The sequence below is a fragment of the Lucilia sericata genome, unplaced genomic scaffold (assembly GCF_015586225.1).
Source record: "Lucilia sericata isolate MDLA Ls3-8-SP2 unplaced genomic scaffold, ASM1558622v1 Contig000107F_arrow, whole genome shotgun sequence".
Classification (NCBI taxonomy): domain Eukaryota; kingdom Metazoa; phylum Arthropoda; class Insecta; order Diptera; family Calliphoridae; genus Lucilia; species Lucilia sericata.
Window position 1 is genome coordinate 274,468 of NW_023994139.1, and position 144,179 is coordinate 418,646.

A 144,179-nucleotide genomic window follows, 5' to 3' on the forward strand; every position below is an offset into this window, starting at 1 on the left:
AAAGTTATATACTCTCTATCACCACTGATGGTGGTGGAGGGTATAATTACAATTTCCGTGTTAGCCTCCCCTTCCTCCAATATCAGTTCATCTATGTTATTCGATATATCGGGTGGGAAATGAGAGTCCATTAGGAGTTTCATTGTCTCCTCCATATCCTCAAGCCTCCTGCCCGTGTCATCGATCATAGATTCCGGTTGGACATAAGTTTTGGATAGGAATTTTTTTAAATAGTTAAATAGTTTGCGAAGAGTCTTCCCAAGGTTCCGAATCTCCCCAGTTACCCAGGGTTTCTCCTGGGCAGATCTCCGCTCTCGCAGAGGGCAGCTGTCCTCGAACGATTCAACCAGGGCACTTGTGAACGTTTCCACTTTGGCATCTATATCCTCTTTATTTCGACATTGAAAAGTGTCCTGACCTAAACGGTTCTTTGGTAAGGTCCCGAACATTGTCCAATTAGTTTTAGACTTATTCCGAAACTTTATCGGCTTTGGTGGTGGCCTTAGTATTTTGAATCTTATGTACCGATGATCAGAAAAGGAGTGCTCGTCCGAAACTCTCCAATCCTGAATTTTGTTTATAAGCTCTTCTGAACATATAGTTATATCTAATACTTCTTCTCTGATCCTATATTTATAGGCTGAGGCAGCTTAGAGCTCTCTCCGAGTATATCCTTCTATTTCACCTAATATAACACAGGCTAACGAAAGCCTGTGTTATCTCTCTTAATTTATCAATATTTGATTAACTTTTTTTGCTAATGATTAGCTGTTTGTTATAATATTATATTGTTTTGGGATATGTTTGTTATAAATATTTTTATTAATATTGTATATTTTTATCTTTTCTGGTTCCCCACAGAGTTATTGTTTTTATACCCTACACCACTATAGTGGGGAGCTGATGTTTGTGCTGATGTTTGTAACAAAATATTGGTCCTACACCCACCTTAAAGTATACCAATCGGCTTAGAATCACTTCCTGAGGCGTTTGTACTGATGTTTGTAACACCCAAAAATATCTTCCTGAGTCGATTAAGCTATGTCTGTGTGTCCATGTAAACCTTGTGCGCACTCTACAGGTCGCAATTTTTGAGATAATTTGATGAAATTTGGACCATGCTCTTCTCAACGCTATTGAAAATGGTTGAAATCGGTCCATTATTTCACCTAGCCCCCATACAACCGGATCCCCCGTATAGGGCTTTTGACCTCATAATTATGTTAAATGATCTACTATCTCTACAAAAATTAGAAAAATTTTGTTTTATATATGTCTTAATAATTTTAGTGATTTTCGTAAAGATCGGACATTATTTGACTCTAGCCCCCATACAAAGTCCCCCTCAGAAAATGACTTGAATGTCCACAATTCACGTATAAACACTAGTATCACGATGAAATTTGGCAAAAATGAGTTTTGTATAGACATAATTCCTAACAATAAATTTTATAAGGATCGGCCAAAGTTTTGCCCTAGCCCCCATATAACCGGACCCTCCGATTTGGGCCTTTTAACTTTTTGCAACAATTGTTATTGGATTCCGTTCGCGTACTTTTGAAAACTTGCAACGAGAGAGTAAGAGAGCGATAACAAGTAAGAGTGCTATATTCGGCTGTGCCGAATCTTATATACCCTTCACCACAGTGTATTTAAAAAATATCAATTCTATAAAATTTTAATTTATTTCATGTTCCCGTTTATATCATTATTATAGCAATAGCAAAACATAATGAACAACAACAATGCTAAACGAAATAAACACACAAAAAACAAAATACACAAGGCAGTAAAACCAACAGACTTCCAAACATACCAAACGTAATACATAAAAAAAACAAAAACAAAATACACAACGCAATTAAACCAACAGACATCCAAACATACGAAACTGAATACACCAAAAAACAAAAACAATATACTCAAAAAAAGCAAAAACAAAATACACAACGCAATGAAACCAACAGACATCCAAACATACGAAACTGAATGCACCAAGAAACAAAAACAATATACACACGGCAATGAAACACACAGCTATCTAAACATATGAAACGAAATACTCAATGAATAAGCAGTGTTGTTGTTGTTGCTTATATCAAAGCATGAAAAAAATTGTCTTTTTTATGAAATTTTCAGTGGTTGTCTCGGATTTTTGCTCATATCACCGGTATTTATGGACCGATTTTGCTGATTTTAAATAGCGATCTTCTCGAAAGCATGTCTAACAGAATTATTGAAGATTCGGATCTCGCCGATATCTGGGGTCCTCTAAAAACTGATTTCAACAAACACACAAACGGACAAACAGACAGACAGACGGACATAGCTTAATCAACTCCGCTACCTATAACGATCCAGAATATATATACTTTATGGGGTCGGAAAATTATATTATAGAAATTACAAACGGAATGACAAACTTATATATACCCTTCTCACGAAGGTGAAGGGTATAAAAATTACAATTCGTTGATAGAGAATTTTTTGATTTTAATAGATATTTTTTCCCCAGTAAAAAATATCCAACTTATATTCACAACATATGTTTGATTTATGAATATGTAAACAAACCAAAGAAATCGAAAATTTGGTAAATTTTAATTTTTTTTAACGAAATATACAAATTAATTACACACGAATATTAAAAAAATTATTTGTAATTAGATTTATTTTAATTTCATTTATCATAAATTAGTTTTTAAAAGAGTTTATTTGTTGTGAAAAATCATAAAAATATTGTAAATCTAGTGTTTTTAAAACAATTTAGTTTGTCTTTCTCTTAGCGATTTTGTGTAAATTTTTATTTTAATAATATGTTTGTATCATAAAATTTTAAAACAATAATATATTTTTAATGATACTAAATAAATATCTATTTATTTATAGGAAAAATCATCATATACATCCTCCTATCAACCTAACCTAACCTAATAGGAAAAATCAAAGTTTCAGTTATTTGTTTTTTAGTGTTTTGTTAGCGATTGAGATTTTGTTTATAAACAAAAACTTGCACATTTTTTTAAAAAATTGGCTTTTGTGTACTTTTTTGGATATTTTTTTGATTGAGAGTAAATTAAAAATTACTCTGATCGGGAAAAACTAAAAATATATTCGTACTATATGGACTATAACAAAACGGAATTGGCAATGAGAACCTCTGCATTTTTTTGGTGTATCACTGTGAAATTATTTACACAAAACCAAAATTAACATTTTCTCAATATTTTTGTTTTGTCCAGCTTTTTAAAACCCGATGTCCAGCTTTTTGCGAATCGGAATCTGGCAACCCTATCAGCAAGGCACATCGGTGCTGGGCGATATGTAGGGGAACTATAGGCATGAAATGGATTCTTAGTCATACTATGACAAATTTACTTTATAAAAGTGTAATTAGACCAATTCTAGCTTATGCTTCAATAATCTGGTGGACTGCTTTAGACAAAAAGTGCAATATCAAACTACTACAGGGAGTTCAGCGTACATGCTGCTTGGGTATAAGTGGTGCCATGTGTACTACTTCAACCAAGGCTCTGGAAACGTTGCTAGATATTCCACCCATTGAAAAATATATAAAATATGAGGCGGCGCTTACAGCCGAACGGCTCTTTACTTTAGGCGAACTGGCCGAAAACGGTTATAGGACACGTCATCAATGTATACTGGACACATTGGATGGCTCTAAATTAGGATACAAAGTGGGCCTGGGGTTCTATATTGAAGACCCAGAAACAAAAATATACCACCGTTTACCTAATCATAACACAAGCTTTTTAGGCAGAAGTACGAGCAATAACGGAATGTGTAAATAAATATGGCGCCCACAGGGCTTAATATATTTACCGACAACCAGAAGGCAATTAGGGCGATATCAGGTGATAGAACTAAATCTAAGACCGTGTTGGATTGTAAGAAAGCTTTAACTGAATACTCTCCCAGAGGTAAGGTTTACATCATATGGGTACCAGACCACTCGGGAGTAGTCGGTAACGAAAGGGAAGGGAGCTCGATGTAGTTAACATGACAAACGCAAAACCATTCGACGCAACAAAAGTTGAATTAAAAATATGGATGAGAGAATCCCATAAGGCCCCTTGGAATAATGAAACTGTGGGTAGAACCACAAAGATTCTATGGGGTGACCCTGATGAGAGCAAGACGAGAAATCTCCTCAATATGAGCAAGTCTGAGGTTAGTATGATGGTACGTATTCTGAGTGGACACACAGGATTACGTGCACATCTATACAAAATTGGACGTGCGGATTCAGACGAATGTAGAGCATGTGGAGATGACAGTGAAACTCTGGAGGACTTTCTTTGCCACTGTCAGGCATTCGTCGAAGTTAGATCCAAGTATCTTGGAAGTGATGTTATTCCAGAAATAACATCCTTAACCAATACTGATTGGAAGATTCTTAGGAATTACGCCCAGGAAACTGAGTTTCTGAACATGGAAAAATAATACATTCAGTGAACAAATTTTTTTTTTTTCATGAATTGGCCCGATAGTGGCCTAGGTGTATTTCTTTGGATTTGATGTAGTATACATCCTTCTATCAACCTAACCTAACCTATATATCGCACCGACTTGAAATTTGGACTATGCTCTCAGAGTAATGTTTATATAAATTTATATCAATTTTCCAAAAATTAGTTAGATATATATTTTTTAAGCCGATTTATGACCGATTTTCAATTTTTAACTCGTACATCAATACCCAACAAATATATAAAAATTATATGTAAGTTATCGGACAAATATTAAGTTTCATTATAAATTTTATGTTTTATTATTAGAATTATATATATTCTTGTATCTTATAAAAAAATGAGCTAAATAACAAATTTTGTATCAAATACAGAGTCATGTGTCATTGTTCATAAATTTGAATGTGAAATATTTATGGACGCTGTAACATTTACAAGTATGGAACGATTTTGTTGAAATTATTTTTAGTAAAGTAAAATTATACCGATTATAATAATTTTCCTATAGATAGATAGATAGATAGATAGATAGATAGATAGATAGATAGATAGATAGATAGATAGACAGATAGATAGATAGATAGATAGATAGATAGATAGATAGATAGATAGATAGATAGATAGATAGATAGATAGATAGATAGATAGATAGATAGATAGATAGATAGATAGATAGATAGATAGATAGATAGATAGATAGATAGATAGATAGATAGATAGATAGATAGATAGATAGATAGATAGATAGATAGATAGATAGATAGATAGATAGATAGATAGATAGATAGATAGATAGATAGATAGATAGATAGATAGATAGATAGATAGATAGATAGATAGATAGATAGATAGATAGATAGATAGATAGATAGATAGATAGATAGATAGATAGATAGATAGATAGATAGATAGATAGATAGATAGATAGATAGATAGATAGATAGATAGATAGATAGATAGATAGATAGATAGATAGATAGATAGATAGATAGATAGATAGATAGATAGATAGATAGATAGATAGATAGATAGATAGATAGATAGATAGATAGATAGATAGATAGATAGATAGATAGATAGATAGATAGATAGATAGATAGATAGATAGATAGATAGATAGATAGATAGATAGATATATAGATAGATAATTAATTAATTTTTTTAGACAAAGAATTTAGACGTAACCGCCTCAACATTAATTATATATAATAAAAATTTGTCTCCGCAAACAAGACGTAAGCGCCAAAAAAAAATCGGATATAGCGTAAATATAAAAACGAAACTAACTGCATCCTATATTTTAGATGTAATATATGTTAACGGGGTTTTGCAGTAATGCTATGTCCTACTTCGAAGATAATTAAAAAAAATGCTCGCCTGTAAAATTTAGTTTTTGTCGGTTACGTCTTTTGTGCAAAAAGGGCTCGATATATTCTTTAAAAGTTTTACATAAAATTTGCTTCACAAAATTTTTAAAAGTTTAATACTGGAATTTGGAACTGTCTAAAGGGTTTCCGATACCCCCATTTAAGTTAATACGAATATCGGAAGGGACACACAGAATTAGGAGCCGATCTAAACAATGTCGAAGTAAGATCCAAGTATCTTGGAAGTGATGCTATTCCGGAAATAACATTCCTGTCTAACACTGATTGGAAAATTCTTAGGAATTTCGTCCAGGAAACAAGTTTCTGAACATTGAAAAATAATACATTCAGTGAAAAACTTTTTTTGTGGCCTAGGTGTATTTCTTCGGATTTAATGTAGTATACATCCTCCTATCAACCTAACCTAATATATCTTTAGCAAGAAATTAATTTAAGTAATAAGTTAATTTTATTAGCAAAATGATCAGCAGCAGAAAAAAAAACACTTCTACTCAGACATGAGGTTGCCAGATTTGAATTTAAAAATATTCAATATATTTAATAATCATTGAACAGATTTTTCGCTGAAAGAATTGGCATGAATACTTTTGCATTTAATTTCTTCCGACAGTGTATATTTTAATTATGTGTTTAATTTAATATCATTTTGTATACAATTTGGATGTTAATGATCAATAACTGTGTTTTATATATAGAACAAATTACGTACATATATGGAAAATAATCAATTTTACGTCCTTTAACCACATTAAAGGAAGATTATTTAATTTTTATACCCTTCATCTTCGTGAGAAGGGTATATATAAGTTTGTCATTCCGTTTGTAATTTCCAAAATATAATTTTCCGACCCCATAAAGTATATATATTCTGAATCCTTATAGATAGCGGAGTCGATGAAGCCATGACCGTCTGTCAGTCTGTCTGTTGAAATCAGTTTTCTTAAGACCCCAGATATCTTCGGGATCCAAGTCTTCAATAATTCTATCAGACATGCTTTCGAGAAGTTTCCTATTTAAAATCAGCAAAATCTGTGCATAAACAACGGAGATATAAGCAAAAATCCGAGACAACCTCTGAAAATTTCATAAAAAATAAACAACAACAACACTGCTTATTCATTGCCTTTGTATTTTGTTTTTTTTTTGAGTATTTCGTTTTGTATGTTTGGATGGCTGAGTGTTTCATTGTTTGTATATGTTTTTGTTTCTTGGTGCATTCAATTTCGTATGTTTGGATAGATAGATAGATAGATAGATAGATAGATAGATAGATAGATAGATAGATAGATAGATAGATAGATAGATAGATAGATAGATAGATAGATAGATAGATAGATAGATAGATAGATAGATAGATAGATAGATAGATAGATAGATAGATAGATAGATAGATAGATAGATAGATAGATAGATAGATAGATAGATAGATAGATAGATAGATAGATAGATAGATAGATAGATAGATAGATAGATAGATAGATAGATAGATAGATAGATAGATAGATAGATAGATAGATAGATAGATAGATAGATAGATAGATAGATAGATAGATAGATAGATAGATAGATAGATAGATAGATAGATAGATAGATAGATAGATAGATAGATAGATAGATAGATAGATAGATAGATAGATAGATAGATAGATAGATAGATAGATAGATAGATAGATAGATAGATAGATAGATAGATAGATAGATAGATAGATAGATAGATAGATAGATAGATAGATAGATAGATAGATAGATAGATAGATAGATAGATAGATAGATAGATAGATAGATAGATAGATAGATAGATAGATAGATAGATAGATAGATAGATAGATAGATAGATAGATAGATAGATAGATAGATAGATAGATAGATAGATAGATAGATAGATAGATAGATAGATAGATAGATAGATAGATAGATAGATAGATAGATAGATAGATAGATAGATAGATAGATAGATAGATAGATAGATAGATAGATAGATAGATAGATAGATAGATAGATAGATAGATAGATAGATAGATAGATAGATAGATAGATAGATAGATAGATAGATAGATAGATAGATAGATATATAGATAGATAATTAATTAATTTTTTAGACAAAGAATTTAGACGTAACCGCCTCAACATTAATTATATATAATAAAATTTGTCTCCGCAAACAAGACGTAAGCGCCAAAAAAAAATCGGATATAGCGTAAATATAAAAACGAAACTAACTGCATCCTATATTTTAGATGTAATATATGTTAACGGGGTTTTGCAGTAATGCTATGTCCTACTTCGAAGATAATTAAAAAAATGCTCGCCTGTAAAATTTAGTTTTTGTCGGTTACGTCTTTTGTGCAAAAAGGGCTCGATATATTCTTTAAAAGTTTTACATAAAATTTGCTTCACAAAATTTTTAAAAGTTTAATACTGGAATTTGGAACTGTCTAAAGGGTTTCCGATACCCCCATTTAAGTTAATACGAATATCGGAAGGGACACACAGAATTAGGAGCCGATCTAAACAATGTCGAAGTAAGATCCAAGTATCTTGGAAGTGATGCTATTCCGGAAATAACATTCCTGTCTAACACTGATTGGAAAATTCTTAGGAATTTCGTCCAGGAAACAAGTTTCTGAACATTGAAAAATAATACATTCAGTGAAAAACTTTTTTTGTGGCCTAGGTGTATTTCTTCGGATTTAATGTAGTATACATCCTCCTATCAACCTAACCTAATATATCTTTAGCAAGAAATTAATTTAAGTAATAAGTTAATTTTATTAGCAAAATGATCAGCAGCAGAAAAAAAAACACTTCTACTCAGACATGAGGTTGCCAGATTTGAATTTAAAAATATTCAATATATTTAATAATCATTGAACAGATTTTTCGCTGAAAGAATTGGCATGAATACTTTTGCATTTAATTTCTTCCGACAGTGTATATTTTAATTATGTGTTTAATTTAATATCATTTTGTATACAATTTGGATGTTAATGATCAATAACTGTGTTTTATATATAGAACAAATTACGTACATATATGGAAAATAATCAATTTTACGTCCTTTAACCACATTAAAGGAAGATTATTTAATTTTTATACCCTTCATCTTCGTGAGAAGGGTATATATACAGTGTCTCACATAAGTATTCGAATTTGGTTGTACTTTGAAAAGAAACATAATTTAATAATATTTTTTGTGTGTGAAATGAATAATTAAATTTGTTATATTGTCTAGAGAGTCCTATGGTATAATATCACACTCTTTAAAATTTGGAAAAATTACATTTACCTCAATTGATTTGCTTTTTTTAAAAAAAGTCCATAAAATTGCCTCAAAAAAGTATTCGAATTTTTCCTGTATTTCATATATGACCATATTATACGAAACAAAAAAATTATAATCGAGTGTTGTTTTGCATAAAATTGTGTTAAGGGGTTACTATCGACGGAAATTATATATTTTTGGCCCATTTGTTCCACAATTTTGGAGCATTTGTACCATCTTTTCATGTAATATCATTAAAATGGCGATTTTTGACCATATTTGCAATTTTTTTCCTTTTTTCCAGAAATAAACCCAAACTTTAATATTGGGATTTAATAGACCCCTTGAGGCATCTAAAAATAATAATTTTTGTTATATGGATCTGTACTTAAATGTTCCAAGATGTATTTTTAGTATCGTTCTTCTGTTTTTAATTGAATTGTATGGATCTTAAGTCCCTTTTTGTACCACTAGGGTCGATATTTTCCGACAAAGTTGGCTAGTATACATTCATGTACATATTAGCACTAATATATTTTAAATTTTCAATACATTATATCGGCATACAATTCCAAAAAATGTCTTTACAAAACGTCATCCTATACAGTAGATTTCAGTTTTTACAATTCGTAACTTTCACCTTATGTTGCCCATTACAATAACACTGTAAGTCCAAAATTTTGGGTTTATTTTGATCATAGAAATCAATATTTAAAGAGATATTGATATTTTTGAGTTAGACCATACTGATATAGTGGCATGCAGCCTGGAGGTCATTGGTATATAAAAATAATGATACTACCATATTGAATGGTGTTTCTTCGAGGCATGTTTTGGAGTTGTACACTTCCACAATACATTGAAAACTTAAAATATATAAAAGCTGATATCTAAAAGAATATATACAAGAAAACTTCCCCGAAAATTTTTGACCCTAGTATTATGAAAATGGACTTAAGTTCCAATATATTGAATTAGCGACAGAATAATGATATCAATAATATATCTTGGATCGTTTAAATACAGATTCTTGTAACAAAAAATACTATTTTTAGATACTCCAAGGGGTCTATTAAATTCCAATATCAAATTTTGGTTTTATCTCTGGAAAAAAAGAGAAAATACTACAAATATTGCCAAAAATCGCCATTTTAATGATATTACATAAAAAGAGGGTACAAATCCCCAAAAATTGTGGACCAAATGGGCCAAAAATATATCATTTCGGTTGATAGTAACCCCTTAAAACAATTTAAAGCATAAAAACCATTCGATTCTAAAATTTGTGTTTCGTATAATATGCTCAAATATGAAATACAGGAAAAATTCGTATACTTTTGTGAGACAATTTTATGGACTTTTTTAAAAAAAGCTAATTTAATTTAAGTAAATGTAAATTTTTCAAGTTTTAAAAAGCGTGATATCAAACCTAAGGACTGTCTAGACAATATAACAAATTAATTTATTTTATTGCACACAAAATATATTATTAAATTTGGTTTCTTTTCATAGTTTACCTAAATTCGAATACTTATGAGAGACACTGTAAGTTTGTCATTCCGTTTGTAATTTCCAAAATATAATTTTCCGACCCCATAAAGTATATATATTCTGAATCCTTATAGATAGCGGAGTCGATGAAGCCATGACCGTCTGTCAGTCTGTCTGTTGAAATCAGTTTTCTTAAGACCCCAGATATCTTCGGGATCCAAGTCTTCAATAATTCTATCAGACATGCTTTCGAGAAGTTTCCTATTTAAAATCAGCAAAATCTGTGCATAAACAACGGAGATATAAGCAAAAATCCGAGACAACCTCTGAAAATTTCATAAAAAATAAACAACAACAACACTGCTATTCATTGCCTTTGTATTTTGTTTTTTTTTGAGTATTTCGTTTTGTATGTTTGGATGGCTGAGTGTTTCATTGTTTGTATATGTTTTTGTTTCTTGGTGCATTCAATTTCGTATGTTTGGATAGATAGATAGATAGATAGATAGATAGATAGATAGATAGATTATAGATAGATAGATAGATAGATAGATAGATAGATAGATAGATAGATAGATAGATAGATAGATAGATAGATAGATAGATAGATAGATAGATAGATAGATAGATAGATAGATAGATAGATAGATAGATAGATAGATAGATAGATAGATAGATAGATAGATAGATAGATAGATAGATAGATAGATAGCTAGATAGATAGATAGATAGATAGATAGATAGATAGATAGATAGATAGATAGATAGATAGATAGATAGATAGATAGATAGATAGATAGATAGATAGATAGATAGATAGATAGATAGATAGATAGATAGATAGATAGATAGATAGATAGATAGATAGATAGATAGATAGATAGATAGATAGATAGATAGATAGATAGATAGATAGATAGATAGAGATAGATAGATAGATAGATAGATAGATAGATAGATAGATAGATAGATAGATAGATAGATAGATAGATAGATAGATAGATAGATAGATAGATAGATAGATAGATAGATAGATAGATAGATAGATAGATAGATAGATAGATAGATAGATAGATAGATAGATAGATAGATAGATAGATAGATAGATAGATAGATAGATAGATAGATAGATAGATAGATAGATAGATAGATAGATAGATAGATAGATAGATAGATAGATAGATAGATAGATAGATAGATAGATAGATAGATAGATAGATAGATAGATAGATAGATAGATAGATAGATAGATAGTAGATAGATAGATAGATAGATAGATAGATAGATAGATAGATAGATAGATAGATAGATAGATAGATAGATAGATAGATAGATAGATAGATAGATAGATAGATAGATAGATAGATAGATAGATAGATAGATAGATAGATAGATAGATAGATAGATAGATAGATAGATAGATAGATAGATAGATAGATAGATATATAGATAGATAATTAATTAATTTTTTTAGACAAAGAATTTAGACGTAACCGCCTCAACATTAATTATATATAATAAAAATTTGTCTCCGCAAACAAGACGTAAGCGCCAAAAAAAATCGGATATAGCGTAAATATAAAAACGAAACTAACTGCATCCTATATTTTAGATGTAATATATGTTAACGGGGTTTTGCAGTAATGCTATGTCCTACTTCGAAGATAATTAAAAAAAATGCTCGCCTGTAAAATTTAGTTTTTGTCGGTTACGTCTTTTGTGCAAAAAGGGCTCGATATATTCTTTAAAAGTTTTACATAAAATTTGCTTCACAAAATTTTTAAAAGTTTAATACTGGAATTTGGAACTGTCTAAAGGGTTTCCGATACCCCCATTTAAGTTAATACGAATATCGGAAGGGACACACAGAATTAGGAGCCGATCTAAACAATGTCGAAGTAAGATCCAAGTATCTTGGAAGTGATGCTATTCCGGAAATAACATTCCTGTCTAACACTGATTGGAAAATTCTTAGGAATTTCGTCCAGGAAACAAGTTTCTGAACATTGAAAAATAATACATTCAGTGAAAAACTTTTTTTGTGGCCTAGGTGTATTTCTTCGGATTTAATGTAGTATACATCCTCCTATCAACCCACAGTGGTATAGGAAAAAAAAAAGAGGGAAATAATTCGGTAACTTCTAAACGGTTAATCCGATTTTAATGAAATTTGGTATGCACAAAAAGGAGGTGTTGTCGAGTTTAGGTTTTGAATTTGGACCTTATAGGCCAACCAGGGGCCCGGCGGGGGGTCCTCAAATTAGGACACCTCGGCTATGTTAAATTTTTAAAACGATCTTATTTCTTCATTTGAGTTCCGATTTAAAAAAAATTTCGTATATAGAATCTTCTCATCGAGCACTATAAAAAATGTCGTCATAGCAGTAAATTATCTCTTATAGTTTAGGAGATATTCGCATTTGAAAATTAAAATTTTAAAATTTTTACCGTCCTTACTTTAGTTTTTTGATAATAGCGGGTCCAAATATTCCCGATTTTCGCCATTTCTTTTTTTATTCGCTTAACAACAAGTTTATATATCAAGCAGTGAAAGAATTATGTAAAAATCATGACTGAGTCCAAAGTTATAGGCATTTTAATTTAAAAAATTAAAAAAAGGCGATTTTTTGCCATTTTTTTGGGAAAAAAAGTATCTTTTTCTTTTTAAGTTATCTAAAAAGTTTCTAAGAAGATGTATATAGAATTTATACTTTTTGAAAAGCTGGCTTTACATAAAATACGATAAATGAAACAAAACCTAAAAATTTTTGATACCGAGGGGACCAGGTCCATCCAAAAAACCCTATTTTTTTATAGAAAATTCAATTTTGAGCAAAAATTCTCAAATCGCATAGTCGATATCAAATTATAGTGACCTGTTTTATATGACCCAATATGTTCTTAATCATTTTGTAACGGGTTTCGATAACCCCGCCCCTGGTATGGATATAATAGGCAAAAAAACAAAAAATCCCATTTTTGGGATTTTTTAAAACTTTTTTGGGAATTCCGGGATTTCTAATAAGAAAATTCGAACTTTTTATTTAATTTTGGATTTTGAGTAAAAAAATCTACCTAACTGTAAAATTTCATCAAAAAATATTCATAAATAAAATTTTTATTGCAATTTGAAAAATTTGTATCTTCGCAAAAACTGAATAAAAAACATTTTTTAATTTTTTTTAAAAAAGTATTCCGCGAATTTTTTAATTTTCAAAAATTATATACAGTTTTGAAAAATAGACAAAATTACCTTTCCATTGATATATAACATGCCTACCTAATGTTTTTTAAGTGACAAATTAATTAGGGAAAACTCAACATCTTTTAGAGAATTTACCTAGTACTATTATTTTCATCCATACATTTGTTAGGCATGTTTTACTACCTAAATTTTTATGAATTTTTACAGCCACTTTTTACGATTAATCTTTTATTCTTTATCCCTAAAAAAAATTAACAAGTATTTATTTTATATAAAAATAGTCTTTATTTATTTTTTTTTTTATAAATTAATATAATTTTGTAAAATAATCGGTATCACAGTAGTCCATATCTAAAAGATAAAGTAAATCTTTAAATTCATGAATATTTTCAAATGCTAACGTTTTGTAGCAAATCCAACGTTTCCTTATAGTAGATAAAACAGGATCAGAAGATAGAATCAGATTATTAAAAATATCTTCATTTTGAGACTGCCTAGAACACTTCCTTGAGCTAAACTGATGAATATGCTTAAAGTCTCTATTCCTCGATTCTTGGGGTTCTTCTGTAAGCTCTCCTAAAGGCAGAATATTATGTTCTATGATGACCTTTCCATGACATAATATCTTGTGAACTGTAGGTGTCATTTCTTTCCAGGGATATAATTCCAAAAGTAATTTAGAAACTTTTGTAGAATACTCTCCAAATTTTGTTGCGTTCACTTTATGCTTGCTATTTATCGCCATTAGAATAATATTGACCTTTTGCAGTAAATCCATACTAATTCCGGTTATTTCGGAAGTAGTTTCAAAATGTTTAAAAAAACGTCTAGCGGTATTACCATCGTTTGTGCTTCCATATCCTGTGAGTGGTTTATCAATATTTAATCCCATCCGCTTTTTAAATTCCTCTTGAATTCTTCGTTTCTCACTGGCTCTCATTTCCATTAACTCCTTATTGTTATTTGCACTTTTGTTTGCATTTTCCGGTATGCTTCTGTACTTTAAATCATATGCTAAATGTAGAAAATGTTCCAGAAATCGTATGCGAGCATGTAGGGGGGATATTCCAAATTGTAATGTTTCCTCATTTATTGATCTTTGCTTGGAAATATTCGAAAATTCTGATTTTTTATCACCACATATGTAGCAGTACCAAGTAGATGATGTTCCTGTAATGGCATTTCCAACTTTCCCATCAATCATTGTAAGTTTTAAATCATAGGACATGTTAAACGAATAATTTTCTATTTCGATTGTTATAGGTTCCAAGTTTTTAATTTCTGCTTCAATACGATTTATCAAATCTTGCGTTGTTGTTTTGGATTCCTTTATATACTCAAAGCTTATTGGCCTACAAAAAGCTTTGGATCCTGGAGTCGAATTCTTCCAAATATCATCGAAACTGGTTGATGGAGAATCGCTGTCAGCATACTTTCGAATTCTTAATGGAACTAGCGATGCCATAAATACACTTTTATACTCGGAAGATGATTCACTTGTGTTGATTTGTTTATATTCCGAGAGTGCTGATAATCCATCACATCCCCACTTACAAATGAGTTGAAGATCACAAGAATTTATTTTTTTTAGTTGGTCTGAAGAAAAGTCAGAAACAATCCTTAAAGCAGTATTTTCGAGTAGAGCGCCTAGTCCAATAACAGCCTTCCGATCAGTTATTTCAATAGGAGGTGGTATAATGCTTTTCTTCTTTTCATTTATTTTGTCATATGATGGTAAAACATCCACTCCTTTTTCAGATAGCGCCTTTCTTAACGTTATGTAGTTATCACGACTTAATCCCAGCTGCAACATAAGCGCAATAGCTTCTTCCTCAGTGAACGTTGTATCAGATGATGGTGTGGGTATACTCTTTACAATTCTTTTCAGTCGTCTTGGTGATGCGGTTGGAAGAATATTTGCAATTTTTATGGCATCCAAAGGCTGTTTTTCTTTTCTTAACATTGCTTTAAAAGTGTCCGAAACTTCTTCGTTAGATAAGGTTTCTAGTGAAGTTGATAACCTTTTCCTCTTAGATTTTGAGCTCAAATCCTCATACTGCTTACAGGGAGCACCAACAGTTGATACGCAAATAGCAACTTCTACACATTCATCCAGCCAATCAGAAAATTTCGATCGAAATTTAGCAATGGAATACCGAACACTCTTCAGTTTTATATCAACTGATTTTATAAAATTTTCAATTTTACATATATCAGTTTTATCCACTTTATTTTTATGTGCAGTTTCAATATATTTCAATAAGAAGTTCACTTTATCTTGAAAAGGAGCTGAAGAGTGTTCAAATAAAATGGAGCACAAATCATTTTTTTTTAGTACGATCGCCATGGTTAGAAAATTACAAATAATTACAAACAGATATAAACCTGTCTTATATATTAATTACAGGTACTTAAATTAAATTATTTTTTAAAGGGTTATGATATTCTACCTAATATGTCTAACGTATCCTTATGTAATGAATTTTTCCTCAATAGGTCACTTTAATAAGCTACCTATTAAAGTGACCTATAGGGGTAAAAATCATTACAGTTTAAAAAATAATACCTGAAAATTTTTTAATATATGTAACAAATTTAAGAGTTAACGTTATGGATGAAAATAATAGTGCTAGGTAAATTTTCTAAAAGATGTTGAGTTTTCCCTAATTAATTTGTCACTTAAAAAACATTAGGTAGGCATGTTATATATCAATGGAAAGGTAATTTTGTCTATTTTTCAAAACTGTATATAATTTTTGAAAATTAAAAAATTCGCGGAATACTTTTTTTAAAAAAATTAAAAAATGTTTTTTATTCAGTTTTTGCGAAGATACAAATTTTTCAAATTGCAATAAAAATTTTATTTATGAATATTTTTTGATGAAATTTTACAGTTAGGTAGATTTTTTTACTCAAAATCTAAAATTAAATAAAAAGTTCGAATTTTCTTATTAGAAATCCCGGAATTCCCAAAAAAGTTTTAAAAAATCCCAAAAATGGGATTTTTTGGTTTTTTGCCTATTATATCCATACCAGGGGCGGGGTTATCGAAACCCGTTACAAAATGATTAAGAACATATTGGGTCATATAAAACAGGTCACTATAATTTGATATCGACTATGCGATTTGAGAATTTTTGCTCAAAATTGAATTTTCTATAAAAAAATAGGGTTTTTTGGATGGACCTGGTCCCCTCGGTATCAAAAATTTTTAGGTTTTGTTTCATTTATCGTATTTTATGTAAAGTCAGCTTTTCAAAAAGTATAAATTCTATATACATCTTCTTAGAAACTTTTTAGATAACTTAAAAAGAAAAAGATACTTTTTTCCCAAAAAAATGGCAAAAAATCGCCTTTTTTTAATTTTTTAAATTAAAATGCCTATAACTTTGGACTCAGTCATGATTTTTACATAATTCTTTCACTGCTTGATATATAAACTTGTTGTTAAGCGAATAAAAGAAGAAATGGCGAAAATCGGGAATATTTGGACCCGCTATTATCAAAAAACTAAAGTAAGAACGGTAAAAATTTTAAAATTTTAATTTTGAAATGCGAATATCTCCTAAACTATAAGAGATAATTTACTGCTATGACGACATTTTTTATAGTCCTCGATGAGGAGATTCTATATACGAATTTTTTTTTAAATCGGAACTCAAATGAAGAAATAGGATCGTTTTAAAAATTTAACATAGCCGAGGTGTCCTAATTTGAGGACCCCCCGCCGGGCCCCTGGTTGGCCTATAAGGTCCAAATTCAAAACCTAAACTCGACAACACCTCCTCTTAGTGCATACCAAATTTCATTAAAATCGGATTAACCGTTTAGAAGTTACCGAATTATTTCCCTCTTTTTTTTTTCCTATACCACTGTGCAACCTAACCTAATATATCTTTAGCAAGAAATTAATTTAAGTAATAAGTTAATTTTATTAGCAAAATGATCAGCAGCAGAAAAAAAAACACTTCTACTCAGACATGAGGTTGCCAGATTTGAATTTAAAAATATTCAATATATTTAATAATCATTGAACAGATTTTTCGCTGAAAGAATTGGCATGAATACTTTTGCATTTAATTTCTTCCGACAGTGTATATTTTAATTATGTGTTTAATTTAATATCATTTTGTATACAATTTGGATGTTAATGATCAATAACTGTGTTTTATATATAGAACAAATTACGTACATATATGGAAAATAATCAATTTTACGTCCTTTAACCACATTAAAGGAAGATTATTTAATTTTTATACCCTTCATCTTCGTGAGAAGGGTATATATAAGTTTGTCATTCCGTTTGTAATTTCCAAAATATAATTTTCCGACCCCATAAAGTATATATATTCTGAATCCTTATAGATAGCGGAGTCGATGAAGCCATGACCGTCTGTCAGTCTGTCTGTTGAAATCAGTTTTCTTAAGACCCCAGATATCTTCGGGATCCAAGTCTTCAATAATTCTATCAGACATGCTTTCGAGAAGTTTCCTATTTAAAATCAGCAAAATCTGTGCATAAACAACGGAGATATAAGCAAAAATCCGAGACAACCTCTGAAAATTTCATAAAAAATAAACAACAACAACACTGCTTATTCATTGCCTTTGTATTTTGTTTTTTTTTGAGTATTTCGTTTTGTATGTTTGGATGGCTGAGTGTTTCATTGTTTGTATATGTTTTTGTTTCTTGGTGCATTCAATTTCGTATGTTATGTTTGGATAGATAGATAGATAGATAGATAGATAGATAGATAGATAGATAGATAGATAGATAGATAGATAGATAGATAGATAGATAGATAGATAGATAGATAGATAGATAGATAGATAGATAGATAGATAGATAGATAGATAGATAGATAGATAGATAGATAGATAGATAGATAGATAGATAGATAGATAGATAGATAGATAGATAGATAGATAGATAGATAGATAGATAGATAGATAGAAGATAGATAGATAGATAGATAGATAGATAGATAGATAGATAGATAGATAGATAGATAGATAGATAGATAGATAGATAGATAGATAGATAGATAGATAGATAGATAGATAGATAGATAGATAGATAGATAGATAGATAGATAGATAGATAGATAGATAGATAGATAGATAGATAGATAGATAGATAGATAGATAGATAGATAGATAGATAGATAGATAGCTAGATAGATAGATAGATAGATAGATAGATAGATAGATAGATAGATAGATAGATAGATAGATAGATAGATAGATAGATAGATAGATAGATAGATAGATAGATAGATAGATAGATAGATAGATAGATAGATAGATAGATAGATAGTAGATAGATAGATAGATAGATAGATAGATAGATAGATAGATAGATAGATAGATAGATAGATAGATAGATAGATAGATAGATAGATAGATAGATAGATAGATAGATAGATAGATAGATAGATAGATAGATAGATAGATAGATAGATAGATAGATAGATAGATAGATAGATAGATAGATAGATAGATAGATAGATAGATAGATAGATAGATAGATAGATAGATAGATAGATAGATAGATAGATAGATAGATAGATAATTAATTAATTTTTTTAGACAAAGAATTTAGACGTAACCGCCTCAACATTAATTATATATAATAAAAATTTGTCTCCGCAAACAAGACGTAAGCGCCAAAAAAATCGGATATAGCGTAAATATAAAAACGAAACTAACTGCATCCTATATTTTAGATGTAATATATGTTAACGGGGTTTTGCAGTAATGCTATGTCCTACTTCGAAGATAATTAAAAACAAGTTAGAGTGCTATATTCGGCTGAACCGAATCTTAAATACCCTCCACCAGATACTTTTATATTAATACTTTTCTAATTGATCAAACATTTGTAGAAATAAGTTAACTCATATCTTAAATAGAAAAATCTCAAGATTTAAACAGCTTAAATATATTACAATTCCAAGATTTATTGAACATTACAAACGCCATTTTCTTTATATTTTTATAGCGCTTAGCGATATTTAGAAATTTGCATGTATGCATGTGTGTGAAAGATTTAAGGATTTTCAAAATACATATATATAATTTTGTTCTCCACAAATTGATAATGCAACTAGTTAAATACGGTTAAAGCGCTTTCAGGGGCAGGACCTAGTATGGAAGATATGACCAATTATAGACTGATCGTAAAAAATTCTTTAAGCAAAATTTCTGTACATAAAAGCTATGTTTCAGTAAAATTTTGTATCTATATCGTAATTCAGTAATAAGTAATGTGTGTTTAAGTGATTTTCTGAAGGGAACCTTGTATGGGACCATACAATGTTATGAACCGATCATGAAAATATCTTGAAATAGAATTTTTGTATACAAAACTAATATTTGTGCCAAATTTTGTATCAATAGCTTGACTTGGTAATGAGTAATGTGCGTTTAACAGATTTTCGTAAAAGGACCTTGTATGGGAGCTATGACCAATTATGTATATAAAGAAAAAATTTCAAAATTCTGTATCCATATCATTATTTGGTAATGAATATTGAGCATTTAAGTGATTTTCTGGAAGAGACCTAGTATGAGAGCTATGACCAAATATGGGCCGAACGTAAAACAATTTTATAGTGTAATTTATGTATATAAGAGCAATATTTGTGCTAAATGTATGGATATCTTATTTAAGTAATGAGTTATGCGCGTTTAAGTGATTGGGAGGGGACCTTGTATGGGAGCTATGAGCAATTATGGACCGATCGGAAAAAAATTTCACAGTAATATTTCTGTGCATATGAGTAATATTTGTACCAAATTGTATATGGATATCTTAATTTAGTAATGAGTTATGCACGTTTAAGTGATTTTCGGGAGGGGACCTTGTATGGGAGCTATGACCAATTATGGACCGATCGGAAAAACTTTCACAGTAATATTTCTATGCATATGGACAATACTTGTACCAAATTTGATATGGATATCTTAATTTAGTAATGAGTTATGCACGTTTAAGTGATTTTCGGGAGGGGAGCTATGACCAATTATGGACCGATCGGAAAAACTTTCACAGTAATATTTCTATGCATATGGACAATACTTGTACCAAATTTGATATGGATATCTTATTTAAGTAATGAGTTATGCGCGTTTAAGTGATTTTGGGGAGGGGACCTTATATGGGAGCTATGACCAATTTTGGACCGATCGGAAACAACTTTCACAGTAATATTTCCATGCATATGAGCAATACTTATACCAAATTTTATATGGATATCTTAATTTAGTAATGAGTTATGCACGTTTAAGTGATTTTCGGGAGGGGACCTTGTATGGGAGCTATGACCAATTATGGACCGATCGGAAAAACTTTCACAGTAATATTTCTATGCATATGGACAATACTTGTACCAAATTTGATATGGATATCTTAATTTAGTAATGAGTTATGCGCGTTTAAGTGATTTTCGGGAGGGGACCTTGTATGGGAACTATGACCAATTATGGACCGATCGGAAAAAACTTTCGCAGTAATATTTCTATGCATATGAGCAATACTTATACCAAATTTTATATGGATATCTTAATTTAGTAATGAGTTATGCGCGTTTAAGTGATTTTCGGGAGGGGACCTTGTTTGGGAGCTATGTCCAATTATGGACCAATGCAAAAAGTGTTTTCTCTGTATGAATTCTATTGACGTAAGACTTTAATTTGCAAAGTTTTGTGAAGATGTCGACATTGTGGCGGAAGTTATTAACAAAAAACCCATTTTACGGGAATATGTACTTTTGTATGGGAGGTATATGAAATTTTGGACCGATGCTAACAATTTTTAGCAGGGATCAAGATCTTGTGTAGAAACTTATGTATGGTGATTTTCATGAATTTATCTTGCATGGTTTACGAGAAATTTACATCAGAATGTGTAAAAAATGCTTATTTTTTTCGAGGTTGTTTTAAATTTTCATTCATAACTCTTCCCGGTGTGAACCGATTTTGTTCATTTTCAATACCAAACTGCTTAGGACAACAATGAATATTTTTGGTGAATTTGGTTTACTTCCTTTGCTTCGTTTTAACGTGAGCGTATTTTAGGCAGACAGACAGACGGACAGACGGACATAGCTAAATCGACTCAGAATTTTATAAGGACCCAGAATATATATACTTTGTTGGGTCTCAGATGAATATTTCTTGGTGTTACACACGGAATGACAAAGTTATATATACCCTCTATCACCACTGATGGTGGTGGAGGGTATAAAAATGCTCGCCTGTAAAATTTAGTTTTTGTCGGTTACGTCTTTTGTGCAAAAAGGGCTCGATATTCTTTAAAAGTTTTACATAAAATTTGCTTCACAAAATTTTTAAAAGTTTAATACTGGAATTTGGAACTGTCTGAAGGGTTTCCGATACCCCCATTTAAGTTAATACGAATATCGGAAGGGACACACAGAATTAGGAGCCGATCTAAACAATGTCGAAGTAAGATCCAAGTATCTTGGAAGTGATGCTATTCCGGAAATAACATTCCTGTCTAACACTGATTGGAAAATTCTTAGGAATTTCGTCCAGGAAACAAGTTTCTGAACATTGAAAAATAATACATTCAGTGAAAAACTTTTTTTGTGGCCTAGGTGTATTTCTTCGGATTTAATGTAGTATACATCCTCCTATCAACCTAACCTAATATATCTTTAGCAAGAAATTAATTTAAGTAATAAGTTAATTTTATTAGCAAAATGATCAGCAGCAGAAAAAAAAACACTTCTACTCAGACATGAGGTTGCCAGATTTGAATTTAAAAATATTCAATATATTTAATAATCATTGAACAGATTTTTCGCTGAAAGAATTGGCATGAATACTTTTGCATTTAATTTCTTCCGACAGTGTATATTTTAATTATGTGTTTAATTTAATATCATTTTGTATACAATTTGGATGTTAATGATCAATAACTGTGTTTTATATATAGAACAAATTACGTACATATATGGAAAATAATCAATTTTACGTCCTTTAACCACATTAAAGGAAGATTATTTAATTTTTATACCCTTCATCTTCGTGAGAAGGGTATATATAAGTTTGTCATTCCGTTTGTAATTTCCAAAATATAATTTTCCGACCCCATAAAGTATATATATTCTGAATCCTTATAGATAGCGGAGTCGATGAAGCCATGACCGTCTGTCAGTCTGTCTGTTGAAATCAGTTTTCTTAAGACTCCAGATATCTTCGGGATCCAAGTCTTCAATAATTCTATCAGACATGCTTTCGAGAAGTTTCCTATTTAAAATCAGCAAAATCTGTGCATAAACAACGGAGATATAAGCAAAAATCCGAGACAACCTCTGAAAATTTCATAAAAAATAAACAACAACAACACTGCTTATTCATTGCCTTTGTATTTTGTTTTTTTGAGTATTTCGTTTTGTATGTTTGGATGGCTGAGTGTTTCATTGCCTTGTGTATGTTTTTGTTTCTTGGTGCATTCAATTTCGTATGTTTGGATGGCTGTGTGTTTCATTGCCTTGTGTATATTGTTTTTGTTTTCTTGGTGTATTGAATTTCGTATGTTTGGATGTCTGTTGGTTTCATTGCGTTGTGTATTTTGTTTTTGTTTTTTTCTGTATTTCGTTTCGAATGTTTGGATGTCTGTTGGTTTTACTGCCTTGTGTAGTTTGTTTTTTGTGTGTTTATATCGTTTAGTGTTGTTGTTGTTCATTATGTTTTGCTATTGCTATAATAATGATATAGTCGGGAAAATGAATTTTTAAATACACTATGGTGAAGGATATATAAGATTCGGTGTTATAATGTCTCCCATTATTCCCCTAACACGAGCCAACATAATATAAATAACTACTTACATTGCAACTTTTTATTTTTTGCATTACATTTTATTTTTATAAATAAATTTGTTACCAAATTTATTTACAGACATTTTTCCTAATAATTATTTTATTTAAAATTGCTTTTCAACAATTATTAAAATTGTGAAAATATTGTTTTTTAATAAATTGCAAAAATCCACATAAGTTTGTTTTGTACCCAATTTAAGAACGGAAACAAAACACACTTATGCTTAGTAGGCAAAACCGACTTTAGTTAACAAACATAAATCAATATGTAAATTAGTATATAAGAAACAATTTTGAATTAATAAAGCGCATTTGATAATTACACCTCATCAAGCCGTGTTTTTTTTTATTGTTTTAAAATTACGTTCTTTTAATTGGCGCAGTCGGTAGGATTCGCGATATAAGTACAAAAGATCTTATATACGTTAAACGTTTAATCGCGAAAAGGAAAACAATAAAAAAAATAAAATATTCTGCGATTCCCACGGGACCCTCCACAGTGGGGCAGAATGGAAATTTTTTGGAAATAAATCTGGCATTTCTAAACGGCTGATCCGATCGGGATAAAATTTGGCGTGAGCGTAGCCAAGGAGTATTCGAGTTTAAGTTTTGAAGATGAACCCTGCAGATGCCCCAGGGACGGCGCTGTGGCGGCTCAAAGTAGGGTACCTACGACATGTAAAATTTTTAAACTCGTCCCATTTTTTTGTTTTTCACCCAAATACAAAGATTTTTTATATTTTGTGAGAGCGCTCGACGAGATCTTGAAAAAACATGCTTGGACATACTACTTATCTCTTATAATATCCGAGTTATAGGCATTTAAAAATTTAGTGATACAAAATTTACCATACCTTGGTCCGCCTTTTTTTGAATACCGGGCGTAATTTTGGACCAAATGGACTCAATTTTTTCTTGTTAGTTAGACAACAAAATTTCCAATAATATACAAAAAATTTCAGATCAATATTGTTTACAGATCCAAAAATATACGTTTTTTAATTTAAAAATTCAAAAAATTTTAGATTTTTGGCGTTTTTTTTGCCAAAAATGTGTCTTAACTCTTTTATTAATAAAATAAAATTTTTATTAAGAACATATAACAATTTTATAGTTTTCTAAAAGGTATCTTTACGCAGAACGCTTTGGCGTAAAAAACTTGTCCTATTTTTTGAAAATGTTGCCACTGCGTCCTTCCGAATATGACCTATTTTTTATCAAAACTTCAACTTTGGGCGACATGTTCAGAAAACTGAAAGCAGTTTTGGAAACCTCAATATGTTTTCTATTTACTCCAAAAGTATTTTCCCAGCCCTGAAAGAAATGTGGACCCTATGGGCAAAAAAGTAAAAAATCCCATTTTTGGGATTTTCATTCCTATTTTTGGGAATTGCGGGATGCCCTTTGACCTTTTCAATTTTTTTTTTTTGCATATTCTTATTTGAAATGACAAATTTAACAAGCGTTGAAAATTTCATTGAGTTTTGTTCATAAATAAAGATTTTGTCATATATTACATATTTGTTTAATTTCTAAGACTATGATTTATATCAAAATTTTAATAGGATCGCAGATAGCTACAACAATTTAGTCCATATTTATCCCTTAATATCATTTTTTAGTTAGATATGGAAATTATCGACCCTTTACAAAAAATTTCAAGCCAATATCTCAATTACATTCAAAAATATGTTCATTTAAACCTGTGTCCTTTAATTTCATCTTTTTCATATTTTAGTATTAAGTATGACAGCACATATTTAAATCTTATATTTACCTATTTTCTATTTGTTTGCTTATCCTTTTTCGCATAGTTGAAAGAACAGGATCAGAAGATAGAAGTAAACTATTAAAAATATCTTCATTCTGTGATTGCCTGGAGCATTTTCTTGAGCTGAATAGTTGAACATGCTTAAAATCTCAATTCCTCGCTTCCTGGGCTTCTTCTGTTAACTCTCCAAGTGGAAGAATATTCGATTCAATTATTATTTGACCATGACACAATACTTTGTGTACTGTTGGTGTTAGTTCCCTCCATGGATACAGAGATACAAGTAATTTAGAAATTTCAGATGTGTATTCCCCAAATCGATTTTCATTAATTTTATGTTTACTATTCATTAAAATAGTTTTAACTCTTCGAAGCAACTCCTTGTCGATTCCAGTTATTTTTGAAGTAATTTCAAAATCACGAAAAAACCTTCTCGACGTATTACCGTCATTTGTACTACCGCAACTTGAAAGTGGTTTGTCGATGTTTAATCCCATCTGAACTTTAAATTCTTCCTGGATTCTGCTTTTTTCCGCAGCTCTCAGTTCTTTCAATTCTTCATTATTTTTTGTTGATTTAGTAGGATAGTTTGTTTTTTTTTCCTGGATCGCCTTGTATGATGGTAATATATTGTGTCCTTTTTCATGCAGAGCTTTCCTTAATATTTGGTACTTATTTCGACTGAGACCCAGTTCCAACATAAGCGCTATTGCTTCCTCTTCAGTAAAATTTGATTATGATGTTGGAGTTGGTATACTTTCCACAATTCGCTTAAGTCGTTTTGGTGATGCATTAGGAAGAATAGTTGCAATATGTACGACATCCATATGTTGGTTTTCCTTTTTCAGCATTTCGTTAAATGTATCAGCAATTTCCTCATTTGAGATTGAAAAAAGTTTTTGTGTGACCCTCTTTTTTTTTACCTTGAACATAAGTCTTCGTATGACTTGCAAGGCGCTCCTGTTGATGTGTTGTAAGTTGAGATTTCCGTAGTAGTTTCCATCCAACTACAAAATTTTAATCGAAATTTCTTTTGATTTCCATCCACAGACTTACTTTTTACATCAAAAAGTTTTAAAAAGTTTTCAATTTTTGATATGCCTGTTTTGTCTACTTTTCTACTATATGTAGTTTTTATATAATTTGAAATGTCTTCAATTCTTTCTGGCCCTTTTGAAGATATACTCCATAAAACGGAACACAACTCTTCGTACTTTAATGTAATCTTCATTGTAGATTTATTAAATATGGTACTTAAAATCTGAGAAGTTTACTTATATACCAATTCTTGTCATTTCCGATACAGGTATTCCAAAGTAAAAAATTACGAATTGTCTACCTATTAACAATTAGGACTATATTACTATAACCTGTAATTCAGTCATTGATATTTCTTATTAGTGAATGAATCGAAATTATCATTACCTGTATATTTTTACCTACATGATCATAAACGAAACAGAACGAAATGATCTGTCGAAAAAATTTAGGTAAAAAATAGTTATAAATTTTTGAAAATTTAAGCATAATAGGACCTTTCAATTATAAGGATAAGCAAACAAATAGAAAATAGGTAAATATAAGATTTAAATATGTGCTGTCATACTTAATACTAAAATATGAAAAAGATGAAATTAAAGGACACAGGTTTAAATGAACATATTTTTGAATGTAATTGAGATATTGGCTTGAAATTTTTTGTAAAGGGTCGAGAATTTCCATATCTAACTAAAAAATGATATTAAGGGATAAATATGGACTAAATTATTGTAGCTATCTGCGATCCTATTAAAATTTTGATATAAATCATAGTCTTAGAAATTAAACAAATATGTAATATATGACAAAATCTTTATTTATGAACAAAACTCAATGAAATTTTCAACGCTTGTTAAATTTGTCATTTCAAATAAGAATATGCAAAAAAAAAAAAATTGAAAAGGTCAAAGGGCATCCCGCAATTCCCAAAAATAGGAATGAAAATCCCAAAAATGGGATTTTTTACTTTTTTGCCCATAGGGTCCACATTTCTTTCAGGGCTGGGAAAATACTTTTGGAGTAAATAGAAAACATATTGAGGTTTCCAAAACTGCTTTCAGTTTTCTGAACATGTCGCCCAAAGTTGAAGTTTTGATAAAAAATAGGTCATATTCGGAAGGACGCAGTGGCAACATTTTCAAAAAATAGGACAAGTTTTTTACGCCAAAGCGTTCTGCGTAAAGATACCTTTTAGAAAACTATAAAATTGTTATATGTTCTTAATAAAAATTTTATTTTATTAATAAAAGAGTTAAGACACATTTTTGGCAAAAAAACGCCAAAAATCTAAAATTTTTTGAATTTTTAAATTAAAAAACGTATATTTTTGATCTGAAATTTTTTGTATATTATTGGAAATTTTGTTGTCTAACTAACAAGAAAAAATTGAGTCCATTTGGTCCAAAATTACGCCCGGTATTCAAAAAAAGGCGGACCAAGGTATGGTAAATTTTGTATCACTAAATTTTTAAATGCCTATAACTCGGATATTATAAGAGATAAGTAGTATGTCCAAGCATGTTTTTTCAAGATCTCGTCGAGCGCTCTCACAAAATATAAAAATCTTTGTATTTGGGTGAAAAACAAAAAAATGGCACGAGTTTAAAAATTTTACATGTCGTAGGTACCCTACTTTGAGCCGCCACAGCGCCGTCCCCGGGGCATCTGCAGGGTTCATCTTCAAAACTTAAACTCGAATACTCCTTGGCTACGCTCACGCCAAATTTTATCCCGATCGGATCAGCCGTTTAGAAATGCCAGATTTATTTCCAAAAAATTTCCATTCTGCCCCACTGTGCCCTCCAGAATAAGCGACAAAGTAGTCGAAAAAAAAGGACTAATTCAAAAGCTGGATACTTTTAATTATGTCCTATAATTTTTAAGTGAAATTTAAGAAAAAGAACAATTTTGTAATCCCAAGGACTTTGTAAAAAGAAAACTGAATATTTTCTGCTACAACCGGGAGGAATAAATAATAATAAAAAAAAAAGATAGTGAAAAATTAAATTGATAATTATAAATGTGAAAAAATTGAATAGAATTGAAAATAATTAAAATTTAATATTATAAAACTAATAAAAAATTTCCTCAGGACTTTGTAGATAAAAAAGGTTTAACATTTTTACTACAACCAGGAATAAATTAAAAAAAAAAAAATAACTGAACTGAAAAAAAAAATATATGTAATTATAAACGTGAAAAAAAAGATAGTGAAGAATTAAATTGATAATTATAAATGTGAAAAAATTGAATAGAATTGAAAATAATTAAAATTTAAAGAACTTAAAATTATAAAACTAATAAAAAAATTTCCTCAGGACTTTGTAGATAAAAAAGGTTAAACATTTTTACTACAACCAGGAATAAATAAAAAAAAAAATATTAACTGAACTGAAAAAAAAAAAATATATGTAATTATAAACGTGGAAAAAAAAAGCTTGTGAAAAAAAAAATTAAATAGAATTGACAAAACTGAAAAAGAAATATATATTTTTTTTTTTTTTTTTTTCATTTTACTTATTATTTATTGAATCTTTCTTACATAGAAATTTACAATAAGTATTGAAATCTTAACCTAAACTATAACTAACGTCGTTATTGCCACTGCAATTTCAACAAAAGTTCTCGATAATTTGATTATCTGGCAAAATCCAATGTTTCCGTTCTTCTCAGTCGTCTATGACCCTCAAATGACAGCAACTCCCTGGCAAGGGGATTTGGGTGATCCATTAGTTTCGACAGGTAGGTTAAACAAGAGAGTTTGATCTCCTCGCGTATTATGGGGACATTGAGATCCCTATGAATATTACTATTGCGAATGTACCACGGGGCACCTGTTATTGACCTTAACAGTGCTGACTGCTTTCTTTGTAATTTTTCAACATTAGATGAGGAGGCTGTTCCCCACAGTTGAATGCCGTATAGCCATATCGGTTTTATAACTGTTTTGTACAAAAGCACTTTGTACTCCAAGTCTAGAGCAGACCGTGGTCCAATTAGCCAGTACAATTGAGCTGACTTTAATTTTATTTGTGTAACCTTGGCTTCAATGTGGTGAGTCCATGTTAAGCGGCGATCAAGGTGGATACCAAGATATCTCACATGGCTTTGTTCAGGAATTTTTATATTGTTTATCTGCACGGGAGGACAATTTTCCCTTCTTAAAGTAAATGTAACGTGAGTACATTTTGTAGCATTGACTTTTATTTTCCATTTGTCCAGCCATTTTTCCAATTCGCCGATGTGAAACTGGAGTTGTTCAGAAGCTATTGAAGGGTTTGCATGCATGCTTACAAAAGCGGTATCATCCGCAAATGTAGATGTGTGAGTCAGTGCGCTCGTTGGCATATCTGCAGTATATAAAATATATAGGAGCGGACCTAGAATACTCCCCTGGGGTACTCCAGCAGATATTTTTCGACGTGAAGAGATCACATCTTTAGATCTGATTTGAAAAGATCTTTCATATATGTAATTTTTAAGCAGTTTGTGAACATTCGCAGGTAGTAATGTGATAATTTTGTGTATTAGTCCATCGTGCCAGACTTTATCAAAAGCTTGAGAAATATCTATGAATAATGCAGAGCAATATTGCTTGCTCTCGAAGGCCTTCCGAATAAGAGTTGTTATTCGATGTACCTGTTCGATAGTGCTGTGCTTTCTTCTGAAACCAAACTGATGGCCAGGAATAATGCGATTATCGTTAAAGTGTACTAAAAGGCTTTCAAGCAATAACTTTTCAAAAAGTTTTGAGAATAAAGACAACAGGCTAATGGGACGGTATGATGTCACTTGAGTGACATCTTTCCCCGGTTTTGGTATCATAACAATCTCGGATACTTTCCATGAGTTAGGGAAGTATCCAATACGTAGCATCGAGTTAAAGATGAACAAAATAATTCTCAGTGCTGAATTGGGCAGGTTACTTATCATCGTGGTAGTAATTTTATCTATACCAGGTGATTTTCCTGCCTTTAGACCTTTGATTGTCATCTTCACGGTAGAGAACCGGAATTTTATTGGGTGTGGAACCACATTATTTATAATGTTAGCACTAATAGAAGAATCTGTATCATTTTGAGTAAACACATTCTCCAAGTGATTGGCGAATGCTTCAATTTTTTCTGACGTATTTCTTGCCCATTGACCATTCTGGAGGCGTATAGGTGACTCATATGCAATAGGGCACTGCATATTTTTAACAGCTTTCCAGAGACTATATTCTGTTTTCTTAGTAGGGTCTAAGTTTTTGAGATAATTTCTCAGATTAGATTCCTTATTATCCTTTAAAGCGATGTGAAGTCTTCTTTGGCACTGATTAAGTTTAACCTTTATGTTTGGAGATCGTGATTGTTGCCATTGACGTCTGAGTGTTCTCTTTTCTTTAATAAGAGACTCAATGTTCCTAGGACATTTCGATTTTTTGAAGTCTCCCAAGGTGACTGGGGGTGTAGACACTTTGACAGCATCTTGTAAGATATCCGTAAATATATCGACAGCGAATTGTATTTCATGGTCATTCTTCAATGAAATGTTTTGTGGCAGGTGTGAGCTAACATACATTTTATACTTTAACCAGTTCGTTTTCTTGTTAGGGAAACAAGAACAATAGTTTTCCAATTTATTTGGGGTTTCTAATAACGTTAAAATTGTAGGCGAGTGGTCTGACGAGAGGTCCAATGAAGGGATCACTGAAATAAATTCTCGTTTTATATTTTTGATTACAGCAAAGTCAATTAGATCGGGAATCTTATTGAGGTCTGTAGGCCAATAGGTAGGTTGGCCACTAGATATGGCATCTAGTCTGTTGTACGATATTGCTTCTAGCAATTGTCTGCCTTTGGGAGTAATGAGGCGAGAGCCCCAAAATGTATGTTTTGCATTATAATCACCAGCTGCTATGAATCTTGGGCCAAGAGTTTTAAAGTATTCGAGAAACTGCTCTCGATTAACATTATACCTAGGAGGACAATATATTGAAGATATTGTAACTCGACTATCAGGTATATTTATAGAGGTGGCCTGGATATGGTCCTTTTTGTATTCTGGCATTGGGAAATGTCTAATATTTTTTCTCACTAAAATGGCTGTTCCACCAAGGGCTCTGCCACTTGGATGTTTTGTATCATAAGTGTAGTATCCATTAATTCTGAAACAATTCTTTAGGGTAAAGTGTGTTTCAGAGACGAGTAGTACGTCAATTTCCTGAAGTAGCAGGAATTGTTCTACTTCATTCTTGTGTTGGCTAAGGCCGTTAGCATTCCAAAAACAAATTCTTAGAGAATTCATTTTTTATTTAGCAGGATCTGCATGAGCATGCTTTGATTCTGCATTAATTGTTGAAACATATTTTGCATATTTGCCATGAAACTGTTCATGGTTTGAATTAGATTCTCAATAGAGCTTTGAGAATTTGTTTCGGGTGCAGGCACACCCTCTTTTAATGCATGTGCATATGAAAATAATGGGGCATTATTTTCATTGTTTGATTGCAAATTCTCATTATTCTTATTTGTAAGACTTCTATATTGGGCACTAGAAGTTTGATTTGCATTCATTTGGGTAACGGAACCCTCTTTTGTCGTATGGGCATACGATTTATTCTGATTGCTTTTATTTGTGATACTTCTATATTGAGCACTAGAAGTATTAGGAAGGCTTGGGAAGTTAGAAGCTTTATATTGAGCATATAAAGAAATATATATAAACGTGAAAAAAAACAAGTAAATTGAACAGTGAAATTAAATAATATTAAAAAAAAAAAAAAAACTAGAACCCAAAGGAAAGCTTAATAGTGAAGGAAGGCTCAAATCAACAATCAGCTTACAACATTGCATAGACGGAATAAAGGAGGAACCAACATAAACAGACAACCAAGAGGATCAACTTATCACCATTTAAAAAGTAAGACTAGTTCCTAAGAAGAAATTAAAATATCTAATTAATATAAGAAAATTATTTAAATGAATGTGATAGAGGAATTCGAAAAGGAAATCGAATTTCTCATTGAATTGTACATTGTAAATGAAAAAGATAGGGACAGTTTAAGAGGACTCTTAAGACAGTTAACACTTATTGAGATAAAATCACGGAATAAATATCTAAGGAATAAGAAAAAATCAGGAAGACCAATAAGAATATAGTAAGGGTAAATAGGAGACTCATTTTAGAAAAGTTTGAAAAATTTATTCATAATGACAGAAGAAAATCAAAAACCTTCAGTTAGGATTGACCCATTAAAATATTTAAACCAAATTCCGGAATTTAGCGGTGATTATCGTGATTTACAAACCTTTATTAACTTGATAGATAGGGTCTATCCCATACTTACTGTTTACGACGAACCTTCACAATTACTTTTCTCAGATATAATTAAAAGCAGACTTACTGGAAAGGCAAGAGAAGTTATAGAGATCAATTGCCAAGTACAATCATGGACAGATATAAAGACCGTACTACATAATAATTTCGGGGACAGATGTGGACTTGAGGAACTGTTCGATAAACTAAAAGGTACAACCTTCAAAACTAACAGTGTAGAATTTTATAATGAAATAAAACAAAGACTTAGAAGTCTTAACAATAAAACAATTATGACAATCGGTTCCGGACCAGCGGCAAATGAATGTGCCAGAAATAACATGAAAACTGCCTTAAATGTGTTTAAGGAAAAGATTCCCGAACCTATGCGTACAATTCTAACATGTAGGAACCCCCAGACCCTTGAAGTAGCAATGGAAATACTATTCCAAGCTGGCTATGCGTACGTCACATCAACAAATGAAATATTTCCCAGCTATGGAAAACCACCGAACAAAATAGGACATAAAAATCGACAAACATACCGACAAGTTGGTAACAACAATTCTAATAATACAAAGATTTTTAACAATCGAAACACGCAACCACACTTTTCATATAATCAACCAAACCCTCGAAATCACTATCGGAATGACATTCAAAATATCTCAAATAATTGGGAAAGAAGAGACTATCGGAACTCTAATCATAACGGACAAAATCAACAACAAAATAACTGGAATCCTTTCAGACAACAGGACAGACAAAATATACAACGTGACAACTATTTCCCTAGACCTGAACCCATGGACGTAAATAACATTGAGACACCAATTAATCGCAATCATCCTCAAGGTGAAAATTTTCGATTTTCTGCCTCAAGGAACTACCATACATAAAAGTGGAAACTAAATTAGGACACCTCAAACTAATTATAGATACAGGTGCAACTAATTCAATTCTGAATCCAAATATATGTCATCCTAAATGGATACAGAAAGTTCACCCTATCCCTATAAAAACATTGCAACACCAAATAAATATTAATGAAAAAGCAAAAATCCCTATTTTTAAGGAATTCGGTAGAGGAATTGACACAATGGAATTTTATATAACTAAATTTCATGAATATTATGACGGACTTATAGGAAACGATTTACTTAGACCATTGAAAGCTAAAATTTGTTATGAAACAAATACGATAAATATAGGAGGAAACACATTACCTCTTCTTGTTAAAAGCGAAGATGAACAGGAAACCCAATATAATAAGGACGACGAGAATTATATTAGGGAATTAAATGAAAATGGAATAACAAAAACGGAAACCTTGGAAATGGAAATTAATTTTGCGTCAGATTTTAGATCTATTAATGATCAGATTCGAGTTGAACACCTAAATGCTGAAGAAAAATTACAATTGTTAGCAATGATAAATAAGTACCATGATCTTTTCTACCAAGAAAATGATGGACTTTCATTTACATCCGCTATAAAACACAAGATCAGGACGACAAACAACGTTCCTATATTTAGCAAATCATACAGGTATCCATATATTCATAAGAATGAAGTAGAAAAGCAAATCAAGGAAATGCTCGACAACAACATAATTAGGCACAGTAACTCTCCTTACTCTGCACCTATTTGGATTGTACCCAAAAAGTCAGATGCAAGTGGAAAAACAAAATGGCGACTTGTCGTTGATTACCGCAAACTGAATGAGGTAACTATCGATGATAAGTACCCAATACCTAATATAGATGAAATTCTAGAAAAACTGGGAAGATGCCAGTATTTTACAACTTTAGACCTTGCAAAAGGATTTCATCAAATAGAAATTGATGAAGACGATATTCATAAAACTGCCTTCAATGTAGAAGGAGGACATTATGAATTTTTGAGAATGCCTTTTGGACTGAAGACAGCTCCAGCAACATTCCAAAGATTAATGAATAATGTTCTTAGAGAATACATCAATAAAATCTGTCTAGTTTACTTAGACGATATAATCATATTTTCCACATCACTGCAGGAGCATATGAATTCTATTAAACTTATTTTTGACCGTTTAAAGGATGCAAACTTGAAAATCCAATTAGATAAATCTGAATTTCTTAAGAAAGAAACAGATTTCTTAGGTCATATAATAACGCCAGAAGGGATTAAGACAAACCCAAAGAAAGTTGAGTGCGTTAAAAATTTCCCTATTCCAAAAAATACTAAACAAATTGAACAATTTCTTGGCCTTACAGGCTATTACAGGAAATTTATCAAAGATTATTCATTAATCGCGAAACCCATGACGAAATATTTGAAAAAAGACACAAAACTTAACTTGAATGACCCTGAATATGAGAAAAGCTTCAATACCCTTAAAACTTTACTAATTAATGACCCAATACTAGCATATCCTGACTTTACAAAAACATTCACGCTCACTACTGATGACAGTAACTATGCACTAGGAGCTATTCTTTCACAGGACAACCACCCAATATGTTTCGCTAGTCGTACTCTCAACACACATGAAATAAATTATAGCACAATAGAAAAAGAATTATTGGCCATTGTATGGGCTACAAAATATTTTAGGCCATATCTTTTCGGACGCAAATTTCTTATAGAAACAGATCATAAGCCGTTAACTTGGCTTTTTTCAATAAAAGAACCCAACTCCAAACTTGTAAGATGGAGATTAAAATTATCGGAATTTGACTATGAAATAAAATACAAGAAGGGAACTAAAAATGGCAATGCCGATGCCTTATCTAGGATTGAACCGGAATCTGTGAGCATAAATGCGTTAGAATCCAGTAATGTAACAATAAGGGAAACATCATCACCAATCAACATATTTAAAAATCAGGTTATTATAACAAAGGCAACATCAGGATCACTAAGGATTAGAAACAAAACAATTTTTGGAAATAGAAGAAAACATATTTATATGAAGGAACTGGACAGTGAGACCGCTATTACATTACTCAAAAATCATTTTAATCCATCAAAGTTAAATGCTATTTTAATTGAAGAAGAGTTTTATCCAATTTTCAAAACAACGTTTGACGAATTATTCGCAAATAATCAAAATTTTAGGATCATAAGATGTTTCATCCTTACAGAGGACGTGGAGAATGAAGAACTACTTACGGAGAAAATAAAAAGGGAACATCTTGATAAAAACCACCGAGGTATTCAAGCAGTATATAAAGAATTGATAACTCGCATATACAACCCGCATTTGAAAGAAAGAATTACGCAGTTCATAAACAACTGTGAAATATGTAACCTGGAAAAATATGATAGGAAACCTCCAAAAATACCATATAAAATTACGGAAACCCCATCTAAGCCTCGCGAAATTATACACATAGACGTATTTTACACTTTGGAGAAGAAACTTTTTATGACAGCAATTGACAAATTTTCTAAATTCGCACTAGCATTCCAGATAAATGGAAGGAATTGGACAGAGTTCAAATCCAAATTATTACAAATAATTAACACATACGGAAAAATAAACAAAATTATAGTAGACAATGAACTCGGATTCAAGGCTATACCAATGCAACAGTTCTTAAAGGACGAAAACATAGAAATCCATTATACCTCTAACAGTAATCACACATCAAACGCAGATATCGAACGACTACACAATACCATTAATGAACACATACGGTTACTAAGACACGATAGCAGAAATAAAAACGAAACTATGGAAGACAAAATGACAAGGATAATAGGGTTCTACAATAATACAATACACAGCACTACAGGTATTAAGCCGATTGATTTCCTAAATGGTAAAATACATGAAGACAAATATAAGGAAATTCACGACCTAATAAACCAGAAAAAGGAGAAATATATACAGAAATTGAATGAATCTAGAAAAGATATAGAATTAGAAGACGGAACAAATTATATTAAGGAGATAAGAGGTGGTAAGAACCACACAAAATATAGGAAAGTTAACGCAAATAAGATAGATAACGACCACTTACAAACTGTAAAAACTGGACACAAATATTACAAAACCCATGTTAAACCTAGAAAAAAATATCAAGACAGAAATAACCCAACCATAATATCTACAAAATAATTTATTTTCAGATGACGACTTGGATCATAATACTTACACTAATCATGACAACTAATGCACAATACTTAGATATTCAAGACTTGACATACAATAATGGATATATCCCAATCAAACTGGATGAAATTAGACCAATAGAAACATATTCTAAGATAATACACATTATTAATGTTACCATGTATGAGGAAACCCTTAGATTAATTGCTGACAATGTAGCGATACTTAAAACAACCACGACAGATACAAAAACACTACTGGACACTGTTGACAAAAACTTTGCGATACTTAAAGCCAAAATTGCTAACTTAAGCCCACAATTTAGAAGAAAGCGAGGACTAGTTAATTTGTTAGGAAAAGGTTTGAAAATTATAACAGGAACAATGGATAGCAAAGACGAGGAACATATAAATTATTCATTAAAACAACTTTATGAAAATAATGGGCTCTTAACCAACACTATACATAACTTGACTCAAATAAATAACTTCTTTTCGGATCAGATCAAAAATATAACAGACCATATCAACATACAACAAATTCACGTGGGAAAATACTTAAACCAATTTAAGAACATTTTTCAAAATAAAATAGCAACATTAGAGGACGAGATATTGTTCATGCAACACATTTACCAAATTAATAATGATATAGCACTTTTACGTAATCATATCGACGACATAGGACAAGTGGTATTTTCAAGTAAATTAGGAATTATTCCGACAGACATTTTGACCCCAAAAGAAATGGACCTTATAATAGACTTTGACAGTTACGTTAATATAAAAACTTCCGTTGCATTACATGATGGAAATATATTATTAATTTTTAAGATACCATTATATTCACAGAACACACTTAGTAAAATAACTTTCGAACCGATTCCAGATCCTAAAAATAAAACACTAGCTTTAGAAACATATACAGTACTTATTGATCATAACAAGAATATTTATCAATCAATTTTTAAAGATAATTTGGAGAAAAATTTGATTAGAATTGAAAACAAGTGTATACAGAATATTTTAGAATTTAAAGAGGCAAATTGTTCAATGAAAAATTTTGAAAACGAAGATGTAACAGAAATACTTCCAGGATTATTAATATTTAAAAATTATGAACAAAATGTTAACCATAACTGTAATAACAACAATAAACTACAAATAAAAGGAACCTTTTTGATAAAATTTGGGAATTGTAATATAATAACTAAAAACAAAAATTTTACTAATGTTAATTTAAGAATCAAAGATAAAATAATCCTTCCAAACATTATAACGAAAATTAGAAGTAATGAAAATGTAACTATTAATGATTTGAAGCTAGAAACAATATATCTTAAACAAATAAAGTATGAAGAAAACCTAAACAATATACTGTATCATGATAAGAAAACAAAAACTATAAGTTTTAGTATTGATATAATAATTATTTTATGCATTATTATCTTAATAATTATATATATGTTAAGACCAAAACAAATATTTAACGTTTCGTCGGAGCCTCAAGCTAACGGTGGGGGTGTTATAATGTCTCCCATTATTCCCCTAACACGAGCCAACATAATATAAACAAGTAAGAAATTATAGTCGGGCGTGGCCGACCATATGATACCCTACACCAATTGCGAATATTAAATGTGATTAATTTCAATAATAAAGCATTTCTGTTAATCTTATATAGGTTCCACGTTCGATTGTATGCTGACTAGGAGAAATAAAAGACCGATTTCAATCATTTTCAACAGCCATCGTCAGTGGATCCAGAAAATAGTATGTGACACATTTTAACAAATTAAACATCACCACATTGTGCCGACTTTTGGATAGATAGTAGTATAGTAGACGTAGTTAAAAGATAAACGGCCGAAATCGGAAGGTCCGGATGTATGGGGGCTAAGGCAGAAATTGAGCCGATCCTTATAAAATGTGTTATTGGGAATTATCTATATACATATATAAAAATGTGTTTGTTTGTATGTTTATATGTTTGTTTGTTTGTGGGTTTATATGTTTGTATGTTTTAACGTTATAGACTAATAACGGCTAAACCGATTTTCTTCAAATTTTCACAGCACATTCCTGTATGTCTGGCAATAGGCTACTTTTTATTTCCGATCATGGCGAAAAATGACAGTGTTATTTATAATTATATTAAACTTAGTCTTTCCAATTTTTGGGAAGATAGTAGTATATTTATAGTAGTTATGAGCTAAAAGACCCAAATCGGTAGGTCCGGTTGTATGGGGGCTAGGGCAAAAATTGGTCCGATCCTTATAAAAATTAATGTCGACATTTATGTTTATATAAAATATATTTGTGGCAAATTTCATCGTGATACTAGTGTTTATAAGTGAATTGTGGACATTCAAGTCATTTTCTGAAGGGAATTTTGTATGGGGGATAGGGTCAAATAATGGCCGATCATTATAAAAATCGACAGTGTAATTTATAATTATATCAAACTTAGTTGTGCCGATTTTTGGAGAGATAGTAGTATATTTGACAAAGTTATGAGCTAAAAGGCCCAAATCGGAAGATCCGGTTATATGGGGGCTAGGGTAAAACTTGGTCCGATCCCTATAAAATTTATTGTTGGGAATAATGTTTATATAAAACTCATTTGTGCCAAATTTCATCGTGATACTAGTGTTTATAAGTGAATTGTGGACATTCAAGTCATTTTCTGAGGGTGACTTTGTATGGGGGCTAGGGTCAAATAATGCCCGATCTTTATGAAAATTACTATAATTATTAAGACATATATAAAACTAAATTTTACCAATTTTTGTAGAGATAGTGGATCATTTTACATAATTATCAGGTCAAAAGCCCTATTCGGGGGGTCCGGTTGTATGGGGGCTAGGTGAAATAATGGACCGATTTCAACCATTTTCAATAGCGTTCGTCCTTGGACCAAGAGAAGTGCATGTTCCAAATTTCATCAAATTAACTCAAAAATTGCGACCTGTAGAGTGCGCACAAGGTTTACATGGACACACAGACAGACAGACAGACAGACAGACAGACGGACGGACAGACGGACATAGCTTAATCGACTCAGGAAGTGATTCTGAGCCGATTGGTATACTTTAAGGTGGGTGTAAGACCAATATTTTTGGGTGTTACAAACATCAGCACAAACGCATAATACCCTCCCCACTATAGTGGTGTAGGGTATAATAACTACTTACATTGCAACTTTTTATTTTTTGCATTACATTTTATTTTTATAAATAAATTTGTTACCAAATTTATTTACAGACATTTTTCCTAATAATTATTTTATTTAAAATTGCTTTTCAACAATTATTAAAATTGTGAAAATATTGTTTTTTAATAAATTGCAAAAATCCACATAAGTTTGTTTTGTACCCAATTTAAGAACGGAAACAAAACACACTTATGCTTAGTAGGCAAAACCGACTTTAGTTAACAAACATAAATCAATATGTAAATTAGTATATAAGAAACAATTTTGAATTAATAAAGCGCATTTGATAATTACACCTCATCAAGCCGTGTTTTTTTTTATTGTTTTAAAATTACGTTCTTTTAATTATTCGGCACAGCCGAATATAGCACTCTTACTTGTTTTAAACTAGATTTTTCTATTCCAAAACTACAATTTAGACATTTTTAGAAAAGGATTTGTTGGGAAATAAATTTTTACATCAATTTTACAGGACTTGGCTGAAATAAATAAAAAAAGTATGTTTTATGACTAAAATCACTGAACACTAAGAAGTGAAACGCTGTCATTTTTTTACAACAATAACGTTACGCTCTTCTCACGGACGAGTTCTGTGTAACTCCAACACATATGTAAGAATCTTACTCTCTCTCCAAACTTCAAAACTTTGTCGCGAAAATTCGTGGCTTATAGCACTTGAATATATTTTTCATCACTTAACGTTATATTTTATTATTTTTTTTGCACACTTTAAATATATTTAATAGCACGAAAAGATTTAATTTTTTACAAACGAAAAAATATTTTTTTATTTTTTTTACATTTAATTTTTGTTGTTGAAATTAAAACTGAAAAAAAACAATGTTGTAAATTTTCGTATGGTACAAGACAAAAATATTTAAAATAATTTATTTATTATTTCAATATTGCAGATTAAAAAGCAAATATACATTCATATATAATGTTTATAGATAAATTATGTTGAAAAATATTTAAAGAAATCTTTTAAAATATAAATTTAAATGTTATAATTTTTTTCAATACTTTTAAATCCTATTTTTTGCAACTATGTTGGCTTTAGAATTCTACTAATACATTCTTAGTGTTAGGTACCGACTGACAGTACTTTTTGTCAGCGTTTCACTTCTTAGTGCTCAGTGACTAAAGTTGAGAATAGAAATTTAATTTTATATTTTTAATACTAAAACCATAGAGAAACATAGAGAGGAAACCTGTCAAAATTTTTTGAAAACATAAAGTAGTCTATTCACACATATGGGTACTGTGTATTCAACATACCACCTGTTAGATTTCCCCACAGTCATTTGTCAAATTGAATGTAAATAAATTAAATATTTTTAATTTTATATAAAAAAATCAAAATTATAATATGTATGTTCCCGTACTCGTTTGGATTGCCATTTTTTGTCTTGTCCCGGTTATTGCAGAGGTCCCTTCGGGATGGCTGTGGTTTGAATACAAAATTGCGAGTTAAATATTTATTTCTGGATAAGTTAGGTGCTGTTACCTTTGTTCGCCTTTTTAGACGACTCACCACCGCCCCTTTGTGCTTCTTACATTTTGCTCATGTACTCAAGCAACCTAATCTCTGACCATTGCTTAACTACTGAGATGCAAAAACATCACTTTAGTTTACAACAACGAAGGTTGGAATTGGCAATAGCACCTAGAGACGTAATCGATGAATCAAAATACGAATCCATCAAATAAGCCAAAGACATTGTTCTTATTCACAGAGAACACACTGTGGTAAGTCTGGTATGGACAGAGTAAAACCTAAATATAGCCTGACATGGAAGGCAAATTCATTCATACATCACCATTAAACTCCTCACACCGACACACTCATTGAGAACAACATCTGAGTGAGTAAGGTCCGTTTAACTCTACATCCATTCCGTATGATATACATTTGACACCAACTCATTTCCAACGCTCTTCGTGGTATCTGTCTCAGAATGCCCGAGGATACACTTAACATTACCAGTTTATAGTCCCGGCAAACCGGATTGCAACAACACCAAAATAGGGAAGAGTTGGTGTCAAAGGAATAAGTTACCGAATGAATTAAGGGTATATGGACCTCGCCACACTCATATACACATAAGAATATGTCGAGTGTTTTCTCTTGAATTTGGGCCACCTAAATCTGTTTATTTTGCCGAAGTTATGTAAAATTTTAAAAATAAATAAAAAATGATTGTGATGAAAATGTCAGAATAATAAATTGAAATGTCCTTAACCAGCAAACACAGAGGGTTCATGTAAAGTCAAGAAAAATTGTAAATCAAACTATTTTTAAATTTTAAAACTCTAAATCGAATGTAAACGTTAAATCAATTTCTCTTTTTAAAGAACCGTTAATGTTTAATATTAAATAAAATTAATAACATTTTTCAAAAGTTTAATTTTGTGTTTGTTGGGTTATTTCAAATATGTGGAATATACTAATACTAGCATAAGTTGTTCTTCTACTACATTCAGACGACTTAGGTTTTTTACAACAGACTTTGGTCCTTGACAGCAGAGTTTCCGCTCTAGATACTCTATGACTAAAACTATTTGATTAACAGTTAAAGAATTGTATTACAAATTTCAAATGTCATTTATACATATTTTTATAAACACCGGAGAGACTCACCAAACATTAAAAAATAAAAATATTCAAAAAAAGACCTTAATAATATTTTATTTATATTCAGTTACATATTGTTTCTTATGTATCTAACATTATTTATAGATTTCATTTATGTTAAACCCATATTGTAGATAAGTCCCAAACTTTAATAACACGATCTTGTCCGACCGTAAGCAATCTTTTACGTTCTTCCTCCAAATCCATATACACAATTGAGTGCTTAGCATCATGAAAAGAAGCCAATGATGGCCGTCTGAAAAAGTATAACAAAAAAATATGTTTATAACATTATTCATATGTAAATAAAAAGTAAAAATCAAAAACAAACTCTAGCGCCATTTAAGCTTAATAGAAAATTAGCCTAGAAACAACGTTCTCTTATATTAGGTACTTCTTGATGTGATTTATATAAAAATATGAAAACTCCACATCAAATTTTCAGCTTCCAAAAGATTACGGTTGAAGAGCCACATAAAAGATCAGGACAAGTTCAATGTTTAAACTATCCAGAATATGGGTATTTTGTAAACTTCCCCCCGTTTGCGTTGACACTACCCAATGTGACAAGTCTAAAAATGATTCAAACGTAAAAAATGCAGTAATTGTGGTGGAAATTATTTAGGTTGGCCCCTTTACCAACACAAAAAGCAGCTTGATGCGGGAAATGCTTAAAATGCATTAATATTATTGCAATCAATCCTAAATAACCATGAACAGTTTGAAAATATGTTTCTGGAACGCAAACGGCATACGCCAACATAAGAACGAATAATGAATATTTTCTAAGAAACCATCTGCTGGTTTCTGAAACACATTTGACGTCTAAAGTTAATTTCAAACTAATGGATATGTTCTATATGATACTAAGGATTTTAGTATTAGATCAGCGATTCTGATTAAAGCTCGAATAAAACACTATTAATGTCTTATTTTTAGGCGAAGATTATCATCGAAACTTTGTGATTTCATCGATATATCCAGTCCCAGATTTTCAATTACAGAAAGTCCATATAATAAATTTTATAACTTGCTAGGTTCCCGTTTCCTGACTGGCGATTATAACGCTAAGAACACATTCTAGGGATCATAGTCAATTTCAATTTCTAAAATGAGTTTGAATGTGATATCGAGCGGACAACCTACATAATGGCCAACAGATCCACGTAAAATACCGTCTGTTATTGACTTTGGAGTGCTAAAGTTATTCAAATTGAACCTTCGTTGGAATTTCTTCAGCTCATTCACCCACTATCGTTACTCTTATGAGCCCCCGAGAAATTGTATACTCGTACACTCGCCATAACACAAATCAGATATAATATAATTTATTCTACAGATGTCGAACCGCTCTTTTATGTGAAAATAAGAGTCCGAAGAGAGTGGCAACTGTATAGATCGTCTCAACTCAAATAAAAATTTAGCGAATGCACGAAAAGTCTTAAACATTAGAATTAAAAAAATGGAATCGTGAAAATTCTGGACGCTACGTCGCACAGTGCTTTGTTTCATAGGCAAAATTCATTTTTTTTTTTTGTATCGAGGATATTGATGTTATATTTTTGCAAAGCTTATAAAATGTCCTAACTAAATATGTAAAATAAAATTTATATTTGCTCTTTTTGATGACGCTAGTGGGCGCTAAATTCAACGAAATTTTAGCCAAATATGTTTGACAGAATAATGCATTTCAAAGCTTGTATGAAAAAAATTTTCTAAAAATTAATGTTTTTAAGGAATTATGGCAAAGTAAGTACAATGCAGTATTTTTAAAGGTATTTTCAGACTACAATACTGAGTATTAACACACTTCAAATTAAAAATATTATGAAAATAATTCGCATTTTCAAAAAATCAATCCGAAAAATACATTTTATGTTTACACTATAATATTTGTAATATTTTTTATCCAATTTTCAATTATTTATGCACTTTTCGTTCTTATTTTTAATGTATTTTACACTTTTTGTTTGTTTTTTATTGTATTTATAAAATACATACCGAATACGTATGAAAATAAAAAGTTTTTGAATTGTTTTAAAAAATTTATGAATACCGACCGTATGCCAAAAAAATCAGTAATATTTTTGAAAATCAAATTACAAATTATATTTAGACTAGTAAATTGTATTATGATACAAACATTTTTGACAAGTATTGATACTCAGTATTGTAGTCTGAAAATACCTTAAGAAATACGGATGGTTTTCGATAAAAAATAGTTACATATTGACTTTTTGTTGCATTGGAAATTATACAATTTCATTGATGGGAGTATCCATGTCAAAACGGACAGAAAATAGAAATTGTCGGATTTACCATCTCCAATTTTAATAAAATTTCCAACACATATTAAGGTTTGAACGTGTTCCTCAAATCAATAACTTTTTGATCGGAATCCCGTTCCAGACCAATAATATCGCGCTTTGAAATTTTAAAAATATGTTAAAATTGTCTAAAGAATGTAGAATAGAGTTTAATTATCCTCATACCATGTATTTTTATAATTTTTAACACGGGGCTGTCTGACCTATTTGACATTGAAATATACACTACGAAAATTGACCTTTAACCTTTTGGAAGTAAAATATTCCATTTACACGATTTTAAAGACCATAACTTTGGCTTTAATATGAAATCAAAAAATATTGTGGACTTTAAGTAGTTTCAGAGTTATGGGCAATTATGTCTTTCAGCAAATTTTAACATATTTTTCAATTTTGAAATCGCGATATTTTTACATTGGAATGAGTTTCCATTCGAAAAGTCATTGTTATGTGGAACATATTATATATATTATATGTGTGGTAAGTTTCATTAAAATCGGAGATGGTAAATCCGACTGCTGTCCGCTTTTACATGAATTCTCCCTAATATAAATATGAAAATTTCCAAAGTTTGATGGAGTAGCAAAAATTTGTTTTAAAAGATGCGTTATTTTTTATTTTTGTTTTCGATATCTTTTTATGTCTTTTAACATAAAAATAAAAAATGTAAATTTTATATTTTCTTGAGGGAATATATTAAGTTTTATATACTGTTGTTTTGAAGTCATTTAGTTCATTAAATTTGAGGCTCTTAAAATATTTAATAATATATTTTTTTCTTCAAAAACTCAAAATTTTTTAAATAAAAATAAATAAAATATTAAATAAAAACATATAAAAGTGCGTTTTCGAACCACAACATCAAAAAAAATTAGCCAATTTTAGTACAATTTACATGTATTTACAACAACAAATTATAGACATAAAGGTACAAGGCCAATGTACGCGGCAATCAGCTGCTCTGCTTACCGCTCGAAAATTTTGGTGAAGGGCCAATGCACGCGGAATCAGTTGAACACAAAATCATATAAATGAATCACTTTTCAATTTCAAAAGAACACCAATTAATTCCAATTGAATTTTTTAGTTGTTATTTAAATGTTTTTTGATTTAAAATTAATTTTTTTCCTTTTTAATGATTTTAAAAATGTTAAAATAAAAAATTTTGTATGACAATTGATTTTCAAGCGGCCGTGCGGAAAAGTTGAACAATATTCAACTTTGCCGCGTCGCTCATCATTGCCAAATCAAAATATTCGTAATGTGTCAATATTTTTATATGTAAAATTTTGTAAACACATTAATTTTATTTTCGTTCCATGACAGCTTGCTATCAAGGAAAGTCCCTAAATATTAGCTCATAACATTGGCTACCTTATACCTTCTTGTAAATAGTACCAGTTACGTTTTTCAAGAATTTACGGCAAGTCTTTTATCCTTCACCCATAACTAAAGATCACGAGGGTTTAATTTACAAACTAAAACATATCTTCGCAGAAAACATATGTAGGCTATTGGAATTCTATTTAAAAATTTCAGGTAAAAGAAGGTGATTGCAATCTATTGAAGCCGGAGTTCCCCAAGGAAGTATTCTGGGACCCTTATTATACCTAATACATATGTATATACATCCGATTTGCTAACAAATATTCATACGGAAATTTTAAGTACTCATGAAGCTGTGAAATAAGATAAAATTATTTGACAACGTTTGGAACACACACAAATACTCTGGCCATGAAATATTGAATAATAACGGCCACATTCGATTAAGAAGGAGGAAGCAGTATCAATTTGAGAAGAAATTCGTATACCTGATTTTTCGTTCGGCAATGGCTGAACTTTAAAAATAGTATTTAGAATTAGAATTAATACAATAAATAGAATATAAAGAATGTAACATATTCGAGGTGAATTACTTTGTTGGACACATAAAAATCAAAAACATAAATTCGACAATATTTCTTCTTAACCCATTTGAAATTTTAATAAAATCGGTCTACCCGTTCATAAGTTACAGATTTATTTCTTCTTTCTTTTCTATACCACAATGTGATGTAAACAGAAACGGAAACGAAAAACATAACGTTTACTTCTTCCAGATATTTAAAAAATGAGACTGAATTAAACTTAAGCCAATAATGTAACTTACTCAACTGTCTGCAGCTCATTAAAGCATGGATTGCAAACACGTACATCAAATTCAAAGCCCATTATTGGAATATTTATACGATTGACAGAACAGTTATCGCAAATGGCTTTACCGCAGTGTCTACAATGATGTTGGCGTATACCTGAAAATAAAAAAGTATAATTTTTAATAATAGTTTTGAAGTTACATAGAAAAACTACGAATAAAATGGTATAAATGCGAATTGCAGTACAGTTATCGTAAATTGCAAATAGATATAAATAAAAAAACACAGCTAATAGTAAAACGACAAGGACTAATATGACTATCAAAATAGGTTCTTGAATACTTTGGTAAAAAAATCAGGGGACAAAAGTTCAGTTAAATAGCGTTTTTTCGTAGACAACGCCAACAAATACGCTTAAAGTACAGAGATGAGCTGCTTGGAAGCTAGCGGGATTGACATGTTTGCAGTTCCCAGTATAATTTTTCGATCCCAATCCAATAGAGAACATATGAAAATTATTTTTAATTTTTTAATGATATTTTTATTTTGTGCTAAATTAATGTCCAGATTTGTTTGGGAGTAGATTTACTTTGGAAAGAAAAAAATTATGTGCTTGTTGCAGTAGTCGTGATCCTCGAAGGACATGTGTTACGCATAAAAAATCATTTGTTAAAAAAGTTACGAACTATAGGAAATATTTGATATAATATGTAACAGATACTAAGTGTGCTAACCTCATGGCCGCCACTGTATCTCTAGGTTGTATAAATAGCTTACATATGTACAGTGATGTTCCTAAAATAGAGCTTAAAACACTGTGCAGCAAGAAAATCTATGGAATCCAATAAAATAAGTAAATATATAAATTACTCAATTTTATTTGACTACTAAGGTCTAAGATATTTAAATTTATTAATGGTATATTTAGTGTGCTCTAATTTCCTTTCTATTTAAATAGTTCTTAGTAAATACTACACTAAAAATTTTCAAATCTAATTTGATTTATCAAAAAATAAAATGAAAAATTTTTAAATTTGTACAGAAGTTAAATGAATTAGTTTACTAAAATTAGATTTTCTATGGATCTCTTCATGGTCCAGCTCTGATTTTTTTATATGTTGTTGTAGATTTTATAAACTAATTTTAGTAAAGGAATAATGAAAATGGGAGATACCGTTTTTAAGATATCCTTGACTAAAGGACATTTTTTGATATCATTATAATTATTTTAAAACCATAATATTTCAAATAACATATTGTCAATCTACGACACATAGGCATTAATTACAGTCTTAAATTATTAAAACCCTATAAATATGTTAGAATTTATACAATATCAAATTTAATCCTTTTTAGAAAAACTCTTAGAAATATGAACTTTAAATATCGATAAAATCAAAACCGTAACGAATTTGAATTTTGTAAATATGAAAAGATCGAATTCATCAAAATCAGAGAGGGTCTGCTCAAAATTTTTTTTGATTTTACATATGTGAAAATTTTCTTGAAAAAGCTAAGTTTAAATGCCTATAAATTAACAATACGAGCTAACTTTCCCCTTTGGGGAATTAGTTCTATTAATTGTCTACTTTCATTTCCCGTTGGTCTTGTTCGGGAAAGATTCGAAGACCCAAAATTTGTTGCATAGTGAAATCTCTCCAATGAAGAATTGAGTTGGAAAAACTAACTGAAATTTTGTGTTGATCTATTATGAATATAATACCATTATTTTTACAATAATTTATTCGTAACATTAATGTAATTTTAAATTAAGTTATGTAAAAAGGTGTGCCATAAAATAGAGCCAGATTCCAAAAATATCAAAATTTAACAATTTGTTGACGAATTTCAAACTGAAATCGATACAAATAATAAGTTTAGGGCTTATTATTACAACAATAATATAATTTAAAAAAACTTTAATTTTGAGTCCAAAAAGAGGCAGAAGCAATCTTTGCAGGCGATTCCACAGAAAAATTATAAAAATACGCCATGTTCAATGTAAGGGCTGTAGGTAAATTGTTGAAATAATTCTTTGTTCCAAGAAAATAGTATAAAATGTAGTAATACATAAGTTTGAATCAGAAAATATCAAAAAAAAAAATAGGAACAAGAAATATGGAGTCATATAGTAGCATATAGGCGAAAGGGATTGTCAAAGACCTAAGTCCCCTGTCAAAAACCTAACTGGTGAGAATGTATTAGTAGAAGCACGAAAATAAACACAGTTGTTAGAAAGGTACTAAATAATAAATGTATTTTTGATACGTTATTTTTTGTATGTTATTACTGGGAGTTCATATACTAGTGAATGAAAATATTAGTTAATTAATTTTTTTCAGAAGATATTTCATCTTAAAACATATTATAAACACATCTTTTTGTTATTTTTTCTGCACTAATGGAAAAAGAAAAAAGGTATGTGAAATACTTTTTTTATTTTCAATACGAAAATTTACAACTTTTCTTTTTTCAGTTTTAAATAAAATGAAATGTCAAAGAATAAAAAATATTTTTTTTTTCGTTTGTAAAATATAAATTATTTTCGGGTTTTTAAATACATTAAAAGTGTGGCAAAAAATAATAAATATTAAGTTTAAGTGATAAGAAAAACTATTAAGTGCTAATATCCTCGCAATTTCGCGAAGAAAATTTGAAGTTTTGTGAGAACGTTTAGTTCTCTCAAGTGTGTTTTATTCTCTCAGAACTCGTCTGTGTGAAGAGAATAACAAATTTTGTTTAACAACCCCTTCAGTTTCGCCCATAGCAGAAATATAGAAGGTAGTCTCAATCAAAAAAATTAAATTTAAATAAGGTTTTTTGACGTTTTCCTTATTTTAAACTTTATATACAGAGTTGCCACATGTAAAAAATTATAATGGATTTCAAAAAATATTTTACAAAAAATGTGTAGTTAATTTATATAAATAAAATGTATGTTATATTAAAGGAAGTTAATTAAATTACTGATTTCCTCTACAAACTTATAAATAATAAATATGTCAGATTTTGCTTAATAAGTTGTATTTTTAAGATAGATATTACAAAACTCCTCACATTCTAGTGTACTAAACCAACGCATGTACATACCTAGTAGTTATTGGGATAGCATTTCTATCCAATCTTGCACGTTTTGAATTGATTGTAATGTCACTTTTAAAGAAATGATCTGAACAAACCATAGGCTCTTTTGGCAAACTTTCTTCGTTGGTTTTGCATCTTTCAAGCCACTGTTGGCGTTTACCCGGTAATATAGGGACTTTAAAAAATCTTACATTGGAATTTTTGCAGAAGTATTTCGTATTTTCGCAGTTCGGGAAAATGCAGCTCATATTTATTCTCTAATTAATTTTACAAATTAGTTTTCAAAGATTTCAATATAAATGTGATTTTATTCAAAAGAACTATTTTTATAATATTTTCTAACTGAATTGAAATTATTTTTATAAATTTTTTACATAAACTTCAAAGCATATATAGAAATTTTATTATAAAATGGGAAAAATTAAACTGTATATGGTATCACTAATTTAACGAAAACTTCAAAATCCTTAAACATGTCAGATAGAGAATTTAAAAAACTAATGAGAGATTGACACTACCTTCTATATTTCTGCTATGGTTTCGCCTATATCCCTACTATATGTATGGAGTTATGTAAAACAGGCGCTTCTGAGGACACAATAGTGGGAATCTCCTTATAAAGTACTTTATCATTCAGCATAGCATGATTAAATATAATTATGGGATATTTGCAGTCCAACCTTCTTATATTCCTTTATAAGGATACACGAAGCACACAAAAGTGTTATCCTCTGCATGACTCACAATTTTTTACTTCAAAAAAGGTGTAATTTTTAATTTTTTCTCAATATTCTTTAGCTTAAACTTATATTTTACAGCATCTTCTATCATTTTCTTGGAGAACACAATTATTTCAACAATTTGTCTACAGTCCTAACCTAGATCATGCAATGTTTGCCTCTGCCCCATTTTGGACTCAAAATTATAATTTTTTAATGAGATTGTTTTTAGAATTATAATACAAAGCCTTAAACTTACTATTTGGATCGATTTCAATTTGAAAATTGTCAACAAATTGTTAAATTTTTATATTTCTTCTCCAAGAAAAATTGGCAAAATAAACAAATCAAAAAGTAGCTGAAACACAACAAAGTGGAGGAAACCTCGTGGCAAACGAAGCCGGCAATGTGAAGAAGAAATGTGAACCTGTGTTGTCGAGATTAGCTGAAGTAACAAATTGTCCAAATCATATTGGAGAAATGCTAAAAATTTATTCCAGCCAGTTATATCAGAAAATTATGAAGAAAACGTGAGTATATATGTACATATTTGACAAGTTTGTTCTTCAAAACGTGTCAACTATAAATGTTAGTATTTATAATTTAAATTTTTCGAATTTTTCTAAGTTTTGAATTGATCTATTTGCAGATGTTGCTGTTAAAACACAATATTTGTTATCGAAGAATCGCGTATGGTAAAGATTTTTGTTTCCGTGTATATCCAAAAACGAGGATGGATACCTTAAACTATGAGATAAATTACACCATGACGCAATAAATAGCCGAACTAACGAAAACATAGAAATAATAATACCATACATGTAAGTTTTAATTAAAGTAAAAAAAATAAAACTAAAATTACTTGAATTATGCGCTAAAATTTTATTTTGTATTATTACTTAGTTTCTACATTTAAACAACATTATATAAAAATGAACTTCCAAAGAAGCGAAAAAGAAGTAGAATTTACTCCATGGAAGTACTGAAAAAGACCTTAAGAAGTGATGATTTTAACACAGGCTTGTAATGGGAGGGATGTTCTGAAGTCATTCTCAAGAAGTAATTTAAATGCTCTTTTTTTGGAAGTTGTTCAGAAGAGAAATTGTAGTATTATAGAATACAACTAATTTGACTTAAATAATATTAACATAAATTAAGGTAATAGACACATTTAATACGAAAACCCAAACATAACATTTTTTATCTCATATGTAAGAACAAAAATATATCTTCAACATTGAAAAATTAGAATTATTTTCGCTTCTTCGGAAGTCTTTAGTTCACTTCCTCAGAAGATAAAAAATAAATCAATTAGTGCTGCTTTAGAAGTGGTGATAAATGTTATTCTTTTGTAAGTACTTCGTTTTATTTTTGCTGGGATGTATCAGTTTTTATTTTAAATGTAAATTTTTATAAATGAAGTGAAATAATTTATTTTTATAAGAATTATATCCTAAGATGTTATGTAACTTTTTAGATATTACAATAAATAAACACAAAATTCAACAAAAATAATGTTTTTTTTTTTTTTTTTTTTTTTTTTTAATATATCCCAAAAAAGTAAATTTTTTTGTCACATTTCGAATTCATGTGCTGTGAGACACGTTAATGGCCTGGGGAATTTGCAATAACTTTTAAAGTTTTCAAGCAATTTGTGTTTTATATCTTTCCGAAATGCTTACTCTGTGCACATTACGATTCCTTTACAATAAAGTTTAAAAATTATTACTAAATGGCCAAATTTGAGCAAAAACTGAGAAAAATCGATATTTTCCCCTTGTAAATGCACTTGGAAACTTCAGAGCCGTTGCGACACCTGTTAACGTTATCCAATCAGCCTAATTTTTTGTATGACATAGTTTTACAACCCATAGAACAATTCTAGAGGTGGGACGGACTGTCAGACAAAATTTGTTTTCCTTCAAGCTTGAATCACTCTAATATACATACATATATGTTCATATAACGCCAATTTTTCGGATCTGAACATATAAGAAGCTTCATGTATGAACATGTATGGTGCCATATATGAACGTTTTTAGCTGGATAAGAATTTTTTTTTTTAAAAATCAACTTTTTGTTGGCCTAAAGAAGGGTCGAGCCTACAATAATTCTTATATTTGTCAATGGTTATTTTATTTTAAGCTATTTAAAGTTTATGAATACGATTTTCTTGAATTTTGCGTAAAATTGGTTAATAAACCTAAAATAAGTTTTTATGAATACAGCCCTAAAACGTTATTTATTTTGTTTTGTTAAACTGCAAAAGTTAAAGCAGTTAAAATTAAAAAATCTTTAAAAATACGTGTTCAGCTATTTTCAGATAAAAATAGTACCAATTCGTAAACTATCAGCGCATGTTAAAATAGTTATCGCAAATTTCATATATAAGAAAATAAACTGATGATTAAAAAAAATATTTTAATTGTTTTTCAAATTCATTTCAACCAAAAATTTTGCAAATAAAATATTTCGAAAAGTCCTAAAATTAGAGATGATTTTCAATGCATTACAAAATGAACTACTCAGCGTTCCTCTCAAGGCGTCATTAAGTACGGGCTGAACCAACTCCGCTTGATCTTGCCCGCGGTGAAGCGCAGTATGAACCCAACAATGCTGAAAGTGGTACACATTAATCTGCACCACTAAGAAGCAACATCGGACGATTTGCTGCGCATTATGGAGAAGGAAGTTATCCACGTGGTCTTAATCCGAGAACCCTGGCTTGTAGCCAGTTCAAGGGGAGCTCGGATATAAATGACGAAGTGAGTGTTTGTTTACACTTTCCGTGTTCCAGGGATGATGAAAATGAGAGCTTTACTTCGGAGCACCCCGCAGTTTCTCAAATCCACATATGTAGGGTAGAAGAGGGATCATACGCCATAGGGGCACATCTGCCAATAGCGAATAACTTGAAAACCGAGTAATCGATTTTATCGCATTATCGAATTTTGTTTTCGTTTATCGATTATCTATCAGTTTGAAAGATTAACTTTATATATGATGGGAGGCAGACGAGATTGTTTTTCAAAGGGCTGTGAAAATATTTCACTGTGTGAATTTTTTGTGCTAACTTTTTTAGTTTTTGTGATAGAAAAAATATATTGATCAGTGATAGAACGTCAATAATAGTGAACAATAAGACATATTAATTTTTTCGATAATATAATCTGAAGCCCGAAAAAATTGAAACTAAACCCCAGAACTTCCCGTGGGGCACATTCGCCAAATATATGTAATGCTTGTGATGTAGAACAAAATTTGGTTAAAATATAGAAAAAATCAATAATAATTTGTTTTCATTTTTTTTTGTTAAGTTATGTGAAATAAACAATAAATATCTTTGTTAAATGAATTAAAATATAAAACAGCGAAATAAGTTTTTATTTTTTAAATTTTTTGGTTGATTTTACTAATGACAAATCTGCCCCATCCTCTTGGCGTATTTACCCCATGGATGGGGCGGTATCGCCGTTTTTGGTCAGTTCAGAAAAGTTAAAAAAATATGTACATTAGGATGACTTAGGAAAGATTGAAAGGGATAAAACTAAAGCCAACATATCTAAGTATCCGAACCAAGAAAAGAATAAAGAATATGTATTGTGGTTTTAATTTGATGCCGCCTCAAAAAAAAAGTGGCGTATGGTCCCCCTTCTACCCTACGTGAATTAGTGTAAAAAGATCACAGTATACTGGGATGAGTATCGTAGTAAACTTGGTGAGTATAAGAAAATTGTTCGAAAAGCCAAACGAGACTCCTGGAAACTTTTCCGTAAACATGTAGATAGAGTAAATGACGTATCGAAGATAAAAAATTCTTATCCAAAACTCATGTCCAACCGGAATCTATGATCGATGACACGGACAGGAGGCTGGAGCATATGGAGGAGACAATGAAACTCCTAATGGACTTTCATTTCCCACCCGGAATATCGAATAACATAGATGGACCGATATTGGAGGAACGGGAGGCTAACACGGAAATTGTTATTACATCAGATATGGTCAAAGGGGCAATCAAGAGTTTTGCCTCTTATAAAGACGCACGTTCGTAAAGCATTTTCCCGGCACTTTTGCAGATGGAGGCGGGACTGGTTTCCGTATATCTGTCTCAGATATGCATTGCATGCTTGAAATTGTCATATAACCCAGTTAAATGGCAGGATGCAAGGGTAATATTTATACCCAAACCCGGGAAACCTAGCTATGCCACACCTAAGTCCTATCGACCGATAAGCCTTACGTCCTTCCTACTTAAAACCTTACAACGGATAGTCGATAGTATGCTTAAAAGCAGTACACCAGACAAAGACCTTAAATATAAGCAGCATGCTTATGTAAAGGGACGATCGGTGGAAGCCGCTTTAAACGAAGTTGTCCACTACATAGGAGAATCCTTCGATAGCAAACTGTATACACTGGCGGTATGCATTGATATCAAAGGCGCCTTCAATAACCTGCAAACTGATACTCTTATCCAATCCCTAGACCAGTTTTATGTTGATCGTGTGCTCCGTAACTGAATCAACTACATGCTAAGGAACAGATGGATAAGCTGCGAGATGTATGATATAACTATCACGAAAAAGGTATTTCAAGGTATACCTAACGTAACCAGACACCCCGCCAAAAGCGGGATTATCCCGCTTTTAAAAGGTTGATCCCGACTTAGATTTCAATCCCGTTTTTTAAATAAAAAATCCTGCGTTTTTACATAACAGTTCAATCATTCTTAATTTTATTCTAATCAATTTGGGATTTATTATTTAAAAGTTTAAAATTTACCACCATTTTCTCAATGTCTTGTTATTTTTTATCGAAACGATATATTGACAGTTTTCATACAAAAATTATTTTAACCGGTAGAATATCTACGGGTTAAACGATAAACGGAGAATGAGATTGTGGCCCTTAAACTTTAAATTTAGAAATTTTGGTAGAAAATAGAGATTCAAATAAAAGATTCTAGTATTTTTTAATAACTTCTCAAAATGTGGGTAAATATAGACAGCCACTTTTAAATAAAAATGTTTCAGTTCGATTAGTAAAGTTAATGTTCTAAAAATTTATTATTTTAAGTGAAAATTAAATTCTTGGACCCGTGACTTTTAATGTATAAAGCTGTGCTTTTTTAGTAATGTAACGAAAGCGGATTATTCGCTTACCTTTCTACATTCATATTCGCTTTTGCATTCGCTATATCTTAGCGAATATTTTAGCGATTACTATTTCTTAAAAAACTTTAAGATAATTTAAATGTAAGCAGTTTTACATTCGTATTCGCTTTTGCATTCGCTATATCTTAGCGAATATTTTAGTGATTACTATTTCTTAAAAAACTTTAAGATAATTTAAATGTAAACAGTTTTAGCGAATGAAAATTAAAACTCCCTGTGCTGTGTTTTTGTTTTGATTATATATTATGAAGTAGAAATAAAGCAACAACTATATTTTTCATCGAAATAAATAATGAATTTTTGTTATTCTCACTTTTCTATTCAAATTTACTTGAATTGTACAATTTGCATTCGCAAAAATAAAATCTATTATTCGCTTTCGCTAAACTGGCATTCGCAACAACCCTAGCCTTTTTGCCGAAAAGTATCAATCCAATTTTATGACCAGTATTTTAAGTCCCCGACCCAATAAGAATTTAATTTATCCTCACTTAAATTGACTGTGTATCTGGCCGGCAGATCCTACGTATTTTCCTTTGTGTTCCCATTTTTATTTGTTTTAGTTTTTTAACTGATATTTCAGAGTGATTTTATCGAATTTTTCAGATACACTATGTTTCCTCACTATTTAGATTTTAGCCAGAATTTTAAAAAATCGATGCCCAAAATTCGAATCTGTCATCACATCAGGTTTTCGTGTCATGTTTGTCTTACATTTATTAATCGAAATTCAATATTTAAGAATAGTATGCCTTGGTCTCAGGCGCTGTGTAATTCTATCATACAAATTTATCAATACGCTAATGTTATATAATCACATCCAATGAAATTATACCGGAATAACGTTCAACCTATATATTTTGGTTCTTTTTTATCAAATATGTACATAGTCTTCCAAATTTCTAACGGACATTTTGTTCGAAACAACCATTTTCCTATATTATTATCCAAAACCTTTTGCTCATGAATTGAAACATATATTTGTAAAAAGGGTTATGTCCGGTGGTTCATTACCAATTTTTATTTTTTCCTATACGTCAAAATTTTGAGATAAAGAGGTTTTAATGCAGCATTATTCTTCTTCCAAATCCCGCTTTTTAATCTCTCGGTTACCGCTTTTATTCAAAAACCATCTGGTCACGTTAGGTATACCATTTGTCACGTTAGGTATACCAGGGTGGCATTTTGTCACCTTTACTCTGGATTACCACGATTAATAGCCTTCTAAAGACCCTAACCGAGAAAGGACTTAGACCTGTCTGCTATACAGACGATGTTGTAATACTTTTAAAGGAAAGGATCCAAATTACTTGTTTAGAAGAGCGGAGCAGCCGACTATCGGCATGAAATGGGGTCTTAGTCCTACTATGACAAATTGGATTTATAGAAGTGTAATTAGTCCAATCTAAGTTATGCTTCAATAATCTGGTGAACGGCTTCCTACAAAGAGTGCAATATCAAACTACTACAGGGAGTTCAGCATACATACATGCTTCTTGGGTATAAGCGGTGCTATGTGTCTACTACTTCGACCAAGGCTTCTGGAATCGTTGCTAGATACATATTTCACCCATTGTAACATATTTAAGATATGAGGCGGCGCTTATAGCCGAACTGCTCTTTACTTTAGGCGAACTGGCCAAACGCGGTTATAGGAATGTCAGTAACGATACGGGACCAAGGGGAAGGGGAGACAAAGGGTTTGTATGTGCGTCACTCTGGTAAGGAAATACATACAGACATAATAAAGACAGACATACATACCAGACATACCGACAGGATCCGACAGACAGACAGGACCGACATACATACATACATACATACATACATACATACATACATACATACATACATACATACATACATACATACATACATACATACATACATACATACATACATACATACATACATACATACATACATACATACATACATACATACATACATCATACATACATACATACATACATACATACATACATACATACATACATACATACATACATACATACATACATACATACATACATACATACATACATACATACATACATACATACATACATACATACATACTACATACATACATACATACATACATACATACATACAAACTAACATACATACAAACACTAAAACAATTATTTCCCATAAAAACAATTTAAGTCTGTTCGTTAAAGTTTTCTGTTTTTCTACACAAAAAATTTTAAAAAATAGTAAGCTCTTTGAATAATTTTTCTCTTTTACTATTTTTGGCTTGAATATTTTTATCGAGTAAAAAGTAGTAAAAACAAAATTTGTTCTGTACTGATTTGTTTGGAAAAAAATTTCATATAATTTGTTTTAAATTTTTCAATATAATGACAATAAAACAAAATTTACTTGAATTTCGTTCGTTTACTTTTTATATTTTTGAGAATAATTTATACTTTCCTCTTGTTTTACTACTTTTACTAGAAATATATTCAAACAAACCTTTTGTTTATCAACAAGTAAGAGTGCTAATATACCCATCATCAAACCGTATGCCGTAAAAGGAATGCTCTCCTATAAACATCAGGGTGATATTACTCATCAAATTTACTGAAGAGGACTTTATATGAGAGATAGAGTGAATTATTGACCGTTTTTATAAAATTCTTCATAATTTTTTAGACCGATTTTGGGACATATAAAACATGTTTACATCGAATATCAGTTCCCAATATTACCGTAGAAGGCCAACTCTCCCGAAAAAATCTAACTCGGCTGTCAAAAAAACCTAACTCTAAATATGTATTAGTAAGATTTTCTTTAGAAGTGTTAGTGTATAAAAGCTTTTTAACAATACATAAAATGCCCATATAGTTGCATAAAATCGGTCGAAATAATAGTACGATGTTTTTATTGCATTATTTTTCTTAAATTATTACATTTGAAATTGTAGATTGCATTTATAAAAGCATGATAATATTTTTCATGCATTCTATATTTGTTGAAAATTTAAATTCTTTAATTTTTTTGATTTTCATAAATTTGTTTACTACTAAAAAATGCTAGATCATGATCCAAATTTTAAGCAATAAATTTTGCTTAAAATTTATCTGAACATTGAAAAAATGTTGATCCAAAAAATATTTTATTTATTTATTTTTCAATAAATGAAAAATAGTTTGTTGATTAAATTACAGCGCACTTGATTTTTTTATATTTTAATTTTCTGTTCTCATATACAATGTTTATCACATGTATATGATGTAATGCAAAAAAAAATTATTAAAAATTTAAACTTCATATCCAGATTTTATATACAAGTAAATCAATTGTATGTAACACGAAGTAAAGCACACAACATTGGTTACAATTCCGAGTACTCTGAAAATTTTCTGTGGGGGAAGAAAATATATTCAAATAATTGTAAAAAATATATAATGTGTGTTTGTTTTATAAAAATTTTGTCACAATCGTTTTTTGTGCAAATTTTGGACTTGAAATATTGAATTTTTGTTGTTGTAGTTTTGTGTTGAATTCATACAGAATACGTAAGTGTGAAGAGAAGAAGCTCTTTTTTCGTGGTAAAGCTTGAGTTGGCAATCTATGTGTATTATCTATGGTTAAAGTAATTATCACATAAAATTTGCTAGAGAGGATTTTGCTCGTAAGAGACTTACTTATGTCAAATTTCATTGCTTTACTCGTATTTTTACGCCAGTAATGAGCGTTAAAGTCGTTTTTTTGAAGGAGACCTTATATGGGCGGTAGGGTAAATTATGGACCGATTCACATAAAATTCGATAGAGAGATTCTGGCTCGCATGGAACTTATGTGTGTCGAATTTCATCGCTATACTCGTATTTTTATGACAGTAATTATCGTTAAAGTAATTTTCTGAAGGGGACCTTATATGGACGGTAGGGTCAATTATCGACCGATCACATAAAATTTGGTAGAACGATTTTGACTAGCATGAAACTTATGTGTGTCCAATTTCATCGCTATATATTAGTACTTTTAAGCCAGTAATGACCATTAAAGTAATGTTTGAAGGGGACCTTATATGGGGAGTAGGGTCAACTATAGACCGATCCACATAAAATTTGGTAGAGAGGATGTTGCTCGTCAGGGACTTACTTATGTCAAATTTCATATATTTGCTATACTAATATTTTTAAGCCAGTAATGAGCGTTAAAGTAATTTTTTGAAGGGGACCTTATATGGAGGGTAGGGTAAATTATGGACCGATCAATATAAAATTTGGTAGAGAGATTTTGAATCGCATGAAACTTTTGTGTGTTTCATCGCTATATTCTTATTTTTAAGCCAGTAATGAGCGTTATAGTGAATATCCGAAGGGGACCTTATATGGGGGGTAGGGTCAATTATGGACCGATCCTCATAAAATTTGGTAGGGAGATTTTGGCTCATATGAAATTTATTTATGTCGAATTTTATCGCTATACTCGTACGTTTAAACAGATATACCCGTTAAAGCTGTTTTTAGGGGATCCACTTGTGTGGGGGCTATCCGAAAACGTGAACCAATATTGCTCATTTTCAAACCTTATCTATAGAGAATATTTGTGGAAAATTTCAACCCTCTAGCTCATTCCGTTCGGACTCTATCGTGCTTTCGACAGACAGACAAGTAGGAATCCGTTGTTATACGGGTGGCTCTAAATTTCTATATAGAAGACCCAGAAACAGAAATATACCACCGTTTACCTAATCATAACACAAGCTTTCTGACAGAAGTCTGAGCAATAGTGGAATGCGTAAATTGGATTAGAATAAATATGACGCCCACAGCCCTTGATATATTTACTGACAGCTTGAAGGCAATTAGGGCGATATCAGGTGAAAGAATTGGATTGTAAGAAAGCTTTAACTGACTACTCTCCCAGAAGTAAGGTTTACATCATATGGGTACCAGGCCACACGGGAGTAGTCGGCAACGAAAGGGCGAATGTTTTAAAAGGAAGGGAGCTCGAGGCAAACGCAAAACCATTCGACGCAACAAAATCTGAATTAAAAATCCCATAAGGCCTCTTGGAATAATGAAACGGTGGGTAGAACCACAAAAATCCTATGGAGTGACCCTGATGAGAGCAAGACGAGAAATCTCCTCAAAATGAGCAAGTATATATTTTTATAGTTTTAATTACTAGTGATGAAATTTTGAATCTTTTTCGGAAACCCTTCCATTAATGTTGTTATAGTGCTATCTGTCACTTTGCTCGAACAGGTAGTCCATCTCCGTTTAAAATCTACCACACTTTTGGACACCTTTTTTGTGCTCTTCAATTCTCTTTTAGCAAGAGCCTAATATCTCTCCACTGGCCTTAGTTTGAAGGATTTGCCTCTCTTGGTACAAATAGGGCTTGTAAGCAAGGGCTTGTTTTTAAACCTGCATTAGCACTAACTTTTCGTACCAAATAGTCTGATCACTGAGCTAACCGGACTGCTTTCCCACCGAATGTTTTGGGAGCTCTTTTGAAAATGCTTTCTATTTTTTGGCTTTAGAAACATCATGTGGGCCATTCCTTCTACCTGAATCAGGTTTTCTATCAACGGACAAGTTCTCCCGGTAATGTTTAATATCATTTCAAACAGTTTGACGACAGACCTTTGAATGCTTGGACAACTTTTTGCAGGACCAAGTTGGGTTTTGTTGAAAATTTTTAATAATATTGGTACGCATTTTTTCTGGTCCCTCTTTTTAATCAGATTAACAACAAATGAATTGACATTAAACATAATAACTGACATGTTACAAAAGCAACTTGATAAAAAAAAATCAAATAATACTTGGGTTAAAAGTTTTAATGAAAAACGTGTGTTAAGAATTTTACGATCTCACTCCTTAGTCAACGAAATTAGTTAAGGAAACCATTCTCCTTTATGTATAAACTCTTAACATAAGGGAATGGTAATTCTAAGGGTATCACAATGGACCACAAGACCTCCGAGTGAACTCGCTATCTCAGTCGGTTTGAAAGATATAGCCATTTGAAGTAGTTTTCTCGAATATGTTTATATCGAATTAAAGTACAATCTTTAATATTTTTTTTTGCAATTTTTTCGTCGGATTTGTAAACATAATTTTAATTATATACTTTATATTTAAAGTGTTAAAAATTTTGCTATACATGTAAATTTAATTTTGATGTTATGAAATCCGTATTTAGGCGGTAAAATTGTATATCCTTAAAATATTTTAATACTCACCGAATTTTAGCACAATGCAATAATAAAGCTTTTATTTGAAACTAATATTTACACAAATCATATCGAGCTATAGTTGTCTGAAAGCAAAATGATTTTTAGATAAACGCTGTTAGGGCCGCTAAAAATTAAGAAAATTTATTTTTCTTTCGCAATATTAATTTAATCCATTAATATAATTTACTGCAAACAATTTACAAAATGTTTGCATTATGTCTTTAGTTAAAAATATACAAAAAAAGAAATTTAAATTTTACAAAAATTTGAAAATGATCATTAAAAGTTCACATTTGTCTCGGAGGTGTTAAATATAATGAGATTAAATTTACGTGGTATTACAACTGCATTCGTAAATAGCTATGAATGTCACATCAAAAATCTCACATTTTTAAAAAATTACGCCTATTCCTGACAAGTTTGTAAAGGCCCTGCTCTGTACTTAGATCTTTGATATCAAAAAGATATATATGAAATTGCGTGAAATTAATACACCTAAATACAGTTGCTTAAATTTAACTTGATTAATGCGCGCATCTTGGCTTTGAAAATTATTGTTACATTTGTTTAATGAAATAATTAATGAAATTATTAAAAGGATTTTTAAATGTTCAAAGTCTTCTGATTATTATTTATAAAGGATGGCTCTGTAAATAATGTAGTTGTCTACAATTTCGGCATACATGTGTTTTGGAAAATTATACCGAAATGTATCAAAACTTTTCCTTATTTTAATTAATATAATAACGAAATACGAATTATTATAATTCAGTTTTATCGATTCTCAAAAATGTTAGATTTTGCTCATATACATGTTTAATAGGAACTACAATCTCTCTGTTAAGTTTAATAAGGATCGGTCCATAATTGGCCCTAGTACTCATATAAGGATCCCATCATCTGGTATAACAGAAAAAACCGGTTTTAAAACCGGTTGAAAAACCGAGTCGATCACCCTAGTACAAACATATAATTTTTTGTGCAAATCACACATATTGTTCTCTTTTGTATTTTACACTACAACATATGCGTTTTAAATACTCTCTTTCTGGCCACCATTGCTGTAAAGCAACATAATTCAACATAAACAAGTTTTATAGGAACTAAAATCTGTCTGTCAAGTTTAATGAGGGTTGGCAAATAATTGACCCTACTCCTCATATAAATTCCCCAGCTCATAACTTGCTTCAAAATGCAAATGAAAATCGAAAATCGAGTTTTATAGGCACTAAAATGTCTTTGTCAAATTTTATGAAGGTTTTTTGATCCAACAACCCATCAAATGACTTTAACACATATGACTGGCTTTTAAAACATGGATATCAATGCAATTTAACATAACAAGTTTTTTGAAACTAAAATATTTGTAAAATTTTGTGAGGATTATTACATGTATATACTATATATTATTTATAAGTATACGATATTAAAATTTAGAATAAATGAGTAAATTGTGGTAAAAAATAACTAAAAATTATCGATTCATATAGTATAGGACCACTTTCCGAAATTCAATTGAAATATATGGCACATGATTTGATGGTGGGTATATAAGATTCGGCATAGCTGAATATAATCATGGTTGTCACAAAATCCTATTGGATTTGAAAACGACGAAAACATATGTACATTGGAGAAATGGAATTCGATGTTATCGAATTTTTGTTCGATAAAGAATTGAATTCTAGATTGAAATTAAACCGGATAATATTAAATTTCATGAATCTAATGCATGTTATTTGTCGTTTTGAAATCCAATTCCGACAATGATTGGATTCTATGACAACCCCGAATACTCTTACTTGGTAAGTTGTGCGTTGTTTTTGCGTTAATTTCTTTTTAACAAATTCTTAATAAAAGTTATGCATTGCCAGGAATAAATCTTATCGTCTAAAGAAAGGAATAAAACATTAATATCGAAGAACAGATAACATACTTATTCACAATTTCCTACGCCATACATTGAAAAACTATTTTTTTTGCATTGTTTTCTTATATTTTAAATGTACAAGTGATGTAACAAAAATATTGTACACAGAAATAAGAATAAAATGTACAGTACACAGAAAAAAATATGCACAATTTTTTTCTTAACAATCGTTTGCTTAAATTTAATTTCGATTTTTATAAAAAATGTTATTTGGTTTTATAACGAATTTGTTTGATTTTCACACAAAAGGAAAATATTTTCTAACAAACACTTTATTGAAATAAATTTGGCTTTCAGTAAATATTTTTACTGGTTCAATAAATGTTTTTGTTTGAGTTTTATTTATATGTCAGCATATGGAATACAACAATAAAACAAGATTTGGAATGTACTAAAATGAATTGATATAATTCTTACTTGGTTTATAACATTTATTGTATAAGTGTTTCAGTTTTCACAGTACAAAATAATAGTTTCTACAATGTGAAATAAAATTGTTGTAGGTATATAAGTACTTTTTTCTACAAATTTTAATTTTATAGAATTAGTAAAATTTTTGTTAAATTCAATATATATTTTTAACAGATTTATAGATTCAATAAGGAATATTTTGTATTATTATTGCCAAAATACAATAAATAATTTATCTGTTTCAAATAAAATAATTGCTTTATTTCAGTACAAATACAAATAATTTGCGTTATTGTTTTAGTAAAATAATTGTTTGGATATGTTGCAAATATTTATTAATGTTTTTCGTAAATAGTATATTATTTTAATAAGAAAAATCCTGAAATTTTTTCAATAAAGAATTTACGAATTTGAGTACTTGATTTTACCAATTTTGTGATAGGTCTTATTTTAGTAAAAAATACTTGGCTTTATTTTTTTGTAACTACTACCTATTAGTTTTTGCTTAATTAGCACAGGAAAATAAGGATTTTGCTGTTGAATTTTTGATAGCTATGTAAATTAAAATTGGCACATAGCTTCAGAATTTTTTATAGTTAAATGAAAATTGGCACATATCTACTCTTACCATTATTAATAAGGTATTGAAAGTGACCATATTGGCGGTCAAAGGTCACAAATATCTGTCTTTATGAATATCTCACTTATTACCCGTAACAATTTTGAAAAAAAAACTTTCACACATAGAAAAGTTGATATGCATGTGAAACTAGAGTCCATTAAAGCAATTCTGCACACTCCTATTTTTATAATCAGCTCTTATATCCTTATAAAACGACTTCAAAGTTAAAAGGACTTATAATTTCAAACGAATATTTTAAATATTAAATGTACTGTATGGTACTGATAATAGTATCAATATTATATTTTTTATTGAATTCATTTAGACAAAAAAACCGAAAAATAAATTAAATTTAAAAATGCTCTCATTTTGAAAACAAAAATGTTTAACTACTTTTTTGTAACAAATTTTCTTTAAGCTTCCATATCTATTTTAATCCTGATGGATTTAAATAAATAACATTATTTTGAAGCAGAAGTTTCCTTTGATATTAATATTAATTTTATATAAATTTGGAATTCCATCTTTTGAAATCGTATGCCCTTTAAACTTTAAGGTCCTTTTACAGGGGCATAAGAGCTGATTATGAAAAACTGAGTACACAGGGTTAATACTAATGATCCACAGTTTCTTGTACATTTTATCAAGTGTGAAAATGACTCTTGCACGGTTAATACTAATGATCCACAGTTTCTTGTAAATTTTATCATGTGTGAAAATTACTGTTGCACGGTGTTATACGTTCTATGCTAATATAATTTCTATAAATAATTAAATTCCCTACATTTTGGTTGAAGACTATTTTTGAATAACATTAGTTGTGCGAAATTGCGAAAGTGCAAAATTTTGCAGTAATATTGCAACAACCATATAGAAAATAATTTCTTTAGCTTTTTGCAATACGTCCGACCACACAGAAAAAAATGAAATTCAAAATCAAACAAAAAATTCATAAAGCCAAGTATTTTTTTTAACTAAAATTGGACCTATCACGAAATTCGTAAAATCAAGTACTCAAATTCGTAAATTCTTTATTGAAAAAATTTCAGGATTTTTCTTATTAAAATAATATACTATTTACGAAAAACATTAATAAATATTCGCATCATTTCCAAACAATTATTTTACTTAAACAATAACGCAAATTATTTGTATTTGTACTGAAATTCAAGCAATTATTTTTTCTGAAACAGATAAATTATTTATTGTATTTTGGCAATAATAATACACAAAATTCCTTATTGAATCTATAAAAATTTTGTTAAAAAATATATATTGAATTTTAACAAAAATTTTACTAATTCTATAAAATTTAAATTTGTAGAAAAAAGTACTTATATACTTACAACAAATTTATTTCACATTCTAGAAACTATTATTTGTACTGTGAAAACTGAAACACTTATACATTAAATGTTATAAACCAAGTAAGAATTATATCAATTCATTTTAGTACATTCCAAAACTAGTTTTATTGTTGTATTCCATATGCTGACATATAAATAAAACTCAAACAAAAACATTTATTGAACCAGTAAAAATATTTACTGAAAATTAAATTTATTTCAATAAAGTGTTTGTTAGAAAATATTTTCCTTCTGCGTGAAAATCAAACAAATTCGTTATAAAACCAAATAAAAATTTTTATAAAAATCGAAATTAAATTTAAGCAAACGATTGTTAAGAAAAAAAATGTGCATATTTTTTTCTGTGCAAGCGTATAAATTTAGTGCGAATTTTTGCATAAAAGTGCAAATAACTGTCAATGACAGCGTTGCCAAGCATTAAAAAAAATACTCATTCTTATGTAAAAAGTACCAGATGTAACAACTATTAGTGAGAAATCAACCGAGATTTTATATGTATATATATATACTAGAGTTCGCCCCGCGGCCGAAATTCGACCGGAACCATTGAAGAAAAGATTGCATACTTATGCTGCAAAATAAATCCCTACTTTTATAGTTCAAATGTTAATTAATATTAATTTTATATAAATTTGGAATTCCATCTTTTGAAATCGTATGCCCTTTAAACTTTAAGGTCCTTTTACAGGGGCATAAGAGCTGATTATGAAAAACTGAGTACACAGGGTTAATACTAATGATCCACAGTTTCTTGTACATTTTATCAAGTGTGAAAATGACTCTTGCACGGTTAATACTAATGATCCACAGTTTCTTGTAAATTTTATCATGTGTGAAAATTACTGTTGCACGGTGTTATACGTTCTATGCTAATATAATTTCTATAAATAATTAAATTCCCTACATTTTGGTTGAAGACTATTTTTGAATAACATTAGTTGTGCGAAATTGCGAAAGTGCAAAATTTTGCAGTAATATTGCAACAACCATATAGAAAATAATTTCTTTAGCTTTTTGCAATACGTCCGACCACACAGAAAAAAATGAAATTCAAAATCAAACAAAAAATTCATAAAGCCAAGTATTTTTTTTAACTAAAATTGGACCTATCACGAAATTCGTAAAATCAAGTACTCAAATTCGTAAATTCTTTATTGAAAAAATTTCAGGATTTTTCTTATTAAAATAATATACTATTTACGAAAAACATTAATAAATATTCGCATCATTTCCAAACAATTATTTTACTTAAACAATAACGCAAATTATTTGTATTTGTACTGAAATTCAAGCAATTATTTTTTCTGAAACAGATAAATTATTTATTGTATTTTGGCAATAATAATACACAAAATTCCTTATTGAATCTATAAAAATTTTGTTAAAAAATATATATTGAATTTTAACAAAAATTTTACTAATTCTATAAAATTTAAATTTGTAGAAAAAAGTACTTATATACTTACAACAAATTTATTTCACATTCTAGAAACTATTATTTGTACTGTGAAAACTGAAACACTTATACATTAAATGTTATAAACCAAGTAAGAATTATATCAATTCATTTTAGTACATTCCAAAACTAGTTTTATTGTTGTATTCCATATGCTGACATATAAATAAAACTCAAACAAAAACATTTATTGAACCAGTAAAAATATTTACTGAAAATTAAATTTATTTCAATAAAGTGTTTGTTAGAAAATATTTTCCTTCTGCGTGAAAATCAAACAAATTCGTTATAAAACCAAATAAAAATTTTTATAAAAATCGAAATTAAATTTAAGCAAACGATTGTTAAGAAAAAAAATGTGCATATTTTTTTCTGTGCAAGCGTATAAATTTAGTGCGAATTTTTGCATAAAAGTGCAAATAACTGTCAATGACAGCGTTGCCAAGCATTAAAAAAAATACTCATTCTTATGTAAAAAGTACCAGATGTAACAACTATTAGTGAGAAATCAACCGAGATTTTATATGTATATATATATACTAGAGTTCGCCCCGCGGCCGAAATTCGACCGGAACCATTGAAGAAAAGATTGCATACTTATGCTGCAAAATAAATCCCTACTTTTATAGTTCAAATGTCTTTAAAAAATATTCCTATTACTATTATCAAAGTGTAAAACTTGCTTTGATCAACGTATTCTTTTAGAAAATGTGATAAAATTTGGTTAAATTCTGAAAGAAGTTTAAAATCTAAGTTCTAAAATAATTTATGCAACATACTTTTCAAAAATATTTCGATTTATTATCCTCTACATAAATGTTTATAAAATCTATGCAAAACTTACAATATGATATATGTATTCATTCTTTACAATATGATATTTTCCTATGTTTAACAATCTGTCAATTCCTCTAGCAATCATCCATGCCCCTTGTCGTAAACAATGTCGAACCTGCCCAGCACTATTCCTTTGTAACCTGTAATAATATTCAACCTATATCTCTATATCCCAGCAAGAAAAAAAGAAAAGACCTACAGAAGTGATGATTTTAACACAGATTGTTTATAGGCGGAATGTCTCTTTTATTTGATTCCAAATTCATTACTCCTGAAGTCATTCTCAAGAATTTATTTTTATAATATATTTTTTATAGTTATTTGGAAGTGAAATTGTATTTTTTTAAGAGGAATCAGAAAAGTAGAAACCACAGCGCACAGAATCCAAACCTATAAGCATTTTTTTTTAACTGGACATAGATTTTAATGACCAAAATTCAACATATCTTCTGTGTTTTCATCTTTTGTAACTATGTTTTTGCGCAGAAGGTAGACTTGAAGTATTCCTTCAAAAGTACATTGCAAATTACGATCTAACAAAATTTCATACAAAATTCAATTTTTCAATTATTACTATCAGGACTGTAAAAAAATTTCATTCCGATCAAAAGTGGAATTATTTCCATTTTTTTGTTTTTTGAATAAATTTTTAAAGTGGGATGTTTTAAATTTTTAAAGTGGGATGTTTTAAATTATTGTTTTTTTAAGTTTTAATAAATATCTTTACTTAAATAACTCCATTTTAGATCGGAATGTGTTTTTGGAACAGGAGTATATATAGTATATATTATCTCTATAAGAAATAAATAAATTTTGCTGCCTTTTGTATAAAAAGTCCATCCTTCAGGTTTATGTTGTATAAATTCTCCCTTATAACACTCGATAAAGACTTCTTTCAGCTGACTTACTACTTATTTGGCTTAAATTTAAATGTTTTTAATCGAATTTAATAGTAGATATTCTATGAAGCTGTACTACTTATAGGCCTTTAAGCGAAGACCTTTTAATAGGCATTCTATTAGCTTTCGCATAGAAGTGCATAGGCAAGAGAGATTTTGCAACAGGGATAGATTCTTGTATCTGGAGGATAAGACTTAAACGCCTCTTTACTTCAAGAGTTTGTCCATGATTTAGTTATTATTTAATTTTTCATAATTATTTAAGTACTTCTTAAGAAATGTTTGAAAGAAAACGTTAATAAACTATAAATTCCAGCCTTATATTAACATATGTATGTAAGTTTAGTTGCAAGTAAAAGAATAGTAAACGATAAATTGCTAAAGGTGGTATTAGACTCTAATACCACCTTAAGAAAGGGCAGTCATCAACCATCTATTTTTATAAAACATATAAGTAACCATCGCAGTAAAACGTAATAAAATGTGTAAGCATTATGATCGTTTAAAAACCTTTACGGAGAGAAAGTCGAAGCTGAAACGGATTTTTTCGATTCATCTCAATCTACTGTGGATTACTTTGGCTATCCTACTATCCTACCTATCTTCACCATCCCAAAGTCTTAATATTCAATTATAGATTTAGACGAAAGCTCATCATCATCAGTACAGCAACCGACTGAAAAGTCAAAGCAAAGACCTGTAAATGTATCAAAAGATAAAGTTTCCCATTTGGCCGGGAAAATAAAAAGACCATTTCCAAAGGATTCTTTTTCTCTACTTTCAAAATGTCAAAGTGAACGAAATGAAACCCGACGCTTAAAAATAGAATTAGAAGAAAAAAAATTAAAAGAATTTGAGTCCCAAAAACAAAAGTTTAACACTGAAATTAAAAAACAAGAACTTGATTTAAGAAAAATAGAAATAGAATCGGATGAGAAATTAAAAATCTTAGAAATAGAAAAAAATGAACGTATTGCTAAATATGAAATAGATTTAAAATACAAAAAAATTACTTTTATACTGTACATTTACTTTTTTTAATTACAAGATTAAACTGAAAAAATTTAATTTAAATATTTTAAATATGTAATGCTTTTTATTATTAACAATTATTAAGTTGTTTTAACCAAAAATGAATTTGTGAGTTGCTTGGCGCTTAATGTCGAAATCATTTTGTGAAGCTTGCTCGATAGGCGATTCAGGAAATCTTCAACCAAATCTGTGGATGTGAATATTTCAATTTCATTTTCATTCACTAACATGTTGTGTATTATACATTTTTTCAGCAAAATACCGTTTTTAACCGTCAAAATTTCAACTGTCAATAAAGTTTTAAACATTATTATATTGATTGTTAGAAAAATAAAAATTTATTAATTCAATTTAATAAAGTACAAAAAGAAAGCAAATAATAAATACAAAAAGACGCAGCAATTAATACATAAATACTAAAAAACATAACAAATAAACATAAAAATAACAAAAAAACATAAAATACACTAAAAATTTATTTGTACTTCAAATATGACAATATTTTAAAGAGCGTTTTAAAATCCATCTCTAATATTACACCATCAACATAAAAAAACACAAAAAAGCTCAAGAACAAAGAACATTAAAAATATATATTTAATTATAATATTTTTTAGAGGAATAAATTTGTTTTATTAAGTTTTAATTTTGTTTTAAATATTCTTTAAATTCTGTAAAATTTTGTTCATAATTTAATTTTGTGATTAAAATTGCTTTAATAGTTTCTTTTTTATTTGAGTCTTTTCATTTGTCTAAACATTATTTAAAACGGAAAATAATCTTTCAGTTGGGGCATTTGACCCAGGTAAACATAAACAAAATTCTACAATTTTAAGAATATTTTCAAAACCAATAGTTTTTTCATGAAAATGTTTGAAAATTTCTACCCAATGTTCTTCGGTAGATGTTTGGTCGTTATTCCATTCGTTTATTTTTTCTAAACTAGAGAAAGTTCGTCAAATAAATTAGAATTTTAATAGTACAACTTCTTGATATGCAACATCCCATTGATTTAAATATTCAATACAATTTGTATAAATATAAGCTGATTTTTTTTAAATTCATTAAATTTAAATTCATTAAATTTTTCTCATGTAACTCATTCACTATTTTTTTTTTACTGCTAAAGGTAAAAATATTTCAGCCCTTCGTTGTGTAACTTTAAACTTAAGCTCATTTATAATAAGAGAAACTTCCAACATGCAAATTTTTTTGCGACTCAATCTGCTTTATATAACTGTGAAATAAAGTGGCTTGGCAATGTGTAAATAAAAGCCAGGCTTCAGAAGAAGGATTGTCAAAAATGGTTTTTAAAATAGATGGGCACTTTGGTTGAGATAAAAAGTATTCTTTTAAGGGTTTGAAAAGTTCTAATATTCTTTGAATGGACGGATTAAGAGTAAGCCACCTTGTCTTGCTATATCCAAGTAATTTTTTATATTCTACGTCTACTGTATCACAAAGTAATTTAAATTGTTCAACACGAACGGTATAAATATAAAAATATGAATAAATTTTGACAACAATAACTTCAATATCTATCGGAAGAAATTCAGTAGCCGTTTGAAGACAATTATTTAATACATGTGCAGCACAATTGACTCCAATAAGAATATTTCCGGTAGATGAGTGTACTTTTTTAAAAACATTATTTTGTCCTCGTCTTGCAGCTCCACCAAAGTTACCATTTGTGTTATCTGCACATATAGCAAGTATTTTTTATTTAAATCAAGTTTAAGAAGAAGATCGCAAATATATGTTAAAATGTCAGACGTTTCTCCTGGTAAGTTAGTATTTTTACTTGCACTCCTTTCAGTGGTATAAAAAAACGAACAAGTATAGGACATATTTTAATGTTGCAATGATTTGAACAATCATAAAATATTGTCACAAAATTTGTTTTTTCTAAATCCTTTTTAATTTCGTTGATTCAATTAGGCGCTAGGATTTTATAAACAATAGATTCACACTTAGTACGCCCGGAGGAATATCTCTCATCAAAACAACTTTTAATAAGTTTCGATGTGCAATCGTTTGATCGGAACAAATGGTTATGTTTAACACTATGAAATGCCCAAGTTCACTAAAACTTGTTTTTCTTCCACATTCATCAATATTATTGGACCACAAATAATTTGAAAGAGTTTTGCTAGAAGAGGCTGCAATGTCGGCAGATTGGTGTTTAATAGTTTTCAGGTGCTGTTGAATATCAAGTTTTCCCCCATTAGCAATAGAAAAAGTTGACATACATTTACAACATTGTACTTCGCTGGAGTTCTTTGTTTTTTTAATAAAAGAATATTGTTTTTGCAAGTCATCATTAAATGTACACTTTCTTCTTGCCGACATAATTATTTAAATCAAATTAAAAACTCTAATTTCAACACAATATATAATTTAACTGAAGTTGTAAACTGAAGTTGTAAACAAAAACAAACAAAAACAAAATCAAATGTTGAGATATGGTCAATTTTACAACAAAAACATTGAATTTGTTTTTCCTATTGTTATTTGATCTATCAAAGTATGCCAAATGTCATTGTTGATTTTGTTGCAATTTTCATCAACTACGTTATTTTAAATGACAGTTGATATCGACACTACTTATCAGTGTTGGTAAATTTTTATAGTTGAAAAAACTGTATTTGTGTCAGAATTTTTTAATATTTATGTATTTCTTATAGTATACGCACAATTGGGACGAACGACGAATTTTTCGGAACGAATATTCGTCGTCAGAAATAGAACACACTTGGGTATATGAAAATGTACGCAATAATTGAGTATGACGAAATTCGTCGTACGTAACGAACTATGCGATAGGTTTATTTCTATTTCTTACGCAGACGAACGACGAATTAATTGGGGAAAATTGTTTTAAAATCAATTCCGGTAGCCCGAATTTGCTGAAATTTGGCGGTTGTGAGTACAGCTAATGACAATACAATATTATGTTTGAATATTCGAAATTATATTCGAAAATTCGAAGTTATGTTCGAAAAATTTTTTGTGCTTTTAAAATAATCTCTGGGTCATAAAAACTAAAAATAAAATTTTCGAAAATTCGAACTTAAGTTCGAAAAAATTTTAAAGCCTTACTACCAGTTCTCGTGGCCCGAATTGTCTGAAATTTGGCAGTCTGGAGTACACTTGATGACACTACAATGCTATGTTGGAATATTTAAAATTAAGTTCGAAAATTCGAAGTAATGTTCGAAAAAATTTTGAAGCTGTTAAAATAATCTCAAAATTGGGGATATTCACAAAAATATAAATTTAATTCTTTTCGAGGCCAATTTCTTACATTTTCTAATTTCGAAATAATGTTCGAATAAATTTTAAAGCCGTTAAAATTATCTCAAAATCGTGGAGATTCACAAAAATATAATTTTTGTTCCTTTTTCTTACTTTTTCCAATTTCGAACAAACAAATTTTGAAACGAATTCGCAGTGCGAATAATTTGATTGTGTTCCATTCGACGAATTTACGCAACGAATTTTTGTCGACTAGTTCGTCGTGCTATACGAAATTCGTCGTTCGTCCCAATTGTGCGTATACCATTATGTGTCTTTCTATGTGTTTTTTATGTAAAACTGAAAAAATAATGAAATACTGAACAAATACAGAATACTAAATAAAATACAGAACATTTTCTCGTTTTTGAGCAAAGAATAGTTTATACAGAACAGGGCTCTGAAATACAGTACTGTTCTGTATAATACAGAACGTCTGGTCACCGTAATTATACATGATACAAGAATACAAAAACAGCACATTTTTTTATTGCGTTTGGAAGAAATACGATTAAATCTCTCTTTTAAAAGTCCAATACAATGTTCTACTCGAACACGATATTTACTGTGACGTAAATTAAATTCACTTAGTTTTTGTTGAGTCATTTGTTCTGTATGGTGTAATAACAGTATTGGACAACGAATAAGCAGACAGGGGTCGATTCACAGCCTCAACATAGGGCAGCTTTAATATATTTTTTTCGGGTGTCAACCTTTTCCGATTTTTGTGAAATATCATTTCTTAAATAAACTAAACATTTATGAATCTTCAAAAAAGTAATTGCTAAAAAATCTTTACTTTTTCATAAGTTATATGCGTTCAAAATAAAAAAAAATATATATAGCCAAATTTTTGTGAGACAGTTACGTCTTTTTTTCAGTTATATTTAAAAAATACATATTATGTTTATAATTTTATTTATTATAATTAAAAAAATAATGTAAATATTGACTTTGAATGCTTTTATTAAGAATAAAATCTTTAAAAAATTACACTTTTTAAAATTGTCATCTAAAATAAAATTATTTCGACTTTAGTACAATTTGAATAATAAATATACCTTTTTTTAAATTTTTTAATACAGAACTAGTTCTAATCTATGGATATAGATAGGTATAAGTACAAAATAATAGCCTCATTCTTCTGCTTAATGTTTTTTTACAGCTAAAATTTAACGAAATCACAATTTTTGAGTCAAATTTTCAAATATTGCAAGTTACTGCAGAAAAAATAACACATTCTGATTCAACAGACTACGTTTTATTTTTGAATTTTGTTTTTTTCGCTGGACAATTTTGGACATTTTTTTTAAAGTTCAAATTTATTGAAAAATGAAAATAAATTTTGCAATATGCATCAGAAAATATCGTTTTTTCTATATCTGTTTATGATTTGAAATTTATTATATTACATTTAATAAATACATATCATTAGATTTACAATTCATAAAAAACTTTGTTCAAATCTTTTTATTTGTAAGCTACAGAATCATTTAATTAAACACTTAGTTACAATAAATGCACTAGAATTTTCAACAATACCAAAAAGTTCAATGTTTGAGCGCCTGTTGAGTAGCAGGAACCCAGCGGTAAATGAAACAAAGTACTTAAATAATATTCGATGACATCATTATGACGTTCTAAGCGAGCAATCTAAGTACTTGGAGCGCAATGTAAGCGTAATCCAACATATCATGCACTTTAATTATAACATATATTACGATTTAAGCAGAGAGTTAGCTGGCTTTTTCATGTTGTTTTTTGTTGTTATTTCTTAAAAAAAAAACAAGTAAGAGTGCTATATTCGGCTGTGCCGAATCTTATATACCCTTCACCAAAGTGTATTTAAAACAAATTCAATTCTATAAAATTTTAATTTATTTCATTCTCCCGTTTATATCATTTTTATGGCAATAGCAAAACGAACAACAACAACGCTAAACGAAATAAACACACAAAAAAACAAAATACACAAGGCAGTAAAACCAACAGATATCCAAACATACGAAACGAAATACACAAAAAACAAAAACAAAATACACAACGCAATGAAACCAACAGACATCCAAACATACGAAACTGAATACACCAAAAAACAAAAACAATATACACAAGGCAATGAAACATACTAAACGAAAAACTCAAAAAAGCAAAAACAAAATACTCAACGCAATGAAACCAACAGACATCCAAACATACGAAACTGAACGCACCAAGAAACAAAAACAATATACACAAGGCAATGAAACACACAGCCATCCAAACATATGAAACGAATACTCAATGAATAAGCAGTGTTGTTGTTGTTGTTGCTTATATCAAAGCATGAAAAAAATAGTATTTTTTATGAAATTTTCAGAGGCTGTCTCGGATTTTTGCTCATATCTCCGGTATTTATGGACCGATTTTACTGATTTTAAATAGCGATCTTCTTGAAAGCATGTCTAACAGAATTATTGAAATTTTGGATCTCGCCGATATCTGGGGTCCTCTAAAAACTGATTTCAACAAACACACACACAGACAGACAGACGGACAGACAGAGAGACAGACGGACATAGCTTAATCAACTCCGCTACCTATAAGGATCCAGAATATATATACTTTATGGGGTCGGAAAATTATATTATAGAAATTACAAACGGAATGACAAACTTATATACAGTGAATCAATTAAGTAATTTGCCTATGTAAAATTTTATAAATTTTAAGAAAAAACTTTATCTGAACAATTATTTTTAGCAAAATAAATAATAATTTGTTTATTGTATTATATCTTATATTTTAATTTTCTACCATAAAAAGTAAAATCGTGATATTAATTAACGAGATTTTTGATAAAATGTGAACGTATTGTTAATCTTTAAAGTCAATAAAGTATTTTGCTTTTTTAGGTTTTTCGTTCATTTTTTTAATATTGCTACATTATTTTATAAAATTTAATATTTTTATTACTCCTATATATTAGAATAACATTTTTTAGATATTTTAGTAGTGGAACGACTAAGTTTGCACGTTTCTTAACCGATTTATTATCCTATATACCTAAAAGAATTTTTCAATATTTGACTTAACATGAAATATATCGTTTCTTTGATTTAATTTCGAAAATAATAAGTAATTTTGAATTGGATACATGATATATTAGGAAATCAATGGATTTGGACCTAGAAAAAATTTTAGTGGGGTATAAATCTATAGATTATAACAAAAATAATGTGGGTTTTTGGTCATTTTGTATTGATAAACAAAAACTACATTACGGAAACCCCATCTATTTGGGGAGTACTGTGTGAATTTTATTTAGAATTGTATAATATTGATTCCTATTCAATAAAGCTAACACTAAGTACCATCCTAGCCACTCTAAGTATGGGGATATCACCGTATACCACTATAAAACTATTACATGCTAGAATTTTGATATTCTACCTCATATTTTGAATGCATTATTTTATGAATAAAATACAGTAGGCGTAGTTGGATTAGGATAGTTATTCTTGATTTTGGGTTCTAACTATATATAAGTGTATGTATGCTGAAAAATATTGCTTTTGTGGATCTTAGGTGATGAGAACCGCCTCTATTTGTAAATATCTAAATTAAGTATTTTTCCCGTACCACACGATAGTTCACTTTATATTGTTTCCAAGCAACCTAAGGTCTGTTCAGAGGTCTAAATTTAAACATAGTGTTCTTTTAAGTTCGTATATGGACTTTGGAGAAGATAAATGAGGACTTCAATGGTTTTTGCTTGCATACATGTCGCTCTCCTTTGGCAGTTAAAGATTTTGAAAGACAACTCAGTGCGTTTTTTAATAATTCTTTGTGTTATTTCATCAATTTCTATATTTTATATTTTTTAATGATTGATTAAACATCTCATAATTGAATTTCATTGATTTATGCTTGTTCTAAAAATCTAAACTAATTTTTATATTGGAATTGCCTCATTATTTCCCTTTAAACATTTTTAACGCAAATAACTACACAGTTTCACACAATAAGGATATGATTTTTGAAAATTACAATTGAAAAATACTTAACAAGTGTCCTTTTAACAATAAAACAATAAATTCCAAAAAGCAATTAAAAAATAATTTGGAAAACCCAACGAAAATTAACTGGAAATTTCAATATGCAAAATACTTTATTGACGTGCAAATTCCGATGAAAAATAATAAAATGCAACTTCAAATGCACCAAAATTTTTATTTTAATATTTTTTTCTTGGTTTTCCCATTCTACACAATCTCTATTTTCAATTGGAAAACAATTTACTTTTTACCAGTTTTTTTGAATTTTATCTATGAACAAAAAATAAAATTTTCTTAAAAAAAGGTAGGCAAAAATCTTAGTTGATTCACTGTAGTGATTCACGAAGGTGAAGGGTATAAAAACAGAACTAAAGTACAGTTTTTTTTTTTCTTTGTATACTACAGAAAAGAAGATTTTTTTTTTCAGTTTTAAGTTGATCTTTTGTAAGTGAAGTTGTGTTTTGTTAAAAAAGTTATTTTATTGTAAAAATTTAAAATAATTGTGGTGATCTAAATGGCAGAAACGATTTAAAAATTTGGGTAAATTTACTTCATACATTTCAGTTTTAATACTGACAATTTCCTCTTGATTGTTTACAGGATCTGTAAAGGAAGATGACTGAAAGTTTCAAAAGAAAATTAAGATTCATTTTATTTATCTTCGTTAAAATAAATTATATTTTTATTGAATTAACTATAATACATGTTTATTATTTGATGATCATTTTTAAATAAACTTGCATAATTTTAAAATAAATACAAAAAAATATATTTTTTTTCTGTAATAAAATCGGAAGACATGGTACTTTAACTTACAAATGCAAATGTATTGTAATCTACATACATTAAATTCTTATTTGCAAGCGTTTATAGGCGTCTCATTAACTTCGCTTAGAACTCCACACATTATGTAAGTGAAATTTTAATTTGTCTTAATGATATTGTGGCTTACATTCTAAGCGAGAGCACATCGTTGAGGCAGCCTAGGACACTTTTATGTTAAATCTAAGTGGAAGAATAAATGAAAGCATCACCACTGACTGCCATGAAATATCACTTAGATAAGCGAGTGCACAATGTGTATTTTTACCGCTGGGAAGTAACGGGTTTTAAAAACAAAATTAATTTTTTAATAATTTAAAGTGTTTTTTATCTCGATGTCATAAAAAATTTGCGAAAAAAGAGTATGAAAAAATTACATTTTGGCCAAAAACATGTAATTTTAAACCAATGTGCATACTCTAGATCATATACCGGCGGATAGAGAGGCAGATAAAAAAATCACCACTACACACACACTATTGACATTTTTTCATTGAAATTGCACTGAAAAAAATATTTGGTTATTTTTAATTTTGAAGATTAAATTGCATTAATGTAAAATGCGAATATTTATAAACAAAGTGTAATCAATGTACTTAAGAATGATAATTCCTTCACATAGAAACAACATTTCTAATTAAAATGTACAAAAAAAGTATGAAACAAGATTAACTTATTTACTTTCATTGTTATGCATTCTAGAAAATTATTTAGAGTGTACGTTGTTTTTGTAAATTATGCTCTTGCTTTTGCAAGTTGTTTTTGTTTTTTCAAGTTGTGTTTGCAATTTCTTTAACAAAGCGACATCAACCTGCTTTGTTGAATGCTGTCAAGCAACTAAATAAAATATTTGTATTTTTGATGCTCTTGTTTAGAGGTTCGTATGCGATCGTGTTGTGTACATGTAATTTGCCGAAAATCTTCGTTGTCAGAACAATACTAGCGCCGACGTCTGCTCTAGATTTCGGCACAAACAAATTCCACGCCGCACTGAAACTGCGATGGATAAATCATCGTAACGTGTTGTAAATTCATATTCCACAAAATTTTCAGCAATTTCATCATCTTCTGAAAAGTTTATATGAAAATCTTACAAAACCATTTTTTTACATTTGTATATTTACGAAAAAGATTACTTGCCATTATCTTCATATATATTTTCTACTAAAATAAAGACGAATCGATTAAATATTTTATTAATAGTGATTTAACACTTTCTATCGGCATTTTTCCTTTAATTTTTATATAATTTTAATAAATTTTATAACTTTTGTCATTTGCTATCAACACTTTTCTCAAATAAAATAATTACTGCTTTTTTCTACTTTTTATTTTCATTTAAAATTTATTGCAAAAAAAGGTTGTTCACGTCAACCAGAGTAAAAAGTTGCACTTTTGCACAAGGATAAAATTTGACGTGAATACCTTTAATATTTCTAACAGATTATGTAGCATTTTTTTTTTCTAATATTAGCTAAAGATACATAATTAATTTCTGTTCCATCCCTTATCATACCATAACTCTCTGGCCCATAGTGCAATGTCCGTATATCAGAAATTTCCGATGGTCATAATTGTGAATATCATTTGAAAAAATTAGTGGACATAACACCGTCCGACAAAAAATCGTTAGACATGTACCGGATAATATACGTCTACCGGATATTATACTATAAATTTAATGGAGAATGACTGCGTTTTTAATTTTTCTTTTTATGATCCTGTGTCCTTTTTAAAGGACTTAAAAGTTTTAAAGGAGTAAATTTTTCAAAAAATAATTTTAAATACTTCTACTGCTCAAACAATTTCGTGTCAAAAAAATAAGAAGAGTTGGGAAATATATTGTATTATTTTTATTTTATATTGTCAGGATAAAAAGATGTCATAAATGTCTTTAAAAATTTGTATTACTTAATATCTATTTATGTTTTCAATGTTCAAATTTGACATAGTAGGGTTAGCAGAAGTATTTATAACATTTTGTTAAAATTGTGCTCCTTTGAAATTTTGAAGTCTTTTTACAACGAAACAGGATCACGAAATAATAAACTGTGAACTCAATTCTGCTTCATTTAATCTCTTGTTTTAGACTTATATCATCTGGTTTGTGTCTAATTTTCAGTGTCGAACGGTGTAATCTACAAGGTGAGGAAAATATTTCCACTAAATTTCATTGACGTCAGACTACTTCTTCAACTAGCTCTAATATAGACAACCGGCTTTAAGTTGTTTGCAATATTAATGTATATATTAGTGTTTTTACTCTTTTGAAAACTCAAAAATTAGTACAAAATATTAAAAGATAATGTTTGTTTTAAATAAAATGATGGGAAAATTACGCTAAATATGAGGATTGTGACCACCATTTTTTTTAAATTCTAATCATAAATATGACCTGTGATACTATCTGAAATTTTAGATAGACAGACATTGCACTATGGGTCATACAGCGATTTTAAAATAATACGTATAACATTTTATAATCATATATTAACTACTTATGAATAAAGTAAAAATTATCACAATTTTGTTATTATTACAATCTATATTAAGATTTGAAAATATTAGTGCTCGAAAACGAGAGCATTATTTTTTGCAACGAGAAGCTACATTAGGGTTGCCAGCCTGGCTGGACTTGGCTGGATTGTCCAGCTTTTTTGATGCTTGTCCAGTTTCAAGCTAAAATTTAATTTGTCCAGCTAAATACAAATTTTTTAGTACACTGCAATAATTTTTATGTTATCTTTGTCAAATCATGTTAGCCAACACTGATTGTTATACAACTAAGTTATGATTTCCCTCTTATATCATCAATGACAACATGTCTCAACACTTGAACAGCTGATGTCGTAATAAGTATTAGGTCTGTTCGCGTACTCGATAATTTGTAACAATTTGCAACAATTGCTATTAGATTCCGTTCGCGTACTTTTGAAAACTTGCAACGAGAGAGCAAGAGAGCGATAAAAATGACAGTTCGTTGATAGAGAATTTTTTGATTTTACTGGATATTTTTTCCCCAGTAAAAAATATCCAACATATATTCACAACATATGTTTGATTTTTGAATATGTAAACAATCCAAAGAAATCGAAAATTTGGTAAATTTTACATTTTTTGAAAGAAATATATAAATTAATAACACACGAATATTAAAAAATTATTTGTAATTAGATTTATTTTAATTTTATTTATCATAAATTAGTTTTTAAAGGAGTTTATTTGTTGTGAAAAATCATAACAAATATTGTCAATCTAACGTTTTTAAAACAATTTAGTTTCTCTTTCTCTTAGCGATTTTGTGTAAATTTTTATTTTAATAATATGTTAGTATCATGAAGTTTTAAAACAATAATATAATTTTAATGATACTACATGTTTTGTTAACTTTAAATATGCATTTATTTATAGGAAAAAATCAAAGTTTCAATTATTTGTTTTTTAGTGTTATGTTAGCGATTGAGATTTCAGCAAAATCTTTGTTTATAAACAAAAACTTGCAAATTTTTTTAAAAAATTGGCTTTTGCGTACTTTTTTGGATATTTTTTTGATTGAGAATAAATTAAAAATTACTCTCTATCATTAAGTTAAGATAAAGACCTATTATTGCGAGCGATAGTCAATTTCTTAAATTTAAAACTTCAAAAATGGCGCTTTTCATACTTTTGCTCTTAAAAACTAAGTTAACGAAGTGATCGGGGAAAACTAAAAAAATATGCATTTTTTTGGTGTATCACTGTGAAATTATTTACACAAACCAAAATTAACATTTTCTCAGTATTTTTTATGTCCAGCTTTTTTTGTTTTGTCCAGCTTTTTAAAACCCAATGTCCAGCTTTTTGCGAATCGGAATCTGGCAACCCTAAGCTACATACATATGTGCCAATTTTTATTTAGCTCATTTTCTTTTCATTTTTTTTGCCTAATATTAAAAAATGCTTTTAAACTTACTAGTTTTTTCATTAATTGTACTCTCAGTTTATAACTTGCAGAGGCCATCCTTAATGAACAAGAGCCACTAAACTTTGGACGTCTAAAAATCCTTATAACACCGGTGATTTTTACACATGAAAAATCTATGTGTACAGGAAACTGTGGACCATTAGTATTAACTCAGTGTACTCAGTTTTTCATAATCAGCTCTTATGTCCCTGTAAAAGGACCTTGATGTTTAAAGGACATACGATTTCAAAAGATGGAATTCCAATTTTATATAAAAAATTTGGTATTAATATCAAATCAATCTGAGAACCTCTGCTTCAAAATAATATTATTTATTTCATTTCATCAGGATTAAAAATGAAATGAAAGCTTAAAGAAAATTTGCCACAAAAAAGTAGTTACAAATTTTAGTTTCGAAAATGAGACCTTTTTTAATTTTATTAATTTTCCAATTTTTTGTCTAAGTGAGTCAAATAAATAATATACATAGATAGAATGTACAGATTCCCAGCTTTCATTTGATACCAATATTAGCATCATACAACTCATATAAACAATTAAAATATCCGTTTGAAATTGTAAGCCCTTTCAACTTTGAAGTCCTTTTATAAGGACATAAGAGCTGATTATAAAAATCGGAGAATCGCTCTAAATGGACTCTAATTTCATATGCATATCAACTTTTCTATGTGTGAAAATTATTATTTCAAAATTGTTACAGGGTGTAATAATTGCATTAATACTTTTTGGTGGAAATATATAAGATTGTAAACAAATGTAACCAAAATTATGCGTTCTTTCATTTTTATTAGTTTTTTTAACAGTCCATTAATCAAATTTAGGCAAATTAAATTTAGAATGATTTTTGTTCGAAATTGTCATCTTCGGAACTGGTTCTGAGGAAGCGTTATGGAGCCGAGACACATTCCTTGGAACGGTTCTGGAACTAGTTCTTTAATCAGTGATTTTTGATCGAATTTGTCAACCTCGGAACTAGTTCTAGGGAAGCTTTAGAGAACGTATACGCTTAATTAATTTAAAAAGTGTTATTTTTCAGCGTAAGTATATGGGAATTTCGTGTTAAGTGACCAAACTTTAAAAATCGATGTCTTCCGATTTAGATGAAATTTGCACCAAGGTTAGTGCTATGGGATAGTAGGCACACAAATTTTCAGCACTGTCGGTCAAGAACTGCCAGAGTTAGAGGGGTTCAAAGTAGGACATTTTGGTCATACAGGGTTTTATTCAAATGAGTGTAACTTTTCACCTCTTGGTCCTAGCAAAAATTGTCCAAAGGAGTTCAGATTGCTATTTCTTCATTCTTCCCAAAATTTAATTTTTTTTTAATATTTTTTTATATTTTTTTTTAAATTTTTTTGTTTTTTTTGCTTAAAAGAAAGCTTATACAATTTCCTTAAGGGATTTATAGTCCCATAATGGGATGCGAGTGGGATATCCATCAAAAAAAAAAAAAATTTTTTACTCAAGAATAAAATTTTTTCAATACTTGGCACTTTTTTCCCCTATTTTTTCAAAATGGGCGTTTTTGTTGTATTTTTTCTCAAAAGAAAGCTTAGACCATTTCACTTAGTGAGATGCAAGGGACATATGTGAAAAAAATATTATTTTAACTCAAAAACTTTGCTTTTGGAGTTAAAATATAATTTAGATTTTGGGATTAAAAAAAATTATAAATTTTTTTAATAGCACATCAGCGATATTTTGTGTGGACATTGTCTAAAATATTAGAAGTACAATTATCTTCTCGTGAATAATTTGTAGCAAAAGCCGCCAAAGTTATAGCGGTTTAAAGATAACAGTTTAAAAAAAGTCCCAAAATAACGTTTTTATATTAAACTCCAAAATATAAGCGTGGATATAACCCACAACGAAGGAACCAAAATAAAAATTAATTTAACCCAAATATTTTAAATATTCGTGGATAAATTCGCTTTTCAAGAGTTTTTTCAACCTCTTCAAAAAATATTATTTATTAAAACTAAGTACACATTTTCTTATATACTATTTAACATGATGAATTAATACATTAATTTACAATCATTAACTAAAAAAATTATGCATTTATTTATTTATTTATTTATATTTTTATTTATATTTTTAAAAATTGCATTAAATCCAAAATGGTTGTATTTTCTCGAACGGCTTATAGATTTTGCTATAGACCTCATTAATAATAGCAACTTAAAAGAAAAGAAATTTTATTAATTTTAATTAGCGGAAACGAAAAACTTGTGGATATGCTTCACAAGTTTTTCTTAAAAGAAAAACACTGAGTTTTCTGCACACGAGAAACTTTGATGCAAATATTTTTGTGGCTAGCCAATAACTGCTTGTTTATAATTATCTTCTGCTTCCGTTTCTTAATGCGAAAACGTACTTTTTTCAAACGGCTTATCGATTTTCGTATACCGGTTGATGTATAATGTCCCCAATTTAAATTAGCGGTTTTGGTGTGCTTCATCGATTTATGTTGTGAATGTTGCGTATTCGGTCCACGAAAGGCATTCATTAAATTTTTTGATGCAAACCAATTCTTTCTATATAAAGATTGATTACTGATAAATTTCAGAATTTAAAATTTATTTATAATGCGAAAATTCGCTAAAGTAAAAAAATGAAAAATTTGCTCTAACATTTTTGCATGCTAATATTTTATCGCGACTTTATGATTTCAACATGTAAAATTTAAAAGTATTTCGATCACGCGATATTTTGGGTATATTGAAGTTACGCTGTTAGTGTGCTTCGCAAAAAAAAACATTTTTTTCGAAACTTTCACGTTTGTTTTTCCAATATTTAAGCTTCTCCCGCAGAGATACCTTCTAGAGCACATTTTGGAGATATATATCAAACGACGCGTAATTACAATGTCTACTTTTTCTTATTTATATAAAAAACTGGAAATTTTGTAAAATTGTATAAATTTGGTTTCAAAACATTGCGACCACGTAATTCTTTACTTATAAATCGCACAACAATTAAATATGGACTATAGTCATTCAATAAGTGTATACAGCTTACATTAGCAAAATTTACTTTCTAAGTTGTAAACCGCCCTCATAACATCAAAAAGATGTAAAAAAACTACTTGCTTTCAATTACATTTTTGAAAAATTTTAACTTTGAGTGTTTATTTTTCCAACATGGAACTACTCTCGACCACAAAATTTTATGAACGTTTTCTTTCAAGTCTTGTGAATAAAAATTCGTCATCATTTAATTTTCAAAATATTAAACGAAAGAAATATTTAATGCATAAAGTTGATTTCTTAAAATCTAAAAAAAAAAAGAATTTCCCATATATCCCACTCGCATCCCACTAAGTAATCACAAAGCTCTTAAAGGTAATGGTCTAAGCTTTCTTTTCAGCAAAAAAAAATACAACAAAATGGTTTGTAAAAAAAGAATAAAAATATAAATGTATTATTGTTTTGTTAATACTTTAATGATTTGTAGTAGATTCTTTTAATTCTCATTGAGTTTATAAAAATAATATACTATAAACATTTCTAGTTTTTCTAACAAGTTTCTAATGCAAATTGCCTCGGATTTTGAAGTATTTATACGGATTCCCCATTTATTATAATATTCATTGATTATGTGGAGATGTGCCGTGGCCTCTGTTAAAGCCCGCAGTGGAAACTCGTAATGTGAATATATCATGCAGTCATCAGCGTACAATATTGCCTTTGAACCGGCCATGGTATGTGGGAAGTCATAAAGGAATATATTAAATAACAGAGGTGCCAGGACTCTTCCCTTCGAAGCACGAGGACGAGTTATTTATCCCAACGTAAAATTCGCGATCCATGAAATAATTTGCCAAAAGTTTCACTAGGAAAGGATCAACGCCTAAGTCAGCTAATTTGTATAGAATCCCCTTATGGCAAGCTGAATCAAATGCTTTTTCAATGTCTAGGGAAATTGCCACAGTAGATCGCTTCTCCCTTAAGTTTTTAGTGACATCGGTGTGGAATTTTAGTAAAGCGTGTTGTGTAGAATGTTGCCGCCTAAATCCAAATTGAAAAGGGGGCAGAGGACAGAAAGCAAATTCATTTAAAATTTTTTTCTTTAAGATATGCTCAAAAACTTTACCAACATTCGATAGTAATGAGATGGGTCTGAAGTCCTCAATCCGAGTGCTGTTGTTTTTATTTTCAATTGGAATGATTTTAGAGGTTTTCCACTCTTTAGGAAAGTAGCAATTATTCAGACAATTGTTAAAAATACATGACAAGAGCCTCAGAGAGCTGTCTGGTAATTTTTTTATTAAAAAGTTTGGTATATTGTCGATGCCATGAGATTTGTTGTTGTTAATACAGTTTATAATTTGTTTAATTTCAGGAGGATTTGTGAAATGATAACTGTCGTCGTTTCGAATAGAGCCGAAGGAAATATCAAACGAATAAATATGTCGGGGGCAATCCGCGATGTATGATGAAACTCGCTCAGAGAGGTCGGAAACGGGACACACAGGTAAGTTTTCACTGTACACATCTGAGTAATAAGAACGAAATGCTTCGCTTATCTCAGAATCATTAGAGATGGTAGTATCATTGACAATGATTTGCGAACAGAAGCCAGATTTCCCCTTCCCCACCATAATATAAATTTCCCTAAACGCCGATGGGCCGGGCTTTATATTCTCCAACTTGTTGCTGAATATTTGCGCATGGTCCATATTAATTAGATCTTTCAGGATTATCCTTAAAAGGCCAATTTGTTTTGAGTGAATGTTATACTCAACGCTAGTCCGGTTGCCAGTTCGATGGTATATTTTTTAAGCTCTTTTTGCCACTAGTGTTTCACGTGGAGCATTTTCTTAATATTTTCAGGTAATGGTGTTTTATTACCATTAGTTAAATTTTCTCCGAATGTCTACTGGCAGTTGAATTAAGAATATAGTTAAATTCATTTATAAGAACATCTATTTCATTGTTGCTAAGATTTCCGTATTCAGGAGGTGTAATAGAGTTCATGGCAATATCTATGTCACGTCTAAAGTTGTTCCAGTTCGACTTTTTATATGAGGTATGAAAACGTGCAGGATTTAATATAAACTCTGTATTCTCTAATCTCAACTCCAATTTTAAGGGGAAATGGTCCGAGAAAGTTGGCAAACTAGTAATCCTAAAGTTTGGAATCTCCCTGTTTACAAAATGTGCGCCCAGAAGAAAGTGGTCAAGAAACGAGTCTCTATTGGGGTAAGACGGCCAAATATCACAAAGTCGGGTAACTTCTAATGTGTGGTCTTGAAGCCAATTGTACAAAGTTTTTCCATTCATATTTTCGGAGTGATCACCCCAGGATGTGTTCTTGGCGTTGAAATCACCCCCGAGAATCAGACCATCGAAACGGCTTGCTGTCTCCAGGATCACGTTCAGTCCGCCAGTCAAGGATTCGCGAGATAAATTTGTAGGAATGTAAGCGGACCCAATTAGAATTCTCTCGAGTCGGCTGTTCTTATTAATCTTAATTTGAATAAAATTAGTTTGAAATTGGTTGATATCAATAAATACTTTTTCAAATGAAATGTTATTTTTCAATAATATTGCCACTCCGACAGGAGAATTGTCTAGGAAAACATTGTAGCCATCTAGGGATATGCGCCTGTTTGCCCTGATGTGGCACTCTTGGATAAATGCCATGTCAATTTTATTAGCTTTTTTATATTTGTGTTTTACTCTTTGGTTTTCTATGCACTGAACGAAATATTTGTAAAATTTTGGTTTTATTCATAACCAATCCGCAATCACGCCCAAACGTCTGGAGCGATTTTTTTGAAATTCGAAACTTAAAACTTGGAAAAATTTTCTCTCTTTCTCCCAACTTTATTTTAATTTAATGGGCAAATATATTTTATTTATTTTAAATCTGTTCAAAAAATAAAATAATTTCGATTTAGCAATTTTAAGATTTTGAAATATTTAATAGCTATACCCAGTGCGATTCGCTACTCTTAAAACTGTAAATAAAAAACTCTACGATTTTTCACATTTACTTTTTATAGGAAAATAGTCGGCTATACATACACATGTGTATGTGTAATGCAAATAGTATTTGTACCAAATTTTTAAGATCTCATTATGTATTTTAGTTTCTAATATATACAAATTTTTTTCATTATATGAAAAGTCCCACGCCCACTATGAATAGTTCGCGTATTTTTTTCGCCAAATCCCTCAGAATCCCATATATACGAATTTAAGATGCCAAGCCCCCATTGCTAGTTCGGCCATTTTTTCCTAAATTACGCATATAGATTCGATGTTGCCAGTGCAAAATTTGAGGATTCTAGTGCTAGTGATTTTCAGATATACGAATTTTTGTAGTTAATTCATATAGGGGTACCACGTCCCCAATGCTAGTGCGGCTATTTTCCCCCAAATTGTTCACATATATTTCAATGTTACCCGTGCATAATTTGGGAATTCTTGCTCTAATAGTTTCCTAGATATTCGAATTTTTCTATGTAATTAGTATGGTAGGTGCCACGCCCCTATTGCTAGCTATTCCAAAATTATTCATATGCATTTGGCAGTTCATATGGAAGGGATCACGTCCTAATTTATTACCCAAATGTTCACATGGTTATTAAAGTTGTTTGTGCAAAATTTGAGGATTATATCTTATATTTTTTGTAAATTGCGGTTCGCGACTCACCACTTCTAAGGAACCTTAATATTAACAACCTCAATTTCAAGCCAGCAAGCCACAAAAACGCGATTCGCATCAACTAGGGAACTAGCCTGAAAAATGTATATTGGTTATACGACATGGTTATTAAATCATTCTTATTTTATGGATCGGCAGTTATGTGGAGTGCGTTGCACAGCGGGACAGAAAGAAACATTTTTTGGAAATAAATCTGGCATTTCTAGTCTGATCGGGTCTGACACGGGCATAGCCAAGGAGTATTCGAATTTAAGTTTTAAAAATGGATCCCACAAATGCTCCAGCGGCGGCGCACAGTGGTATAGGAAAAAAAAAAGAGGGAAATAATTCGGTAACTTCTAAACGGTTAATCCGATTTTAATGAAATTTGGTATGCACAAAAAGGAGGTGTTGTCGAGTTTAGGTTTTGAATTTGGACCTTATAGGCCAACCAGGGGCCCGGCGGGGGGTCCTCAAATTAGGACACCTCGGCTATGTTAAATTTTTAAAACGATCTTATTTCTTCATTTGAGTTCCGATTTAAAAAAAATTTCGTATATAGAATCTTCTCATCGAGCACTATAAAAAATGTCGTCGTAGCAGTAAATTATCTCTTATAGTTTAGGAGATATTCGCATTTGAAAATTAAAATTTTAAAATTTTTACCGTCCTTACTTTAGTTTTTTGATAATAGCGGGTCCAAATATTCCCGATTTTCGCCATTTTTTTTTTATTCGCTTAACAACAAGTCTATATATCAAGCAGTGAAAGAATTATGTAAAAATCATGACTGAGTCCAAAGTTATAGGCATTTTAATTTAAAAAATTAAAAAAAGGCGATTTTTTGACATTTTTGGGGGAAAAAAGTATCTTTTTCTTTTTAAGTTATCTAAAAAGTTTCTAAGAAGATGTATATAGAATTTATACTTTTTGAAAAGCTGACTTTACATAAAATACGATAAATGAAACAAAACCTAAAAATTTTTGATACCGAGGGGACCAGATCCATCCAAAAAAACCCTATTTTTTATATAAAATTCAATTTTGAGCAAAAATTCTCAAATCGCATAGTCGATATCAAATTATAGTGACCTGTTTTATATGACCCAATATGTTCTTAATCATTTTGTAACGGGTTTCGATAACCCCGCCCCTGGTATGGATATAATAGGCAAAAAACCAAAAAATCCCATTTTTGGGATTTTTTAAAACTTTTTTGGGAATTCCGGGATTTCTAATAAGAAAATTCGAAATTTTTATTTAATTTTGGATTTTGAGTAAAAAAATCTACCTAACTGTAAAATTTCATCAAAAAATATTCATAAATAAAATTTTTATTGCAATTTGAAAAATTTGTATCTTCGCAAAAACTGAATAAAAAACATTTTTTAATTTTTTTTTAAAAAGTATTCCGCGAATTTTTTAATTTTCAAAAATTATATACAGTTTTGAAAAATAGACAAAATTACCTTTCCATTGATATATAACATGCCTACCTAATGTTTTTTAAGTGACAAATTAATTAGGGAAAACTCAACATCTTTTAGAGAATTTACCTAGTACTATTATTTTCATCCATACATTTGTTAGGCATGTTTTACTACCTAAATTTTTATGAATTTTTACAGCCACTTTTTACGATTAATCTTTTATTCTTTATCCCTAAAAAAAATTAACAAGTATTTATTTTATATAAAAATAGTCTTTGTTTATTTTTTTTTTATAAATTAATATAATATTGTAAAATAATCGGTATCACAGTAGTCCATATCTAAAAGATAAAGTAAATCTTTAAATTCATGAATATTTTCAAATGCTAACGTTTTGTAGCAAATCCAACGTTTCCTTATAGTAGATAAAACAGGATCAGAAGATAGAATCAGATTATTAAAAATATCTTCATTTTGAGACTGCCTAGAACACTTCCTTGAGCTAAACTGATGAATATGCTTAAAGTCTCTATTCCTCGATTCTTGGGGTTCTTCTGTAAGCTCTCCTAAAGGCAGAATATTATGTTCTATAATGACCTTTCCATGACATAATATCTTGTGAACTGTAGGTGTCATTTCTTTCCAGGGATATAATTCCAAAAGTAATTTAGAAACTTTTGTAGAATACTCTCCAAATTTTGTTGCGTTCACTTTATGCTTGCTATTTATCGCCATTAGAATAATATTGACCTTTTGCAGTAAATCCATACTAATTCCGGTTATTTCGGAAGTAGTTTCAAAATGTTTAAAAAAACGTCTAGCGGTATTACCATCGTTTGTGCTTCCATATCCTGTGAGTGGTTTATCAATATTTAATCCCATCCGCTTTTTAAATTCCTCTTGAATTCTTCGTTTCTCACTGGCTCTCATTTCCATTAACTCCTTATTGTTATTTGCACTTTTGTTTGCATTTTCCGGTATGCTTCTGTACTTTAAATCATATGCTAAATGTAGAAAATGTTCCAGAAATCGTATGCGAGCATGTAGGGGGGATATTCCAAATTGTAATGTTTCCTCATTTATTGATCTTTGCTTGGAAATATTCGAAAATTCTGATTTTTTATCACCACATATGTAGCAGTACCAAGTAGATGATGTTCCTGTAATGGCATTTCCAACTTTCCCATCAATCATTGTAAGTTTTAAATCATAGGACATGTTAAACGAATAATTTTCTATTTCGATTGTTATAGGTTCCAAGTTTTTAATTTCTGCTTCAATACGATTTATCAAATCTTGCGTTGTTGTTTTGGATTCCTTTATATACTCAAAGCTTATTGGCCTACAAAAAGCTTTGGATCCTGGAGTCGAATTCTTCCAAATATCATCGAAACTGGTTGATGGAGAATCGCTGTCAGCATACTTTCGAATTCTTAATGGAACTAGCGATGCCATAAATACACTTTTATACTCGGAAGATGATTCACTTGTGTTGATTTGTTTATATTCCGAGAGTGCTGATAATCCATCACATCCCCACTTACAAATGAGTTGAAGATCACAAGAATTTATTTTTTTTAGTTGGTCTGAAGAAAAGTCAGAAGCAATCCTTAAAGCAGTATTTTCGAGTAGAGCGCCGAGTCCAATAACAGCCTTCCGATCAGTTATTTCAATAGGAGGTGGTATAATGCTTTTCTTCTTTTCATTTATTTTGTCATATGATGGTAAAACATCCACTCCTTTTTCAGATAGCGCCTTTCTTAACGTTATGTAGTTATCACGACTTAATCCCAGCTGCAACATAAGCGCAATAGCTTCTTCCTCAGTGAACGTTGTATCAGATGATGGTGTGGGTATACTCTTTACAATTCTTTTCAGTCGTCTTGGTGATGCGGTTGGAAGAATATTTGCAATTTTTATGGCATCCAAAGGCTGTTTTTCTTTTCTTAACATTGCTTTAAAAGTGTCCGAAACTTCTTCGTTAGATAAGGTTTCTAGTGAAGTTGATAACCTTTTCCTCTTAGATTTTGAGCTCAAATCCTCATACTGCTTACAGGGAGCACCAATAGTTGATACGCAAATAGCAACTTCTACACATTCATCCAGCCAATCAGAAAATTTCGATCGAAATTTAGCAATGGAATACCGAACACTCTTCAGTTTTATATCAACTGATTTTATAAAATTTTCAATTTTACATATATCAGTTTTATCCACTTTATTTTTATGCGCAGTTTCAATATATTTCAATAAGAAGTTCACTTTATCTTGAAAAGGAGCTGAAGAGTGTTCAAATAAAATGGAGCACAAATCATTTTTTTTTTAGTACGATCGCCATGGTTAGAAAATTACAAATAATTACAAACAGATATAAACCTGTCTTATATATTAATTACAGGTACTTAAATTAAATTATTTTTTAAAGGGTTATGATATTCTACCTAATATGTCTAACGTATCCTTATGTAATGAATTTTTCCTCAATAGGTCACTTTAATAAGCTACCTATTAAAGTGACCTATAGGGGTAAAAATCATTACAGTTTAAAAAATAATACCTGAAAATTTTTTAATATATGTAACAAATTTAAGAGTTAACGTTATGGATGAAAATAATAGTGCTAGGTAAATTTTCTAAAAGATGTTGAGTTTTCCCTAATTAATTTGTCACTTAAAAAACATTAGGTAGGCATGTTATATATCAATGGAAAGGTAATTTTGTCTATTTTTCAAAACTGTATATAATTTTTGAAAATTAAAAAATTCGCGGAATACTTTTTTTAAAAAAATTAAAAAATGTTTTCTATTCAGTTTTTGCGAAGATACAAATTTTTCAAATTGCAATAAAAATTTTATTTATGAATATTTTTTGATGAAATTTTACAGTTAGGTAGATTTTTTTACTCAAAATCTAAAATTAAATAAAAAGTTCGAATTTTCTTATTAGAAATCCCGGAATTCCCAAAAAAGTTTTAAAAAATCCCAAAAATGGGATTTTTTGGTTTTTTGCCTATTATATCCATACCAGGGGCGGGGTTATCGAAACCCGTTACAAAATGATTAAGAACATATTGGGTCATATAAAACAGGTCACTATAATTTGATATCGACTATGCGATTTGAGAATTTTTGCTCAAAATTGAATTTTATATAAAAAATAGGGTTTTTTTTGGATGGATCTGGTCCCCTCGGTATCAAAAATTTTTAGGTTTTGTTTCATTTATCGTATTTTATGTAAAGTCAGCTTTTCAAAAAGTATAAATTCTATATACATCTTCTTAGAAACTTTTTAGATAACTTAAAAAGAAAAAGATACTTTTTTCCCCCAAAAATGTCAAAAAATCGCCTTTTTTTAATTTTTTAAATTAAAATGCCTATAACTTTGGACTCAGTCATGATTTTTACATAATTCTTTCACTGCTTGATATATAGACTTGTTGTTAAGCGAATAAAAAAAAATGGCGAAAATCGGGAATATTTGGACCCGCTATTATCAAAAAACTAAAGTAAGGACGGTAAAAATTTTAAAATTTTAATTTTCAAATGCGAATATCTCCTAAACTATAAGAGATAATTTACTGCTACGACGACATTTTTTATAGTGCTCGATGAGAAGATTCTATATACGAAATTTTTTTTAAATCGGAACTCAAATGAAGAAATAAGATCGTTTTAAAAATTTAACATAGCCGAGGTGTCCTAATTTGAGGACCCCCCGCCGGGCCCCTGGTTGGCCTATAAGGTCCAAATTCAAAACCTAAACTCGACAACACCTCCTTTTTGTGCATACCAAATTTCATTAAAATCGGATTAACCGTTTAGAAGTTACCGAATTATTTCCCTCTTTTTTTTTCCTATACCACTGCGGCGCTATGGGGCTCAAAATAGGGTACCTTCGACATGTAAAATTTTTAAACGCGTGCAATTTTTTTGGTTCCTTATCCGGTATCAAAGATTTTTATATTTTGGGAAAGACAGACTAGCCGTTTAGAAATGCCAGATTTATATCAAAAAAATTTTCTTTCTGCCTCACTGTGCGTTGGTGAAAGCAAGCCACCTGATATTGTGGTAAAGTATGTAGCACCGAGCCCCGTATAAGGTCTAAATACCACGAAGAAATGGAATTAGACACAATCAAGTGAGACTGAATTATAAGAACGTCGGATGCCTCTTGAGGTAATATAGACATTACTTGTTAACCTCAGTTAGGTTCCTGGATATTGGAACATATATGACAACCAGCGAGCGAACCAACCTACTGCGACTAAAAAGATTTGGCCCTTCATGGACTCGAAAAGGACAAGTTTAACGTTAAACCTAAATAGACTCCATTTTAGAATACTTATAAAGGTTATAACTAGTCATTGGCCAGTGACAAACACGCTTAAAGGCTAAAACTCCCCTTAATTTTTTGTAGGATCTAAAACGACGAAGAAGAGAAAAAATAGAACATCTTCTGTCATTGCCCTGCTTTTGATGAATGGATGCAGCTTTTATGATAGTTCTCTGTCCGCTTTTGTTATAACTCTATATGTACGCCCTTTCATGTTTTTTTGTATTCAGACTGTTTTCTTATAAAATTGATAATAATAACACTTTTTTCTGTGATTTAGGAAAGTTTCCAAAAACTCTTTAATTCCGCCATTTTCTTCTTCTGCCTTACTATTATTCCAAATGAACCTAATCAAGTTTACGAGTGTATTTAATCCATTTTTACATAAAACCAAAAAACAACAAAAATGGTTTGTATACGGATAGTTTCTATTTTCAAAATTATTTTAGTTTAATTCATTTTTTATCTTAATGTACACAGCCCCTCACTGTTTTTTTTACAATCAAATTATTATTTTGCAAAAAATAATAGCCTAATAAGTTATGTTAAAATTGTAATAGTAAAATGATGTGTTATACATTTGTATATTACTACAAAGACGAAAATTAGTGAAATAATACAATGTTGGAATGTCATGCCAACGATGAAATACTTTTTAAATAATTTTCACTAATCCCAATGTTATTTAGTGTGCTGATTTTGAATGTGGAAATAGAAAAGTTGAATCACCCACCAATTTTCCACATTTTCATCTTTTAGTCCTTCTGACGGTTTACTTGAGTCCCAAATATAAAATTCCATAATTTTACAAAATTTTACAAATTTTGCAAATACAACAAATAATTGGAAAATATATTCAATTATCGTTTCAATAAGATACATATAAAACACAAAAATCGGTAAAAAATTGTAAAAGTTTTTACAAATTCCTCCAATCATTTAGTGTCACAAAACACTTAAATGAGAAATATTTAAAAAAAATAACAAATTTTGGGAAATATTATAATAAAACCATGTCATTACATTAAATATATTCGTATTAACTTAACCGTGAGTTTTTATCCTTATTAGATAAACCGTGTTTGGGGTATAGTCATAAATGAGTAACTATCAGACGGCAGTTTCAAAAATCCAGTTTCAAACTTTTAGCAATTTTGTTAAGCAAATTTTAAAATTTTAAGAAACCTCCATGAGACTTATGGACAATAAAGAAGGGAATAAAATTGTGAAGAAATTAGGTCGATATGTGATAGGTGATATTATTCAGTATATAACATTCCTCACAAACAATTCTTAGGAATTACGTCGCAACAGTACCTGCGATTTGAAGTTTTAGGACATCGGAGAAAACATTACTAAGTGGCAGTCTATATGTATAAGGATATATTTAAATAAATATGCAACAATTTATTAATTTAATCAAGTGAAGTGCAGTGTATATGAATTTCAGCAATCATTTCATTTAATGCAGCTGAAATAAAACAATAAAACAAGCGTAACACAACCTACTTGTATGAATGTTCATGCGACTCATGGTTTTGTTTGTTTTTAATGTTAAAATAAATAATATTATAAATTTAAAGTTTTGAATTTCAGTACAAAACTAAAATAAATCACATTCCAAAATTTTGATATTTCCTAAAATTCTAATCCGATTTATATATAAAGATACACAACTTAGAGTTGAGTATAGAGATTCCAAAAATGTATAATTTGAGATACGTACTTTTTCATTTATGTCAAAGAATAATTTGTTGAAAATTAGTTTTACACAATGGGAAAGTATTGACTGCATCACCAGTGCCTATGTTCAGTTTTAAAATTATTTGAATCACACTACTAAAAAGTGGAAGACAGGGACTTTGTACTGTAACTTTCGAATCAGCAAACAATGTCGAAAATTTAATCGTCTTGTTTAATTCTATTATATATTGGTTAATTTTAATAAATTCACTGTTCAATAACAAAAAATTGTTACAAATTATCACAAATTGTTTTTGTATTTCACTACAAATTTCGAATATTTTTGTGAAAATTAGTAACAACATTTAGTTATTGAACAGAACTCAGATACAGCATAATAAATATTTTATAATATTTAAAATATAAACTCATTAAACACATTAAGAATTTGAATCAAACAAAGGCTCTGTGACATTTAATTTTGTGAAGTTTACTTTTTACAATAAACTCGTTAGATTTGACAAAAATTGTTAATAATCGAATTACAATATTTTTATGAATCATGTAAAAAATCCCGATAATTGAAGAAAAAACAATTTTACAATTGTTCAAGTTCGATTTATGGTTTACACTTGGGGGTACGGAGCTGACTCTCGCAGGGTAACGTGACGATCGCTTTAACTTTGTAGAGCCGTTTAACTATCCCTTTAGAGACCAGTTTAAGTCTGCTCACCGTGTCATCACTTGGGATGACACCGCCACTTGTAAAAGTGGCAACCTCCTCTTGGTAACCCCTGGAAACGGCAATCAACACCCGTTGGTTCTTGGCTAAGGTGAGATACAGCCTTTACCTCTAGGCTTTAATGAGGCTTTTGCGTTGGATTTGTAGGCCACAGTGCAAAAAAATATTACAATGAAAAGAGGAAAAATAAGAACAAGAAATGGAACCCCTTTAGATGGCGAACCTCGCAAACAAATTAAGGATCATGATTTGAGAATATGCACCTGGAATGTTCTATCCCTTTACAGGCCAGGTGCAACAATCCAACTGACAAATCCTCGTCCTAGATAAGTATAAGGCCGACATTACTGCAATCCAGAAGATCCGGTGGATAGGGCAAGGATGCTGCAAAAGTGCGAACCATGACATTTATTACGGCTGTAGTGCGGATAGGCACAAATTCGGTTGCGGCTTCGTGGTTAATAAACGACTGCGAAACCATGTTATCAATTTTACACCTGTGAATGAACGACTAGCCACAATTCGCATCAAGGACAGATTTTTTAACATCAGCCTGATTTGCGCTCACGCGCCGACCGCGGAAAATAATGAAGGAGTCAAGGACCGCTTTTACGACCGTCTCGATGACTTGTGCGATCGATGCCCTTCAATCACAACAAACAATCCAGAACTATTCTTGTCGACTCACCGAACTGCTCCAATGCAATCCGAACAGCTGGCGAAGAGGTGCTTGGGTATGATCGTCCTAGAATAAACCATTGGTATGACCAGGAATGTCGTGATGCCACTGCGGAGAAGTATGCTGCATACCGGGCAACCCTGCAGCAATATGTTGCACAGGACGAGATGAATACAGGAACTGGAAAGACGAGAATGTGAGGAAATCGAGAAACACTATGACAGGAATTGGACCAGGATATTCTTTGAGAAGATAAAGAGCCATACTGAGGGATTTAAGTGTCATCCTGCAGGGATGATAGTGGTAATCTAGTGACGGACGTACAGAGTACACTTAGGTTATGGAGGGATCACTTTTCGAAAATTTTGGCAGGCGGTGAAAGAGATCAAATGGAGATTTTAATACCCAGATCAATGATGACGGCATCGACATACCGCCACCTGACCACATGGAGGTACAAATGACCATAGCCCGGCTGAAGAACAATAAATCGCGGGTGCCGATGGCTTACCCGCAGAGCTATTCCAAAATGGCGGCGAAGAGTTGGTACGATGTATTCACCAACTCCTATGCAAAATATGGTCTGAGGAATGCATGCCTGATGAATGGAACCTCAGTGTTTTGTGCCCTATACACAAAAAAGGTGACCCTACTATTTGCTCTAACTATCGAGGGATAAGTCTCCTTTCTATAGCCTATAAAATACTATCAGGTGTTATTTGTGAACGACTTAAGGCATATACTGACGATCTGATAGGCAAGTACCAGTGTGGCTTTCGACCTGGTAAGACCACCATAGATAAGATATTCACGTTACGTCAACTCCTAGAGAAGACAAATCGACAACCACCAACTTTTTTTGCCGACTATAAGGCAGCGTTTGATAGAGAATTCTAGGTTGCTATGTCCGAACTTGGTATTCCCACGAAAATCGTACGGCTTAGCATTATGACGCTGTAGAATACCAAAAGTGCTGTGAAGATAGGAGCAAACCTCTCAGAATTGTTTTACACCGATCGAGGTTTTAGACAAGGTGATTTCTTCAATCTATTAATAGGGAAAATCTTGCAGGAGACGAAAATTAGGACCGCTGACATCATTTACGATAAAAGTGTCATGCTGACAATATTGTCATCATTGGTCGCAACACGCGGCCAGCATTTGACAAACTGTAGAGGCAGACGAGGATCATGGGCCTAAAGGTCAACGAGGACAAAACAAAATACCTAATTGCGAGCGCTAAAACATCACAACGTCTCGAAAATCGCATACACATAGGATACTATAAATTTGATGTTGTAAAAGACTTCATATACTTGGGAGCCGCAATTAACGGCAATAATAATGTCAGTATAGAGATAAAACGGAGAATAACTTTAGCAAATAGGTGCTACTTTGGGGAGGAACCAATAGATGGTATGGAACGGGAAAAAGGACGACCCAAATGGCGCCCGCACGCAGAGAACCGGAATAACTGGCGTTCTGTTTTGCTTCAAGCTGAAACCGACTCACGTTTGTAATAGCCATATAAAGTAAAAGTAAGTAAGTACTTGTTTTGATAACATATGCAAATACTATTTTTTGCAAAGTTAGAATCTTATTAAGCTCCGCTTTATTTGCAACTTTGTTGGGAGATTCTAACGAGTAAACCCTTAAAAAATCTTGGGAAATCGTGTTGGAGCTGAACAAAAATTTTTAATGATAAAAATCGTCAAATCTAGAAGGCCTTACAATGTGTACGTTTGCAAATAATAACAGAAGACCTCATTTGAGATCTAATTTAGCGTAACGCAACGTATTTTAGCGGCAACGATAATAGAGGTAACTAGCCGTTTTAAATATATAATATTATTTATTATAAAATTCTTTTAAATTAAAATTTTTAATATTACTCTCTAAGATGTTTGGCTTTGCTTGAGGTATTCAGAATAGTACTATCCAAACGCGGAGGTCTGAATTCTGGAATTTTGTACCTCCTGGTGAAAAGAACCAGTTCAGTTTTGGCCGGACCCAGACCCAGACCGTTTTCCTTGGCCCATGATAGTAGAACGCTGAGGGCTGATTCCATGAGTTCACTTATTGTGGGAAGAAATTTTCCTTGAATAAGAAGCACAACATCGTCATCATATGCGACTACTTTGAAGCCCATCCTACTGAGTCTGAAAAGGATTTTATTCACAAGATTCCACAGAAGTGGAGAGATGACACCACCTTGTGGTGTGCCCTTGTCACAACTTTCCTTGTCTTGCCAATACCGATATTAGAGTTAATGGCCCTGCTCTTAAGAATGTTTTCTGTCCAATTTTGTATCCGCTGATTAACACCTAGGTCACCCAGTGCATCGACTATTGCGAATGTTCACGCTGTTAAACGCACCCTCAATGTCTATGAAAGATGCCATAACATATTATTTTATGTCAAGTGCCTTCTCTATAGCTCCGACAACGTCATGTAAGGGTGTCTCCACCGACCTCCCTTGACATGGATGTCGACCAATCTTTCCAATGTTTTCAATAAAAACGATGACAGACAGATCGGCCTATAGTCTTTGGCGGTACTATGGTTTACTTTTCCCGCTTTAGGGATAAATACCACTGTAACCTTTCTCCATATTTAAGAATATATCCTGTTTCCAGGCTGCTCCTAAATGTCATAATTAGCCATGGCATGATGGTGGTGATCGATTTCTGGAGTAGTGCTTGGAATATGCCATCTGACCCTGGAGATTTATAGGGCTTGAAGGATGACACCGCCCATGAAATTTTCTTCATACTAACAATGGAACTGACTAATTCACTTATGTGGATTCGAGAAGCTGAGAGGTTCTCCAAAGTGGAGCCTTCATTTTCATAATCTCTGCAACCCGAAAAGTGTGTCTCCATAAGCAGTTCCAGAGTTTCGGTGCTACTTTCAGTAAAGTTACCATCCGGTTTTATCAGGAATCCAGGCATACCTCCGTGGTACTCTCCAGCTCCTCACAGAAACGCTTCCAAGATTCCCTCTTAGCTCGTCTGGTTTCCCTCTTGAAAGTATTGAAGCTTTGACAATAATCGTCCCAGCTTAACTGGTTTTGCTTTATTAAATAGTTTCCTACATTCTTTCTTTAGCTGCATTAGTTTAGGATTCCACCATGGTTGTTGGAATTTCCTAGGTACCTGCTGCTAAGTTATATTATAAATATTAGCATAAAATTACGGAACTTTTCCAAAACAAATAAAAAACAAGTAGGAAAGTATAGTCGGGCATGGCCGACCATATAATACCTTCACCATGAGTATATTTAAAGAAACTTTTATGTTGAATTTTACCTTAATTCCAAAGTATTTAAGCAATTTATTGATAAAAAAACTAATTTTCTAAATATAAATATATAATTATATTTAAAAACTTGGGCCGATACTCATTCAATTTGGGAAAAGGATATATTTCTAAATAACAGTTATGTTGAGTTTCATTGCGATACAAATGGTTACAAGTCAATTTTAGACGTTTAAGACATTTTTTGAAGGGGGGTTTGTATGGGGGCTAGGTGAAATAATGGACCGATTTCAACCATTTTCAATAGGCTTCGTCCCTGTGCCAAGAAACATGTTTGGTCCAAATTTCATCAAATTATCTTGAAAATTGCGGCCTGTACCTTGCGCACAAGGTTTACATGGACAGCCAGCCGGACAGACGGACGGACGGACATGTCTTAATCGACTCAAAAAGTGATTCTGAATCGATCGGTATACTTTAAGGTGGGTGTAGGACCAATATTTTTGTGTGTTACAAACATCAGCACAAACGTATAATACCCTCCCCACTATAGTGGTGTAGGGTATAACAAGAAGTTTTAAAACAATAATAGCTGTGTTCCAGAACTTTTCTGAATAAAGAGAATTAACAAATTTTCTTTGAACTTGTAAAAAGTACAGGAACAGAAAAAATGCTCTTTTATATTAACTAATTTCTATTGAAATTAAAATTAAGAGTAGAAATTCAAATATAAATAAAAACAAGTAAGAGTGTTATATTCGGCCGTGCCGAATCTTATATACCCACTATCAAATCATCCTTATTAATAAACTTTGATATTATCGATCTATGTTGTATTATATGTCGATATTAATATGAAAATCAGGGAAATATTTGGAAGAGGGCCATGCTTGAGCATGGACCGAGCTCTTCCGAAATAAAAATATTAATTTTGTTTGATCCAATATTTATAACCATAAACTGTGAGAGTGGTTATATTGAGGGTAGAGTCAATTATGGACCTATCCTCGTCGGGTTATACAATAATTATTTGTATCTAATGTCGCTGTACTCGTATCTTTAATTCAGTCATGAGGTTTAAAGTAACTTTCTGAAGGAAACCGATAATGGGGGTTTGATCAGTTATCGACCGATCCTCATCAAATTCAGTTGAAAAATTTCAGTTCCTATAAAACCACCGTAATTTGGAAGAACTTATGTTGTATTGCATAATGAGCGTTAAAGGCGCCCTTATCCGCCCACCCCCGTAAAAGTCAATTATGGATCGATACTTCTAAAATTTAGAACGATTTTTGTTCATACAAATATTGCTTATGTGTAACGAGCGTTACAGTCACTATCTGAGTGATCCACAGTTATAGACCGATCCACATAAAATTTGATAAAGAGTTTTTGGCTAGCACAAAACTTGTTTATGTAGAATTTCACTGCTGTTATCGCATTTTTGAGTCAGTAATGAGGGTTTAATTCATTTTCTGAAGGGGACCTTATAGGTGGGAGGGTCGATTATAGACTGGTCCTTATAAAATTTAGTAGAGAGATTTTGTCTCATACGAAACTTGTTTATGTCGAATTTCATCGCTGTACTCGCAGTTTTAAGCTAGTAATGAGCGTTAAAGTAATTTGCTGAAGGGGCCCTTACAAGGGGGATAGGGTTAATTAAGGACCGATCCTTATAAAATTTGATAAAGCGCTTTTGGCTCGCACAAAACTTGTTTATGTAGAATTTTACCGCTGTACTCACATTTTTTGAGTCAGTAATAAGCCTTAAAGTTATTTTCTGAAGGGCACCTTATGGGTGATAGAGTCAATTATGGACCGATCCTTATAAAATTTTACGTAGAGATTTAAATTCACATAAAAATTGTATGTGTCGAATTTCACCGCTATTGATGCTTCTCTTAGCCAGTTATGAGCGATAAAGTAATTTTCTGAAGGGGACTTTATATGGGCGGTAATGTCAATTATGGGCCTATCCTTATAAAATTTTACAAAGACCCATAAAACATGTTTGTGCCGAATTTCACTGCATCTCTTAGCCAGTTATGAGCGATAACGTCACTTTCTGAAGTGGGCCTTATATGAGGGCTAGGCGAAAACGTGAACCGATATTGCCCATTTTCAATAAGGACTGGTCCTTATAAAATTTGATAGGTATCTTTTGGCTCGCACAAAACTTGTTTATGTAGAATTTTACCGCTGTACTCACATTTTTGAACCAGTAATAAGCGTTAGTAATTTTCTGAAGGGGGTCTTATATGGGGGGTAGGGTCAATTATGCGCCCATCTTCATAAAATTTATGTCGAATTTTATTGTTATATATATGCTTCTTAAGGTCAGATATGAGCATTAAAGTCATTTTCTGAAGGGGACTTTATATAGGGGGTAGGGACAATTATGGACCGATCCTTATAAAATTCTACGAAGAGATTTATGTTCCAATAAACATGTTTGTGCCGAATTTCACTGCTATTGATGCTTCTCTTAGCCAGTTATGAGCGATAAAGTCTGTAGCATAAATCATGGGATTGCACATTGGTTTAAATCATCACTTTTTCAGTGCGAAATTAAGATCGACAAAATAATGAAACTCCTTAAAGTCTAAGATGGAGCATATGCATAAATAGGTATATTAGAACAAATTTAAGCGAAAATTAACACTTTGGTGGTTATTAACCCATTGTCTACAATTAAGATGACTTATATAATACATTTTTTTTTTATTTTGGAAGGACTTGTCGGACTCCCAAAAGTTTTTTAGAACTAATTTCCAGAATGAGGGTCTTTACTTCCAAGCAGGGGTTGTAACTGCCCGAAATAATAAATCAGTTTTAATACAAATATTTTTCTTCCTTTCTACAGCAATTTTCCATTTTGTTGCTAAGAAATTACGAAAATTCGGACCTTTAAATACTACAATTCCTTGCAAACACCATGGATAACAGGATGACAAAAATACATGTCTGATGAGGACATCATCCTTTGTGTAGTCCTTTAATCAAATTTGAAAATACTTATAAGGTAGTACCCTAGAAAATCTAACGGGGGTTAGTTAATTGTAATCATGTGTTAAAGAATGTCCATACACATAAAACTGTATGAACATTCTTCCGTAAAAGGGAGGTGTAGCATAAATCATGTATCACTTATATCGACAGAATATTGAAAGAGCAATTAAAAATAATATCATGTTACAGAAACGATAAAACAGGGAATACTTATTGTGTTGTACTGATCGTTGCTTTGTTTATATGTAATTCTTGCTTTCAGTGTTCTGTCTAACTGTTACACTATCCACTTTGGGAAATAATGCAATGTAAGCAATTATATAGTATATAATCGATGATTTTTAATAAAGAACACACTTCGCTTTACTGTTAGAGAGCTGTCGCTTAGCACTTGCGAAGTACGCTAAAATAGAACTTTGTTTTTATTAAGAACCGTTCAATAAGCCATTTTCTGAAGCGGACTTTATATGGGGGTAGGGTCAATTATGGGCCAATCCTTATAAAATTTTACAAAAAGATTTAGGTTCCCATAAAACATTTTTCTTCCGAATTTCACCGCTATTGATGCTTCTCTTAGCCAGTTATGAGCGATAGTCATTTTCTGAAGGGGCCTTATATGGGGGCTAGGCGAAATCATGGATCGATATTGCCCATTTTCAATACCAAATAATCTGCATCAACTAGAAGTATCTATGGAAGTAGCTCGCTAGCTCCCACCTTTTTTGATGGTGGGTATAATAATACAAAATATTTCCCAAATCTTCTTGTTCTTGACATCAAATTTGACATTGTTTGATCAGTAAAAGTATTATAAAATATTTGTTGAAAAATTTACTTTATAAAACTTTGAAGTCCTTTAAAAGAAACACAGGATCCCGAAATGAAAAACAAAAAACGCAGTTTGTCAATTATGCGCCCATCCTCATAAAATTTAAGAAAATGATTTTAGTTCCTATAAAACATTTTTATGTCGAATTTTATTGTTATATATATGCTTCTTAAGGTCAGATATGAGCATTAAAGTCATTTTCTGAAGGGGACCTTATATGGGGGGTAGGGACAATTATGGACCGATCCTTATAAAATTCTACGAAGAGATTTATGTTCCAATAAACATGTTTGTGCCGATTTTCACTGCTATTGATGCTTCTCTTAGCCAGTTATGAGCGATAAAGTCTGTAGCATAAATCATGGGATTGCACATTGGTTTAAATCATCACTTTTTCAGTGCGAAATTAAGATCGACAAAATAATGAAACTCCTTAAAGTCTAAGATGGAGCATATGCATAAATATGTATATTAGAACAAATTTAAGAGAAAATTAACACTTTGGTGGTTATTAACCCATTGTCTACAATTAAGATGACTTATATAACACAATTTTTTTTTATTTTGGAAGGACTTGTCGGACTCCCAAAAGTTTTTTAGAACTAATTTCCAGAGTGAGGGTCTTTACTTCCAAGCAGGGGTTGTAACTGCCCGAAATAATAAATCAGTTTTAATACAAATATTTTTCTTCCTTTCTACAGCAATTTTCCATTTTGTTGCTAAGAAATTACGAAAATTCGGACCTTTAAATACTACAATTCCTTGCAAACACCATGGATAACAGGATGACAAAAATACATGTCTGATGAGGACATCATCCTTTGTGTAGTCCTTTAATCAAATTTGAAAATACTTATAAGGTAGCACCCTAGAAAATCTAAAATTACTCAAACAAATTACACTACTGCGTGCAGTAGAACAGTGTTTAGCATTTAACAAAAAATTATTGCGAATTTGAGTATATTGGTGTATTGGTAATAGGATGATATCAAAAAATAAATTATATTCACTGTTCCAAAATTTGAATCTCGCACAGGAAAACGGGTAGTTTGAACTATAGTGGATTGGGATGAATGGCTGAAGGTGATCCACGTAACAAATGCCAAATTAATAAAAGAGATAATGAAACAATATCACGATGATCCAGCCGAAGGAGGACATTCTGGTGTTTCAAGAACTCTTAATAAAATAAAAAGATATTATTTCTGGAAGAATATGACTCGTGATATTACGAAATATGTTAAAATGTGCCAAAAATGCCAGTCGGCTTAAATTACAAAACATACAAAAATGCCATTGTCTTTAACAAATACACCAACTAAGCAATTTGATACGGTAATAGTAGATACTATAGATCCACCACCAAAATCATACAATTGAAATTCTTATGCTGAAACAAATATGTGACATGACAAAATATCTTGTAACGGTAGCTATACAAGATAAAAGCGCAAAATCAGTTGCGGAAGCCATATTTGAACATTTTATTCTAACTTATGGTCCGATGAATTGTGTAACCTTCTGAAGATAAAGAATATTACATCGACTGCTCATCATAGTCGATCCACCACCAAAATCAGGAACTGTAGAAAGAAGTCATAGAACCTTCAACGAATATGTAAGATCATACATATCCGTTGATAAAGCGATTGGGATGAATGGCTGAAGTATTTCACTTATTGTTTCAATACTACGTCATCCACTGTACATGACTACAGTCCTTATAAGTTAGTTTTTGGTAAGCTTCCTAATGGGTTTCAACAATTTAATGAGGTTCAATCAATAGCACCTTTAAATAATATAGAAGATTATGCTAAGGAAGTTAGATATAGATTAGAAGTAGCACTTAAGAGATTCCGAGAGATAATTGATAGGTATAAGTTAAAACAGAAATTAAATTATGATAAGACATTGTTATATTATACATTTAAAATAGGAGATTTAGTTTTAGTTAAAAATGAAATTGGTCACAAATTAGATCCACAGTATAAAGGACCTTACGAAATTAAAAATATAGATTTAAGAAATAATGTAACCATAGTAGATAAGAAAATTAAGAAAGAACAAATAGTTCATAAGAATAGACTTAAGATTTTTAACAAATAATATAATTAAAATTATTCATAGTAATATTTGCGCAAATGTTTATAAGATGTTCATTTTAAGATTTATATTCCTATATTTTGTAATAAAATTAATTATTAACCAACATTATCTCAATGTCTGGTTATATTTAATCGTAAGGTTAAATTGACAGTTTTCATATAAAAATTATTTTAACCGGCAGAATATCTACCGGTTAAACGATAACCAGAGTTGGTGTTAACGGGGGTTAGTTAAATGTAATCATGTGTTAAAGAATGTCCATACACATAAAACTGTATGAACATTCTTCCGTAAAAGGGAGGTGTAGCATAAATCATGTATCACTTATATCGACAGAATATTGAAAGAGCAATTAAAAATAATATCATGTTACAGAAACGATAAAACAGGGAATACTTATTGTGTTGTACTGATCGTTGCTTTGTTTGTATGTAATTCTTGCTTTCAGTGTTCTGTCCAACTGTTACACTATCCATTTGGGAAATAATGCAATGTAAGCAATTATATAGTATATAATCGATGATTTTTAATAAAGAACACACTTCGCTTTACTGTTAGAGAGCTGTCGCTTAGCACTTGCGAAGTACGCTAAAATAGAACTTTGTTTTTATTAAGAACCGTTCAATAAGCCATTTTCTGAAGCGGACTTTATATGGGGGTAGGGTCAATTATGGGCCAATCCTTATAAAATTTTACAAAAAGATTTAGGTTCCCATAAAACAGTTTTCTTCCGAATTTCACCGCTATTGATGCTTCTCTTAGCCAGTTATGAGCGATAGTCATTTTCTGAAGGGGCCTTATATGGGGGCTAGGCGAAATCATGGATCGATATTGCCCATTTTCAATACCAAACAATCTGCATCAACTAGAAGTATCTATGGAAGTAGCTCGCTAGCTCCCACCTTTTTTGATGGTGGGTATAATAATACAAAATATTTCCCAAATCTTCTTGTTCTTGACATCAAATTTGACATTGTTTGATCAGTAAAAGTATTATAAAATATTTGTTGAAAAATTTACTTTATAAAACTTTGAAGTTCTTTAAAAGAAACACAGGATCCCGAAATGAAAAACAAAAAACGCAGTTTGTCTCTGTTAAATTTATAGTTTCAGACGTACATCATCCGGTTCGTGTCTAACGATTTTTTTCTCTTTTTGTTGGACGGAGTTTTCATATAAAAAGTTTAAATTATTTCTGAATACTGGCATAAATATCTTGGTATTTATTTATAACAGAAATCATGTTTTCAATTGTTTGTTTTTTGGTGGTTTTATGATATTTTTATAATTGAGAGCAAAAAAATACTCAATATAATAATGTTACTAGATGTTTTATTTTACGAGAAAGTATGCGAACACGCCTAATATTTGCCGCATCCAACGGTGCACAAAGTATATATTAGCATAAAAATACGAAATTTTCCAAAACAAATATATGACACTTACCAATTTGTTTTTGATCCATCATCGAACGGAAATTCCAGAAAAATGGACGTGAACATATTTGGCAATTATTATTTTCAACCCATCCAGGAACTTCTTTTCGCATAGCATTCATTTCCCAAAATACGACGACATTGTCTTCACCACAACTAATTAATTGCTGAGTATGGTTAGCATACGCTAATGATGATACTTTATTTCTAAGAAGTAATAATATTATTTTAAGTTTTCATTTAAGATATGATTTTGCACTAACTTGTGACCTTGCAATTCATATATTGTACCCCTTTTTCCACCAACATCCCATACGATGACGGAATGATCGCAAGCACCACTAAAAAGTAATTCAGGTCCTTCAACCCACTTGAGACAACGAATACTTGCTGAAATTACAAAAAATTAAATATTATCACATTGCGCGATGGGGCAACCACATTCATTTTTATAAAACAAATGATATATCATTTGAAAGAATACACTTTTCTGCATAAGATTTGTTCACAACATTTTTCCTTGAAGCTTTAATCTGAGCTTGAGCTGTGTTCAAAGTTGATGAAAAGAAATAATATTTGAAATGTAGTAATAATTCCTGTTGAAAGAACTATACTTAATGTTAATAATATAACGTTCTATTGTAACAAATCTACTTTTTCTTTACGAATTATAATATTATACATCGTTGAGAATTAATTGACGAATTTTTAAGACATAGTAATGGTAACAAGTGTCAAAATGCACAGCTAACTAGAAAGGAAAATTATAATTTTTTTTTAATTTTCAAAACTTTAAAGTTAAAAAAGTAACACATATGTCCAAAAAATATATCCGTTAAAATAGGGGATGTCTAGAATTATATTCTTTTTTAACATTTTGCGACTTTTTGCGCTTTTTGATTTTTTCGAGATTGAAAATATTCATATACACATAGATTTTTTTTAGTAATTTTTTTTAGTATATACTTTAAAAAGGACAAAAGATCAGAAAATTAAAAACTGTAAACGCAGTTTAAGTTTAAATGACCTCTAGTATCCAATTCCAACAAAAACTTTAAAATTGTATCACGGTGTAACAATACATTTTTTTAATAATTTCCAAACTAGAAACGTAACTATTAAAAAACCAAGAATAATAAAATGTAGTTTAGAAAATATGCGATTGATATAAACATCAGTAAGATTTTCGGAATAGGTCTTTTATGCCCCTATTATGGTTTACAACTCAACTCAGTTGAGTGGAAATTGAAACAACTCAACTTTAGAACAACTCAACTTATTTTTCATATTATGAATTACAACTAATTTCAGTTGTAATTGTGTTGATGTTGCCAACATAAAAAGTGCTTTTTTTTTCATAAAATTAAGTGAAAAGTTTATGAATTTGTGTTTTTCGTAAATGACAAAAGTATTGAACTTCCTTTTATTGTAAATTCGATTAAAATCAGTGATTAATGAAATTCAAGAAAATTTAAAAAAAAAAACTTTACTTTGTTTTATTTTAAAAAATTATTCTAAACAATTGAGTTATAATTTGTTACAACTGCTTTTGATAAGTTGTAATTTTTTCCAAAAAAGTTGTAATAAATTTCAACTTTAAATTTTAAGTTGTCATCGATAAAACCAAAGAGCAAAATTTCTAAAGAAGAGTTGAGTTGTAAACCATAATAGGGGCATTAATTAATTTCCTAGAATAAATCATTTTTGTTAAATGTTATCTTTGCCATGTCCATCTGTGAGTCTGTTGAAATTTTCTGAAGACCACAGATATCTTCCGGATCCAAATAATTCTGTCAAACATGCTTTCGAGAAGTTTCCTATTTAAAATCAACAAAATCCGTACATAAATAACGGAGATATGAGCAAAAATCAGAGACAACCTCTGAAAATTTCATCGTGATTGCCATTAACGATTGCTGCTTAATTAATATATGCATGTCTGGGAGCCTATTTGGAACCAAATTTCGATATTGCGCTTTTTAAAAATCAAACTGTGCCTATCAGTGGAAAATATTTGTGTCGGACGGACATAAGAGTTTTTCATGAACAAATTTTGGGGAAAATTATAGGGAATTCAATTTAAAAATGGGGATTTTTTGGGGACAACAAAAAATGTTTCTGGCAACACTGATGAGGAGAACGAATCGAATGAGGAAAAACAAAATAATTCTTTAAAGCCCGTGGATATGCTGTATAAATTATCTGGTAAAATGCTAAAAGTAATACACAAAGAATAAACAAGAAGTGAAACCATGATAAAAATATGAAGGTAGTGTCATTCCTCTCTCTCAAAAAAACTTTTTGAAGTTTGCTGGTATTTTTTGAAATTCGTATTTTGTAAATAAATAGAACATCGTTGCCACGTATGAAAAAGGGAAAAATAGTTTTTAAGAAATTTGTGTTGTGATTGTGGAATTTATGTTACTACTTTAAAAAATAATTTAGATCCAGGGGTAACTGTTGTTGAGCTATCCCGAATAAAAAAGGTATTGTTTTAGTTTGTTATTTAAGTTGTATACAATGTATGTTATCATTTGAGAGGGTTTTGAAGCAATGTATAATTATGTCCTTAGGTTTAAGTTAAGAAGGATTATGTGCCATAAAAAGTACAACATTCACTCTGAGACCATAAGGTGATTCCCTTCAAAGAGACTGAAGCCAAAGACGGAGAAACAAGAACACTAAAAGAAAACAAGAAGGAAATAAAATAGATAGAAAGGAATGATGAATTGAAACATGGCGTTTCAGCCCAGAAGATTTATCGAGCCAATTCCCTAATTAAAGAAACGTGAGATAATCCTAATCTCCAATCGAATGATAAAAGCTAGTACCCTGCGGGGGTTAAATCCCGCAATTTCTTCCAGTTTGTTATGGAACCTATTCCCCAGCCATTTTAAACTAATATTCTGTGTCCTCGGACAGTGGCAAATTATATGCTCGATCTCTCTAATTCCTACCCGTTAGAATGCCTATCAGAATCCATGGAATGCATTTAAGTCCTATGAGTATCTTGGTAACCATCATATCAAGATCTGTCCCTAAGGCAATCCAAATGATGTCACGCATTTCATCGAATAATAATGGTTTCATGTTAAATTTTTTCACTTGAAGAAAACCGTGTATTCTTGGACCGGATGGAGCACTAACTGCAATCGTTCTTGATACGGACAGCAACAGACAATCAATTTGATATAGGACTTAACAGGAAGTTTATAGTTTTGGTTGCTCATTTTTTTTCAAATGCATTTTTATTTTTTGAACATTTATTTAAATTTTTATTGAATTTTTTATTAAATTTGTTTGATTTTTAGTTTAGTTTAAATTGAATTTTATTTTTATTGAAAAATAAACAAACAAAAATGGGATTTACAAAATAAATGTGGTAGCTCGATTTATTAAAATACCAGCAAACGTCAGAATGTTAATATGGCGACAAAAAGAGAGAATGACACTACCTTGATATTTTTATCATGAGTGAAACGCTGTCATTTTTTTACAACAATAACATTACGCTCTTCTCACAGACGAGTACTGTGTAAATCCAACACATATGTAAAAATTTTATTCTCTCTCCAAACTTCAAAACTTTTTCGCGAAAATTTGGGGATAATAGCACTTTGAAATATTTTTTATCACTTAACATTATATTTTATAATTTTTTTTGCACAATTTAAACACATTTAATATCCCGAAAATAATATATTTTTTACAAACGAAAAATTTTTGTTGGTTGAAATTAAAACTAAAAAAAACAATGTTGTAAATTTTCGTATGGGAAACGAAAAAGATATTTCAAATAAATAATTTATTTTTTCAATATTATAGATTAAAAAACAAATGTACAAATGTATGACGTGTTTATAAAATGTTTGTAGATAAAATATGTGGAAAATATCTTAAGAAACCTTTCAAAGTATAAATTGAAATGTAATATTTTTTTTCAATATTTTTCAATACGATTTTTTGCAACTATGTTGACTTGAGAATTCTACTAATACATTCTTAGAGTTAGGTACCGGATGACAGTAGACTTAGGTACTTTTGACAACAGTTTCATTTCTTATTTATTCTTTGGTTGAAATTAAAACTAAAAAAAACAATGTTGTAAATTTTCGTATGGGAAACGAAAAAGATATTTCAAATAAATAATTTATTTTTTCAATATTATAGATTAAAAAACAAATGTACAAATGTATGATGTAATGTATTTCTTTGCCAAGGAAACCAAAGAATAAATAAGGAAACATTTAATATTTTTTTTAAGCAAACATTTCATAAAATGTTATAATAATGCATTTTATTAGAAGGAATTTTAGTTCTATTCTTTGAAGAAATCTTTCTAACTTAGTGTTTAAGTACAAAACGATTATTTGCGGTATTTTTCTCTGGTAGTAAATCCAAATGATTTACTACCATTAGTTTGCATCTTTGATGGAAAACTAATATAATAAATAAAACTAACGAGTAAACCGCTAACGGTATTTTAACTTTGTTTGCCTCCATATACTTAGAAATAAGTAGTTGTTTTATACTCGTCATTTTGAAGCCTTAAAGAGCACTATCTTAAGGTAAATTATCTAATAAATGAAGACAAATCTTCACCTTTTCATTAAACTAATCCTTTGTGTTTTATTCTTTTTGTGTATTTGTACTGAACCATATCGGATTGACGCCGAAGCATTTAGAACAAATATTTGATTTTTTTTTGTCGACCAAAAAGTCATATCTTAAGGAAATCGCTAAATTATGCAAAATATAAAAATTTTTTCATAAGTAGGAAAAAAACGTATATCCGAGCAAAAAAATTTTTAAGTTGTTCAAGAGGAAGGGATATTTTTATGATTTCATTAGTAAGTATTCTATTTAATGCGTTTTAAATACATGCCTAAATTCTAATAAAATTGTCATCAGTGAAGGCATGAAAAAATACAGCCAAATTCACTCATGTAAATACCCAGCAAAAAAAGACGTGCAAAAAAAGTAGTAAATGCATGGGTTGAACTGATAAGAACTGGTTCATATTTAGGGGAAACATGCATGATTTTAACATTAGCGTGTCATTGGCATGCATGGGTTCGTATTTGCAAAAATAGTTCGTCATTTAAATGAGTTCTTATAACCAATGAATATTCGATGATTCTCAAGCGAATTTTCATTGGTGCACAATATTTATTTAAAAATGCATTAATGGTATTTCGATTTAATTATCAATATTCAAATAATTTTTTTGAGTGATATTGACAAAAATAGAATAAGATAAAACATAACTATTTGATTTTGATTGGATTTAAATTCATGCAGAGGAAAAATACCCATTGTGTTTTAAAATCCGTTAAGCAGTCTTGGTTTTCTCCTTCTCTTATTAATGGACTTAATATTACTAATTTTAACAAAAATCTAAAAAAAATGAATGTCATTTTTAATCTTTATTGCATGAAATGCACGTTTTCGTTAAATCTCCTAAGAGAATACCAAATTACAGTAAAATATTACAATTCCTATAGTGGAGTTACATGAGTGAATTTGGGTGCATTTTTCATGCCTTCACTGATGACAAATTTATTAGAATTTAGGCATGTATTTAAAACAGTGTTGCCCATACACACACTGTTACACATTCATTTGTATTGGTAAAGCAGCAGAGAACAAAATGTAACCCAAAATAAAACTGTACTAATAAAATGACTGCATACTAAAAAGTATATTCTAACTGTCAAATTGATATTATGGATTTTGACAGACAGCGTACATTAAAGTTCATATATAAAAAACTATCAGCTGTGCTCTCTCATTCACCTACATAAATTCGGCTTTCTCAAAATTTTGTTGTTGTATTTCTGTGTGGATTTTAAAAAAGTTGCGTACAGATCTTACTTCGACAAATGCTGATCAGCAACTGAGTTGATTTTGTTTTGCAAGTTGAGAGATAATCAACTAGCACATGCTCAAATAAGAAAATACACAAGTAAGCTTATAGTGTAGGTGAGTCAACGCAACGTCAGCAGAATATTCTTGCCCTATCTCGCGTGATAGGGAATAGTGATTTTGGGCACCATTGATTTAAAACGCATTAAATAGAATACTTACTAAAGAAATCATGAAAATATCCCTTCTTCTTTAACAACTTCAAAATTTTTTTGCTGGGTGCTTTAGGCTACTTTTTATTTTGAAATTCCTAGTGGGCGAGGACCCACGTCCCTATTAAGAAATTGGCGGACTACCAATGAGAAATAGATATTCATATAAACATTTTGAGAATAACGGGTGGACTTTCAATGGGGTGCTTGGCACCTCCCATATGAATGAAATACAAAATTTCGTTTATCTGGGAAACTAATAGAACTAGATTCTTCAAATTTTGCACGAAGAACTTTAATATTCATCAGAACATTTTGGGAGAAAAAAAGGGCGGACTTTCATATGAATTAAATAGAAAAATTTGTATATCTGAGAAACTATAAGAGCTAGAATCTTAAAAATCTTACCTGAAGAACTTTGTCATTCATGTGAACATTTAGAGATTAACGGGCGGACTTTCAATGGGGGGCTTGGCACCTCCCATATGAATTAAATACAAAATTTCGTATATCTGGTAAACTATAAGATTATTAAAATTTTTCATAGATTACATTAAAATCTTAATTAACGTTCGGGAAAATTGGCGAACTTGCAATAATTTGCGTGGCATCGCTAATATGTAACAAAGTGTATACGTGGAAAACTATTGTAGTTAGAATCTTCAAAATCGTTAAGTGATTTTTTATTTACATTGCTTTTAGGGTAGCAAAGCACACTGGGTATAGCTAGTTGGTTATAAGAACTCATTTAAATGAACTATTTTTCCAAATACGAACCCATGCATGCCAATGACACGCTAATGTTAAAATCATGCATGTTTCCCCTAAATATGAACCAGTTCATTATCAGTTCAACCCATGCATTTACTACTTTTTTTGCACGACGAATTATATAGTTTTTTGATCTCTTGAAAACTAGACTAGCACTTTTTGAATATTTGATGACAATATGGAAAATTAATTTGGCGGAGTTTTATGGCGGAGGTGATGATGAAAAAACCTTTTCCAGATTGGATATTATTAACCCTCAAATTAACAAATTAAGAGTTTTCATACAAAAATCATTTAAATGGCGTTTTCTATGTTTTTCTACTTTTGCAATTGTCATGCACAATTACAAAAGTATTACAAGAATTTTAATTTTCCGGGAAAAATGCTGGTTAATCACATTTTTATATAGAAGTAGAATATGAAAATACCCAGCAAAAAAATTTTGAAGTTGTTAAAGAAGAAGGGATATTTTCATGATTTCTTTAGTAAGTATTCTATTTAATGCGTTTTAAATACATGCCTAAATTCTAATAAATTTGTCATCAGTGAAGGCATGAAAAATGCACCCAAATTCACTCATGTAACTCCACTATAGGAATTGTAATATTTTACTGTAATTTGGTATTCTCTTAGGAGATTTAACGAAAACGTGCATTTCATACAATAAAGATTAAAAGTGACATTAATTTTTTTATTAGATTATTGTTAAAATTAGTAATATTAAGTCCATTAAAATTAGTAATATTAAGTCCATTAATAAGAGAAGGAAAAAACCAAGACTGCTTAACGGATTTTAAAACACAATGGGTATTTTTCCTCTGCATGAATTTAAATCCAATCAAAATCAGTTAGTTATGTTTTATCTTATTCTATTTTTGTCAATATCACTCAAAAAATTATTTAAATATTGATAATTAAATCGAAATACCATTAATGCATTTTTAAATAAATATAGTGCACCAATGAAAATTCGCTTAAGAATCATCGAATATTCATTGGTTATAAGAACTCATTTAAATGACTAACTATTTCTGCAAATACGAACCCATGCATGCCAATGACACGCTAATGTTAAAATCATGCATGTTTCCGCTAAATATGAACCAGTTCATTATCAGTTCAACCCATGCATTTACTACTTTTTTGCACGTCTTTTTTTGCTGGGTAGTATTTTATTTTTACATTTTCTACTCGATCTTGTATTAGCTATTTAATACTGACGTACATAATACATGCGTAATTTCATAAGCTCTTCACTGCCCAGCAAAAAAAGTGTGGAAAAAGATGGAGAATTTTCATCACAACTAGTAACCCGAAGTGCTTCAAATTCGGGTGTAAAACCTATGAATTTTACATTTGCGTGTCATTGGAGGGATGTTGTTCATTTTTGGCAACTTTGAACTACATCTAATCTTATTTTTAGAAGCAGTAAAAATCCGAAATTTGGATGTCAAAAATAAAACACATTCTCTTAATGACACGCTTATGTAAATTTCACTACTCTTTCACCAAATCTTGATGTACTTCAAATACGTTATTTGTAATGACTTTTCCACATCTCTTTCCTCACTTTTAACTGGGGTTTCATTTGTAAGGAAATATTTGGTTTATAAAAGTGAAAAATATGTAATCGCATTTTAAGATGTGATTAAGATGAAGTTTGTAAAGTATGACATCAATTATTTTTTGCTGGGTGATTTACATACATACATATGTTTACAGTATTAAGCCATGATTTGAAATTAACGTTGATTTCAAAAAATCTAATAATATGTATAATAATGTAAATTGTATTTCGAAAAAGGAAAGAATTATTTTCGATGAAATTTAATGAGATTTATGTTATATTATTTTCATTTAGTAATATTAAATGTAAAAATTTTAAATATGTAAAATATTTCCGAAAAATTGTAAAATTTTCAATATGTATTTTTGAACTATAATCAAAATTGATGAAGCGCCAATGGAATGCCTTTCATATCGTACCAACGTTTCATATCATTCCTTTGCGTTAAGCATGATAAAATTGGAAAAACCTAAAAAGGACCATTTTATTCATTGACCCATCTCACCAAATATTGACCCCATGACAAACATTTTCTAAACGGTGGAACACTAGTTTTGTCTTATCAAAACTAGTGTTTCAGGGAATGAAAAAGACCAGGAAATTAGAAATCCGAATAATCACCTACTTGACTTTTTTGTGTTTTCCCAAATATTTAAATAATTTCTACACTAAAAAATTATAGTACAGTCGCAAATCAAATGGAATTTAAAACAGTCATAAATATTAAGGTTCCTATTCATAGTAAAAAAAACAAATTGCTAACTGTACAGCTGCAATTTTTCCCTTATGGTAATTTACACATAAAAATGTTTGCAGCAAGATACTTAGCATCGCTCTACTTCGCATTTTATTATAAATAAAGCTTTAGCTGTTATTATGTGCTTTAATCTTACCAGTATGCCCTTTAAATGTTGTAATCAACTGCGTCCCTTGGACATCACAACGAAGCATTGTGATTTGCCCAGCATTATCACCAATAAATGCATATTTGGCTAATGCATCAAACCTAATAATTATTGTTAAAAAATATTAGGATTATTATAATTAAATTTTATAAAGCGATTGCCACTTACTGCAAAGCCGTACACGGTGTTTCAAAATTATATGTTCCTATACGACGTGCAGTTTCCGTGCAATGATAAGCAAATAGTTTGTCTTTGCTACATGACAATATCCAATTATGAACTTTAGAATATACCACGGCTACGACGCGAGCTTGGTGAGCCAAATAGTCCCGTACAAATGTAAGCATATTACAATCCTCTGACAATATATATTCAGTAATAGTGCCGTTCTCCTGTCCAACATATAACTGTCTTGTATCCTGGACATAACAAATACATGTACATCCTGATGGCATGCATTGACAGATGCTAGGCCAATATTGACCGGAATCACGTTTAAGCCAAACACGAATAGTTCTTCAGAATAAACATGTAAATGAAAATACATAAATAATTGGATTATGAAGAATTTTACTCTACGTAAGCACTTATTTAATAAAACAGATATGTATTGAATACGCCCTTACTTATCGTCTGACACACTTATAACACCATTTTCACCGGGTACCAGTATTGCTGCATTTATATCGTCACTACTCCCTTCTAATTTACTTAACAACTCCGGTTTTTTTGTACTGAATCGTTCATTTCGCTTTGGAGAAGGTTTAATTTCCGCTGCCATAATCGTTGTTTACAAAAAAGAAACACTTTTATGTCCAGTTTTTGTGGGTGTGAATCACTCTAATATTAATTAATAGCTTATGTTTTATCAACAATAATACAAGACAACGAAAAATGAAAATTTTATATCTAAAACAACAACGTCAGAGTTTATTCTATTCCATTATTATTTTGATTAATATTGCCATATTCAAGAAATCGCATGCCTTTAAAGGCCCAAACCCATACAATACTTTGCGTCCAACTGTGACTGACAGCTACGCAACGTAAAATAAGTAATGTCCAATCGTTGCGTTGCCAATGTATCAAAAAATAATTAAATATTGATTAATATAAAAAATATTTATCCAATAATTTAAAAATTGAGGTTTTCCACACTCACAAATCATAATTAAACACAACAAAAAGGACAAACATTAATTTTGACAGTTTTATTTTTGTTCTCTTTTTCTATTTCTCCTCATATTCCCACGCCAAAGTTGAATTTATTTATTAATTTAAATATTCATTATAATTAAAATGACAACAAATTAAAAAAGAAATAAAGCACTAACAGCTACAAAGTTGAATATTATTTAACTTTTGTACTTCGCGCATAAGTTTGACGTATCGATTGTGACTGCCGTCTTATAAATATATACAGTAAAAACGAGCTGTCAGTCGCAGTTCTTTGTAAATTGTGTTTGGACCTTAACTGTTATAACAAGATATATTAATTATAAGGTAGTGTCGTCGGCGAATTCAGAAATACGGAGCGAGTTAATTTTATTTTTTATATGTGGAGTTTGACAGCATGCCTACACTTCAAAGTGCCAGCACACTGTCAAACTACATATAAAAAAAATCAAAATCGTATTAGCAAAAAACAATCAGCTGCTCTGTTAACACTATCTTATAATTAATATACCTTGTGTTATAACAGTTACACAAGGCGAAATCACATGAGGTGGTGGCAGTTCAGCAACAACAAAACTTTCTACGAATTTTTTTGTACATTACCCCGTTTCTGCAACTTTTAGTTAGAAGTACGCACATAAAGAAAACAACCCGACGAAAAATAAAACAAACCGTAACAGATGTTTTATCAAAATAAACATTTTTTTTGGTGTGGTGAGTTATTTTTGTTTACAAATATGTGTTTCTGCACGTGGAAAAGACGCAAAAACTCGTTTTCATTATTTACATTTTCAATATGTGTTTCTGCACGTGGACAAGATTCAAAAAAGTTGATTTTCATGATTTACATTAAAAAAATTATTTTTGATCAATTAAAATATGTATATAAATGTGGAAAGGAACAAATCTGATAAAATATAAATATATTTGGGATTATATGGTTACAGAATGCCTTTTAATAAAAAAACATTCAAAAAATGTTACTATGGTCATATATAGAAAATGATATACAGTTAATCACAAAAATAAGTATACAGAAATACTGACGATTGGTTTTATTTAAAAAAACATATTATTTTTTCAAAAAACAAGAAAGTAACACATTTATTTATTTAAAACAATTATGATAATTATTATTCACTACTTTTTTCTTCATATTTTGGTTCTTTGAGTTCTCATTTAAGCTAAAGTAAAAAAGGTGCAAAATTTACGTCACAAAAGTAAGTATACAGATCATTTCAGTATATATTTGGTTTAATGATATTAACAAATCGGTAACAATTTACTTGAAAATGTAAATTTTTTATAGATATGAGGTGAATCAAATTTTACTAGCTCATAGGGCTATATAAATTTTTGACAAATGAAAAGAAAAATTTGAAAATACAAAAAATAAAATATTTTATAATTTTAGTTTATAATACATTTGTGATTGTAGAAATTTATTTTAAAAATAAAAAAATCAATAAAAGTGTTTCATTTATTAAAATAAATGCAGATTTTCTTGTGAAATTAGTGGCATTTGTAAAAATTTAATGTAATCAAAAAAGATATCGTTTGGCACGGCAAAATGTTAAAATGTTCCCACCATAGGAAAATTACAATCCACCATAGAACTTTGCTATCATTTGGCACACGCTCGTATTAATATAATTACTTTTTAATAAAATATTTTTTACACAATAACTTGGAAAAAATCTACTTTTAGTTCCGAAATCTTGAAATTTGGACCGATTGGCTCCGGAATTAATTAGTAGAACAGTTTTTTCTCATTTCTACGATTTTTTCCACTTTAGACCCCGGATTTTGGATTGGAAATAGAATTTTTAAATTTTGAAAAGAGTTGTTATTTCGAAATTAATGTTATATGCATGGATTTGGCCATTTTGAAAACAGTACGTTCCACAGTGGTATAGGAAAAAAAAGAGGGAAATAATTCGGTAACTTCTAAACGGTTAATCCGATTTTAATGAAATTTGGTATGCACAAAGAGGAGGTGTTGTCGAGTTTAGGTTTTGAATTTGGACCTTATAGGCCAACCAGGGGCCCGGCGGGGGGTCCTCAAATTAGGACACCTCGGCTATGTTAAATTTTTAAAACGATCCTATTTCTTCATTTGAGTTCCGATTTAAAAAAAATTTCGTATATAGAATCTCCTCATATAGCAGTAAATTATCTCTTATAGTTTAGGAGATATTCGCATTTGAAAATTAAAATTTTAAAATTTTTACCGTCCTTACTTTAGTTTTTTTGATAATAGCGGGTCCAAATATTCCCGATATTCGCTTAACAACAAGTTTATATATCAAGCAGTGAAAGAATTATGTAAAAATCATGACTGAGTCCAAAGTTATAGGCATTTTAATTTAAAAAATAAAAAAAGGCGATTTTTTGTCATTTTTTTGGGAAAAAAGTATCTTTTTCTCTTTAAGTTATCTAAAAAGTTTCTAAGAAGATGTATATAGAATTTATACTTTTTAGAAAGCTGACTTTACATAAAATACGATAAATGAAACAAAACCTAAACATTTTTGACACCGAGGGGACCAGGTCCATCCAAAAAAACCCTATTTTTTATGGAAAATTCAATTTTGAGCAAAAATTCTCAAATCGCATAGTCGATATCAAATTATAGTGACCTGTTTTATATGACCCAATATGTTCTTAATCATTTTGTAACGGGTTTCGATAACCCCGCCCCTGGTATGGATATAATAGGCAAAAAACAAAAAAATCCCATTTTTGGGATTTTTTAAAACTTTTTTGGGAATTCCGGGATTTCTAATAAGAAAATTCGAAATTTTTATTTAATTTTGGATTTTGAGTAAAAAAATCTACCTAACTGTAAAATTTCATCAAAAAATATTCATAAATAAAATTTTTATTGCAATTTGAAAAATTTGTATCTTCGCAAAAACTGAATAAAAAACATTTTTTAATTTTTTTTAAAAAAAAATATTCCGCGAATTTTTTAATTTTCAAAAATTATATACAGTTTTGAAAAATAGACAAAATTACCTTTCCATTGATATATAACATGCCTACCTAATGTTTTTTAAGTGACAAATTAATTAGGGAAAACTAAACATCTTTTAGAAAATTTACTTAGCACTATTATTTTCATCCATATATGTAACAAATTTAAGAGTTAACCTTATGGATGAAAATAATAGTGCTATGTAAATTTTTTTTTAAATCGGAACTCAAATGAAGAAATAGGATCGTTTTAAAAATTTAACATAGCCGAGGTGTCCTAATTTGAGGACCCCCCGCCGGGCCCCTGGTTGGCCTATAAGGTCTAAATTCAAAACCTAAACTCGACAACACCTCCTCTTTGTGCATACCAAATTTCATTAAAATCGGATTAACCGTGTAGAAGTTACCGAATTATTTCCCTCTTTTTTTTTCCTATACCACTGTGCGTTCTTAAAAACCCGACATTTAACTCCGATTTCTTAATACTTACAACATAAACCTTAAAATTTGGATAATTCTATATATTTTCTTTAATTTAAACAGGTTTTCCAAATACTCCGATTTCCAAAGCATACAATAATGCTACCAATAATATCTTGGTATACTCGATGCAATAACCATGTTTTATGGATCGAACATTTTATTTGTTCTAGCAACAAATTAAGATGTATCCGTGTTCAAAATTATTCAATTCGTATTCATACCACCAATTGAGCCTGATTTAATATAAAAATCTTACTATTTTGGACAATAATCAATTTCAGAACCGATATGTAGTGTAAGTTATTGACATGGTTACCATTTGACGATTATTGGTAGTATTTAGGAGTGTGTAATGGATGATTGGAACCAAAAAACTTGTTTTAATTAATGGATACTAGTACAAATATTATTAATATCGCATTTTAAGATATAAATTTTAGGAAATCGCCGTTAAATATCGAATATGAACGCTATACTATGTTAAAAACGGCAATGTTCCGCAATGGATTGTAATTATTGTAAAGAAACAATTAATTTAAAAGTTAAAATATCGTCTTCCAATGCATCATAATGAACAAACGAGGGATATTATTGAATACCCGATCCAAAACTCCGGGGGTTTAAATAGTCAGATGTTCTTAAATAGGAAAAATGCTCCTATAAATAATATTCAGTTTTTCGGAACAAAAAGTGAATTTTTTCCATGTTATAGTGTACAGAATATTTTATTATAAAATAATTACATTCAAACAGTTAAAATATTCATGAATTTTGTTAATATCATTAAGCCAAATACATATTGAAAATTTCTGTATACTTTCTTTTGTGACGTAAATTTTGCACCTATTTAACTACAAATTAAATGAGAACTCAAGTAACCAAAATAACCCGGTAAAAAGTAGTGAATAATAATTATCATAATTGTTTTTAATAAATAAATGTGTTACTTTTTTGATTTTTGAAAAAATAATATCCTTTTTTAAATAAAACCAATCGTCAGTATTTCTGTATACTTTTTTTTGAGATTAACTGTATAACTGCTATCGGACGATCTTTGCACAATAAAAACCTATATAGAACTTTAAGTTGGAAGTGTAGAAATCGGATGGCATAAATTTTTTCCGGATTTCATCGTTCTAGGGTGTGTACTAGAACAACTAACTTTTTTTTTTTACAAAAAATGTTACTATGGAAGTATATATAAATTGATGTATAACTGCTATCGGACGATCTTGTGCACGATAAAACCCTATATAGAACTTTAAGTTGGAAGTGTAGAAATCGGATGGCATACATTTTTTCCGAATTTCATCGTTCTAGGGTGTGTACTACAACAACAATTTTTTTTTTTACAAAAAATGTTGCTATGAAAGTATATATAAAATGATATATAACTGCTATCGGACGATCTTGTGCACGATAAAGAGGTATATAGAACTTTAAGTTGGAAGTGTAGATATCGGATGGCATACATTTTTTGTAGATTTCATCGTTCTAGGGTGTACTACAACAAACTTTTTTTTACAAAAAATGTTACTATGGAAGTATATATAAAATGGTATATAACTGCTATCGGACGATCTTATGCACGATAAAATCCTATATAGAACTTTAAGTTGGAAGTGTAGAAATCGGATGGCATACATTTTTTCCGGATTTCATCGTTCTAGGGTGTGTACTACAACAACAAACTTTTTTTATTATTCAGCAGATAAATTTTGTTTCATATAAAAGTTGTTAATGTCGAATTTTATAGCTATACATTTAAGCCAGTTATGAGCGGTAGTAATTTCCCGAGGTGGACCTTATATCGGGGATAGGAATATTGAAGCAGGGTCTGAGTGTTAGTCATTTTCTGAAAGGGACTTATTATGGGAATAGGGTCAATTATGTGCTGATTCTCATAAAATTGGAAAGAAAAATTTTAGTTTATATGAAACTGATATTTTAAATCAAGTAATGGACGTTGGTCATTTTCTAAATATATGAGACCAAAACGATTTTGACTCCTATAATTATGTAGAATTTTGTTACTATACGGCATTTTGATACATTTCATTAGAGATTAAATTATTTTGTGAAAATCATATATCCGCAGTCCATTCTCAATAATAAACTCCATCAACTAAAAATATTTTGGCAAATATTGGCTGAGATCCTAGTCTATACTTTTATGGATTTTAGACAAATATTTCGATGTGTTACAAATGGTGTAAAAAGTTCCTTGACTCCCTGATGAGTTTATCGTATACCTATATTGTCCATTTTCAATAACTAACTCCATCAACTAAAATTATTTTGGCAAATATTCGCTAGATGGTCTTAGACTGAAATAAGATACCAGCATATACTTTTATGGATATTAGACCAATATTTCGATGTGTTACAAACGGTGTAAAATATTCCTTGACTCCCTGATGGGTTGTGTCTTCCAAGCGGTGATTTAGCGATCTTGAAAGTGAAGGAACTAATAGGGAATCACATTGTTCGCCGGTCTCTGGTAAGATTTTAGGTTGATAGTCATGCTGCACTTAAAGCATTAATATGTCATAACTGTATTCTTGCGTAGTCGTAGAATGAAGAAAGATCTAAGTGTTATTATGAGACCGTTTACAATAAGGCTGTGTTGGGTACCAGGACCTTGCAATATACACAAATGAGGTAACTGACACGATGAGGTTCGAATCTTGACCCATATGAACGGAACAAGAAGTTAAAGCCACCCCTTTTTCATTTTTTAGGTTGATCTCCGATGGATTCCGTGACTATCAATCAGTCTTGGAATAAAGAATGAATTACACATTATACATGGCGTTTTTAAAAAGACTTAATTCTAAAGCAACCGGGATTATTACTGGATTAGAAGGTGTAGACCAAGAACACTAGCACTGGCTTTAAAACATTATTAAAATAAATCAATTTTTCTTAGCTCAAAATAAATTTGTCTAGTAATTTGTTTTTGTTTCATATGTTGACGTTTTCACAGAAACTCACCACACAACAATCAAAAACAGCTGTTAATCAAAAGGTTGTTTTATTAGAAGTTCTTACATCGAGAAGTGCGAAACAAAAAATTCCTTAGGTTCTCGATTTGTGAGTAAAAAGTGTTTCTGTAACCTAAAGTGAGAAGTGGCAACATGTATTGAAAATATCCAATAAAACAGCTGTAAAAACATAAAAATAAAAAGAGAAAACAAAAACTGCCAAATAAATTAATAAACGAAGATTAAATAAACAAAAAATATAAAAATTATTGTTCAATTGTTCAAAAAAATATCCGAGTAAACTATCTCCCGGCAAGTTTATGTCCACGCACTTATTCAACTTTTGCCGCCGTATATTCGAAATTCTTCCTATATTCTAAAAATTAGTTAATAATAATAATTTTAATCTTAATGATTTATAAAAACGACATTACGTTTTCATTATTTCATAGAAATAATATTTAAATTAATCTCTTTCTTTCCGCACCATTTTAAGATGTGAGTATTCTGACAATTCATGTTAGAAACATCTCACAATATTTTCTCACAGAAACACTTTTACTAAAAATATATTAATAGAGTAGCGACCAAGGAGAATATATTATAAGGTGAAGTCATTTCATTTTGAGGCGAATTCATTAAATTTTTTATATATGGAGTTTGACAGCGTCGGTTTTGTGAGAGACAGCGTCGGGCTAATTTTCCATGGACAAAAAAACAATCAGCTGTTGGAATGACTTCACCTTATTAGTTTCGCCATGGTAGCGACACTAGATGTTGTACAACAACATCTACAAAAACCACATGCGTTTTGTTTTTGGAATTAGTTTACGATTGTGTCAAAATCATATTGGTTTTTGTTTATAAAATTTAAGAAAAATTTCTTTCAACAGCAATGTGATGAAAACATAAATAAAAACAAATTACTTTTATGTTAAAAATTTTTAGGATATAATTATATTATTATATACTATATAATTATATTATTATATACTATATAATTTTTTAACAAATAGCAAAACACAACTTAAAATTTGTCAACATAAAAAATGTTGACAATTTTCAAAATACACTTTCACAACTTGTTATAAATATATAGTTTAAAAAATAGTCAGCTGTTCTAGCGATGCTGGTTGGTTGGTTGGTTTACGTGGTAGTTCACTACACGCGAACTGTCAAGTAGAATCAAAGAGACTCCGTTTTGACCGGACCACTCCACTCGTCAGATGTTGAATTTGTAGTATTAGATCCAGCCCGTAGCTGTGAGAAATCTGAGGATATCATTAAGCCTAAAGACAGATATCTCGCCAAGGTTAGATATGAAGTAATTGCCAAGGAAGCGGTTTCTCTTTACGGCCAGAGCAGGGCATTCACAGAGGAGATGGAAGACCGTTTCTTCCTTTTCCCTGTCTTTGCAACTGCGACAGTGATCATTGAAAGGGAGCCCAAGCCGACTTGCGTGTCTGCCTATTACCCAGTGTCCTGTTATTACTGCTATCAGCCTCGATATGTCCCGCCTACTTCGGTTTATAAGGTGTCTTGTGCGTTTCTCATTGAAGGAGGGCCACAATAGCTTGGCCCCTTTACATGTGTCTAGGTTATTCCACCTATTTTCAGCTTTTTGAAGAAAGAATCTGAGGATATTGCTCTTGATATAACTTAACGGAGTTGCTACTGGAACGGCGTCGGAGATATCAAGAGCAGATCCCGTTCTTGCAAGCTCATCTGCCTGTTCATTACCGTAGTAGTCCCTATGCGCAGGGACCCAAACAAGGGTAATGTCAGACAGCCGACCCAGCATTGACAGATCCTTCTTGCATTGTCTGACTAATAAGGAAGTAGTAGTATAAGAGTTTAGTGAGAGAAGTGCCGCTTGACTATCGACAAAGATTCCTATGTTGCCGCGAATATTGAGGTCATGTAATACCCTACAGGCTGACATTATCGCAAAAATTTCAGCCTGAAAGACACTACAGTTGTTGGGAAGACGATGGGATATACTTACCCCAGCTTCTTCACAAAAGACACCAGAACCAACGCCGCAGTTCATTTTAGAACCATCTGTAAAGATTCTGGTGGTATATTCGCTCGGTAGATTACCTCTACACCACTCGCTCCTGGAAGGAACTCTGACTTTGAAGACTCTATCAAAGTCCGTGTGTGGGGTAATATAGTCGGATGGTTGGTTCAAGATTGGAGGTAACAAGCTTAAAATCTTAGCGTGTCCATATGTTCTTGATATCCAACTTCCGGATGAGTTAAGTCTTACTGCGCTACAAGCAGATATGGTCATTATGTGCAGATCTATGGGTAGGATGTGCAATATAGTGTTCAGAGCTTCTGAAGGACTAGTTCTTATAGCACCTGTTATCCCAATGCATGCTGATCTCTGAACTTTGTATAGTTGATCCACAACAAACTTCTTCTTAGTTGAAGTCCACCATACAAGAGATCCGTATGTAAGAATAGGACGTACTATAGCTGTGTACATCCATTTAACTATGTTGGGACTAAGTCCCCATTTCATTCCAAACATCTTCCGACAGGTATAGTAGGCGACCGTTGCCTTCTTGACTCTGTGCTGGATGTTGAGTTTCCATGATAATTTGGAGTCTAGAATAGTTCCTAGATATTTGGCATTGTTTGATAAGGGGATTTCGCGGTTTTTTAACCGTGGCAGGTTGAAGCTTGGAATCTTGGTCTTTGTTGTGAATAGTACCAGTTCTGTCTTGCTTGGATTTACTCCTAGACCACTGTCTGTGGCCCAGTTACTGAGTAGCACCAGAGCACCAGACATAATATCGCTAATCACGTCTGGGAACATTCCTGATACCAGTATCACAACGTCGTCCGCATAGGCAACGACCTTTATCCCTCTGTTGTCCAGTTCCTTAAGAATCGTATTAACAACGATAAGCCAAAGTAGTGGAGAGATTACACCGCCCTGAGGTGTGCCTCGTTCAACTTGTTTGGACTTAACGCTATTACCAAGACTTGCAGTAATTATTCTAGATTTCAACATAGTTACCAACCAGTTGCTGATATATTCTTCAACATCCAGATTAGCGAGAGCTTGTTGAATTGCAGAAGTATTTACGTTATTGAAGGCACCTTCTATGTCTAAGAAGGCACCCATAGTGTATTGTTTGAATTCGAGGGATCTTTCTATAACTCTTACAACCTGATGTAGAGCTGTCTCAGTAGATCGTCCTTTAAGGTAGGCATGTTGACTGGTTGAAAGCCGTGATGAGCTCTCTAGCCGTTGCCTAATATGTGAGTCGATGAGTCTTTCCAGCGTTTTGAGTTGAAAAGATGAAAGACTAATTGGACGAAAGTCCTTCGCATTTTCATGACTCCTTTTGCCAGCTTTGGGAATAAAAACGACCTTAACCTTTCTCCAGTTTACCGGAACATGGTTGAGAGAGAGGCTGAGCGTGTATATTCTATGAAGCCAGGGGATGATATATTCTTTTGCACTTTGTAACATCTTTGGCAAAATGCCATCAGGCCCTGGTGATTTGAAAGGGGAAAAACTATCAATCGCCCATGAGATTCTATCATAAGAGATGATATTTTCATTGATTCCCGTTAGAGTCCTACTGTCAGTGAAGATTTCCTTGACAGCATCTTTGCAGCCAGGGAAGTGAGTATTCAGTAGGATGTCAAGAGATTCTGCCGAGGATTCTGACCAAGTGTCGTCCTTCCTCTTAATATAGGTTGGATTAGATTGGCCTTTAGCAAGAATTTTGCTAAGTCTAGCAGAATCCTTTGTGTTATCTATAGATTCGCAGAAACTTCTCCATGAGGTTCTTTTTGCGAGTGCTATAGCTTTCTTATAAACTTAGACTCAATGGCACCCCATTCTGTTACTACAGGGTTGATGGCCCCATCTTTTTCAGTAACCAGAGCCATTAGGAGGTGGTCCTTCACCACTTCGTTAAATGGTCTTCTGGCAATTGTCGTGATGGCTACAGGTCCCGGAGTGGTTTTGCCTTCTATTACCTTCCTCCTTTTCGGCGATTTACCATCCTCAACCTGTGAGCGGTTTCGCTTGGACCTTTCGATTTCAGCAGCCATTTTGGATGTGCTGGGTGCGGTCTCCAAAGACTTTTGGTACTCATCCACCACAGCTTGATATTTGACGCGATCATCTTCATCGCGTTCATGAGGAGTACCATTAGCAGCATTCTTGGCAATCTTGTCGAGAATGAAAACAGCCTTGGTATATCTAGCTTTGAGGATGTCTTTCTGACTTTTCCTTTTTGGCCTTTTTTTCCTCGAATTGTCGCCAGCCTTGGCGTCGGATTGAGGAGTATTTGTCGGGCTTTTTGAGGGTAGGAGAGTGCTATGTCTTTCATTCCCACTACCTGAAGGACTCACTACCGTCTCTTGACTAGAGGCGAGAAGTTCGTCTTCGGATGAGGATCCAATCTCATCCTTTCTTCGTTGTTTTTGTTTTTGTTTTTTTTCTGTATTTGTTTCCATATGTTGGTCCCACGAGTAGGCACGTAAGGGAAGAGACGGTCCATGCAGTGACGGCGTACATGGACTAGACTAGGATTTACAACCGGCCCGTGTCGTGGCACCGGAGGGGAGCTGTTAGCGACTAATCTTCTTTAACCACTGATTAGCCATTCAGATTCTCGGCACTGCTACCAACCACTTTAACCTTACAAGTGGGGGATGGGGATGGGGAGGAGACGGGATTGTTTATAGGAAAAATTGGGAATTGAGGATAGGAGGGATAACCTTTGGTCATGAAGGCTTTTGAGTTCAGTGTCTTCCAAATACAAAGGGCTTATGCCGAGTGTATTTGCAATGCAAAAGAACCACAGCCAACACTAAAGCCACCACATCGCGGCAAGATTGTTATCCAGGTGGTAGCATCTAGCGATGCTACTTTTACTCACAAATTTCCAATAACTTACATACGTCAAAAACTTTTGTAAATGACAGATAGTTCTCACAAATAGAAATTAATGAAAGAAATGATATTTTGTTTCAATTGGTTTTTCTTTCAATTTCACTGTTTCATGCGAGAAATTTCTCGATGCAAGAGTTACAGAAACAAGGCACAAGATTGCAGTTCGGTAAAAACAAAATTTTCATGTAATTTGTTTTTGCATTTGGTACGCACTGACGTCAAAAACAATAATTTCTGCGTATTCATTTAATGAAATATTTTGTAACATTTTTATATTTTTAACAAATACACATAAAATATTAAAATTTGTTAAGATAATATACCCTGAATCGAATAAATAAAAAATTCTACTCCAAAAATTAGGTAAAATTAATATTTTTGTAAAAAATAAACATAACAATTTATGAAAAAAATATATTCCGAATGAAAGAATCTTTGTTGCAAATGAAAAATTCAACTCCGGCGAAGTAATTTTTTTTTGAAGTCAGCTGCAGACGGACGGGTAAATACCTCATATGGGTTTTGTTTTAAAAAGCGTTCCGAAACAGAATTTTATTAGTTAATCACGTTATCTACACAGTGTAAATATAAAACAATTTATTAAAATTTAATATATATCAAAATTTGACCATAAAATTCCTCATGTGTGTTTTTTTATATAAAGTGTTGCGGAACAGAATTTTTTTAGTTAATCGCGTTATCTATAAAGTTATTGCTCGGACTTCTGCCTGGAAGATTGTGTTATGATTAGGTAAACGGTAGTATATTTCAGTTTCTGGGTCTTCAATATAGAACCCCAGCCCCACATTATCCCCCAATTTAGAGCCATCCGTGTAACAACGGATTCTAGTTTTCCGCTTGACCAAGACATTCTATCTGGGATCAGCGTTTCAAAGTTTCCGACATATTCTGTGTCTGGTATACGATCAGGCACGTCCGATGATTGTGTATAACCTTCCAATGTGTCCAGTATACATTGATTGGCCAGTTCGCCTAAAGTAAAGAGCCGTTCGGCTGTAAGACCGAAATTATTGTCTTGTCCCGGGTTAACAATGAGGCCTCTCGGTTGATCCCAGCTCAAGGCCGTATTCAGAGCCTCCTCAGCTCTTCTACACAAGTAATTTGGATCCTTTCCCTTTAAAGGTATTACGACATCGTCTGCATAGCAGACAGTTTTAAGTCCTTTCTCGGTTAGCGTCCTTCGGAGGCTATTAGTTGTGGTAACCCAGAGTAAAGGTGACAAAATGCCACCCTGTGGTATGTCGCGAAATACCTTTTTCCTGATAGTTATATCGTACATTTCGCAGCGTTTAACCATACTATCGACTATCCCTTCCGTTTCTTATATTCACCAAGTTTACTATGATACTCATCCCAGTATACTGCGGTCTTTTTACGCCGTGCCCGGTTAAATAGTTTGCGAAGAGTCTTACCAAGGTTCCGGATCTCCCCAGTTACCCAGGGTTTCTCCTGGGCAGATCTCCGCTCTCGCAGAGGGCAGCTGTCCTCGAGCGATTCAACCAGTGTACATGTGAGCGTTTTTACGTTGGCGTCTATGTTCTCTTTATTTCGACATTGAAAAGCGTCCTGATATAAACGGTTCATTAGTAAGGTACCGAACATTGTCCAATTAGTTTTAGACTTATTCCAAAAATTTATCGGCTTTGAGTAGAATCAGAAAAGGAGTGCTCATCCGAAACTCTGCAATACTGAATTTCGTTTATAAGACCTTCTGAACATATAGTTATATCTAATACTTCTTCTCTGATTCTATTGACGAAGGTAGCTTTATTACCTAAGTTCAATGTTATCAAGTCTTTAGTATTAAGGAAATCCAAGGGGGCTTGTCCTCTGCGATTGGTGTTTGTACAAGCTACATGGTGGGAGTTGAGAGGAGAAAACATAAGTTCTTGTGACATATGATATGTGGAAAGGACAACTGCACTTTCTTTTGGCGAGTTAATGGTAACTTTCTCTCTTTTAGGATTTGACTCCTCAATGTTATCAATAGTGGCTACTGATGATGTGGTCTTAGGTTTTTTAGTGTCCTTTTCGAGGCTTGCTGTAACATCCCTTTCAATCGGCAACTTTGGCGTAAGATGGCGGATCTTTTCCTTTTCCACTGTCTTCTCCTCTTCGAGTTTCGGTACTTCTTTTGATATACCCCTACCTTCGAGGTTGATTTCGTCGACGTGGTCGTCTTCGGAATATCTGGCTTGGCGTTGTCACCCTTACTCGCAGGATCCTGACTTGAGGCTCCTTTGAGTGAAGTATGGCTTGGCTTCGACTGTGTATTAGAAGACGGTAAGCTCTTTTTCTTCTTAGGTTTATTCTCAGTTGCCTCAGATTTTGTGAGAGTCCGATTTTTCCTTTGTAGTGTCGTAGAATTGACTAACTATGATTTCCTGAAGCATATTTTTCAACTTCCTCCTCTGTGCTCCAGATAGTATTTTCTTAGTAATAGGTAGTTTAGCTATGCTATCACTCACCTGTTTCACCATTTGCTCTACTTCATTCTTTTTGGGATTCGCGATAATGGTGTTGTTATTATCATCTGAGGATTCAGAGTCGGAGTCCTCACCTATATATAAAGGCTAAGGTAGACAGAGGAATATAATATTCCCAGGTGGTGGACAATCTGCCCTCCCTCTAAAGATGGGAGAGGACAGATGGTCCATCACCCCTATCCTCCACCCGGGGACGCGCTTCGTAGGAAAAACTGCAAAACTTCCCCCAGTTGTTAACATTCAATAGAAAAAAAATTATTGTTATATATGTACCAGCCATGCGTACCAATTATGTCATTATTTATATAAGAAATATATTTGTTTACAAATTGCTTGGTATTTTAAGATTTTTTTGCATAAATTATTCAAAATACTTACGAATTTTTTCTGTTATAACCGAAATTTTTAAATATAACAAGTTAGAGTGCTATATTCGGCTATGCCGAATCTTAAATACCTTCCACCAGTAAGCTACTTTTTATTGAAACCCATTTAACTATCTAATTTTTAGATAACTTGGCGAAATTTTTGTTTCCGTATTGAGGGTACTAACATTTATGCATATGTCAAACTAATTTTAATTAGGTCGAGAAAAATGTATATTAATAGGCCAGTTTGAAAACATTTTAATATAATGATTTATCTGTACACAGAACATACTCATTTTGAATTTTAACCGGATATAATCATTTAATTACGAATTAAGTGGTATTAAGTGATTTTCAGAAGTATACCTTATATGGGAGCTAAGACAACCTATGGACCGATCCGGAAGAAAAATTCCGTAGAATGATTAATATATACAAAAATATGTCGAGTTTTATCCCGATAACTTTGATTGTCAATGTGCATTTGAGTAATTTTCGGAAATGGTCCTTATGTGGGAGTTGTGACGAATTATCAACCGATAAAGAAAAAATTTGTTATGATAATTTATATGCCAAAAAAATTCAAGTCGAATTTTACTACAATAGATTTATTAATTAATAAAATATGTGCGTTTAAGTGATTTTCGGAAGTGGACTTTATATGTATAGGAGCTATGACCTTACACAAAACATATTTGTGTCGAATTTTATCAAGATAACTTTATTTGACAATGAAATATGTGCGTTTAAGTAATTTTTGGAAGTGGGACTTATATGGGAGCTATGACCAATAATGGACCGATCCGGGAAAAAGTGGTAGAATGATTTATATGTACACAAAACATATTCAAGCCGAATTTTATCCTTATAGCCTTAGAATTTAATGAAATATATTCGTTTAAGTGATTCTCGGAAGTGGACCATATATGGGAGCTATGACCAATTATGAGCCTATCCACAAACAATTTCGTAGAGTGACTCATATAAAGACAAAACATATTTGTGTCGAATTTTATCAAGATAGCTTTATTTGACAATGAAATATGTGCATTTAAGTGATTTTCGGAAGTGGCCCTTATATGGGAGCTATGACTAATAATGGACCGATCCGTAAAAAAATTGGTGGAATGATTTTAATGTACACAAAACATATTTGTGTCGAATTTTATCCCAAAAGCTTTAGCATTCAATGAAATATATGCGTTTAAGTGATTTTCGGAAGTGGACCTATTAGGGGAGCTATGACCAAAATTTAATAGAGTAATTCATATTTAGACAAAATATATTTATGTCGAATTTTATCACGATAGCTTTATTTGACAATGAAATATGTGTTTTTAAGTGATTTTCGGAAGTGGGCCTTATATGGGAGCTATGACCAATAATGGACCCATCCGTAAAAAAAAATTGTAAAATGATTTGTATGTATACAAAACATATTTGTGTCGAATTTTATTCCGATAGCTTTATAATTCATTGAAATATATGTGTTTAAGTGATTTTTGGAAGTGGACTTTATATGGGAGCTATGACCAATTAGGGGCCTATCCGGAAGAAATTTCGTAAAGTGATTCATATTTAGACTAAACATATTTGTGTCGAATTTTATCAAGATAGCATTGTTTGACAATGAAATATGAGCTTTTAAATGATTTTCGGAAGTGGGCCTTATATGGGAGCTATGACCAATAATGGACCGATCCGTAAAAAATTTGGTAGAATGATTTGTATGTACACAAAACATATTTAACTCGAATTTTATCACAATAGCTTTACTCACCAAAGAAATATGTGCGTTTAGGTGATTTTCGGAAGTGGACCTTATATGAGAGCTATGACCAATTGTGGACCTACTGAGATCTACGTTGATAGCATGATTTCTGTTTATATTATATTTGCATGTACAAAATTTTGTGTTGATACCGATATATTTGAGGGAGTTATTGACGATAAACTAATTTCCGGGCATATATACCTTTGTATGGGAGCTATGGGAAATATTGGATCGATTGTAAAGATTTTGAACATAATTGATCACTGCCCTGAAAAAATAATGTGTGACAAAATTCATCGAAATATCTTTGGTAGTTTCCGAGAAAACTTCAAAAGAATTATGAAAAAACCGTAATTTTTTTCGAGGTAGTCTGAAATTTTTACTCATAACTTTTTAAATTTGAACCGATTTTGCTGATTTTCAATACCAAACTGCTTAGGATAATAATAAATGTTTTGGGTGAATTTGGTTGATTTCCTTTGCTTAGTTTTAACGTGAGCGTGTTTTACACAGACAGACGGACAGACGGACATAGCTAAATCGACTCAGAATTTCATGAGGACCCAGAATATATATACTTTGTTGGGTCTTAGATGAGTATTTCTTGGTGTTACACACGGAACGACAAACTTATATATACCCTCTATCACCACTGATGGTGGTGGAGGGTATAAAAATGTAAACAATAACAAACTCTGACATCAGTGCGTACCAGTCAAGCGAAGAAAATAAATATTCTACTTATTGATTTACACCACCTTATGTAAATTCGCCTTGGTGCAAGGTATATGAATAAGGCTACTTTATATTATACCACAAGTTATATGATCTGTCAAAATAATGTGTAAAATAATGCAATATATAATGAAACTATCACACATTGAAAGAAAATACGGAGAGCCGTATGGCTCTCTTCATTTTTTGAAATAATTAAAAAACAAGCTTGTCGCATTAGATCAGGGATATTTATTTAACACTATAGTATATATTATATATATATATATATATATATATATATATATATATATATATATATATATATATATATATATATATATATATATAGTGACTATACCATACATAAAGATAGGTTCTTGTTTGCCGAAAGTTATTTTTGCATATGAGAATATTTGATATTTAATATTTATTTTAATTTTAAAATATCTCAAGAAAAATTATCAGTAAGAGTGTGTGCCAATCGGTATCAATTTACTTGAAAATGTAAATTTTTGATAGATATGAGGTGAATAAAATTTTACTAGCTCATAGGGCTATATAAATTTTTGACAATTGAAAAGAAAAATTTGAAAATAAAAAAATAAAATATTTTATAATTTTAGTTTATAATACATTTGTGATTGTAGAAATTTATAATAATAATAAAAAAATCAATAAAAGTGTGTCATTTATTAAAATAAATGCAGATTTTCTTGCGAAATTAGTGACAATTGTAAAAATTTAATGTAATCAAAAAAGATATCGTTTGGCACAGCAAAATGTAAAAATGTTCCCACCATAGGAAAATTACAATCCACCATAGAACTTTGATATCATTTGGCACACAATCTAAATACGTAAAAAAAATTTATTTAAAGATTTTTTTTCTGAGTAATTGTAAAAAATAATGGGAATTTTAATAAATGTGAATCAACGACATAAACTCCTAAACAAATGTACAAATGCTACTATGTTAATTCTTGATATACAAGCCTATTTACAACATTATCCTGTAAATATTGTCAGTTAATTGATATTTATAGTACTGTATATGAGCGCAAAAGTTGTTGGAGGATATTTTTATACACCTAACGATCCATTATTTGTTTAATTTTTCAAAATCTTCCATTATTTCTTTACTTTTATTTACATGGAGTATATATTAAGATTCATTTTGTATCTAAAATTGCAAATAAATGCATTTCCGAGAGCAATGTTCAAAAATAATAGGCCGTGTTTAAATTTTTTCCAATCCTATTCACAAAAAATCCAGAAATTTTAATGCTTTTTTGTTATTTATAATAGAGTACACTGTAAAGTAGTGAACTCACTACACCAAAAACACTAAAAAATGTTGTAAACTTTTCTTTCAGTGCATGGAATGCAAAAACACAAAGTGAAGTAGTGTTAGTGTGGAAAGAAAATTTTACGCTCTGCCGATGTGTGAACTAAATAAAATATTTGTATTTTTGATGCTCTTGTTTAGAAGTTCGTCTGCGATCGTGTTGTGTACATGTAATTTTCCGAAAATCTTCGTTGTCAGAACAATACTAGCGCCGACGTCTGTTTTTACGGTTAAATGGAACAAAAATTTTATGAATTCTGTGATATTAGTTAATATTTTTTTAGAAATTCTTCTCCATTAGTTTATTTAGTAATATAAATCATGATATAATATATGGATTGTTAATACTTAAGCAATCATTTTTTTTAATTATTGAAAAATTAATATTTTCCAGATATTATATCATGTTAAATTATTTTTTTTAAACTAGGTTTTAATTTTGGTGCAATAAATTAAAAAATTAAAAAAAAATATTTAGTTAAGCGTAACCAATTTAGGAGAAATTATGTATCATTTTGGGATTGATTTTGTTAGGTTAGTATAAATATTCTTAGGTGATTCGGCAACTTTTAAAATTTATTATGCAACATTTTAGGTTAGGTTGTAGTTGATTGCAATTTGTTCTTTGAATTTTAATAATAATTGTTTTAAATTTAGCGAATTAGTTTAGTTGCAATTTTTAAATAGACAATTTGTAGTTTTATTTAATTTGTAGTTCAATTTAAGTTCACAATTGTTTTACTCTTTTTAAGCCGAACTTAGATATAGCTGATTCAAATTAGTTTTTAAAAAGAATTTTTAAATCTTAATTAAGATATCTTAATGCCTCGCATTGTGAAAAAAATGTCAGAGTAAAAAAAATAGCCCAGATTTGTATAAAAGCTTAAAAAAATATTGCTTTAAAAAAAGTAGTAAACATTTCTGTAAGCTAGTGTTGGTAAACTTTATATCAGTGACCTGATCAATTTTAATATAACATTATACATATATTTTTAATAGACATATTAATAATAATATTTTGTACAGAGTATGAAAATAAACTAAACGAAACGTTTGCAATTGCTTTGTTTTGATCTTTGCAGTGAGTAAAACAGAAACAAAACCAAAACAACAAAAACGATTTTCTCATTTGGTTTTGTTTTGTTTTTGCTTTTGAGCACATCATGTACATTAACTCAAATGTACGCAGCTAGAAAAGAAAACAATGGGAGCAAAACTGAAAAGTTTCGAGCAAAACATTTTCGCAAACGTTTCCTGATTGTTTTGCTCATTACAAAAACATTTTTGAGTAGTATTAAAAGAAGACTTGTAAAGTTTTTAGATGCCTATGTAAAATACAGATGTAATAAAAACAAAAACAAAATAAAAAACATAAAAAATGAGATGAAATCAAACAAACACTAAATGATTCTTTCATAAAATACGTTTATGCATTTGTTTTGTTCTCAAATGTACGATTGTAAAGGCAAAAAAAAAACAATTAGATAAGCGAAAAGTCAATTGTTTTGTTTTCGCTGTTTCTCACTTAAAAAGTATTTTTTTAAAAAGTATTTGAAGTTGTCAAAGTTTATTTTGAAAATTATCAATGTCGCCATTTTTGAGTTGTGTTTTGCTATTTGTGAAAAGTTGAAAAAGTGAATGAAAAGTGGTTTAAAAGTGTTATAAATTATATAATATATAACAATATAACGATTTCTTTAATATTTTAAACTTAAAAGTATTTTATTTTTATTTAAGTTTTCTTCCCATTGTTGTTGAAAGAAATTTTTGTTAAATTTTATAAACAAAATCCATATGATTTTGACGCAATCTTAAATTATTCCAAAAAAAAAAAAAACATGTGGTTGTAGTAGATGTTATTTTACAACAAGAGATGTCGCTACTTTATTAATAAACTTTGATAACACTCTCACTTGTTAGTTTTACACTTTCTGAAACAAAGCGCGACGGCACAGGGTATACAGAGGCGTCACGAGCAAAAAACTATTTCCCTCTCTTACGCACAAAACGATTTCAATGCTTTGTCTTAGCTGTATTTTCACCAAACAATTTCAAAATCAAACAAAAGCTGATTTTAGACTTTTTAAATGTCAAAAGTGACACTTTGTGGCGACGGCAACCTATTTTGCAAGGCGAATTCAGATAAGGTGGTGGCAGTTCTGCAACAACAACATTTTACATGTATTTTGTTTTTGCATTTGGTTTACGTAGATGTCAAAAACAACAAGTACGGCGAATTCATTTGATGAAAAATTTTTGTAAAAAGTTTATATTTTATTAAAAAATAAAGATAAAGATATTAAAATTTGTGAGGAAAATATATTCTGAATTGAATAATGTTTGTTTCAAACGAAAAATTCTATTCCGACAGATTAATTTGCAAAATTTTAGTGATTGCCTGAAGTTAAGTAAAACTTAATTTTTTGTGAAAAATAAACATAAAAAAGTACATATTCATGAAAATATTATATTACGAATGAATGAATATTTGTTGCGAATGGATAATTCTACTCCGGCGGAGTAATTTTCAATATTTGGCCATAATGTAGCAGCCGGCGGACGGCTGCTCATATATATACCTCATATGGGTTTTGTTATATAAAGCGTTCCGGAACAGACTTTTTAGTTAATCTCTTTATCTACATAGTGTATATATAAAACAATATTGTTTAATTTGTTAACATTTAATAGATTTCAAAATTAAGCCATAACATAGAAGTCAGCTGCCGCCAGCCGGGTAAATACTTCATATGCGTTTCTTAATATTAAGTGTTCCGGAAGAGAATTTTTTTAGTTAATCACGTTATCTACACAATTTTAATATAAAATATAAAACAATATTGTGTAATATGTTAACATTTAATAGAAAAAAATATTTTTCTTAAATAACATATTTGTATACATACCAATTATGCCATTCTTTAAATAAAATGATATTTGTTTACGAAATGCTTGGTATTTTCAGATTTTTTACATGTATAATTCAAAATATTAAAGAAGTTTTTCTCCGTTTAACGGACATTTTTAAATATAAAAATGTAAACAATAACAAACTTTGACAGCTACGTAAACCAGGCGAATTAAGAAAAAGATTATCAGCTGATTGAATAACACCACCTTATATGAATTCGCCTTGCTATTTTGTTTAATGCTGTCAAGCAACTAAAGCACAAAGTATACCCTTTACGACTAATTGCGACTGACAGCTGGTCTTTACTGTATGTATTTAAATAAGAGCGATCACAATCAATACGTTAAACTTGTGCACGAAGTAAAAAAGTTGAAAAATATTCAACTTTGGCGTACGAAAAAGAAGGGAAAGAGAAAATGAGAACAAAAACAAAATTCAATATTGCTTGTCTTTTTTGTTGTGCATAATTGTAATTTGTGTGTGTGCGAAACACACCATTTTTAAAGTAAATATTTTTTTACTTTTAATATTTTATATTGAATATTTTTTATATTATTAAAACATATTTAATTGTTTTTTCATACAAACAGCTGTTTGTAAACCAAACAGCTGTTTTGTTCAGAAATAACATTTTAAAAAAAAAAAAAAAAATAAATTAAAGAAAATGAATAAAGAACATGAAACAGTAAATATTTTTTAATTTTTAATAAACTAATTTATAATTTTAACAATTTTTACACATTAAAAATACAGCTTTGATTGTATTTATATGTTATGTTTATATATAACATAACATGTTATACGGAAAAACACAGGCAGGTGTGATAGCAAAAATTATGAATTGTATGTAAACTAACAATTTTGACGTACATTCGGAATTACATATGGATAAAAAAGTGACAGTAAATATGTAGAATACATGCCGTCTAACACCACCTTTAAGTGGAATATTTGTATTTTTTTGTGGTGTTTGAGTTTTCTGTTTGTTGTGAAAAACCTGATTTTATTTTTTCCTGTTTTATTTTTATTTTCAAACAACTCACACATGTATACAAATATTAATAAGTGTGATGAGAAGACATGACATATTTGAGTATTTGGCATTTTTTATTTTTACCATTCACTTTACAAATATGTGCTAAAATAAAAACAAAAACAAATGTTTTCATTTATGTGTGCTTAAAATAAAGCAAAAATTTGCTTCTCATTTACCGATTGTGAACATAAAAAACAGAAATTACTAATTTCATTCAAGTCTATTTATTACCCATTATCTATTTATTATTATTCAATTTAAGTGTTCGTATATTAATATTTCTGAACCATGCTTTTTACATATTTCCCTTAACCTCGTGTCTATATTAGATAAATATTTATCACAGCACTTAACAAAACGTCGGCAGAAAAATTATTCATTTTTTGTTTATGTTAATGCATAAATTATGTTAAAAACAATTTTAATTGCATAAGAAACAAAATTATATACAAATGTTACAATACAATGATGCTTGTTATCAAACTAAGTTTAGACAACATTGTAATAACGATGCTATAACGCTAATGCTGCCTGTACCTGCAAAATTTTTATCATGATAACAATTTGACGTCTAGCATAATAAAAACGTATCTAATCAAGGGGTAAGAAACATATAGAAACTTTCATGATACAATTATAACCAGGTGGAATCACTAGAGAGAGTCGTCAATTTTATGCCTTCTATTATAATTGAAAAAAATTAGAAAAGAAAAACTTAGAAATATCTAAAGTTAAACTCACGAAAAATATCATGAAATGTTTCTTAAATTGCATCTGCAAGCAGCATTCCACACTTTTATATCATCTTTATACGGTGTCTATATTAGACAAATATTTATTATGCTAAACGTCAAATTGTTATCATAATAAACAAATTAGCAGGTACAGACGGCATTTATTAGCGTTATAACGTCGTTATGACAGTGTTGTCTAAACAATTGTTTAGACAACGTTGTCTTGATAACAAACGTAATTTTATTGTAAAATTTGTTTAGAATTTTGTTTTTGTGCAATTAAAATTGATTTTTAATATTAGTTTTAGTGAAATTAGTGTTTATTTATAAAATTTGCATTTCATTTTAATTGTTTTTATAAAATATAGCATTATTTCAATAAAATTATCTGTGAGTTGTCGTGATAAAATCAGCGTTTTGTTACCCCCATGTATTAACATAAACAAAAAACTGACAATTTTTCTGCCGACGTTTTGTCAAGTGCCGTGATAAATATTTGTCTAATATTGACACGAGGTTACGGTTTTTGAATGGGTTTCAGCGCATTTTGTTACAAATTATTTAATTTTTTTTAGAAAAGTTGAAATAAAAATTATTTTAGGTCCAGCGATAACCATTGTTGAGCTGGCCCGATTTAGTTAGTTAGCCAGTTTGAAAGGAAGATGTACATATGTTTCATCAAACCTGAAAAAATACAGATAGGTTTACACCGGGCCTGTTGTGCTTTCTTTATTAGTGTCTCTGGTGAAAATCGAAACCACGACCTCAGGTCTAACAGACAAGAATACTAACAACTAACCCACCGGAGGCACACAGAATTAAGGTTATGTATGAAAAAGGTAATATTTAGACTACACATATGTACATTAGGGATATAACTATTGATACGGTATTACTTTTTCGCGATTGTTAAAAAAGTTCACGCACCAAATGTCTGTCTATTAAAATCAATTTTTTGAAAGCCCCATATGTCCTTGGAATCCAAATCTTAGATTTTTTATTAGATATACTCTTAGAAATTTCTCTGTGTTAAACCAGTAAAATAGATCTATAAGTATCAAAGATATGATCAAAACAAATACGATCAACAAATTTCAACTCGTTTGGTGCGGGAGTGTTGTGTTTCTTATTATTTTTCATGGATTTTTTGATTAGGAGATGTAAAATTTTATATTTGCAAAAACATCAAAAAGTCATAACCCAAATGTATGTATATACACATTTCCACCGAAAAGTCTGCCTTTGTCACATCATATCGGTGTAAATACCAGTATTTAAAATAAAAAAATTAAAACTTGAACAAAAAATTTGGTACATATACATGTAATGATCAAATACTTCTAATCGTCTTGCTAAAGTGTTCGGTTGTCTTCTGCTTAGTAATTTTGATTTGCGAAAGTAAAAAGCAGAAAATATTGTGTCTTATTGGAGGCCATCTTGCTTTTTGTAATATTTTGTGAATTTGCATTTTTTGTTTGATTTTTCTGAATTTTGAGACTAGTTTGCATCACAAATTAATAACTTTATACATAATTTAAAAGTTAATTTTTGTGCTGAATTTTTTATTTATTTTTGTCTCGTTTTGGTAAAGTGAAGATAATTTTTTCTGAGGTGTCGGTGAAGAAATTTGTCATAATAGGGGACGGTAAACCATCCCCTGTTCCGCTCAGCGCACCTAGTGATGATTTTGAACAGTTTTGTAATG

At 30.5% G+C, this 144,179-nt stretch overlaps 1 protein-coding gene across 1 annotated transcript; it reads right to left on the reverse strand.

Annotated features, from left to right (window-relative positions):
• Positions 1 to 42,771: 42,771 nt before the first annotated feature.
• LOC119600202 (WD repeat and FYVE domain-containing protein 2) lies at positions 42,772 to 119,485 on the reverse strand. Its single transcript, XM_037950299.1, has 7 exons — positions 119,166 to 119,485; positions 118,708 to 119,055; positions 118,528 to 118,640; positions 109,483 to 109,609; positions 109,230 to 109,426; positions 47,223 to 47,364; positions 42,772 to 42,999 (listed from the first exon to the last, which is right to left on the reverse strand). Exons 1-7 carry the CDS (start codon positions 119,318 to 119,320, stop codon positions 42,861 to 42,863), a joined length of 1,221 nt encoding a protein of 406 aa, XP_037806227.1. The 5' UTR covers positions 119,321 to 119,485; the 3' UTR covers positions 42,772 to 42,860.
• Between the last annotated feature and the right edge of the window lie 24,694 nt (positions 119,486 to 144,179).

What these genes read in the sequence shown, in the direction of transcription:
- LOC119600202 (XM_037950299.1), bottom strand. Translation starts at nt 119,320, where the DNA reads ATGGCAGCGGAAATTAAACCTTCTCCAAAGCGAAATGAACGATTCAGT. An exon ending in ATAAGTGTGTCAGACGATAA is followed by an intron (nt 119,056 to 119,165) that starts GTAAGGGCGTAT and finishes TTTATTCTGAAG; the next exon opens with AACTATTCGTGTTTGGCTTA. An exon ending in TATGAATTGCAAGGTCACAA is followed by an intron (nt 109,427 to 109,482) that starts GTTAGTGCAAAA and finishes ATTACTTCTTAG; the next exon opens with AAATAAAGTATCATCATTAG.